The 121,890-nt window shown below is 42.9% G+C and overlaps 1 protein-coding gene across 1 annotated transcript; it reads left to right on the forward strand.

The window, feature by feature from the left end:
* Positions 1-8,924: 8,924 nt before the first annotated feature.
* Positions 8,925-94,264, forward strand: BUB1 (BUB1 mitotic checkpoint serine/threonine kinase). Its single transcript, XM_073628052.1, has 25 exons — positions 8,925-9,127; positions 12,337-12,396; positions 14,272-14,413; positions 14,522-14,718; positions 21,690-21,733; positions 22,274-22,365; positions 26,589-26,659; positions 28,188-28,378; positions 32,235-32,377; positions 38,257-38,597; positions 38,890-38,942; positions 39,032-39,157; positions 41,901-42,017; positions 44,405-44,504; positions 52,894-52,966; positions 55,300-55,480; positions 59,038-59,134; positions 59,238-59,485; positions 62,155-62,301; positions 62,412-62,524; positions 62,610-62,771; positions 63,493-63,650; positions 73,129-73,306; positions 88,946-89,052; positions 93,462-94,264. The coding sequence occupies exons 1-25, from the start codon at positions 9,105-9,107 to the stop codon at positions 93,655-93,657; spliced, it is 3,360 nt and encodes a 1,119-aa protein (XP_073484153.1). The 5' UTR covers positions 8,925-9,104; the 3' UTR covers positions 93,658-94,264.
* Positions 94,265-121,890: the final 27,626 nt, after the last annotated feature.

The raw sequence follows: 121,890 nt of genomic DNA on the forward strand, positions 1-121,890 counted from the left end.
TGCAGTGCTTTTTTGCGGTGCTTGTTGCTTTTTTGGACACGCGCACTTACCGCGATTTTTCCGCGATTTGCGGGGGTTTTTTATACTGTATATAGCTGGTTGCTAAGGAGGGGGCCGGGAAGCCAGCCACCGCGTCCTTTACAACTGATGAGTCATCAGTTGTCAGCGGGCTTCCAGCTGAATGTAAAGAAATAAGAATTGCAGGCTGAAAAAAAATCGAGAGAAAAAACAGCTTGGGGTCCCCCCCCAGGTCCATACCAGGCCCTTGGGTCTAGTATGGATTTGGAGGGGCCCTCCATGCCAAAATTTAAAAAAAAATGGCGTGGGGTCCTCCCAAAATCCATACTAGACCCTTTTCCGAGCATGCAGCCCGGCAGGTCAGGAAAGGGAGGGGAAGAGCGAGCGCCTCCCTCCCCGAACCATACCAGGCCGCATGCACTCAACATGGGGGATGGGTGCTTTGGGGCAGGGAGGCTCTGCCCCACAAGAGGGCCCCCAGATCCCTGCCCCCCCATGTGAATGAGTATGGGGTACATTGTACCCCTACCCATTCACTAAAAAAAAAGTAGTGTAGTGTTAAAAAATACAGTAGACAGTTTTTGACAAGTCTTTTATTAAAAATCGACTTCTTCTTCCTCCGGTCTTCCTCCATCTTCTCCTGCATCTTCATCCTCCGGTCTTCTCCTTCTCCCCCTGCTTTCTTCTTCTGTCTTCTTTGTCCGGTGTTTTTCTTCCTCTGCCGCCGCTCCCGCCGACGACCCTCCTCCGATGCTGCGCCCTGCTGATCTGTCGGCGCTGATGTCCTGCATTTCCTAAATAACGATGGGGGCGTGGCAATCGGATTACATCATCAGGAGGCCACGCCCCTTGTGATGTCACTGACCTATCATGCCCCGGGCAGTGACGTCACAAGGGGGCGTGGCCTCCAGGTGACCTAATCTGATTGCCACGCCCCATCGTTATTTAAGAAAAGCAGGACATCGGCGCCGACAGATCTGCAGGACTCAGCATCGGGGGAGGGTCATCAGCCCTCCTCCGATGCTACGAAGAAGAACACCGGACAAAGAAGACAGAAGAAGAGCGGAAGAAGAAGCAGGGGAGAAGGAGAAGACCGGAGGCTGAAGATGCGGGAGAAGATGGAGGAAGACCAGAGGAAGAAGCGGAGAAGAAGATTTTTAATAAAAGACTTGTCAATAACTGTCTACTGTATTTTTTAACACTACACTACTTTTTTTTGGTGAATGGGTAGGGGTACAATGTACCCCATATTCATTCACATGGGGGGGCCGGGATCTGGGGGCCCCCTTTGGCTTCCAGATTCCGATAAGCCCCCCGCCTGCAGACCCCGACAACCACCGTGCAAGGGTTGTCGGGAAGAGGCCCTTGTCCCCATCAACATGGGGGCAAAGTGCTTGGGGTGAGGGTGCAGAGCACCCCCTGCCCCAAAGCACCCATCCCCCCCGTGTTGAGGGCATGCAGCCTGGTATGGCTCAGGAGGGGGGGCACTCACTCGTCCCCTCCTTTTCCTGACATGCCGGGCTGCATGCTCGGATAAAGGTCTGGTATGGATTTTGGGGGGACCCACACGCCATTTTTTTAAAATATTTTGGTGTGTGGGTGTCCCCTCCGAATCCATACTAGACCCAAGGGCCTGGTATGGACCTGGGGGGGACCCCATGCTGTTTTTTCACAATTTTTTTTTTAGCCGGCACTTTTTTTTACATTGGGCGGGAAGCCAGCTGACAGCTGATGATTCATCAGTTGTTAAGCTTCCCAGGCCCCTCCTTAGCAACCAGCTATATACAATGTAAAAAAAAGAAAAAAAATGCAAATCGCCGCAAAATCGCAGCAAAATTGCGGCAAAATTGCAGTAAAAACGCGGAATTTGCGTTTTGGATGCGGGTCTATTGAATTCCATTCCATTGAATTACATGCAAAATGCTGCATTTTACGGGAAAAAAAGTCCCCGACCCTTTGGCCCCTTTCACACTGGGGCAGGGGCAGCGTCGGCGGTAAAGCGCCGCTATTGTAAGCGGCACTTTAACGTTGGTATTCGGCCGCTAGCGGGGCGGTTTCATCCCCGCTAGCGGACGAGAAAAAACCACCGCAAAGCTCCTCTGCAGAGGCGCTTTGCCGGCGGTATAGCCGCGCTGTCCTATTGATTTCAATTGGCAGGAGCGGGGAAGGAGCGGTGTATACACCGCTCCTTCCCCGCTCCAAAGATGCTGCTGGCAGGACTTTTTTTTCCCGTCCTGCCAGCGCAGAAAGCTTTCACACTGGAGACAAAGCAGCGGCACTTTTGGGTCGGTTTGCAAGCGCTATTATTAGCGCAAAAGCGCCTGCAAACCGCCCCAGTGTGAAAGGGCCCTTTCCAAAAACGCAGAGGCACAAAAATGCATTGTTGTGAACATGTTCCATAGGAACCCATGTTAAAAAATTTCCCTGCATTTCTGAAAAATGCACCAAAAAACGCATTCATGTGAATCGAGCCTCAGTCACCACTCTGGAGAAGGGGAGATGTGGCTTTTGCTCTATATGTCCCCTGCTTGTGTGTGAGGCCTTCAAAACTCCGCATGTACCATTGAAGTCAAGAGTGCAAGTGTGCAGAGGGGACTTGTATGGGACTCTGCTCCCACTCTGCACTATAACGGTACATGCAGCATTCCGAACGCCCCACACACAGACGGTGCAGGAGGAACACAGTTGATCATCGTTGTGGAGGGGGAGGAGAGGTGTGGATGTTGCTCTGTATGTCCCTTCTGTGCAGCAAGTGTGTGAGGTCTTCAAAATACTGCATGTACCATTTTCGGCAAGAGTAGGAGCACGCATGTAGAGAGGACTTGGGCTGGACTCTGCTTCCACTCTGTAATATAAATAGTACATGCAGCATTCCATGCAGTGTTCCTCTCACGCTGCCTGTGTATGCAGTGCGGTGCTCAGAATGCTGCATGTACCATTGTACTACAGTCAGAGCGGGAGCAGGCATGTACATAGGGAGAACTCCTCGGTACTCCATAAGTTCCAGTGACACAGAGCGATCATTTACAAAGGGGAGTGTGGGACACTTTTAAAAGTAAATGCAGAGGAGGATTTTTTTTTCAGAAAAACAAAACAGCAAATACATACAGTATTTTATTAATATTGTTATCTATTTCATTTTAAAAAGTCGATTTTAATGTCATTTTAAATTAAAGCTGAATTCTAGGAATGATTTTTATTGCACAGCTTTGTCAGTCCAGCTTGGCACAATATAACTATTCATGTCTCATACCCGATGGATCGCTGTGAAATTCAAAAATACTACATTGATAGCCTAACTTTTCCAGATCCTGCTGGGGTTCTATGCATACCCTCAGCACACTGGCCACACGGGGTCAATCGCTTTGCACTGCCACCATTCATAGAACAACCATTCATAGAACAAATTGTGACGTGCCCCCCTCTTCACTCCACCTCATCCAGTCTGAGAGATGGCAGTGCCAAGCAAGCATTCCCCTGTGATCTGTGTGCAGAGGCATGGCAAAGATTATCCTCCTGTTGTATTCAGCATCTGTGAATGGGGCCATGTTGCAACCGTGAGCTAAACACTAGGCTCGCATTTACTGTGCAGTATTTCCTTCCTAAAACCCTATTCAGCTGTCGAAAAAATAAAACAGGCATTCAGGAGGTGGCAGTCTCCTTCCTAAATGGAAGGTATAAGATGACATTTTTGCGTCCAGATCAGCATAAATAGTAGAAAGGCCACCTCAAGTGCAGCAGAGTGCATTCATGGCAGCAATGCTAGGATGGTAGTGGAGGCTATAGAGGAACAAAGGGGGCTTTCAGAATAATTATTATGTGAGGGGAGTCCTTTGAGATGATCTTCTGTCAACTATCGTTGGGGCCCTTTAAGAGCGCCGGTGCACTTCCCAGGTCCCAGTCTTTGAAAATCACTGCATTGATAAGGAACCTTTAAGATATGCCCTATCAATTATGTATGTGATCCTTACTTACCCGCCTGGTCACTTTGTTACTGCTGTTATACTGAAATGGGCATAGGAACTAGGCCAGACTTCACGCAAGAACAGAGCCACTATATTATTTTATGGGTGACAAATCATCCATTTCCAGCAAATTCTAGGATTATGAATACAAATGTATGATTTGTTAGTATAGGGCGCCAGTGATTCTCTATAAAATATTCCCTGCTGTCTCCTCAATGGGCTGGAGATGTAATCAGAGGAGGGGTATATTAGTCCATGTGTTTTGGGACTGCCCACTGGTGTTGGGCTCACTGGAGTCACCCTGGGTAATTAATCTGGTGGCCTTTCTTCTTCACCCTTTCCCACTAACGCTACAAAAATCCATGACTTACTCAGCTGTTAAATGCAGCTAGAACATACGTACCCTTTGAAGTGGAAAACCTGGTTCTGGTGACACTGGTGAAAACCAGGGATTCCCTCACTTTGGAAGGATTTCCTCTCACTTCCTCATTTGGCTATGGGACAGGAAAGTGAAATCTTCCCAATCAGACACAGATAACAAAATACTGACATCAGTTATAACCAGGGCTTTTTTTCTCAGAGAATAGGTGCAGGAACTCCCCCCCTTCTGAGTCCCCCCTTGTCTCCGCCCCCTACCCACCTCCAAGGACCGTCCCTTGATTCCACCCCCTACCCACCTCCCAGTACTGCCCCGAGTATCATTTGCTAAATAATTTGTATGGAATCTGTTCTTGTCTAATAACAAGAAAAGCAGTAAAAATAGATGCACTGGAGCCACCAATAATAGACCCCACCCCAACAACAATAGGTCCTTCCAAGCAACAGAAATTCCCCTCCCAGCAATAACAGACCCCACCCCAGCAACAACAGATCCCTCATGCAACAATAGACTCCCCCGGCACTAATGGACCCGACCGTAGCAACAATAGCTTCCCCTTCCAGCAACAATAGATTCCTCATCCAACAATAGACTCCCCCAGCACCAATGGTCCCCACCCCAGTAACAATAGTTCCCCCCAGCAACAATAGACCCCACCCCAGCAACAATAGTTCTCCACACAACAATAGACCCCCCCCCACACAGACACAATGGACCATCCACAACAAAATACCTCCCTCAACAACAAAAGATCCACCCCAGCCACATTAGACCGACCCCCCCAGCAGCATCAACAGATCTCCCAGCGGTCAGCATTAATAGACCCTCCAACAGCCAGCAACAATAGACCTCTCCCTCAACAGTAGATCTCTACAAGCACCATAAGACACCCCCCCCCAACAACAACAGATCCCCCGCAAGCAATAATTGACCCTCACACAAAAACAGATCCCCACCAGTGACCATAAATCCCCCAGCAGACAGCATCAATAGACCCTCCAGCACATCCCTTGCTATTACATACACTTGGTGCTGGAGGTGCCGGCACTGCGTTCCCCCACGTTCCCGCTGAAAAAAAGCCCTGGTTGTAACCCTCCCTTGCTCTATCCAAAATTTTAAAAAATGTGCCTTTAGTTCTGCTTTAAAATTTATTGTATCCTCCGGTGGAAGTTGGTTTTAAATTATCCTGTGCCAACCCTGGCAACCTTCTCCTGGTGTAATCACCAAATGGTTCAGCACCATCCAATTTCCAGATCCCCCTCCTATCTGAGCATCCCTCAGAAGACATGCCAACCCATGTGTTCTTATACTTCAGGGTGGATACAGCATGTACACACAATTCAGGAAAAAGCTGTCAGATTTTTTGCCTGGATTAATTAATATGGGGAAGATTTCTCATCTGGATGGAGTGTTAATTTCGTCAACGAAAATATTTTTGTCACTGAAATTAACACAGATATTAGAGATTTTAGCCGACTAAAGTACAACTAAAACAATCCAGATGACTAAAATACGACTAAAAATAAAATGGCATTTTAAAGACTATGACTACAACTAAATCAAAATTTGATATCAAAATTAACACTGCACTACCACATAATAATAAGTAGGGGGCATCTACTAAGCTGCTGAAAGAAAAAAAAAATGAAGAAAAATCATTTTCTTATTTTTTTTTCTACATATTTAATGTTGGTATATTCAGGTAATAGCGCATTGGAACTATAGCCAATAGAGTTTGCAGTTTTTTTATTATTTGCATCGCATACTAGCCCATTATGTGCCACTTACCTACAAACGAAGCCCGCAATGTTCCCGATGTCCCCGCTGGTGGCGGCATCCATCTGCACCCCTCTTCCTTCCGGAGCCGTGGACTCCGGCTCTGTGACTGGCCAGAGTGGTGTGACTTCACTCCCATGCATGCGCTTGGGAGCCGCCAGTCACGGCATGAGCCCCTTAGAAACGGCGCGATCATGCCCTTTCTTCAGTGCGCATGCGCAAGGACTCCCAAAACGCCCAGCCCAATGAAAAGCACTTTGGAAGTGCTGCAACACGGGCGTTTTTAACCCCTTCTTTGGAGTTAAAAGCAACCCGCTAGCAGCCGATAAGAGATGCTTAAACAGCGCTAAAGCGCCGCTAAAACATGCGGCGCTTTAGCGCTAACGTGGCTGTGGCCCCAATGTGAAAGGTGTCTCAGGCTCGATTCACACCTATGCATGTTGCTTTTGAGCGTTTTTGGAGGTTTTTTTTTCATGCTTGCCACGTTTTTGAGCAGCGTTTTTGCGGCGTTTTTGCCGCGATTTGCGTTTTGCGTTTTTTGTTTTTTTTTTTTTTTTTTACAGTTTTTTTTTACAGTCTAAAAAAAAAATAAAAAAAAAAAAAACGGCAAAAACGCATCAAAAACGCTGCAAAAACGCTGCAAAAACGCTGCACTTGCGTTTTTGATGCTTGTCCATTGAAATCCATTACATGCAAAACGCTGCTTTTTGCATGAAAAAAAGTCCCCGACCCTTTCCAAAAATGCAGAGAAACAAAAAGGCATTGATGTGAACATGTTCCATAAGATCCCATGTTAAAAAATTCCCGTGCATTTCTGCAAAATGCATCAAAAAACGCGCTAGTGTGAATGGAGCCTTAGGCAAAAACGCGGCTCAAAAACGTGGCAAGCATGAAAAAAAAACCTCCAAAAACGCTCAAAAGCAACATGCATAGGTGTGAATCGAGCCTGAGGCCCCATTCACACTAGCGCGTTTTTTGATGCATTTTGCATTTTGCAGAAATGCACGGGAATTTTTTAACATGGGTTCCTATGGAACATGTTCACATCAATGCTTTTTTGTATCTCTGCGTTTTTGGAAAGGGTCGGGGACTTTTTTTCATGCAAAAAGCAGCGTTTTGCATGTAATGGTTTTCAATGGACAAGCATCAAAAACGCAAGTGCACCGTTTTTGCAGCGTTTTTGGTGCGTTTTTGGTGCGTTTTTGCCGTTTTTTTTTTTTTTATTTTCTTTTTTTGTAATTTTTTTTTAAGACTGTAAAAAAAAATGAAAAAAAAAAAAAAAAAAAACCGCAAAACGCAAATCGCGGCAAAAACGCGGCAAAAACGCCGCAAAAACGCGGCAAAAACGCGGCTCAAAAACGTGGCAAGCATGAAAAAAAAACCTCCAAAAACGCTCAAAAGCAACATGCATAGGTGTGAATCGAGCCTAAGGCTAGGTTCACACTGCTGCAGTGCGAATTTAACGCGATTTTACCGCGAATTTACCGCGATTTTACCGCGAATTTCAGGAGTTGGATATAGCTGCGATTGATAGTCTAGCCAATGGAATCATAATGTAAAAAAAAAAAGGGTCTTAACCTCCTGTGTACTTCCTGGTTTTTGTGGAGAGTAGTGTGGTGGAATTCGCACATATGTGAACCATCAATGCGATTCAAGAACGATTTACATTGATGTCTATGGAGACTAAATTCGCAACGCAACGCAGTAAACTCGCACAGGACCTTTTTTTCACGCAGGTTATATTCGCAACGCGTCGATGTGAACGGCACTAATGTTAATCTATGTAATTTAAATGACTTGCGAATTTGAGCGATCGCAACGGCTCAAATTCGCAATAGAATTCGCAGCAGTGTGAACCTAGCCTTAGGCTAGGTTCACACAGCTGCGAATTTTATTGCGAATTTGAGCCGCTGCGATCGCTCAAATTCGCAAGTCATTTTAATAACATTGTTTTCCATGAGTGCTGTTCACATCAATGCGTTGCGAATTTAACCTGCGTAAAAAAAGGGTCCTGTCCGAGTTTGATCCGTGTGCAATGCGAATTCAGCTCCATAGATTGCAAAATTTGCAGTAGAATCGCAAGAACACACAAAGAATTCGCAATGCAAATTTGCAACGCAATCGGATCAAAATCGCGCTAAATTCGCACTGCAGCAGTGTGAACCTAGCCTTAGGGAGAATCACCCTCTCTATTTGTCCTGTTTACCATTATCACCAAGAGTGAACGTGAAAGAAAATCACAATTTTGGGCTGTCACCAGAACAGGGATAGAGAGCAAATCTTCCAATAGGGACACTAGTTGTGATGACAACCAGAGATTCCCTCAATTTGGAGAGATTTCCTCTCACTTCCTGTTGTGACTATAAGACAGGAAGTGGAAAGAAATCCCCCTGATGGAACACAGATGGCGAAAAGAAAAAATAAAGATGTTATACTTAATTTTGTTCTATTAAAAAAACACATTTAATGAACAGATACTCTTTTTTTTTTTTAATCCGCCAGTAGCATTCTCTATTTTTTAAAATTTTACAGTAGCTCTTTAATTCATTTCCTGTCAGGTGCCCCTACGAATTAAAACAACATTTTTAACCAGCTCCTATCACAGTACATTCCTCCTCTTGGTTTCTCTCTGGATGAAAGGTCAATGAACTCAAGTGGCTTCAACGTTGAACAACACACACAGCGCATAGCCCTGCCCTTATTAAACATGGCCGAGACGATCGTACAATCACGTGATCAAAATCGCCCTCTACCACCGCACAACTTCTCGCGAGATAATACTTCCGCCTGTCTAGATTTTGAATTTGATTGGCTGTGAGCCCCGACGCCTAGACCTATGGCAGTTGCAGGTTTTCTGGTTGCGCGAACGATTTGAAATAGTAGCAGAGGACGGGGGGAGAGGTGTGTGTTATGGTGAGGAGCGATCTGTTGTAGGACGGCACATCGGGAGCGGATCTCCGGGAAGAATGGATATCCAGAGCTATGTGCAGTAAGTACCGGCCTGTGGGGTGTATTGTGGTTTAGGTGGGGCGGGATTGTTTCCCTTAGAGGACATAATATGGTGTGTGGGACACTATAGATGGGCCCTGGAGCCGTGCATTCTACAATAAACGGAAATCTCCAGCGATGGGATCATCCTGCAGAGTGGGGAGGAGCAGAGGGCTATCCAGAGGGAATGTCCTGTTACAGAAGACACCATTACAGGCCTCATAAAAACAAAATGCTTCTTGTGTGGCTTCATTGGTTTCCAGACACGGCCCCGGGCCAAGCATGCTGTATACGAGTGTCGGGACAATGTCAGGCCTCCTTATGTCTACACATGTTCCCGGTCACTGACTCCACAAGTATTTAGCCTGTTGTCCTGTGCCCCATATTGTCAGGATCCCCCCTAAATGATCGCGATCTCAGCGCACGACAGAGCCATAGCCAGCTGTGCCCAGCCCGGCGCTCCAGTGAGCTCTGGACGGGGGGAGAGCAATGACCTATGCCTTGTACACACGTTCCGATTATCGGATGATAAAAATCGCTTTCGGATTGAACGTTCGATAATCTGATCGTTAGTACACAGCTTTCGACAGCCGATCACGACAGTCCATCCAACTGAATCCGAAGGGACAAACACGAAAACTTCGCTCGGACGACAGCCCATCGTACGACAATCGTGTAACGTATGTGTCTGCTAAAAATCGATAGACAAACACCGCGCATGATCGGAAACACGAAAATAAACCAGGACGACACAGGGGGTCACACGTATTTGACGACATTTCAAATGCGTAGCTACACACAGCGGAAGGTTTTTCCAGAATCGTACGACAAAAATCGTACTTTTCGTAGAGCACGTTTTGCACTGTTGTGTTCGATACAACAAAATGCGAACGATACATCGTACGATAATCGGAACGTGTGTACGAGGCATTAGGCTGGCCGTACACAGCCGGTTCAGCAGGAACTAGCCAAGATTCGAACCATGTATGGGCAGGCTGAATATACCAATTTGATCACAACCAGCATGGCGGGTTTTACCTGTGATTGTCACGGCTGCTAGCAATAATCAGGGTTACTATCAAATTTAGTTGTCAGGCCATAGTTGCCTTGGCCAATTGTTAGATCAATTGATTTCCCCCTAATTCTGTAGTTGCTGCTCTTCTCTCTTCTGTAACTTGGTGACATTGTGGCTGCTGGCATTAGGCATTGCAAACACAGATTAGGAAGGAATGGCGTGTCTCAGCCAATGGGCAGGGATTTTCTTGGGTCCCTTGGCCTGCTGGGAGAACCTATTTATTTGGGTGGAGTAGAGAGATGAGGGGGTTAATGTGCAGGATAGGGAAAGTGAAAGCCTCGAAGGATAACTCTACTTTTGTAGGGAGAAATGGCAAATTTATAATATGGCATATAAAATTGCAACACCGCTCATATTTAAATGTTAATAAAAATTACTTTTCCTTTTCCATCTGAAGTTTTCTATAAAATGCAGTGCAATATGGCAACCTGCAGATGTTCTGCACACAGATGGTGTACAGGAGTGGTTCTCAACCCTGTCTTCTAATACCCCCAACAGGCCACGTTTTGGGAATTTCTCATAGATAAAATAGCTGTCCAAAATACCAAGCCATTGACTGATTTAAAGCACCTGTGCAAGATAAAGGAAAAGCTGCAAACATGGCCTGTTGGGGGTACTTGAGGACAGGGTTGAGAACCACCAGTGTACAGAATGCCTCCCCTAGAATTGTCATTCCCTGCTTATGTGATTGGTTTACTAATTTTCCCAGAAGTCTTCACTAAGATACAAGTCAGATTTTGGGCACTGCCTGCATCAAATGTGATTTTATTTATTTTTTTGATGAGCTACTCCCAAAGGGAATTCATGTCTAAAGGGATGCAGACACGGCAACTTTCCTCATTAGAACCCTGCAGGTGCAGCAGCTGATTGATCATTATAAAATCACTCCCATACAGATTCACTTAGCACATGGACACAGACAAACAACTATTTCTTCATAATGCCAAAAGGTAGAAATCTGCAACAAAGTTTGTTAAAATCCCTGCAATGTACATAGATTACCCAGAGGGGAATGTTGTGTGTTCCACTTCGTCTGTTGTGAGAGGAAGGGGAGGGCTCTCAAATGTAAAGACTGGCAGTGTTTACATTTGTGATTTATGTGACTGGCTATCACAGATCGCAATGCACAGAGCCATTCTGATTGGCTCTGAGTATTTTAGCTGAGATCTGTTTTATCTAATCGCAGGCATTGTAGGTGTGTACAAGTAATAAACAGAACTCTGTTTTAAATTGCGCACATGAAACCCATGTCTACCAAACCAACATTTTAAAATGTACAGAAGTTATAAAGTGGGTAAAGAAGGCACTAATGCAGAAAATGTTTCACAAACTTTATTACAAGTACTTGCATTTTAAAGAAGAAAGTCTGTGAATAGAAAGTGTGCAGCCTTTTAAACAAGGGCTATTGTTTGTATATCAATTATTATAGTCTTAAAGCGGAGTTCCAGGCTGAAATCCAACTAGGTGTTAAACAAGGCTTCCCTGCCAGTTTCCCTTACAGGAAATGCCGGCGGCGGCACTCAAAGTCGATAGACGAATCAGCTTGGGGTGCCGACATCGTGGGAACCCTGGACAGGTAAGTCTCCTTATATCAAAAGTTAGCAGCTACAGTATTTGTAGCTGCTGACTTTTTAACCTTATTATATATAATTTTTTTAATGTAGGTTGTAACTCCGCTTTAAAAAAAAAAAAAAAAAAAAAAAAAAAAAAAAAAAAAAAAGCTAAACTATTTTTTTTTTTGGATAGAGTAAGGGGAGGGTTATAACCATTGTCTTTTGCCCTTTTGGGTAGATTTACTTTCACTTCCTGCCCCATAGCCACAACAGGAAGTGAGATGAATCCCATCCAAAGTGAGGGCAATGTCTGGGTGTCACTTAAAGATTTCCCCTCTATTCCTGTTCTAATTACCATTCACAATTTTGGAACTTCCTTTTTACTTTCAGTGAAAAACAATAATACATAGAGAGGGTGAATTTTCCTAACGGGAGCACTGACTGAAATATCTGAGATTTTCTAATCCCTCTCTATTCTGTCCAAAAAAGTCTTGCCTTCAGTTTTATATTTTAACCAAATCTTGAATTGTATACCAGTTTCTTTTTCCCTCTAAGTTACTGTATATGTGTTTGTCCCTGCAGAATGTTTGAAACCCACATACAGGGATACACCGGTGATGACCCTCTGGATTTGTGGGACAGGTGAGTTACAACCATCCAGTGTTTGGAATAAGGCTCCGTTCACATAGGTGATGATGCCCCTATAGTGTGAATGGGCTGTTTTTTGTTTTTTTTTTCCAGGTGCTGCGTTTAGGCAGTTGATTGAAGTCTATTTACCCTCTTCCTGACCAGGCCATTTTTTGCGATACGGCGCTGCGTTAATAAAATTCCTTAATACCGTTAATAAAATAAAGTCCCTAATAAAATGTATGTGCCCCCCCCCACATATAGAGCTCTCTTTGTGGTGTTTGTGTTTGATCACCTCTGCGGTTTTTATTTTCAGCTATCAGCGCTTTTTTTTTTTTTTTTTTTTCGGGGCTGCGACATTGCAGTGGATAGTTCGGACACCTAGCAGACATTATTGACACTTTTTTTGGGAACCAGTGACATTATTACATTAGGGTGATCAAGGGGTTAAATGTGTTCCCTCAGTGTGTTTCTAACTGTGTGGGGGTATGGGCTGCCTGGGACAACACACAGATCCGTCTTCCTGTATAGCAGGAAGACAAGATCCTGTTTCATCCTGTCAGAATGGAGATCTGCCTTGTTTACACAGGCAGATCCTTGTTCTGTCTCTGCAGGGAACGATCATGGGTGGCCAGCTGACATAGAGTCCATCAGACCCGCTGATTGGCTCCCCCGCTGGCCAATCAGTGCACGGGCACCCACAGAACCTCGTGCAAGAACCGACGTACACATATGCCAATTCGTGCAGCCGAACCAACCTGCCATAGTCTAACTGAGGGAACTGGTCGGCAAGAGGTTAAGAGGCAGCAGTTATTCCTAATGTGATGGGTGACTGTCCTCTAACGCAGGCAGTGTACGTTTAGGGCCGCTTACGCCCAGGCCTGTCACATTAAGACCAGCTGCTGTGTCCTCATACACTTCAATCAACTGCCTGCATGCAGCATCTGGAAGTTGAGATGGCAAAAAAAAAAAAAAATGGCCTATTCATGCTACACAGACATCATCTCCTGCATGAACGGGACCTAAAACAAGGAAAGTTCATGAGGATACTAAGGGGGAGATTTAAAGCGGGGTTCCACTCAAATTTTTAACTTTATCTTACCCCCCTTCAGTTAATTGCATAGATGTTCAAATGCCGCACAAAATTTTTTTTATAGCTGTAATTACCTTTTATATTGTACTTTATTGTGGCACTTCCTGTCTCTCCTCCCATGGGAGTAGGCGTGTTTATTGCCTTTCCCCGGCACCGCACTGTCTCCTGGGAGCTTAGTGTCAGGCTTCCCAAGATTCAGTGCGGAAACAATGATCATGAGCATGAACAAGCTGTGAATGAACAGCATTCACCGCATCCAGGAAATCAATGCTTGTGGGCTTCACATGCCCACAAGCAAGATGGAAACAGCCAGCATCAAATTTTTTAAGTTATTCTTCAGTACAAAAACAGAAAGAGGCGGGAATATTACACCCAAACTGTGAGTATTATTTTGGGATTAGCAAAGTGTCTCAATGACTTAAAAAAAAAAAAAAAAAAAAAAAGATTGGTCACCGGACTCCCGCTTTAATAACACTAATGAACATGGAATCTGGTGCAGCTGTGCATAGTAACCAGTCGGCTTCTAAGTTTTATTGTCAAGTTAGAAGCTGATTGGTTACCATGCACAGTTGCACCAGTTTTAGTAAATCTCCCCCTTGGGCTTACTACACAAGTTACAAATAGGTTGTACAATCTCTCCTTTAGATCTACCAACAAGTATGCAGTGCAAGGGCCTGCCTGATTGGCTAGATTTGGTAGGTCCTCATAGTACATGGTAGATCTGGGGATTGTACTGTCAGATTGTAATGTGTATGGTGACCCTAAATTCCACCCTTATGTCTTTTGCCTCCTTCAAGGTATGTTCTTTGGGCTGAAGAAACTCTACCACCGCAAGAAAAGCGTAATGTTCTATGTTTGTTGGAGCGTTTAGTTCGGAACTTTATAGGGGACAAGAGATACTGCAATGATGAGCGATACCTGAAATACTGCATCCGATTTGTGAGTCCCTTCTCTCTATTTGTAATCAAAATGAACAATAAAATGGGCGAATGTCTCTATACTCAAAGCATGCTCTGTATTTCACTTTTTTTTTTTTTTTTTTTTCAGTCTGAAACCATTGATGAACCCATGCAGTTCTTTGAGTATCTTTACAGCCGAGGTATAGGTACTTGTTCTGCTGCTCTGCATGTAATCTGGGCTCAGCAGCTGGAAGTAAAGGGGGACCTGCACAATGCAAGTGCCATTTATCATAAAGCCTTTCAAAACCAGGCACAGCCAAAAGAGTTTGTGGATCATCACTACAGGTCAGAGTGTGAATCTGTCTGGATAGTTTAGCTGAACACTGAAATCTTCATGGCCCATATAATGAATGCTAGATATTTGCTTAAGGTAGATGGTGTCACTTGATTATCATTTTGGGAATGGCCACATCTTTGTATTTGAAAAAGCTGTTTATGTGTCGCCACTTAGAGACTTGGTTACCCGTTAGGAACTGTTGCAGGGTATGAAGTGCAAGCTCTCTGAACATGCCTCTCAAACCTTCCTGTCATGGCCAAATCTTGGACTTTTCTGAGAAGAAAAGCTTCAAGCGGAACTTCACGTTCTCAATCAACATTGACTATTTTTAATCCTTATGCTGCTAGCATTAGTAAATAGATAGGAAAGTATATCATATTAACTTGTTATAAACTTTCCTGCTTGCATGACTGAGCTTAAAGCGGACCTTCAGTCATATTTTTTTTTTTTTTCTACTTTCCATCAATTAGATCCTCTGCCCTTGTTGTTTTAACTTTATTTTTTTCTGCCAGTAAATACATATACAGCCCACTTCCTATTTCTTGTCTGGTCATTAGCCTAGGCTTATGACATCATGCACAGCTCTCTTTCTCACTCTGGTGAAAGTTTGCCAGGAAGGGAGGAGGGATGAGTCATAAGAGGGCCAATGAGAGCTGCAGAGCTGGAGGTGTGTGCCTCTGTGTAAATCCAGGAAGAGTGAACAGGCACGTGCTTCAGCTGCCCACAGTTAAAATTGTTGCAGCCAGACTCAGTGGAGGGAGATTTCTGCAGCATATTTGGCAAGTACAGACTCATAGTACAGTGTATATAATATAATATGCAAAGTGGTTGTAGGGAAGCTTCAGAATGGCAAAGGTGTTTTTATTACAAATTATGTGAGCAGACTGCAGTTCCTCTTTAAAGTGTTACTAAACCCAGTAATATGAAAATAGTTCCTCTGCTACATATGGTGATAACCAATAAATTAACTTGGTAGTCCTAAAGTGACAGAGAGATCAATCCTGAGTAAATTGTATATGTTCATAAGCCAAAGAACAGAAAGGGGGGAGGGGAATTAATAATTGCTTATGAAACCGTTTAAATCTAACTCCACGTTAAATCCATCTGGTGTAAGAGTCTTAAGGGTGTGTATCCATTTGGCTTCCTTCTGACTGATGGTCCTTATTTTATGACTCCCTCCATAATTTATTGTATTTCTCTATACCCCGAAACTGCAAAAAACCTTCAAACATGGTTGTAAAGTTTAGGTCTGCTTTAATCTTCCTTTTTTTTTCTCGAATCGTCTTCCAGGGCAGCATCCGAGAGATAGGCTCCTCCTCCCTAAAACAGGAAACACATTAGTCCACCATTATAAATTTCACACTCTTACCTGTGTGCCTCAGTTGTTTGTGTTTCCTCCGGACCCACAGGAGCTGCAAGAACGTTTGTTATTTTATTTTCACCTGTCTCTGTGCTTGTTGCAGGAGACCCCCTGCCAGCATCCCATACAGCCCAAGGGGCTTTGGGAGGGCGAGCAGGCGCAGCACTGGGCAACATTGCTCAAAGCCTGAGATTTCGCCCCTACTGAGGGGTCTGCAATCATCCCCCCCAGGCTGCAGGAGGACTCTGTCATCCCCACCCCATGCCGCTGTTAGGCCTGTGTATGCTTCCGCAAGCACCCCCCTCTGGCTTTCCGCAGAATTTGGAGCCCGCCAGGGGGGATGGATACATGCATAGATGGGCGCCCCCCCCCCCCCCCCGCCGCCGACCGCTGCCGAAAACCTCAGCAGCAGAGGGTCTAGCAGGGAGGGTGTTGCACCTTCTAAATTAGGTCCCTGGTGGCTGCGGCTGTCCCCCCAAACGAATCCACCGCTCCCCGGGCGGCGCAGCAGCGTCCTCACCGCCACAGGCCGCTACAAGAAGTCGGGGGTGTACCAAGATGGCGCCGAGGAAGTTCCGCTTCCGGGTTGGCGGCCATTTTCCCGTAGTCTATCTACTACGGAGATAGAGCAGGGACACCTAGGGGCGGGAAGTTTAAAAAAAAAAAAAAAAAAGAGAAAACAGAATACAAATAGCAAATTTGTTCAATGCTACCCTTCACTACCAGCACAGTTACTCTACAATACAGCGGCATGTGCAGGTGTGTCCACCAACCTGCACGGGGTCAGCCGGGGGCGGGGCCGGAGCTTATGCAGGAAGCAGATAAAAAGGCCTCTAAGCAGAGGATCCTGGTGGCTGATCATGTCTGACGCTTCCCCACCCTGCCCTGCAGATCCTGCAAATCAGGACAGCTCCAAGGTAAGCCAGAATATTCTTGAATTATCTCTGTCTTAACCTCTTTACTGCCTATCTACAGGCAGTTCCTTTGACCACCTGAACTCACGGGGTTTTTTTGTTCTCTATGCTCGCTTGCAGGCAAAGACCCCTGAGGAAAGGAAGGCTAAAGGCAAAACATGTGCCTCATGCAGCCACAGGCTTTCCCCAGATTGGAAAAAGCCCCTGTGTCAGAAATGCTTAGACAAAATGGTGGCAAAAGAATCACAGGGATTTTTGAAAGACCTGCTCAATTCTTTTAAGAAAGAAATTCAGAGCACCATGGCACCACTACGCTCAGCTATAGAGAAATTAGAAACGCCAGCAAGTGTCGCTCAGGCCAGTATCCCATCTACCAGCGGAACACACATTCCAAGGGAGAACAAGGTACAGTCAGAACAAGAGGTGGATTCAGATGAATCTGAACAATCTGAATCAGAAGACGGTATCTGTTCAGACTCAGAGGAGGAAGATGACACGACAGACTGCAACCTGTTTCCTTCTGAGGACACAGACAGTCTTCTCAAAGCCATCACTGACACTCTAGGCATTAAAGAACAGAAAACCGCAGAACTCACTATGCATGACAGAATGTACAAAGGGCTCCAGCCCAAGAAGCCAAGAACGTTCCCGGTACACCAAACACTTAAAGACATAGTCAAAAAGGAATGGGAAGACCCAGAGAAAAAGCTTTTCATCCCCGCCACAATCAAACGCAGATACCCGTTTGCGGAAGCAGACACCAAAACCTGGGCTAAATGCCCCAAGGTGGATGCCTCTCTGGCAAAAATCACGAACAAATCGGACTTGGCTTTTGATGACGCAGGTACCCTCAGCGACCCCATGGACAAGAAAATAGAAGCTCTCCTGAAAAGGGCATGGGAAGCAGGGGCGGCAAACCTAAATCCGGCTATTGCTTCCACCTGCACAGCCCGAACCTTGCTAATCTGGCTAACCCAGCTGCAAGATCTATTGGAGAACGACACACCCAGGGAGGAACTAATTAAAACCATCCCCACACTAACTAGAGCGGCAGCTTTCTTGGCAGATGCTTCAGCAGAAACTGTCAGAATATCCTCTAGGACCACGGCACTACTAAACTCGGCCCGCAGAGCCCTGTGGTTAAAATCCTGGGGGGGGGATGCACCTTCCAAGAACCGTTTATGTGGCATACCATTCACTGGAGACCTACTGTTTGGTCCCGAACTAGAAACAGTCCTGGATAGGACTGCAGCAAAAAATAAGGGGTTCCCTCAAACCAAGAAGAGACAAGGGAAGGCGCCCTTTCGGCATTTCAAGAAATTCAATAAGCCAGGGGCAAAAAAGCACTGGGGTCAACAAAACAAGAAAGGCAAAGGTGAATTCATCCTCAAGCCTAATACCCAAAAGAACAAAAAACAATGACTGCCTTCAGGTGGGGGGCAGATTGGCGGCTTTCTCCCACCAATGGGAGGAGATAACAGAAAACAAATTCATACTGCGCACCATAGCGGACGGTTACGCAATAGAATTCTCCAACCGCCCCCCAACCAAATACTTAGCGACCATGCTACCCAAGGACAGCAATCAAGCAAAGGTGTTTCTAGAATCCCTACAGAAACTATTAGATCAGAAGGTGATTTGTCACGTTCCCCAAGAGGAGGAACAGAAGGGCTTCTACTCACACATCTTCGCAAAAAGAAAACCATCAGGCAAACTAAGGCTGATACTAAACCTCAAACCACTCAACCGAGGAATAAGATACAAGAGATTCAGAATGGAATCTATCTATTCAATCAGGAACATCCTACCGCAGGAGACATTCATGGCAACACTAGACTTACAGGATGCCTACCTACATGTCCCCATAAGGAAAGATCACCAAAAGTTTCTAAGGTTCGCAATCCAGGGGCCAGTAGCTACGCTGCACCTACAGTACACAGCTCTCCCCTTCGGAATCTCCTCAGCTCCAAGAATATTCTCAAAAATAATGGCGGAAGCGCTAAAAGGTCTAAGACAGGAGGGTATTGGAATAATACCATACTTAGACGACCTCCTGTTCTTTGCGGACTCAGCAGCAATCCTAGAAAACAACCTGCGCAAGAGTATGATCTATCTGCAAAACCTGGGATGGTTAATAAACGCAGAGAAATCGCAAATGATCCCAAGCCAGAGAGTAGTGTACCTGGGATACGTGCTGGACTCCAGACTGTCAAAAATTTTCCTAACAAAGGAAAAAGACGTAAAAATGACACAAGCAATTACGTCCCTGCTAAGGAACCATTCCACAACGATCAGGCACGGAATGTCCGTACTAGGACTGATGACGTCTTCCATTCCAGCCATCACCTGGGCACAAATTCACATGCGACCCTTACAGAACTACATTCTGTCCCAATGGGATGGCAGGCAAGCATCCCTAGAAAAATCCATTCCCGTCCCCGCCACAGTCAAACAAACACTCTACTGGTGGCTCAACCCACTTCGGGTCATCGAGGGGCGCAGATGGGCTCAAGTCAATCCAGTCAGCATCACCACCGATGCAAGCGCCCTAGGATGGGGAGCCCACATGGAAGGGCGGTTCTCGCAAGGGAAATGGACACCCAAATGGGCACGAGCCTCCTCAAACTTGAGAGAGCTGAAAGCTGTGGGGGAAGCGCTAAAAACCTTCAAGCCAGCATTACAGGGGAAGGATGTAAAGATACAATCAGACAACGCAACGACAGTCGCATACCTAAACAGACAAGGGGGCACAAAATCCCAAAAACTGATGAGACTGACACAATCTATCCTACTGTGGACAGAAGTGAACATAAGATCGATATCCGGTATTCATCTAAAAGGAACAGACAATACAGTGGCAGATTTCCTGAGCCGGAAAACGATAAAACACACGGAATGGTCGCTAAACCAAACAACCTTCACTCAAATCACCCAGAAGTGGGGAATACCCGAAGTAGACCTATTTGCTTCCAGGGCGAACGCAAAATCTCCGATATTTTTCTCCCTGGACCCTACAGATGGCAACAGCGGGGTGGATGCTTTCAACCAAAACTGGAAATGGCATCTGTGCTATGCATTCCCTCCAACTGCCATAATCCCAAAAGTAATCCAAAAAATCAAGGCAGAGAAAACAACAGTGATACTAATAGCACCACACTGGCCCCAGAGAGCATGGTTCAGTCATTTAAAAAATCTCAGCATACAACCTCAGCTGACACTGACGGACCGCCCGGATCTACTGTCACAAGGCCCAGTCAACCATCCGAACCACAAAATCTTGAAGCTCTCGGCTTGGTTACTGAGAGGGTAAAACTCCAGAACAAAGGCCTGTCAGACAGAGTAATCAACACCATCTTAAACAGCAGAAAGCCGGTAACGAGAGCCATCTATGAGAAAATAAGGAAAAAATTTGTTTCTTGGTACGAAGACAGACCAATCTCCAACGGTGGGATAATTCCAATAGTTTTGGACTTCCTACAAGATGGTGCAGACAAAAACATATCACCAAGTACCCTGAAAGTACAAGTTGCAGCACTTTCCTCGGTCATGGATACTAGACTAGCGGAAGACCCGCTGATAAGACGATTCCTCATAGCTCTTAAAAGATCCAAACCAGCCAAATTGTACAAAACTCCCACCTGGGACATGGGCACAGTACTTAAGGGCTTTCTTTCCCCTCCGTTTGAACCTATCGAGGACAGCTCAGACAAAAACCTCACGTTAAAAACTGCGCTCCTTCTGGCCTTAGTATCCGCCAGAAGAGTGAGTGAGATCCAAGCTCTATCTTCAATAGAACCATACTGTCTAATACATCTGGACAAGATAATTCTCTCTCCAGATCCGGCCTTTCTACCCAAGGTCTCTTCTACATTTCACAGAACCCAAAACATCGTCATACCCTCACTTCCAACAACCATGGATAGTAGGAAAAGAAACATTTACAGCAAACTTGATGTAAGGAACACGCTCATAGCGTATCTCGAAAGAACAAAAGAATGGCGTAGAACGACCTCCCTCTTCATCCTCTATGCAGGAATCAACAGAGGGAAACAAGCTTCAAAAAGCACCATCAGCAGATGGATAAGGATGGCCATACAGATTACCTATAAGGCACAGAATCTCACTCCACCTAGTGAAATCAGAGCGCACTCAACTAGAGCCTGGGCAACCTCGGCCGCAGAGAAAGCAGGGGCAACTCCGGAGCAGATCTGCAGGGCAGCGACATGGTCGAGCTTCAGTACTTTCGCTAAGCACTACCGCATAGACCAGCTGTCTGACCAAGACCAAGCATTTGGTCGTAAAGTGCTCCAGTCTCTAACCCCACCCTAGTAAGTATTGCTTGATATATCCTCTCGGATGCTGCCCTGGAAGACGATTCGAGAAAACAGAGTTAGATACCTGGTAACTCTTTTTCTAAGAAGTCTTCCAGGGCAGCACTAGTTCCCACCCTTGAAACAACAAAAACCAGGTACAGAGGGGGAGCTTGCAGCTTACAGGGAATTCCTTCGGTGCTTTAACATAACTGAGGCACACAGGTAAGAGTGTGAAATTTATAATGGTGGACTAATGTGTTTCCTGTTTTAGGGAGGAGGAGCCTATCTCTCGGATGCTGCCCTGGAAGACTTCTTAGAAAAAGAGTTACCAGGTATCTAACTCTGTGTTTTTTTTTTTTTTTTTTTTTTTTTTTTTAATTTTCCTTTTACAGAGCGTTTCAGACAAGAATCGCTCAGAAGACTTCAACTGATCGAGGTAAAACCAAATAGCCCTTAAAGGGTAATGCCATCTTTCATGGAAAAAAATAATACAGCATATAGAATTGCTGCACACATCATATTGTAATTTGAATTCATTTACAAATGATCTTTTCTTCTCAATCTGCAGTGCTGTCATTTTCTGTAAAATGCAATGTAATATGGCAATCTGGAGGCTTTCTGTATCTTGGTGTATTGAACACACCCCCAGAAATCCCATTTCCTGTTTGTGTAATTGGCTCACTGATTTTCCCAGAAGTCTGCACTATGATACAAGTCAGATTTTAGGCATCCTCTGCAACAAATTTCAGACTTGCTGGCCAGATTACCAGGTGAAAATAAAGGAAACTTTAGTTATAACTATTCCGTTAGTTTACTAGTGTTGGGCTATCTACATCTGTATTTTTTACCTTTGTCTATTAGGCCTAGGGAACCTGTATTTCTCTATTTAATCTCGATCTCCAAATATATCTACACTGCTTGTTTTTATAGGTTGTGTGTCATGATCTAACCAGTTACCCTTTTTTTACCCCAATAGAATCCTATGTGCAGCCTCTGAGAGATTCCCAGATTATTAATCAGATAACACCCACATCACTTACAGCGACTTCATCACTAGCTAAATGTCAGGTAATGGTCTTTGTTGCTCATAATGCCTTAGGATGGTATGTGTTGTGTATAAATAAATACTTAATAATAAAAAATAGGAGGTGGAGTTGGTGCTCTAGGAAATGGCAAGGCTTGGCATTTTCACATTCTATTTTAAGACCGTCACACCAATGTACATTTTTATTTTTAGTAGTGAAAGGCAGAGCTATTAGGTGGTTTTATAGCACTGATCAACAGAAAGCAGGATTTGTAAAGGCAACCCTTATGCTAAGTTGTGTGTGTGATATATTATTATTTTTTTTTTTTTTTTTCCCTTGTCCTTATTGAGTTCTTACCTTTTTGTAACATGTTACACCTATATTCAGGGTGTAACATGTTGCAGCAGCCACCGCAACCCCCACCTGATCCCCCCCCCCCCCCCCCCATTGTGACAGCAAGCAGGGGATCTTCTCCCCCCACTCGCTGTCCCCAGATGAGGGAGGGGGAAAAAAAAAGCGGCTGTGTGGGGCTCTGCCCACCCAGCCGCGTCATTCAGAGGTACGAGGTATGAACAGACAGATACACTGACAGTCTGTAAGAGTTCTGCATTGATCTGATGATCACGGGTGCAATGCTTTCCAGGCGTCTACTAAAAAAAAAAAAAAAACACATATATATATATATATATATATATTAAATGCATTTTATTTTTTACCCGCAAAAAGGTGTATGTGTGTGTGTGTGTATACGTGTATATATATATATATATATATATATATATATATATATATATATATATATATATATATATATATATATATATATATATATATATATATATATATATATATTATTATTATTATATAAATTTTTTTTTTTATTTTTTTTTATAACAAAGGTAAACCTTATCTTTTAAAACGTGTTTTCCTTATCTGACCCTAAGGTACCTGCTTTCTCTTCCTACTCAACTTGGCTATTTTTTTTTTTTTTTTTCTATTTAAAAAAGTGCAGCTGGGCATCGCACTTAGATATGGAAAACTGATTTACACATTTGAGTGTGAGGGAACTGGCTGGCCTGGCTCCGATAGATTTAATTATGGATAGACTCTTACTGTAAGATCCAAGGCTATCAAAAGTACCGACTGGCTGTTTTGGGTTACGGTTTAGGGGCACAAATGAAGCTGAGACCCCGCCAGAACACTCCGATTAGCGCTCTCTGCCATTTGCTGAGAGCACTGATCGGGAGTCGATCAGCTGCTGGTTTTCCAGGCTGCATGTCCGACAGAAGCCGTTCGGCTGGCTTCTGTCAAACGGACCAATATACACACGGGCAGAATGTTTGCTGGTATCTTTTGTACCGGCAAATGTCTCCGGACATTCTGCCTGTGTGTTACGGGGCTTAAAGGGGTTGTAAACCCTCGTGTGTGTTTGGTTTTTTTTGTTTTTTAAATAAAAGTCATGCTTACCTCTACTGTGCAGTTCCTTTTGCACGGAGTGGCCCCGATCTACCTCTTCTGGGGTCCCCTGGTGGCGCTGGTAGCTCCTCCCCGCATCGGGTGTCCACGTTGGAGAAGTGCTCTCCTTGGTGGACACCCGTGCGGGCGCGCTCCAGAGTCCCGCTGTTGTGTGTATTCACACAGAAAGCAGGACTCGGCCCCACCCCTCTGACACCTGGGTCATTGGTTTGATCGACAGCAGCGGGAGCCAATGGCTGCGCTGCTATCAATCTATCCAGTCAGGACTGGAGACACCATCTAGATCTGGTGTGCACGTTCCCAGAGGAAGACAGTGTTCAGGTAAGTAAAATTGGTGGTGGGGGGGTGAGGGGGGATTGGGGTGCTGCAGCACTACAGAAGGTTTTTTTTTTCACCTTAATGCACAGGATGCATTAAGGTGAAAAAACAAGAGGGTTTACAACCCCTTTTAAGTCCTATTTTATGTTACTTTTCACATTGTTATAATTCACGTGAGGTGAAATCTTTAACGCTATACATTAGGGCCGAAACAACTAATCGATTAATCGACAACTAATCGATTATGAAATTAATCGATTACTATTTTCATAATCGATTAATCGGCCAGTAACATAATGGGGTTAAAAAAAGCTAAAATTAGCCCTTTATAGTACAAAAAGAGCAAATAATCTCTACTGTAAACATTACTTTCACTGTTGCACAGTAAAAAAACGAAGGGCTAATTTTTTTTTTTTAACTCCATTATGTTACTAAATGTCTTAGGCCTGGTTCCCACCCATGTGTTTTTTTGGTGCTTTTTGCAGAAATGCACTACAGTTCACTTAACGTTCACATCTATGCTTTTTTTCAGCTGCTGTGTATTTGGAAAGGGTCAAGGACCTTTTTCAATGCAAAACAGTGCTTTTTTGGTTCAATATACTTCAATGGAGAAGCTGCAGAAAAGCATGTAATATTACAGTTCTGTTTGAAAATCTGCAAAACAGTCTAGAACTTTTTTTTTTTTTTTTTTTTTTTTTTTTTTAAATAAAAAAATTTGATCTGAGTCTGTCGATATTTACAAGATTCAACCTCTAATAGTATATAGAGTATATCTCCTCTAATAGTATATACAGTATATCTCTTCTGTCTGTTATTCTCAGAGTGGATTAAAGATTTTACTCCCTAACCATATAGTTGGTTATTTTATATTTACCCCTGCGTATAGAGATATTTAGGAATAAATGTCCTTTTTTTTAAAACTTTACATATTAACTAAATTATACACCACACTTTTTTGTAAGGTTATTAATCGATTAATCGAAACAATAATCGGCCAACTAATCGATTATGAAAATAATCGTTAGTTGCAGCCCTACTATACATGTCAGGATTATGTTATGTGACCATTCTTTGACATTGCATTTCCTTATGTATGGAATCTCTGGAATGTTCTTGTATATTTTCTTTTGAAAAAAAAAACAAAAACAAAAGGTTCTATTTTTGTGTTTCCAAGAATTAAAAAGAAATAAAGTTTTTCATTTCAAAACACCTTTATTTTTAAATAACTTGCACTTTGTACCAGTCTTTGTTAGAAACTTTACAAACCAAACACTTTTGCAGAATAAAATTAGTACTATATATTTTCACTAACTTTAAAATGATCACTGATCCAACTTGGTGCGTGTGTGTACTTGCCTCCTCTGTGCAGTTGGTTTTGCACAGAGCAGCCCCTATCCTTCTCTTCTCGGGTCCCTCTTCGGTTCTCCTGGCCCCTCCTTCCTGTCGAATGCCCCCCACAGAAAGCAGCTTGCAATGGGGGCACCCGAGCCTGTGTCCACACAAACACTGATCCCTGGTTCGGCCTCACCCCCTCCTGATTGGCTAACTGACTTTGACAACAGTGGTAGCCAATGGTGCCATTGCTGTGTCTAAGCCAATCGGGAGGGAGAGTCCTGAATGGCCAAAGCACTTGTGCACATCGCTGGATAGAGATGGGGCTGGGGGCGGCTGCTGCACACAGAAGGCTTTTTATCTTAAAGGAGAAGTCCAGCCTGAGCTTTTTAGGCTGGGTTTCTCTTAAGAGATAAGTAAGATGAGACCATAAACGGCGCTGCCCTCTATAATATTAATGGGTACCAGGTAAAAATATCACAAGATCCACACTGAATCCAGATGACTCCGATACATACATAAAAAACTCCACCAGTATCAAAATATACTACGGTTTAGGCCAGAAATGAACCATATATTTGGAGGTGAGCAAAATTGCAAAAAATCAATACTTAAAAATTGCTAAATAAGGGTTTCTCTTAAGGGTCACAAGAGTGCAATTCGTTTTGCACTCCTGTGACCCGTTTTCAGTGGAGAGCGATCTGATGGTGTCTGATGGCTCGGTTTTCAGTGCAGAGACGCCGGGGGACAGCTGCAGCATCGTTCTGATGCTCCATCCACTGAGGTAAGTATGATTAGGAAAAAAACAAAAAACATACTTCTCTTTTAATGCATAGAATGCATTAGGATAAAAAAAAAAAACCTTCTGCTTTTCCAATCACTGTAAACTCCTTTTGAGCTTTAAAGAGAATACCAATAAAAAAAGACTTGGTAGCATGCAAAGTTATTGATGAAATGTAAAATTTGCTGACAGTTAATTGGTTAAGTAGCAGCTTAAAGTTTACTCTGTATTCAATTTTTTTTGTGTGTGTATTTATTCCCTTTTCTAACAGTCCAGATATGAATTGTTAAAGATGAGCTACGTTTTTAAAGTGAATTTTGTTATCGGTTCGGATTATTTATTTTTTTTTTTTGGTTTAGAACTCTGCGGGAATTCAGAATCCAGTTGTGAAAGAGTCTGAAGTGCCTCCCAGTAAGGATGAATATGGCGTGTAAGTGTGCTGTCCTCATTTCTACTTTCTGATGTTGAAATCCCTTTTCAAATAAGACTTAAAGGAGCTGCAATGTACGAGAAGATCCTAATCTTTCTTTTTAAGGACTCTTCACTCTTTTGGAGAGGATATAGCAGAGATTCCTCACATACACTTTGACTGCATTTGTTTTGTAATTTAATGCTAATCTGTGGTGGACAAAAAGCACTTTACAAAATATTTATATAATGTGCATGGCACGCCGCCAGGTGCCCAAATGTGGTTGCTGATACATTGCAGAGCTCACTAACCGCAGAAAACCGGGAGGGGGGGGGGGGTTCGAAAAGAGAAATTTCTTTTAAAACCTCACTTTGGGTAAGGGTCAAAAAATGTAAAACTGGCCATGCACCCTCCCCATATCTCCCAATTTCCCGCCAATAATGCTCTTTTTTTTCTATAGGGGATAGTCTAATACAGAGGATTGCTTACTTAAAGTGGAGCTCCACCCACTTTTACAACTCTTCAGCATCCCTCACTAAACTGTGCACTGTAAACAAATTGGATATATTTTTTTTTTTTTTCTCAGCACCTACTGTATATATGCTGTATTCATTTTTCACTTCCTCCTCCCTGGCCGCGGCCCATCGCATCATTTCCTGTTTGCAATGCCTTCTGGGAAGGGGCAGCAACTTCCTCTGAAACTGCCGTTGCTATGGAAACCTGACCTGAAACCTATTACACTGCTTGTGCTGCACTGAGCATGTGCGAGATCTGCAAGGATGAGATCCAGGAAGAAATACAGTCTGGCTTCAGATGCCCACACTTAATATGGCCACGGCCTGCTGTACGTTTATAAAATAACAAACTACTGCTATAAACTAACAAAACAGACCTTAGTTTACAGACTAACTTTACTAGAATACATTAAGCTTGTGTATTATAGGGGTATTTTTATTTAAAAAGTATAATTTCGGCCGGAACACCACTTTAATTCCACAGTCCCTCAGTCTTCTTCCCTGTCCTTTCTGATTGTGACTGCTGGTCCCCCAGATTCACTCCTGTCAGTCTCCAGCTAGACGTCATTAACCTCACTCTGTATGAAGCAGTCATCATTGGTCTTCCTTGTACAGTGGGTATAGAAAAAAAATCACTCCCCTTTTTAAAATCGCATGTTTTTGCTTTGCAGCCTGAAATGAAGACAGGCAGATTTGGTTTTATAGAAAAAAAAAATTATACGACTCACTGAGTTGGAAAAAGAATCACCCCCTCCTAAAAATGACTCAAACTCAAAAACTCAATCAGATTTAACTAATCACCTTCTAAACGGCACACAAAGCCACTTTCAACATTTCTATTAGTGCAGCATGAAAAGAGCTTTCCTGGAGCATTTCAGTCTCGATAGTGCAACTACTAGTTCTCCAAAATACACCTGTAAATTTGGCAAGCCACAAGTAAACGTTTTTGATTATTAGACTGAAGCATTATAATTGCTGGAATGGCCTCTCCACTATCAATATCTTTTAAATGTTGTTTATTTTTTTTATTTCAGTAACAAGTGGGTGACAATCTCCAAGTCGGCTGTGGTGCCTACATCAGTTCCAAATTCTGCAGATATCAAGCAGGTTCCCATGTACTGTAAGGACAAACTAATCTGTGGAGATTCTGAGATGTCCCTTGAGGAATTCAGAGCAACTATTTACCGAAAGAAATCTGAACAGCGCAGAAAGATGCATCAATGGGGTAATCTGTAGCCTCCTTTTTTCCACTTCCTATAATCCTACTTTAACCTTTTGTCTGATTTCTGCTCAACTTGGTTGTCAGCATTCCTAGGTTTGAGGAAATTTCTTTTTGCCTGATAGAGAGAGGTGGAGCACAGCTTCAGCTGGTAATGTTGAGCTTTTTGGAGTGTTGCAGAGCTCAGAGCTTTCTTTTGTTGGCATTTGATCACCTCTGCGCTTTTTTTTTTTTGCGCTATAAACAAAAAAAAAAGACCGACCAATTTTGGAAAAAAAAATTTTTTTTACTTTCTGCTATAATACATTTCCGTGTGTTCTGCTACATATTTTTGCTTAAAAAAAATCCCAATAAGCGTATATTGATTGGTTTGCACAAAAGTTGTAGCGTCTATAAACTATGGGATAGATTTATGGAATTTTTATGTATTTGTTTTATTTTTTTTTGTTTTTTTAACTAGTAATGGTGGGAATCAGCGACTTATAGCTCAAATTTGATATTGTGGCGGACAAATCTGACACCTGACGCTTTTTGGGAACCAGTGACACTTATGCCCTGTACAGCACGATAGGATTTTCCGACAACAAAACCATGGATTTTTTTCCGTTGGATGTTGGCTCAAACTTGTCTTGCATACACACGGTCACACAAATGTTGTCGGAAATTGCGAGCGTTAAGAACGCGATGACGTACAACACATACGACGAGCCGAGAAAAATTAGGTTCAATAGTCAGTGCGGCTCTTCTGCTTGATTCCGAGCATGCATGGACTTTTGTGCGTCGGAATTTATGTTGTCGGAAAATTTGAGAACCTGTTCTCAAACATTTGTTGGCGGAAATTCCGACAACAAATATTCTATGGAGCATACACGCAGTCGGACTTTCTGACATGCTCACATCCAACATTTGTTGTCGGAAAATCCTATTGCGTGTACAGGGCATAAGAGTGATCAGTGCTAAAAAATATGCACTGTCACTGTACTAATTACACTGGCTGGGAAGGGGGTTAACTTCGGGGGCGTTCAAAGGGTTAACTGTGCCTAGCCAGTGCTTGTGTACTGTGGAAGAGGTGCTTTTACTAGGGGAAGGTATAGATCCATGAGTGCTTTGCAGGAACACAGGATCAATGCCTTCCCTACTGTCAGAACGGCGATCTGCCTTGTTTACATGGGAAGATCGCCATTCTGGCTCTCTGCCTAATGAGCGGTGGGTATCGTGACTGCGGTACCCGCAGATCAGCTCCCGCTGTGTATAAGCACCACAGGAACGAGTCACCGGCGGCACAAATGCGCGCTCCAGACCCGCAAGTAAAGGATCACGTTCTAGATATGTGATCCTTGCTGCCGTATATATGTTATACGTCGGCAAGCGGTTAATGTTTCTTGACGCAAACGTCCATATCCCGTTTTGGATAGTGGTGTTGGCACCTCTGTCAAGTTTTTGTATTGGTCTGTGCTGCATAGAGACTTTTATAATCCTTCCCCAAACTGTCCGAAATAAAAATATTGTCTGGAGTTCCATGTTGGCTAAATACATCTTTATCTAATTTGTTGCTGTTTGCCTTCATTTAAAGCTGTACAAGTTGCTAGGCAAGAACTCGCAATAAACATGTTCTTTGATATGAGATTAAAGCAGAACTCTAGTCTTACCTTTTTTCTAGCTTCATAGTTGTATAGGCTCCTCTACAATACTGAAACTACTTACTATCATTTTACTTCATACTGAGCTTCTTACAGTGCAGCAAGTCAAATAGAGCTCAACCTCATTCCAGGACTGGAGGACATCAGCATCATCTAGTTCTTTCCTCCCCAGCCTTACTTTCAGCTGGCCTGCCCCTTTCATTAAAATTCAGTTCTTTTCAGTCATGAAGGCTCAGCATCACATGCGAGTGTTATCTTTGGCAGGCTGCATTCCAGTGCATTCTGCCTCGAATCACCCACTTCCCCAGACCGGCATCCACCCATCAAAGCAATTAGATATTTGCATAACTCCTCCCAAGAACCAGCCCACTACTTGTATCGGGGCTGAGGGCTCACGGAGGCAGGGTGTTGTTACTTTTTTCCTCTCGCTGTAGCTTCCTAAAATCATATTTGACCCCCTGCTGATTTTGTACGTTTGCCCACTGACAAAGATCAGTCTATAATTTTAATGATAGGTTTATTTTAACAGTGAGGGACAGAATAACAACAAAAATCCAGAAAAACGCATTTCAAAAAAGTTATTAATTGATTTGCATTTTAATGAGTGAAATAAGTATTTGATCCCCTATCACTCAGATTTCTGGCTCCCAGGTGTCTCCTATACAGGTAACGAGCTGAAATTAGGAGCACTCTCTTTAAATGGAGTGCTCCTAGTCTCAGCTTGTTGCCTGTATAAAAGACACCTGTCCGCAGAAGCAATCAATCAGATTCCAATCTCTCCACCATGGCCAAGACCATAGAGCTGTCCAAGGATGTCAGAGAGAAGATTGTAGACCTACACAAGGCTGGAATGAGCTACAAGACCATCACCAAGCAGCTTGATGAGAGGGTGACACCATCTGTGCGATTTATTTGCAAATTTACATTTATTTTATGTTTTTTCTATCTCCCTCAGTCTGAGGCTCCGTGCAGGATCTCACCCCAAGGAGTTTCAATGATTATGAGAACGGTGAGGAATCAGCCCAGAACTACACAGGAGAATCTTGTCAATGATTTCAAGGCGGCTGGGACCATAGTCCCCAAGAAAACAATTGGTAACACACTACGCTGTGAGGAACTGAAGTCCTGCAGTGTCAGCAAGGTCCCCCTGCTCAGGAAAGCACATGTACAGGCCCATCTGACGTTTGCTAATGAACATCTAAATGATTCAGAGGAAAACTGGGTGAAACTTGTGCTCAGATTAGACCAAAATCAAGCTCTTTGGCATCAACTCAACTTGCCGTGTTTGGAGGAGGAGAAGGAATTCTGCCTATGGCCCCAAGAACACCATCCTCACCATCAAACATGGCGGTGGAAACATTATGCTTTGGGGGTATTTTTCTATTAAGGGGACAGGACAACTTCACCGCATCAAAGGAACGATGGACGGGGCCATGTACTGTAAAATCTTGGGTGACAACCTCCTTCCCTCAGCCAGGGCATGGAAAATGGGTCGTGGATGGGTATTCCAGCATGACAATGACCCAAAACACACGGCCAAGGCAACAAATCAGTAGCTCAAGAAGAAGCACATTAAGGTCCTGGAGTGGCCTACCAGTCTCCAGACCTTAATCCCATAGAAAATATGTGGAGGGAGATGAAGGTTCAAGTTATTAAACGTCAGTCTCGAAACCTTAATGATTTGGAGAGGATCTGCAAAGAGGAGTGGGGCAAAATCCCTCCTGAGATGTGTGCAAACCTGATGGCCAACTACAAGAAACGTCTGACCTCTGTGATAGCCAACAAGAGTTTTACCACCAAGTACTAAGCCATGTTTTGTGGAGGGGTCAAATACTTATTTCACTCATTAAATGCAAATCAATTTATAACTTTTTTTGAAATGCGTTTTTTGTTGATCGGTCTCACTGGTAAAATAAACCTACCGTTAAAATTGCAAACTGATAATTTTTTTGTCAGTGGGAAAATGTACAAAATCAGCAGGGGATCAAATACAGTTTTCCCTCACTGTACACAGAGCACCTTTCCAGCCCCTCCCACTAGCCATGAGCTGCCTGCATTGCATAGAGAATCACAGAGATCATGTGATGAAATCACTGTTTTAAAATAAGGTACATATAGAAAACTTAAAGGTTCTATTTAAAAAAAAAAAAATATTTGCATGTTAATGGTGGGGCAAAATATACGCAGATTAAACTGTTAGTTTTTGTGTTTTCCATTAACAGAGGAAGATGAAAAGAAATACAAGAAGGTCAAAGAGGAGGCTGCTCTCCAAGAACATATGTTGAAACAGAAGATGGAGCAGCTGAGTAGCCTGCTAAATGTCCAGGCAGCCACAAACAACCCTACCCCTGAGCCCAGTGCAGCAGTAAGTGCGGTTCTTGATGGCCTTTGCAATAATTGCCTGTTTCAACCTTATTATTTAGAGTTAGTTTTTGTGTAATTAAAGTTGCATGGCTACAGTCATTTTTCTAGTCTATATAACTCCATATGAAGCAAGCAGATCACTAAACACACGTAATTACAGAGAAGTCTTTTTTTTGCACTTCTAACCTCTGCTTCTAATTTCAGTGCCAATGTGATTCAAACTTTAAGATAATCTTCAAAACAGATTCCACTCGGTATGAAATCCCTTTTGCTTGAGATTGCAGCGCCGTCTGTGTGTTACTGGGACAGGGAGCTACAACTGTCTGTGCCACCTAATGGTTAAAAGTGGTATTACGGCATTATTTTAACCGCTGTAATACGGGGTACTTTCACCCCCTTCCTGCCCAGGCCATTTTTCAGCTTTCAGCGCTGTCGCACTTTAAATGACATTTGTGTTTTTTTTCCCCACAAATAGAGCTTTGTTTTGGTGATATTTGATCACCACTGAGTTTTTTTTTTTTTTTTTTTATGTTTTGCTAAACAAATGAAAAAAGACCAAAAATTTTATAAAATGTGTTTTTCCTCCGTTTTGGTTATAAAATTTTGCAAATAATCTTTCTTTATAAATTTAGGCTAAATTGTATTCTGCTACATCTCTTTGGTGAAAACCTAAATCAGTGTTTATTATTTAGTCTGTAGGAAAGTTTTATATAGAGTCCACAAACTATGATAGATATAGATAGATCTGAAAATTGATCAATCCTGATGCATTAACAGCCTATCATTTCTTGAGGCCTGAAAAAGCCAGGACGGTACAAATATTCCCCAAATTACCCCTTTTTTTTTGGAAAGTAGACAGTCCAAGGTATTTTATGGGGGGGGGGGGGCACCCGAGCCGAGTCACGGCTCCCTGTGTCCATTCAGACACGGAGCCCCACCCCCACCCCCTCTTTCCCCTGATTGGTTAGCTGACTTTGACAGCAGCGACACCCAATGGTGCTGCGTCTGTGTCTCAGCCAATCAGGAGAGAGAATCTCAGACGGCTGAGACACTTGTGCACATCGCTGGATTGAGAGGGGCCTCTGGTAATTATGAGCAGTATACTCGGTGTTTATCTGATGCTCCAGATGGAGTAATCCTTAGGTGTATAGTCTGTGGCTGTAATAGCTGGATGGTGATGTATCCATAGAAAGGGGTGTTAAGGGTTAAAACGGAAGGCAGCCATCCTTCAGAGTGTGTCCAGAACTCTGCAAGACATGTAAGGAAAAAACATGGAGGGGGAGGCGCCAACCTGAGTGTGGTTTTAAAACAATGACTTTAATAGGATAAGATTAAAAACATTTACAAGATGATTGAAGATGCATGCTCATCAAAGTAAAGTGCAGTCCTGGCATTCCACATGGCTCTGTGGGTCCCACCGCTGTTCTAGATAGCTGGAAAGGATTAAGAAGCTGGCTGGAATAGATCAGTGTTTCTCCAGGAGCAAAGGAACCAAGCAGCTCGGAGCTGACTGCTCCTTCTATTGGCCTGAAACAATGTTCATTCCTAGATCCAATCAGACGCCGGTGACATCACTTCCTGTTCCATGGTCCATGCTGGTCTGTGTGGAGCTGCTTGGTTCCTTTCCAGACCAGCATGGACCATGGAACAGGAAGTGATGTCACCGGCATCTGATTAGACCTAGGCAGGGCTGGAATCTTGTCAATCAGGGCTGCAGTGATGAAAGGCTACGCGCTCGGAGCTGACTGCTCCTTCTATTGGCCTCCTAAGAATGAACATTGTTTAAGGCCAATAGAAGGAGCACTCAGCTCTGAGCTGCTTGGTTCCTTTGCTCCTGGAGAAACACTATGATCCATTCCAGCCAGCTGCTTAATCCTTTCCAGCTATCCAGAACAGCGGTGGGACCCACAGAGTCATGTGGAATGCCAGGACTGCACTTTATTTTGACGAGCATACATCTTCTAAGTGTTTTTAATCTTATCCTATTAAAGTCATCCTTTTAATACTACGCTCAGGTCGGTGCCTCCCCTTCCCTGTTCTGGTAATTATGAGGGGGGCTGCTGCACACAGAAGGCTTTTTATCTTAATGCATAAACCTTCTGCCTTTACAACCCCTTTAAGGCTGGGTTCACACTTATGCAAATTGGAGGCGTGTTTCCCCACATCCAATTTGCATGTCAGGAGACTGTGACCGGCTCTCAATGGAGCCGAATTGCACAGGAGTCCTGTGTGTCTTCTGGTCTGTTTTTAGGTCCGAGTTCAGCCAAAAATTCAGGCCTGACTCATCCCTGAAACTGAGAACAGGGATGCATCAGACCCCTGCTGTGATCCATTCTGCACAGCAGTGTGAGCCCAGCCTAAAGATGAATTTGTGCTCTGAACAGCATAATAAAGCGGTATCTAAACCCAAAACGTAATATGTTGCAGCTTACCAATCCATAGATGTGGCTGCATTCATTTTCTTTTTTTAGTCTTTTTTTTTTTTTTTTTCCCCCCTGTATGTTCACCTGTTTTAGCCAGTAACGCACCACCTGTGTCAGAGTGCCCCCCACTCTGGATGAAAGGGCACAGAGGGGCATGTTTGGAGAGCAGCATTTTCAGTCTGTGGTAAGGGGAGTGTTGAATGCACCAGCAGATTTAGATACACTAACAAATTGAAGCTGAACTTGAGCGAACACTTTATAAGCCGCTACGGCAAACAGTTTTTTTTCTCTTTTGAGATAAAGGTTTTACATACAGTACATAAAAGATGATTGTTGTAAACACCCTTGTAGGCAGTAAATGCTTTGTCTCAACCCTGAAACTGATACATCTGGAAGAAAGCTTGTTCTTTTGAAAAACAGACTTACTGGCTGGATTACCAGATGAAAATAGAAGAAAGAGCCAAAAAAAAAAAGAAAACAAATGCAGCTATCTCATCTAAGAATTGGTACGCTGCAATATGTTTGCTTTTGGGTTTAATACTACGTTAAAGTTCCCATCACTGTTCATGAATGGTGGCATATCCTTTCTAGTGTTAGATGTTTGAGGGAAACTGGGATGCCTGTAATAATTTTTGCTGTAAGTGAACATTTTCAGATCGTTCTTGGGTAGGCAGAGCGTTTCTAACAGGTCATTGCAGTAGTCTGATTAGTTTTCCTGTTGTCTCTTGATAGATTTATAAAATTTGCAGTAGTTGCACACAAAGGGGTGGGTATATATTTTCACAATTCGCTGTGAGATTGTGTCCTGTACACTTATACATTTCACTACCTTCTAAGCACTATGATTGGATTATAAAAGAAGACTATGCCATACATCTGCAGATCACGTCATGTAGTTGCTATGGCATATAACAAAACCCAATGTATTTACAGGTTGGCAAAATTGGAAAAAATCCAAAGGGTTTTTGGTAAACGTAAAAGCTTTTTTATAGCTTTGGATCCAGTGCAGAAGAGTTAGGCTGGCCATTCATGGTCGAATTTCGAAAGAATTTTCTTTTGAAAATCAGAAAATGTGTGCGTTTTGTGATCTGATTGTGCCACCATTGATTTCGAAATTCGGCCAACCAAGTCTTCAATTTCACCTCATGTTGCTACAGAAAATAATTTTCGTGGCTGGGAATCTTCTTTTCTTTTCTTGCACATGTGCATTTCTTTTTTGATTTACATTTCTCGCACGATTCTCCCATCATTGATTAGAAAATCTTTCGTTTTTCAAAAAATTTCCAACATGTCCGATTTTACTCAAATTCGATGGCCACACGAAAATTGGCTGCTGCTGCAGCCCACTAATAGTGCGAAATACGAACGATTCTTGGATAAAAGATTATCGAAAGAAAATTCTTTTGAAATTCGACTGATGTATGGCCTTAGAACTCCTGTCTGTTTTGTTTTTTTTTTTTTTTTTTTTTTTTTTTGGTCTACTGCTATCTGGGGCTTCGTTTTAGAGAGATAACCCATTACTTACAGTTTTGCTGGCAACTGTTTTAACTATCGGGAATTGAGAGGAAAATTTCAACAGGGACACCTGGATGCATTTTGTTTTCACTGTACTGGGGCCTGGTGCATTTTTTTTTATGCGTTTTACCGCGTTCCAGTGCAGTGCAGAAAAAAATGCAGCTCCCCTTTTTTTTTTTTTTTTTTTTTTTTTTTTTTTTTCTTTTCTGGAACTGATAGCACTGGTGTGACTAATGCCGTTGGAAACCATATAACCTACTTTCCATGCGTTTTTGGATTGCATGTGGTGGGAACTGGTCCTGACAGGGGTTTTAGCCTTTTCATATTCCTCCTTCTTTTATTTATTTATTTATGTATTTTTTTTTGGTCTGTTCCTTTTGGAGAGTTCCCCTCACTTCCTTTTTAGAAAAACATCAGCAGGGCAGGAAGTGAGAGGAAATCTTTCCAATGGAGCCCCAGATAGCAGGAAAAAACAGGTAGGATGTGCTTAGCTGGGAAAACCCCCCTCCTGAAGACTCCTGGGATGAATGACATGGTTTGCCTAGGCATGGAAACCAGGAAGTAACTAGGGGGGGGATATTATATACTTTCCTGTCTCTTTTACTAATGCTAGCATCATAAGGATTAAAAATAGTCAATGCTGATTGAGAGAGTGCAATTCTGCTTTAAAAATCTCTGGCTTAGCACTTGCCAGGGTTGCCCTCTTTCTCCCATCCTTTTTTGCCATTGCAATAGAACCAGTGGCTGAGGCGATTTGTACTTCTCCGCACATTCAGGCCTGTATGTGGGCTGGCTGGAGGAGAGGGTAGCCCTGTACACGAATGACTTATTGTTATTCTTGAATGATGTAAGGCCTTTCCTTCAAGGAGCACTACAAGTGTTAAACTCTTATTCCATCCTCACAGGACTTAAAGTTAACTGGAATAAGTCCCTACTTTTTTCAATTGATCCCAAGGCTTAGGCTTCTGCATTTCCAAATCTCCCACTTCAGTGGGTGGACCGCATCAAGTACCTGGGAGTTTGGGTTTCTAAATTGTCCTAAATTGTCAATAAAAAAAGATTTTGAAAAGGGGAAAAAAAAAAAAAAAAATTTGGCTTGACATTAGGGTTGCACCGATACTAGTATCGGCATCAGTGCTGATACCGAGTATTTGCACAAGTATCGGTACTCATGCAAATGCACGATACCTGAAACCGATACTTTCAGGCTCGGTTCTTTGAGCTTCAAGTGGGTCTCCCTTGTTGACAGCTGAAGTGTTAAAGAAGTCCAGTAATTGGAGCTGTCAAAAAAAAAAAAAAAAAAAAAGCAGCCAATGTTTATTAACAATATTGCTCAGTGCTGAAATACTACAATTAAAAGAAACATTGTTTCTTTTTGTACCTTTCCGTTTCTTTATCTGCAGATCAAGGGGATGAACAAATGTTCCTCTATTTAACCCCTTATTAACCCTTAATTAACTCTAATCAGCCTTAACTCCCTATTCTCCTCCATTTATTTATTTTCTTGCTTTTTTTTTTTTCACATCTATTGTATAAACAATGAAAACGTGTGTGTTTGGTTTTTTTTTGCTTTGTTAGTGAATATATATATATATATATATATATATATATATATATATATATATATATATATATATATATATATATATATATATATATATATATATTATAATTTTTTTTTTTATTTATGTTTCACATTGAAAAAGTGCAAAATTAAAAAAATCTATTTCGTTTGTAAATAAGTTTTCAATGCTTTGTACCATTGCTGACAGCTGAAGTGAAAACAAAACAGTTGCGGTAGGTATCAGTAATTGGTATCGGCGAGTACTAAAAAAAATAGTATCGGTGCATCCCTACTTGACATACACTTTAAATAGTTGTAGCTTTTTGTGTTATATGTTTTAATGCATAACAACCTTTTTATTTATTTTTTATCTAACAGATGACTTTGGTGACACCTGTAGGGACGTCTACGGTCCAGAATGAAAATCAGTCACACATGGAAGGACCATTTACTCGCTTCCCCTTTGATCTGACTTCTGTGGCACATCCATCAGTTTCACCAGGAATTTCCACATCACAGTACAACCCCTCTTCATCTGGACATCTATTATCTCGCCCTGAAGTCCCAGTACTAGATGCCCAAACTAGCAGAAGAGTTGAACAGGAGTTGAATCATTCTCAGCACCCAGCCCCTGTAACATCTGATGGCAGCATGTTTGCTAAACAATCATCTGTTTTGGAACGATCAGCAACCTCACTTTCTGACACCCAAAAAACAATGTAAGTTTAATGATGACAGACTTAAAGGGGTAGATTTACTAAAACTGGAGTGCAAAATCTGGTGCATCTGTGTTATGGTAGCCAATCAGCTTCCAACTTCAGCTTGTTCAATTAAGCTTTGACAACAAAAAAAAAAAAACCTGGAAGCTAATTGTTCTCTGTGCAGACCTGCACCAGATTTTGTACTCTCCAGTTTTAGTAAACTAACCCAAAGTGTGTGCGTTTTTTTGTTTTTTTATTTTTTTGTTTTTTTCTGTCTTTCAAATTCATGCAATGTGTGTATTTATCATAGGATTCAAAACACCAGTGCCAATATGGAGAAGGTACAACCTGCTATGAGGGAAGGTAATATGGTAGATCTTGTCTAGCTATTCCTTATACGTTGTTATCCTTGTTATTTAGTATTTATGTTCTATGTTCTTTCTCTAATGCAGTAGCCAACTCATCGGGTTGTTTAGCAAATACTTCTCATGTCACCCCCAACACATCGCTAGGATATGTGCAAGCAACTCCATCTAGAGTCCTTCCCTCGCCCACAGTGAACACAAAGGAAGCCCTGGGTAAGATTTGCTTATTGATGACCCCCACAGAGTGCTAACATGTACAGGTTACATTTAAAGGGTGTTTATAAGCCAAAGCATTCTTATTAGTTTTTGATAGAGTAGGAAATGGTTAGAACCTCTGCCGGGGGTTTTATTATTTGCTTCCATTCTGGGGAGATTAACCCATCCTTTCTGTAATGGAGGCCATTGTCATGGGAAGAGAAGGTGATTGAAAATCTAAAATTTGAATGTGTCGTAGGAATAGAAGGTGAAGGGAAATCTTACAGGACACCTATTCTTTCAGGAGAGATGGGGGAACTTGGCGTTTGTTAACCCCCCCCCCAAAAAAAAAAAAAAAAAAAAAAAAAAAAGATCCTTTTCCCTTAAAGCATGTTATACAGCACTGTGCTTGTGCCGTGCAATTTGGCCCCCTGTATCACCAGAAATACCTGGCTGATCCTGCCAGGTTCTGCCCTCCCCCTGTACGCTGATCACGATTTATCAAGTAAGTGCCTCTGTCATCCGCAGCCCTGCTCTCTGTGTCTCCTCTGTCCTCTCTTCCCCCTCTCCCCTCCCCTCCCTGCCTGTCAGCTCCCTGATCCTCCCCTTCCTGCTGTAAAAATAACCATTTTTTTTCTTCTATAGTTCCCTCTTATATGTAACACTAAGCTCCCCAGAGGATGTCATTTATAAAAATATGCGGTATAATGGCTTGTTTCAGAGCGCCGCTCACGTGACTGCCCGTCGGTCTCCTCTCCTCTCGTCAGCAGGGGTTTCCCAGCACCTCCCCCTGCAGTGATCAGATCGGGAGAGGAGACCAGCGGACAGTCAGCTGAGCGCCGAACGGCGCTCTGAAGTAAGCTATTATACAGCATATTTGCATAAATAACATGCACTGGGGAGCTTGGTGTTATATATTGGAGGAAACTATAGAGGAGAAAACTTTACCTTAACAAATACTTTAACATCTTCACAACTGCGCTATAGCCGAATGACGGCTACAGCGCGGTAACACATTACCAGGAGTGCGTCTATTGACGTCCACCTGTGATCTCGCTTCCCTGCGGCACCCATTGCGAGCGCTCTGTGATCACTGTGTCCTTCGGACATAGCTGATCACAGATCGGGATAGAGAGCCAAACACACCGGCTCTTTACCATGTAACCAGCTGTGTCCAAATCACAGCTGATCACGATGTAAACCGGATTTGCCAGTTATCGGCAGTCCTCTCCTCACGCTGATAGTGCGTGAGGAGAGCCGGTAACCGGCCAGTGTGAAAGGGAACATCTACACTAATAATCAGGGCACTGATCATCGGTGTCCTGGTTATCAGTGCAGCCTATGAGTTTCCATCAGTGCAGCCTCATGAGCGCACATCGGTAAAGGAGAAGAATTACTTATTTACAAAATGTTATTAAGGGGTGTAAGTGTCCAGTAGGCAAGTGGTTAAAGTTGTTATAAAGGCTCAACGTTTTTTACCTTCATGCAGTCTATGCATAAAGCTAAAAAAAACCTTCTCTTAGTAGCAGCCCCCCTAATACTTGGGCACCATTGCAATCTGGTTTTGTGCACGAGGGCCTTTGTCTCTCGGGAGCGAGCCTGTTTGGGTGCCCCTATTGCAAGTTGCTTACTCTGGAGGCACTTGGCAAGAGGAAGGGGCCGGGAGTGCTGCTGGGGCACCCGAGAAGAGGAGGATCGGGGCTGCTCTGTGCAAAACCGCTGCACAGAGAAGTTAAATATAAGGCTGGCCATACATTATACAATTTTCCTTTAGATTTATCAACACCATATAATGAGGTCAAACCTAAACACTTTCAATTTGTATGCAATCAGGCAGGCACTTACACTACTTGGTTGAAGGTAAAATTGTATAATGTATGGCCAGCCTAACATGGAAAAAAAAAATTGCCTTCAGTATCACTTTAATAAGTACAACATCTTGAAAGGAAAGGCAAAGCGTGGACTTGACGGAAACTTAAATACATTGGGGTATGAATAAGGTTCAGGAGGGCAGTGTTTTCAGTATGAATCTAAGAACACAGGGGCATGACATCCAACCAGCAGGAGGCAATGTCTAGGGCTATGTGAGCGAGTTGTATTCTGCCGAGAGAGTAGTAAAAACTTGGACCAGACCTCCAAAAGCTTAACAAGTTGACAGTAAGTGATTATAAACATCAACAGGTCTCTGCAGACCTAAATGTTTAGGTGTAAAATAAATGTCAGAATCTATGAACCACTTGGTCTTTTTCTGCCATCACTTTTCTATATATTTGACAGCTCTCTGAGGTTATTTCCCTAATCTTGGAGAGATTTCCACTTCCTGTTGTGTGATTGGCAGAGAAGGCAATGATATGGGTAATCTTCCCTACCAGATGCAGGAAAACTGACAAAAAATACTGCTCAAATCTCCACCCCTTGTTTAGCTTTCAAGATTTCTATGACATGCAGTTGGAAATTTCTGGCTGTATAATTGTAGTATGTAATAGGCAAATTTATCTGATATCATTGTTTCTTTTCCTAGATCACATGAAAAAATGTAATCGAAAAACACGTACCTAATTGGCTTGCAGTGGGATAGAAGATAATGTTATAGTTCCCAATTTTACACTAGCTCATACTTTTGGTGGTTGACCTTGCTATATGCAGCACTTCATTGAAAGCTTTTACATTTCTCCTTTACCCAATAATAAAAAGTTTTGAAAATAATTTATGCCTTGAGGTTATTCGCTAAGTTCCATGATATGTTATATTTTCTTTACAGGTTTTATAATGGATATCTTCCAGACATCTACTTTACCTGATGATGAAGAGGATGAAAACCTTTTTGAAGCAACAGATCCCAAAAAACCTGATCTTGAGACCCTTTGCCGAAATGACAGTAAGTTTCTTTTCATCTCAAAGATAAGCTGGTTGGCCCCTGGCCTATTGTGTTCTAGCTTCCGATTCAGAGTACTATAATTGTTTAAAAAATGTATATAATGCAGATCATGAATTAGTAAACTGCGCTCACTTACACTAAAATAAAATTAAAATAACAAACTCAAAGTCCAGTGAACTATTGTGGTATTAACTGTTCTTTCCAAAAATTTGTGTCCACCAACACCAAGGTAATTTCACACCAACAGTGCCTTTTAGGGTCTCCTCTTCACCAACATACAAGCACACAGCTCACTCACCAGAACCATTTGACCCATATTGCAGGCAGTCAGCTATAGCATCTCAGGGTACACCATCAGTGGCGGCGCTCCTGCACCTTTAAACTCACATGACAGACCATGTTCCGAGGGGGGATGAAAGAGAAGCCTCTCAAAGTGCGGTATATCCAGGTTTATTAAAATCACACTTACAATGTGTAGAATAAATCACCAGCATTCAGAACATTCCAGGAACGCCGTTTTGTTTCACCTGCATTCCAATATGGAGGAAGTGTGATGTCTCGTTAGTCCCACCCTACGCACCTTTCATCAGGAACGTCTGACGTCATCAGGTGTTGCCTACGACCACATCACCCTGAACACGCCTGATTTCGGATGCCAAACAGGTTCGGGCCTGGTTAGTACCTGGATGGGAGACCGCCTGAGAATAACAAATGCAGTAGGCTCTGGCCCCCTGATGACGTCAGACGTTCCTGACAAAACGTGCCTAGGGTGGGACTAACCTAACACGCCACTTCCGCCATATTGGAACGCAGGTAAAATGTAAACTGGCCTTCCTGGAATGTTCTGAATGCTGTGATTTATTCTACACCTTGTAAGTGTGATTTTAATTTTATTTTTAATAAACCTGGATATACTGCAATATGAGAGGCTTCTCTTTTAGCCCCCTTCTGAACATGGGCTTTCACGCGAGTTTAAAAGCACAGGAGCGCTGCTACTGATGGTGTACCCTTGGATGCTAATGCGAGTGGAATATCAGTCACCCAATGCGATATTTGTCCACCTGTAATAGGGGTCAAATGATTCTGGTGAGTGAGCTGTGTGCTTGTATGTTGGTGAAGAGGAGACACTATAAAGGCGGCACTGTTGGTGTGAAATTACCCTTGTGTTGGTGGACACAAATGTTTGGAATATTTGGAAAGAACACTGTTAATACCACAATAGTTCACTGGACTTTTATGAGTTTGGTAAAATTTTATTTTATTTTTGTGTACGTGAGAATGTGTTTTTACTAATTCATGATCCAACATTTTTTGGCTACTGTAGCTATATAACGAGCAGCTCTCAAGTTTACCATTTTGATATCATTATTATTTTGGTTGTTTTTGTACAATTTTGTTTGAATCACTGTAAAAATTGTTGGTATTTATCCTTGCGTGGGCTTAAAGCGGGGGTCCACCTATCTATGGTTTTTTTTTTTTGTTTTTTTTAGTTCATTCACAAACTTTTCTTCTCAGCATTACATACTCACATATTGTGTGTAATATGTCCGCCTGTGTCAGATTTCGTCGGAAAGAATAACTTATATTATTCACTGCAGGCGGTTTCCATCTTTATTGTGGGCATTTGAAGCCCACAAGCATTTATTTCCTGGATGTGGTGAATGCTGTGCTCCCAGCATTCACTGCTCGTTCCCACACATGCTCAGTGGCATCCTGGGAAGCCTGAGACTAGCTCCCAGGAGTCTGTGCGGAGTCTGAGAGAGGCTAGAAACACGCCCACTCCCACGGGAGGAGAACCAGGAAGTGCAAAGAAGAATAGAAAAATAAAAGGTAATTACGGCGATTTAAATTTTTTTAAACGGCATGTCAGCTTCTAGGCAAGGAAGAGAATACATACAGATATTGTTCAAAATTTGGGTGGAACCCCGCTTTAAGGTTACATTATCCCTTTGATTGTTGTTTAATGCAGATAGTTGCCACACAAGCCTTTTCATGATTTTAATGTTAAAAATAGCAAACAAAAATAAAAACGTATTAGTTCAAACTGCAGCCAACTAACTATATGTTGGAAAACTGGCTAAGTATTTCAAGCATGGTTTCCATGTATGGGGTGGTGTGTGCAAATCACCCCACGTAAAGTCACCTCTTGCTTGTGTGATTGGCTCACTGCTATAGCCAGTAGTTTTATGTTTATTATGAAATCAGGACTGCTAATGTGATTAGTAGCTGGAGGAATTGGAAAGTGGAATCCATGTTTCAGTTTAGGTAGAAATGGCACCAGGTAGGACTGAGATGAATTTGGCTAAAATCCGTACAATGTATGTCTTTGTTTTTACCGTGAAAGATGAGTTGCACTTTTAAGAGTAATGATTTTTTTTCTTTTGTAGATAATTCAGATGTGGGTGGCCTTCTGGGACTACATAATCTTCCTCCAGCATTGCCATCTGCTTTCTGCATCTTTGAAGATGATACAGCTAAACAGAATGAGTAAGTTGTAGTATTGTAAAGTTTTTCTGCAAAACAGTTTTATAGATCAGGACTAATTTTATTTTATCAAATATATAGGAGACTAGCAGCCAATAAAGCTGCCCATAGATAGGGTTTTTTCAACCAACCAGCCAGTAAGGTGGATGGGCGAATCTTCTCCGCTGTGCCATTGTATGTAGTCTGACGGTGAAGACTCCTCCGCTGTCAGACTATACTAATCAGTACTGTAGCCAAATGGCTGCATCCATTGAGTGAATTAAAATTTTCAAACATTCTTGTTCAACGTAAGGTGATTGCTAAAATGGCCATAGATGGATCTAACTCTGTCTGGTCCCTGCTGAACTGTCTGAATCTTGATCCGCTTATGGCCAGCTTAAGCATGTTTAATTCTAGCATGCGCTCGCTGCTGTAAAAATTAAGGTTTGTGTTTTTTGTTTTGTTTTTTTTAAATGTATCCAAAAAATAAAATGTATAGTTTGATTATTTTTAGGTGGGCAGACATGTTTGCTTACATATACATACTCTGGTGTACAGCATTTCACTGCTGGTTCTCAAAGTGCAGGTCTGGTTTAAAAGGAATGCAATTTCTGCACAATATATTCCCTACAACTGTTAATGTGGTAGTAAACTCCACTTGGTCATTTTTACCTACAGGTAAGCCTATAATAAGGCTGACCTGTAACTAAAATGAATATCTCCTAAACGTGCACTGTTTAGGAGATATTCTCCCTGGATGCAGCAAGATACGTCACTTTCGCATGCGCTCTGAAGGTCTGGCATTTTGTGCCGGAACCGTGGGCTCCCCGTACGTGCATGGGAGTGACGTTATCAGGGCTCTGGCCAATCGCATATCCCTGAGCGCTAACCCGGAAGACCGGGAGAAGATGTTAGCCCTCTCAGCTGTGTTACAGCGCTGGAGGGCTTCATTGCAAGGTGAGTATTTCATAATGTGCGATGCACATTATGCCATTGCCTTGCAAGATGGGGTGCAAAATTGTTGTTCCATTCGTTAGCTACTGTACAAATATAGCTATATATAACAAGATCATGGCAGAGCAGGCACGTGAAAGAGTTTAAAAAATTTTCATACACAGCAATAATTACTTAACATGCAAGATACTTCGAAATACAATGTACTTGTGCTTTAAAGTGAATCTGAGATGACCGAAACGTGGAAGCTACTGCATCCGTGTTTTTAACCACTTGAGCCCCGGACCATTATGCTGCCTAAGGACCAGAGGTCTTTTTCCAATTTGGCACTGCGTCGCTTTAACTGCTAATTGCGCGGTCATGCAATGCTGTACCCAAACGAAATTTGCGTCCTTTTCTTCCCACAAATAGAGCTTTCTTTTGATGGTATTTGATCACCTCTGCGGTTTTTATTTTTTGCGCTATAAACGGAAAAAGACCGAAAATTTTGAAAAAAAATGATATTTTCTACTTTTTGTTATAAAAAAAATCCAATAAACTAAATTTTAGTCATACATTTAGGCCAAAATGTATTCGGCCACATATCTTTGGTAAAAAAAATGTCAATAAGCGTATATTTATTGGTTTACGCAAAAGTTATAGCGTCTACAAACTAGGGTACATTTTCTGTAATTTACACAGCTTTTAGTTTATGACTGCCTATGTCATTTCTTGAGGTGCTAAAATGGCAGGGCAGTACAAAACCCCCCCAAGTGACCCCATTTTGGAAAGTAGACACCCCAAGGAAATTGCTGAGAGGCATGTTGAACCCATTGAATATTTATTTTTTTTGTCCCAAGTGATTGAATAATGACAAAAAAAAAAAAAATATTTACAAAAAGTTGTCACTAAATGATATATTGCTCACACAGGCCATGGGCCTATGTGGAATTGCACCCCAAAATACATTCAGCTGCTTCTCCTGAGTATGGAGATACCACATGTGTGGGACTTTTTGGGAGCCTAGCCGCGTACGGAGCCCCGAAAACCAATCACCACCTTCAGGATTTCTAAGGGTGTAAATTTTTGATTTTACTCCTCACTACCTATCACAGTTTCGGAGGCCATGGAATGCCCAGGTGGCACAAAACCCCCCAAAATGACCCCATTTTGGAAAGTAGACACCCCAAGCTATTTGCTGAGAGGCATATTGAGTCCATGGAATATTTTATATTTTGACACAAGTTGTGGGAAAGTGACACTTTTTTTTTTTTTTTTTTTTTTTTTTTTTTGCATAAAGTTGTCACTAAATGATATATTGCTCACACAGACCATGGGCATATGTGGAATTGCACCCCAAAATACATTTAGCTGCTTCTCCTGAGTATGGGGATACCACATGTGTGGGACTTTTTGGGAGCCTAGCCGCATACGGGACCCCGAAAACCAATCACCGCCTTCAGGATTTCTAAGGGTGAAAATTTTTGATTTCACTCTTCACTGCCTATCACAGTTTCGGAGGCCATGGAATGCCCAGGTGGCACAAAACCCCCCCAAATGACCCCATTTTGGAAAGTAGACACCCCAAGCTATTTGCTGAGAGGCATGGTGAGTATTTTGCAGCTCTCATTTGTTTTTGAAAATGAAGAAAGACAAGAAAAAACATTTTTTTTTTTTTTTTTCTTTTTTCAATTTTCAAAACTTTGTGACAAAAAGTGAGGTCTGCAAAATACTCACTATACCTCTCAGCAAATAGCTTGGGGTGTCTACTTTCCAAAATGGGGTCATTTGGGGGGGGTTTGTGCCACCTGGGCTTTCCATGGCCTCCGAAACTGTGATAGGCAGTGAAGAGTGAAATCAAAAATTCACGCCCTTAGCCTGAAGGCGGTGCTTGGTTTTCGGGGTCCCGTACGTGGCTAGGCTCCCAAAAAGTCTCACACATGTGGTATCCCCGTACTCAGGAGAAGCAGCAGAATGTATTTTGGGGTGTAATTTCACATATTCCCATGGCATGTTTGAGCAATATAACATTTAGTGACAACTTTGTGCAAAAAAAAAAAAAAAAAAAATGTGTCTCTTTCCCGCAACTTGTGTCGCAATATAAAATATTCCATGGACTCGACATGCCTCTCAGCAAATAGCTTGGGGTGTCTACTTTCCAAAATGGGGTCATTTGGGGGGGTTTTGAACTGTCCTGGCATTTTATGCACAACATTTAGAAGCTTATGTCACACATCACCCACTCTTCTAACCACTTGAAGACAAAGCCCTTTCTGACACTTTTTGTTTACATGAAAAAGTTATTTTTTTTTTGCAAAAAAATTACTTTGAACCCCCAAACATTATATATTTTTTTAAAGCAAATGCCCTACAGATTAAAATGGTGGGTGTTTCATTTTTTTTTTTTCACACAGTATTTGCGCAGCGATTTTTCAAACGCATTTTTTGGGGAAAAAACACACTTTTTAAAATTTTAATGCACTAAAACACACTATATTGCCCAAATGTTTGATGAAATAAAAAAGATGATCTTAGGCCGAGTACATGGATACCAAACATGACATGCTTTAAAATTGCGCACAAACGTGCAGTGGCAACAAAATAAATACATTTTTAAAAGCCTTTAAAAGCCTTTACAGGTTACCACTTTAGATCTACAGAGGAGGTCTACTGCAAAAATTACTGCCCTCGATCTGACCTTCGCGGTGATACCTCACATGCATGGTGCAATTGCTGTTTACGTTTGACGACAGACCGCCGATTGCGTTCGCCTTAGCGTGAGAGCAGGGGGCGACAGGGGTGCTTTTTTTTTTTTCTTTATTATTTTTCTGCTTTTTTTATCTTATTTTTAAACTGTTCCTTTCATATTTTTTTTTTTTAATCATTTTTATTGTTATCTCGGGGAATGTAAATATCCCCTATGATAACAATAGGTAGTGACAGGTACTCTTTTTTGAAAAAATTGGGGTCTATTAGACCCTAGATCTCTCCTCTGCCCTCAAAGCATCTGACCACACCAAGATCGGTATGATAAAATGCTTCCCCAATTTCCCAATGGCGCTATTTACATCCGGCGAAATCTAAGTCATAAAATGCTCGTAGCTTCCGGTTTCTTAGGCCATAGAGATGTTTGGAGCCACTCTGGTCTCTGATCAGCTCTATGGTCAGCTGGCTGAATCACCGGCTGCATTCTCAGGTTCCCTGTTGAGACAGGAGAGCCAGAGAAAAACACGGAAGACGGTGGTGGGGGGGGGGGGGGGGGCATTCCCTCCCACGGCTTGTAAAAGCAGTCTAGAGGCTAATTAGCCGCTAGGATTGCTTTTACATGAAAGCCGACCGCTGGCTGAAAAGAATGATACCAAGATGATACCTAAACCTGCAGGCATCATTCTGGTATAACCACTCAAAGTCGTGAATGGCGTACCTGAAAACAAAAAAATGGTTAACAATAAAGCACAGTAAACGGTAAAGTATAAAAAATTGCATACCTGAAAAAGCAAACATGATAAAACATAATAACAATAAAACATTGCAGAATAGAATACAGTAAAAAAGAGCAGAACAATAGAGAGAGAATAGAGAGAGAGAGAACAATAAAACGACAACTATTTTTTTTTATTTTATATATATATATTTTTTTTTTTTGACACTTTTTTTGTAACTAACTTTTGTAACTGTAACCGGTTCCAGGTTCGGGTCTCTCAAAATGCGATGGCATCTTGGGAGACCCTGTGAAAGTGTGCCTAGTCTGTGCAATGCTGTACCCTACGCTAATACTCAACTAGTGAATGGTAGCGTTCAAAACATTCACCAATGCAAAGACCAGGATTGTCAGGACAGGAGGGACAATAATAGCGGGTGTCACGCCTATATCCACGCTTCCTGCAGACACAACATCTTTTTTGGGGGTTCGTTGGGTAGGGGTATTCGGGAGGACATAAAGAAAATGCCTCTCATGCAGCCGACTGCATTTGGTTGGGGATGTGAATGGGGGAAGTATGGGCGCTGCAGAAGTGGTGGGTTCCCAATTAGGATTGGCGAATGCAGCAGGAAGGGCACTATGGGCACGACGGGCCTGTGTTTGTCTTCTTCTTGGTGGCAGCGGGACACTACTTGTGCTTGCCACCTCACCAGCTTGAACTGCACTTATGGGACTCGCCACGTCACCAAGTGTTACTGCAGTGCTGGTTTGACTACGACCGGGGTGTACTAGGCCGCTGGTGCTTGCCAGTTCACCAAAACGCTACCAAAAAAACTGTTAGCGATCGCAGGGATCAGGCCTGACTCTGCGAACGCTGCAGTTATGCGTTTAGTGTTTTGTAAGTGTCAGTGATCGATCGATACTGCACTTGGGTGGGCTGGGCTGGGCCGGGCGGAGGGGCAAAACACAGGTGCTAGCAGGTATCTGGGCTGATCCCGCTAACACTGCGTTTTTGGGAACCCTAAACTGCTGGGGATGCTAGTATAGATCTGATCGGATCAGATATTGATCCGTTCAGATACTATACCACTAAGGGAGGTGTATGCTGCGTGCGTGGATGTTAGCGGTACTGGCGCTAACCTGATGCTGCCTGGGGCTGGTGCTTGCCAGTTCACCAAAACGCCACCAAAAAAACTGTTAGCGATCGCAGGGATCAGGCCTGACTCTGCGAACGCTGCAGTTATGCGTTTAGTGTTTTGTAAGGGACAGTGATCGATCGATACTGCACTTGGGTGGGCCGGGCCGGGCGGAGGGGCAAAACGCAGGTGCTAGCAGGTATCTGGGCTGATCCCGCTAACACTGCGTTTTTGGGAACCCTAAACTGCTGGGGACGCTAGTATAGATCTGATCGGATCAGATATTGATCCGATTAGATACTATACCACTAAGGGAGGTGTACGGTGCGTGCGTGGGTGTTAGCGCTACTGGCGCTAACCTGACGCTGCCTGGTGCTTGCTTGCCAGTTCACCAAAATGCTACCAAAAAAACTGTTAGCGATCGCAGGGATCAGGCCTGACTCTGCGAACGCTGCAGTTATGCGTTTAGTGTTTTGTAAGTGACAGCGATCGATCGATACTGCACTTGGGTGGGCCGGGCGGAGGGGCAAAACGCAGGTGCTAGCGGGTATCTGGGCTGATCCCGCTAACACTGCGTTTTTGGGAACCCTAAACTGCTGGGGACGCTAGTATAGATCTGATCGGATCAGATATTGATCCGATCAGATACTATACCACTAAGGGAGGCGTATGCTGCGTGCGTGGGTGTTAGCGGTACTGGCGCTAATCTGACACTGCCTGGGGCGACGCATATCACCGCCGGGCGATCAGGGGGCTAAACCTTTATTCGGTAATAAACGGCGGGTGCCCTGACACTATAAAAAATAAACGAACTAACCAGCGTCAACCGTAACGTTTATACGGTGATCAGTGGTGAAAGGGTTAACTAGGGGGCAATCAAGGGGTTAAAACATTTATTAGATAGTATATGGGGGTCCCTGATGCTATAAAACGCTGACGGCGAACCTAAATATTTACGTCCCTAACTAGCGTCACCAGCGACACTAATACAGCGATCAGAAAAATGATCGCTTAGCAACACTGGTGACAGGGGGTGATCAAGGGGTTAAAACTTTATTAGGGGGGGTTAGGGGGGTATCCTAGACCTACAGGGGGGTAATACTAACTGTCCCAACACTGTAACTGTCACAAACTGACACTATGCAGTAATCAGGAAAAAAAAAAAAAAAAAAAAACCTGCTGGTGTCAGTTTGTGACAGGGGGGGGGGGGTGATTGGGGGGGGGTCGGGGGGGGGATCGGGGTGTTTTGTGTGCCTGGCATGTTCTACTGTGTGTGTAGTGTGTTGTGCACTTACATTGATGTCTTCTCCCCTCGGCGCTGGAACGGAATACCGAGCTGAGGGGAGATGACATCATTTCCTTTGCTGCTGTTTAGCATACAGCAGCAAAGGAATGTTCCCATTGGCCGGCGGCGATCGCGAGGGGGGGGCCACGAACAGATGGCCTCCCCCTCATCTCGGATCGCCGGGGAACAGAACGGGACCGCCTCGGGCGGCGGGGGGGGTCCGATCGGACCCCCCACCCGCGGAAGGCAAATCACGTACATGTACGTGATTTTGCCTGCCCGTGCCGCTTTGCCGACGTAAATCGGCGTTAGGCGGTCCTTAAGTGGTTAAAGGAGTGTTCCGGCCGGGAAAAAAAAAAATTTAAAAGTCTGCAGCTACAAACACTGTAACTTTTAATAAGCACACTTACCTGTCCTGGGTGCCTGCGATGACGGCTGCCCGAGGCCGACCCGTCCCTCAGCTCTCAGGTCCCAGCACCGCCATTCCAACTAAGGAAAACAGGCAGTGGAGCCTTGCGGCTTCACTGCCCGTTTCCTACCGCGCATCGCTTTGTGAATGGGACGCGATGTGTTCACACCGTGAAGATGATATTCCCCAGAAGACAACGCGGGAAGGAGAAGACTGAACATCACCGCGGCGTAGGGAGAGGCAGGTTAGGAAGACTGCCTAGCAACAGCCATTTCAGGTGAGTTAAATTTTTTTTTTTTTTCCTCCCAATTTTTTAGGAATTTTTTTATTGCTATTTTATTTTTTTAAATTTTTTTTTTTAGGGTGGACCTCCACTTTAAAAAAAAAAAAAAAGGTGCAGGGCTCCATGACTCTTACCCTTATTCTGGCCTCAAAAAAAAAAGTATGTTGCATGTTCCCATATGCTTTACACTTTAAAGAACCTGCACGGTACAGTACGTGGGCTGACAACACGCAACATTTTTGTGGACTGAGTGGTGTCAGCTCTCCCAGGGATCCACACACCCCCCACCCCCCCAATCTACCAACTGCTCTCAACTCTCAGATCTCTGCATCACAAAGGCTAAAGCATTCTTTAGCCCCAAGGTAAGAACTTAGAGGGCTGTTTGAAATAACACAGGAAGTGTTCTGCATTTATCAAAAGAATAGAACAAAATGCTTCTACAGGTATATATATCAAACAGACCAAAAGGAAGTAAATGAGAGAAGTTCTTTGTTCTGGCTTATGTACACTTTATTAAGTTATTAACTTGCAATAAGCATGCATGGTGGAAGCTGACTCTTCGGAGTCAACACTGACAGGTTGATGGAGGAATCCTTCCTGTGGAGCTATTGTGTTCTCCTGGCGGGAGGAGAACACACAGTGATTAGTGCTATAAACTATAGCCGCTAGTTGCCCATGCATGGTTCGAACTGTCTATGGCCGGCTTTAGTGTCTATTATCCTACAAGCATACAGTGTGTGATCTATGAAGAGACAGCTCCCACCATGCATGCTTATTGCAAGTCAATAACTTAATCGAGTGATTTTTCTTTCCTGCAACCACGGGTTAAAGGAAAGAAAACCAAACCGCCTCTGGTGGGTTTTTTTCATGTACAGCTTGTTCAGTTGTATGCTGATTTTTATCTTGTCCCAATCCCCCCCCTCTGTCCCCTCTCTCTCTTTTGCAGGCCTTCTAAAGTCAAACCAACAGAGGTGAAGACTTTTGGAGAGCGCCCTGCACTCAGACCTACTATTAAAAGTGTAAGTTCCAGTTCACTGACCAAATAATCTAATCGGCACAATTATTTCGCTAATAATATTTGAGATGGTATACTGCTGTTTTGTCAATGAAAATGCAGTTATTTGAGAATACACGAAGCCGCCTTCAGAGTATATGGCTAGACTGCTGCTCTTTTTAGCCTTTAGGAGTAACAGGCCCTGTTACTACTCACTAACTTGTTGACCCTCATCTAATGAGATGCAAACAGAGTAGAGTTTTTTTATAGCAATGCATTTGATTTGCTTGTATCCTGGTAAACCTAGTTTTGATTCAAGGCTACTCCGTCGTTTTACTGCAGCACAGCTGTGTTGGTAGTGTATTCTCTGTAATTTACTTTATATAAAGGCAGTGTCAGTAACAAAGAAAAAAAAAAAAAAAAAGCCTGCCTGTAAGACTGGCAAAAACAATAATTCCTGTTTTATCTTGTGAAGTCCCATTATTTCTATTATAATGTCTCTGTAGTAAGGTAGAAAGTGATGCATGACTCCTGTTTATAAGTCGTAATCACCTGTAACATGTTTCTATATTGTCATTTTATCTCCATATTCCCTAAACCCACACCAAAATCTAATTTCTTCATCAATATAAACCAATATGTATTCTACTACATATTTTTATTAAAAAAAAAAAAAAAAAAAAAAAAAACCCACCAATAAGCGTATATTGATTGGGTTGCGCAAGTTATAATGTCTACAAACTATATGATTTATGGACTTTTTATTTTTTTTGACTAGTAATGTCGGTGATTAGCAATTTTTGGGACTGCAACATTGCTGCAGACTAATAGGACACTTGACACTTTTTGGGGACCAGTGACACAAATACAGTGATCCGTGCTAAAAAAAAAAAAAAAAAAAAAAAATGCACTGGCAGGGAAGGGGTTAACATTGGGCGATTAAAGGGTTAAATGTGTTCCCTGGGTGTGCTTTCTTACTGTATGGGGGATGATTTAACTGTAGAAAGACGGAGATCCGTGTTCCTGCTTGGCAGAAATACAAGACCTGTCTTCATTACAAGCATAACGTCGATCTGCATTGTTTACATCGGCAGACTGCCGTTCTGCCTCTCTCGGGCTGATAGCCGTGTTTCTGGGGGACATCGGGTCCGCAGGAACCGCTGATTGGCTCTCGCTGTGTCACAACCCTAGAGCCAAAGAGAAAAAAATCACATACAGGTAGGTGATTTTGCGATTAAGGGCCACCCTACCGCAGTATATGTACGTGGGGCAGTATTTAAACAGTCAAATGTTTGCCCATGCTGGAGTTGGACTTTTATATGACACTAAACAATATACTTATTTCCCAAAAATAATTCACATTCACTACCTATTGGCCCTGTAATCTATTTTTCATGAAATCTTCTTACTGTGTTTTTTTTTCTGCCCCCTTGTAACATCCTCTGCAAGCTCCCAAACCTCACTTTTTCCTCCCCTCATTTCTGTTTGTTTGAAACAAACCATATATATTGGTTGCAGTCATGTGCACTGCTATAGGCACAGTAGCATCCCAATTGTCCATGGTCCATCCTCAGGTGTGAGAGAGGATGACTTACACTCTTACTTTGTGGGACCATGGAGAACAAACCTAGTCAACCCTTTTACAGGAAACTGGATCACAGCTGCCTTAAAAAGGGAACTTGGAGATTGAGAGGCAGAGAACAATCAGGTACTTTTGAGTTCAAGTATATCTAAAGGCAAAACTTTTTTTTTTTAATAGTTTTGGATAGAGTAGAGATGGATTAGAGCACCTATTAAGTTACTATTGTCTGTTATCCTGTTAGGATAAATAGAGGATGGTAAATCTACCTGTTTACCATTATTGGTGAAAGTAAAGAAACTCCCAGATTCCGGGTTGTCCCCAGAACAATAATAGAGGGGAAAACTTCCAAAGGGGACACTAGTTCTAGTGGCATGGGGTTCCCCAAAGAATTCCCTTCATTTACGGGGATTTCCTCTCACTTCCTGTGTTGGCTATAGTACAGTAAGTGAAGGTAAATCTAGTATGCGATGCATACTAGCCCATTATGCTTTTAATTTGCAGGGAGCAAAAGAGGAAGTAAAACCCATCAGGGTTTACTTCCTCTTTAAGAATACTGTATGTATTTTATTTTTAAAACCTGAGTTTAGGGCTACTTTAACATTCACAGCATAGAAGTGACTGGAATGCACTTGCTAGTTTAATCGGAATAGCAGCAGGTATTACTAAGCAGAGTAATGGCCGGAATTTCTGATTGATTGGCAGAACAATATTAAAAGTAGCAATTGTCTGTTGTAAAATGTTGGCTAACTTATTGTTTATCTACCACCGTTTTATAGGAAGAGGTGAAAGCTGCTGAATCTCTGGTAGATGACTGCACTGTGTGGGCTGTTCGATGTAACAAAACACTGGCCCCCTGTCCGAACAATACAGGAGACTTTGCACTATCCGCTCGATTTGCATCCACGCCCGCTAGCAGCAAGCAGCCTGAGCAAAACTGGAAGATCCTGGAGGATAAAGGTAGAGAATAAACTCCATGTTTTACATGTTCATGTATAATAGGACTTAGAGTGCGTTTTGTACACAGTTACTTGCTTAGTTAGTTTAAACTTAGGCTTTCTGTAGCTCTACATTTCAGATCTATTTGCAGTAACCATTATGGCCAAAAGTTATAGGAGTTGTAATACTAACATTTCTTAACCACTTCAATACCAGGCACTTAGACACCTTCCCGCCCAGACCAATTTTCAGCTTTCAGCGCTGTCGCAATTTGAATGACAATTGCGCGGTCATGCTACACTGTACCCAAACAAATTTTTTATCATTTTGTTCCCACAAATAGAGCTTTCTTTTGGGGGTATTTGATCACCTCTGCGGTTTTTATTTTTTGCGCAACAAATAAAAAAAGACCGAAAATTTTGAAAAAAAAACAAGTTTTTCTTTGTTTCTGTTAAAACTTTTTTGTAAATAAGTACATTTTCTTCTTCAATGACGGGCACTGATATGGCTTCACTGACGGGCACCGATGAGGCGGCACTGATGGGCACTGATAGGCGGCACTGATGGGCACTGATAGGCGGCACAGATGGGCACTGATAGGTGGCACTGGTATGCGGCACTGATGGGCACTCATAGGCGGCACTGATGGGCACTCATAGGCGGCACTGATGGGCACTCATAGGCGGCACTGATGGGCACTCATAGGCGGCACTGATGGGCACTCATAGGCGGCACTGATGGGCACTCATAGGCGGCACTGATAGTTGGCACAGATGGGCACGGATGGGCACTGACAGGTGGCATGAATAGACACTGGGTGGCACTGATGGCACTGCTTGTTTGCAGTGATGCCCCTAAGGGTGGCATTGCTGGGCATCACTGCAACATAATGGTGCCAATCAGTGCCCATTTGTGGGCACTGGCACAGATTTGGCACACTGGGCACATGTGGATGGCCATGGGGTACACACCTGGCCATCCACATGTTGCCCCTTCCCTGGTGGTCCTAGTGGCGATCCCTGGTGGTCCACTGTGGTGATCTGCGGGGGGACTGCGCTGATAAACAATCAGCACAGACCCCCCCCGCCAGGAGAGCCGCCGATCGGCTCTCCTCTAATCGCGTCTGTCAGAATAACAGAACCACTTCCCGGACGTCAATCCGCTATAGGGCGGGCGGGAAGTGGTTAAACATGGGCTGACTGTATCATTTGTACATTTAGTAATTTTGTATTCAGAGGTGTGAACTTGAGAACTTGAACTGAAGCATTGGACAAGCTAAAAAAAAATAAGTTCTATTGAAGCGGTGATGTTATTAAAAGCTTAAGTTCACCTTCGGCACTAAATATCTAATTCCTATATAAATTGTGTCTAACACTGATGACAATCTTAATGTGCATATTATTTTTTTGGTAAAAAATTACTTGCCCCTGTATTCTGGATATCCCATTTTTTTTTTTTTTGTGAGTCGTTTCCAAAAATGCACGGAAAGCGTCTCCTTCCTGCTTTCTACTACCTTCTTCTGGCAATGCCTTCTGGGATTGTAGTTCACTGAGCTAATAAGAAACTGCAAGTCCCATGAATCATTGCCTTTGTGCCTGTATAGGAGGGCTGGCATGTGTGCTAACATTTCGCTAGTATGTGGAAACCAAATCTCACACACACAAACACACGCGCACACACACACGTACAACAATTTCCCAATAATCCTCCAAAAGTGACCAGAAAAAAATCCCTCTTCAGCACACCACACACATACTACAACAATGATATGCCCCCCCCCCCCCCTCCCCCTTTATAAGAGGTCTGAGAAGTGCCCTGATATATCAGCGTTACTAAACATTGAATTTTAATTTTCTTTTTTTTTTTTCACTAATCACTATTGGAGGATTATTGGGAAATTGTTTGCTGTGTTTATTTTTTTCCACATACTAATTGATAAGGGAATTGTTTTGAGTAGTCTCATCCATAACGCTACACAATTTGTTTTTAAATGATATTTCACATATGTATACACTTAAACACATGGGATTTGTATGTTTTTTAATAAAATGCATGTTGCTATAGAGATTCCCCCCCCCAGAATTCTGTAGTCTCTCCATTTCTCTTTCTCCCTACTTCTCTATGGCTCCATTCACACCGGTGAGCTGCATCGCACTGCTGTGCAAATCACATGCAATGTCTGTGTGATGCAAATTCAAATTGTATTGCTGAATTTGCCTCGCATTCGGACCAAAGTCGCGCAGGACCCTTTTTTTCGGTCCGCACCAGAATCAGATCGCATTGGGTGTCCGAATTCACAGTTTGCACTGTGATTTGCGAACCAGTCTGGGGATGTCATTAACTTTGTATTGACACTCCCATTGGTTTGCATAGGGTAGTGTGAACTGCCTGCAGCAGTGGATTCGCAGGGTTTCCCGCATTGTACCAATATAAAACGAGCCTCCGTCCCCCTATACCTAATACATGGGGTTTTTTTTCTCTCTCTTTCTTCTCCCTGCCTTCTTTCCTATCTCACCCTTCTCTCTACTCAGTCACATTGTAAAATGACTTTGTAATTACTAACTTGCTTATCTACGAAGCAAACACCAGCCTGGTCCTTCAGATGCTGAGGGGAAGGGAGGAGCATCACAGAGAGGTGTAGGAAAGGAGAGAAACGCGCTGTTTGTGCACAAGCTCTGCTAGTTCTGGTGAGGAGAGGGCATCAGACAAGTGCGGAGCGCACAGAGAGGAGAGCAGCAAGGCATCATGGGACTCAGGAAGTCACACAGGGCAAAATCTTAGCCGTACAGTTTAAGGGCAATCTAAATGTGGCTTTTGAATTACCTACAACCAGAAATGGCAGCTTTACAGGGAATATTTAGGTAATTAATTAGTGTAAATGCCTGAGCACAATTTTTAAATTTTTGACATGTTGGTAAAACTGTAGAAATCTTCAAAACTACTTTGTGCATCCAGGTTGATTCTACCTTGTTTTTTAGGACAAATTGGGCTTTCATTTGATAGTAAATAGTTATGGATAGCGAGTGTGTGTTTTTTTTTTTTTTTTTTTAATGGGCTGTATATTTCTTGCTACTACCACCAAAGAACAAGGGCTTTTGACATATAGGGTTTGTTGGGTAAAAAAGGCATTTTATCTTTTGACAGAGACTAGGTCACTGCCCATTCAGGGGAAAATCTCTAACTATCCCACCCCTTGACTTGCTTATACTCCCCTTCCCTGAACCCCTCTCCAATCTCAGGTCCTCCATTGTTCTAACCCTTCAAGCTCCATGTTGAACCCAAGCAAAGTTTATGTTGTGTCCATTTTATAAAAATTATAATGTGTGGGGCTGGCATTTGGTTACCAAGTCTGAGCATTGCATCATGGGAGGAGGTCACATTCCCCTATACCCAGAAGCTCTGGGGTCTTTGTGGCGGCTCTAATGTAGTATCGGTGCTACTGAATGGACAAAGTAACAGTTTCCATAGGTAAAAATTTGGATCAACCATTAAAAATGTAGCAGTTTACATAAAACAGCATTGGGCTTTTGCAATTGTTTTGGTTTTGTTGTTGCTATAAATTGTTTCTCCCTTAACAGAAAATGCAATAGGAGCGGGTACAGACAGCAGCAGTAATATAGGTTTTGACTCTTCTGATGATAAAACTGTCCAGCCATCCAAAATAAGGAAGCTCAGGTACAGCACTCTTCAATTGTACTTTATTTTTATGTTTACTCTTGTGTCATGTGATAATTCTAAAAGGGTAATATCAATGTGTGCTGTTCTCCTGTTTTTATAGCCCCATTCAAGAACACAGCCCAGAACATTCCAAAATGGCCCCTTCACCTTCTTCATGCAGCATTTTTCCTACAAAGAGTTCAGAGATTGTGGAGGATGTCGAATTGGAGAATGCTGAGCATCTCCTGGCAGCCTGTAAACTCTCAGAGACATTACAGGGCATCACATTGGATATTGAAGATCCCTGGGGTGTAAAAACACAGCCATTCAGACTAGAGGAAGAGATTCAGCCAGAAGTTCACGCTCCAGGTAAGCCTTTTTCTATCCTTGTCATCTTTGGTTTGTTTGGTTTTCCCAGAAGGGCTAAAAAAATGTTTTCTTCTGTTAAAGTCTATGCTAGAAACTGTTGTTTCTTGCTGTATATCAAACCTCTCTAAAATATAAAGCATGTCATTTAAACATGTTAGAAAATGCACTTCAAGCGCAACTACACTGCATCTGAGTACCACAAACCAAAAACACTATTTAATTCTTTAACCACTTCCTGCCCGGCCTATAGCAGAATAACGGCCGAGAAGTGCTTCAGTTATCCTGACTGGGCGTCATACAACTTTTTTTTTTTGGTCTGCGCACTTCTGGTGAAAGTGACTACTCTGGATATCCTCACCTTGCACTCTCTCTACTGTAAGCCCTGACCACCATCAACCTACAGGGCAGGCTATCCACTCCATCTCTGATGGCAATTTGCAACTAGCCTGTGATACCTCCTGGTATATCGATTTTTCAGATGTTCATTGGTGGATATTTCAGACGATTGAATATTTTCCCAGAGTTCCCCTTTAATTGCTGGTATTTTTAAATAACAATTTAATAATATGAACCTATGCTTGCTTGCTACGGAGGCATCAGTTTTAGTACAGCTCTTGCTGAACCTCTTTGAAACAAATAAACAAAGACTTTTAGGTCTTAAGTCACCAAACACAAAAAGCCACTGCACAAACGTGTGCGCTTGATTTGCCTTTTTTCTGATACTGAAAGTGACTGGATTACTTTTTTTTCTTCTGTTCCAGTAGTTTTTTATTGAATGTAACAAGTGTAGTAGAGCACTACACCTAATAAGATACAACCAATAGCAAAGGAACAATATGGGAAAATGCAGATGAAAACTAAGAGGTACAGGAAATCTGAATACACATGGCCCAATTGGCTGTTGTGAAGTAAAGTAAGTATGTTGTGAAAAAATGTGCCCTGAGAGCTCAGGTGGATATGGACAGCTGCTGTCGGGAAGACCATACAAAGCACTTGGTCAGCAATTACCTACAGTAAAGGACAGATAATCATCTCTAGACACAAGCTACTTGCATCCAGGGGGGATTATCTGTCTTAACCACAGATGATTAATTCAGAACACCAGCAGACAGCTGTGGCTGGTGTTAACTCATCATTGCTTCACACCCGTGGCTGTCTGCATCCACCTGGACTCCCAGGTACAGTTTTTCACAACGTATGTTCTGCACCCTGACCAACTTGGCCATGTAAATGAGGTGCGAGTTCCTTTTTTTTTTTTTTTTTTTTTAAATGAAACCTTACAGAACTCAGGATCTTGGTCATAGAACATGGGTTATGAAGCCATCTTCAGGTATTTGGACACTGGTAAACAAAGCTGTAAGGGCGGCTCTAGCATATGCCTCCCAGTCCTAGCCAGCCTCTGCTTTTTCATTGTGTCTTTTAGGTGAACAGACATCTTCTCAATGCCCTGTTTTCTTTTAACTCTTCTCTCTAGATTCCTAGCTGCTACATAACCACTGCGGCTTCCCCTTTTCAGCTTTTCCAGGATCAGTTGACCCCTCAGCTGAGCCATGGGGGACTGTTATTGGCCCACAGGGAAAAGATGCAAGGCCGACTTGTAAAATCACGTGGTGTGATGCTTTGTTAGCCATATAATTTTATTTACCTGTAAAATCCTTTTCTTGGGGTACATTACATGAAACAGTAATGTACCCCAATCTTTGTTACTTGCTTTATTACTCACTCTTTATTACTTGCTACAAAATTGAGGCTTGCTGGTAGTAGGAGGGGTTTATGCTAGGCTTTGCAGCTTTTTTCACCATTGTCCAATAACCTGAAGGTAACTAACCCATGGTTGAAGACAGTGGTCTCCAAACTGGGCCCCGGGGGTGGGATGCAGCCCTTTGCTTTTATATGGCCCCGTGGCACTATTCCTCCCGTGGACACCAACAATGGAGCACTATTCCTCCCACTGACATTAACCATGGGGGCACTTTTCTTCCTATTGATACCAATGATGGTACACTAATACTCCCATGGACACCACAGCGATGGAGCACTATTCCTCCCACTGAAATTGACTATGGGGCACCATTATTCCCATTGATACCAATGATGGGGTACTCTTCCTTCTACTGACACCAAAGATGGGGCCACTGATGCCACAACATTTCTTTTTCCTCCCACTGGCCATCCTAAGGTTTGAAGGATCGTAAACTGGCGCTTTGTTTATAAAGTTTGGAGACCCCTGGCTGAAGACTTAGATTGTGTCCCTGTAATGTACTACAAGAAAAGGATCTTGCAAAAAATCCTTTTATACCTCTCACTACAGTTGTAGTATGCAGATGCCAAATAATTATTTATATGTAGTGCAATAAACTTGTAATTGGTGCTCATCACTGATAAAGGCTAATTGTACCAATAAAGTAGTAAGGAGATAGAGGGGGATACAAAGGCATAAGAGGGGCTATTATAGAAGAGAAAAGAGAAGTGTGGATAATAAGAAAGGGAACCAGGGATGGGAAGAAAAGAAAGGAACTTACCCAGGGAGACCGACCCGCAAGACCACACTATTCCACGACTTGGTAAAAGGTCAGCAATGTCCAGGCAAAGTCATGACATGTAATGTGTAATACAATTTCCCTTTAACCTATCTTACAGTTTGCATATTTTTTTTTCCTTATCTTTAGAACAAGTAGTGGTTGAAAATGCCTGGGATGACAACTTGATTACCAGCCTTCTGTCAGAATTGCCCACACCACAAAGTTCCCTGAGCAACTACCATCAATGGCCAACAAACATTCCATCCTTCAAGGCTAAAATGGAGGCAAAGCTGGGTAAGGCTGACTCGCTGTATTTATACCCGTCTGAACAGTAGACCATTATCCTTGCACAATTGGCGGTATTGGTCACAAATGTTTGATTTGTACTGCCATTTCTCTTTTAGGATCCCAGTCATTTCACGTTGATTATTTGCTTGGAGAAGGGGCTTTTGCACATGTTTATCAAGCTTCTATATTGGGTACACAATACCAACACAATCCTAAAGTTACCCTAAAGGTAATTTTCAACCTTTTCATAAAACAGATGTGGTTATTGTATAGAGATTTGGAATCGATGTGCTTTTTATTTTTCTTGGACACAGGTACAAAAGCCTGCAAAGCCCTGGGAGTTCTACATTAGTACACAGATTTCACAACGGATTAGTCCAGCGCTGAGGCATCTCTTCATCAGTTTCCACTCTGCACATATATTCCAGAATGGAAGTGTATTGGTTGGAGATCTCTACAGCTATGGGTCCCTTTTGGTAAGACCAAGGCTGTCTCTTAGAGGGTTGTTTTGCATGTGTCTTTAACTTTTTAGTTGAGCTCCATTACTAGGTGAACATAAATCCCTGACAGTCTTGTCAACAAATGATGAACACTCAGCAGAACATGTTTTAGTTCAGTCTACTATCTGCAATGGATGATCTGGTGCTTGATTGCCTAATCTGTGCAGAGATTAGTATTTTATTATCAGGTGATATGAAATATTGCTTGTAAATGCTGTATTCTTACTTTCAGCCAGCACCTGGAGCTATAGACTCCCTTTTACATGATTTTCAGTTTCTCTGTAATAAAAAAAAGGACGGGGGGGGGGGGGGGGGGGGCACTCTTATTTGCACTCGGGGGGGGGGGAGGGCAGGTTATTTGTATTCACCTGTGGTCTTGAAACTTGCTGAAATGGTTTGAAGATAAACATTATGACGTGTGTAAGATTTAATTTGTGTATTCAAGGTTTTTGAGCTGGTGAATTAGGGTTTTTCTAGTACTCTTCTATTTTGTTGATAACATGCACATATTTTTATAAGCCTTTTTTATTTTTTGAATGTCTTAATTTGATTACGTTTGTGCTATGTATGTGAGTATTATAACACCGCTTTCTAGACTAGTTAAAGTTGTTTCTGATGTAATAGTAATGCCTTTTTGGATTTTTGAAACTATGGCTCACTGTCCTGCTAATTCAAACACTCATTTTGCTTTCTCTAGAATGCTATTAACCTCTACAAGAAATTGTCAGAAAAGGTGATGCCTGTGCCATTAGTCATGTATTTTGCCATCAATATCCTGTACATAGTGGAACAGCTACATAACATTGGCATCATCCACGGTGATATAAAACCTGATAACTTTGCTCTTGGTGAAAAGTAAGTTTGATTTATTTTATCCCATTTATTAGATTGTACAAAACCGTTGAAAAAGAACATGGCAATGATTGTATGAACACATATTTGATCACTGACTCAATGCAGTCCTGATTAGGACCTACAGAAATGCAGCTCCCTTTGCCTCCACAAGGAGTCAGTCTGGTTATTGTTTGTGGAGAAATCAGACTGATTTTGGAAGTGTTTAAGTTGTGCTTTAAAGCAATCCATTTTTTTGCCTATATTCTTTTTTTACTGCTTTTAAACATAAACCGAGCTTAAAAACAACCTTCTAGATGCATAATCAATGAGCCAGTACTATGCTCAATCATTTTCCTAGCTGCCTCCATCTTACAATCAATGAATCAGTACTATGCTCAAACCTTTTCTTAGTTGCCGCTATCTTGCATTGCCAGAGAAAGTGGTTAGAGATCTAGATGAGGGCTGATATTGTGGAACTGACATATTAATTAGAGTTTAGTCTATTAAAGTTGCATGTTTGTAAGGAAAGGAGAGGTGCATATTAAACAGAGAGAAAAGGGGTGCATTTGAAACTGATCACAGAAAGGATAATAAAGGCACCGCTGTGTAAAGGGTTGGTTTACCTTTTAGAAAAAAATGTTAAAAAAATGCATACATGTTACAGCTGTCTGTACAGCCATGGCCAAAATATTTGATAACACAAATGTAAATTTTCACAAAGTCTGCTGCTTCAGTTTTTATGATGGCAATTTGCATATACAATACTCCAGAATGTTATGAAGAGTGATTAATTGCAATTAATTGCAAAGTCCCTCTTTGCCATGAAAATGAACTGAATCCCATGAAAAACATTTCCACTGCATTTGTGAAGGAATCTTCATGGCGCCCAAAAAAGACTAGCAAGTGCCAGGACCGCCTCCTAGTTTATTCAGCTGTGGGATAGAGGCACCACCAGTGCAGAGCTTGCTCGGGGATGGCAGGATGCCTGTGTAAGTGCATCTGCAGGCACAATGAGGCGAAGACTTTTGGAGGATGGCCAGGTGTCAAAAAGGGCAGCAAAGAAGACACTTCAGGAAAAACATCAGGGACAGACTGATATTCTGCAAAAAGTACAGGGATTAGACTGCTGAGGACTGGGGTAAACTGATTTTCTCTGAATCCCCCTTTCCGATTTTTTTTTTTTTCTTTTGGAGGGCATCTGGGAAAAAAAGCCTGTCCAGATTATAAAAATGTGAACGCTACCATCAGTCCTGTGTCATGCCACTGGTAAAGCATCCTGAGACATTCATTTGTGTGGTTGCTCCTCAGTCAAAGAAGTGGGCTCACTTACAATTTTGCTAAGAACATAGCCATAAATAAAGAATGGTAAAAAAATATCCTCCGAGAGCAACTTCTCCCAGCCATCCAAGAACAGTTTGGTGACAAACAATGCCTTTTCCAGCATGAAGGAGCACCTTGCCATAAGGCAAAAGTGATAAAGTGGCTTGGGGAACAAAACATCAAAATTTTGGGTCCATTGCCAGGAAAATCCCCAGACCTTAATCTCATTGAGAACTTGTGGTCAAGCCTCAAGAGGCGGGTAAACAAAAACAAAAAAAACCCCCCACCAATTCTGACAAACTACTAATTACTGATGGGTTATATAGGGTATCACTAGGTGATTGGACACTGGTCACACCCTAAACAGGAAGTTCAACCCCCTATATAATCCCTCCCCTTGCAGGGATACCTCAGTTTTTACGCCAGTGTCTTAGGTGATGGACGTGTAAAGATGTCCTGTGCTGAGCTCCAAAGGGAATATCCTATATCCTATAATGGGGCAAGCCAGGCGATCCGGATCCATTTCAAGGTGTCCTTTCTAGGCCGAATTGGATGGTACCCGGGCCTCGTGTCTGAAGAAACAAGGTTTTACCTGTAACGCTTCCTCTTTTTAGAGACCTGGACCGCACATTTCAGAAAATGGTTTTTCTAGCCTTATTTCTGGCCGGGTGCTTTACAGGCCCAGAACTGCGGATCCCCCTATCCGTAGGGGGCCCCAGTCTCTGAAGGTTTTCCAAACGGAGCCCACCGTGAGAGGTGAAGTATAAACGGAACCCTGCAGCTGTATAAGGTAAGGGAGATTCCACAAAATTTTTAAATTCTAGTAGGTTTCTCCTTTAAGTAAATGCATGCTATGCCTATTGCCACCACCGGGGGCTGCCAAGAGCGCATACCTTCTTATGCTGATTGTCTGTCTCGATGTTCACGCTGCACAGCTCCTCCAGCCGAGCTCCAGGTAGGATGGGATGGGGGGGGTTCTCCTCTGGGTATTCCTCCCAGAATAGGGGGAGGCCGCAGGTGGTCTGTGAGGTGGTAGTATACCGCACTATCGCCGCCGCCACGTGCAGGCCCCATCACTGCTGGCCTCTCTCCTTCCTTCCCCACCCCCAGCCTTTCCTCCACGCTTGTCCAGGAGGGTCGGCTCGCATGGGAAGCGCACATTTTTTTGAAAACCGGGGGGGGGGGGGGGCGGTGCATCAGCGCGACGTCCAGCGTGCTCAGACGCCCACATTGCCGGCTGCAAGGCTATAAGAGGCACACTTTACAGGTGCACACAGCCTTTGGAGGGACACAGACCTGACGGTCGCATGGAAGGTGGGACACAGGCATTCTCCTAGGCAGCATTTACTAAGGAAACATTAGACTGGGCATTTGGTAGCAGGGCTTTTTCCGGGCTACATCGCTCAGCAGTCAGTGTTCATTTTGTGATACCTCCACCTTGTTGCTTTGCACTATGGGTAGAAGAGGTTCAAATACCCCAAGAACCAGAGGCTCTAGGGGATTTCCTTCAGGTTCTGAGGACCCCCTTTCTGCAGCATCTCCCCCCCCCCCCCGAGGGGGCCAGGGACGGCTAACCAGGGAGAGCCATTAATGGTTTAGAGGAAAGATTAATGGCCGTAATTGCATCTTCACTCGGTGGAAGAAAACGCACTAGGTCTTCCTCTGTTACCCAGGACCCTCAGGTAGAGGAGCTCTGGGATAGGGGAGAAGAATCCCTTTCAGAGTATCGGGATGGGACGGATGATTCCTCTTCTGAGGAATCAGGTGGAGAGGAACCCTCTTCGGCTTCCCAGGAGGAGAAGGTCTTAGTACAGATCCTTGCTGGATTGGTCCGCTCCACATTTAAGTTGCCCATATCTGAATCAGTTAAAGAACCCTCTTCTTCTTTGGGGTCACTGAAACCTCCTCAAACAGCACATGCTTTTCCTGTTCATAATTTACTTGAAAAGCTCATTTTATTCTGAGTGGGATCACCCAGATAAACGTTTTTTTTCCGCCGAAAAAGTTTTCAACACTTTATCCTATGGAAGAAAAGTTTATTAAAATGTGGGGAATACCGGCCGTTGACGCCACCATTTCCTCCGTAAATAAAAATCTGACTTGTCCTGTAGACAATGCTCAGATGCTCAGGGATCCTGTGGATAAAAAGATGGAGTCCCTGTTGAAGGATGTTTTCTCCTTAGCAGGTTCAGTGTCTCAACCTGCAGTAGCAGCGATTTGGAGTCTGTCAATACTTAAGAGACCATGTTAAGCAGGTCATCAAAGTTCTACCTGAACAGCAGGCCCAGGGGTTGGCTAACCTTCCAGCGGCCTTATGTTATGTTGTTGACGCCATCAGAGATTCTATCATCCAAACCTCTCGTCTTTCACTTGGGTTGGTGCATATGCGTAGAATCTTATGGTTGAGAAATTGGTCAGCTGAAGCACCGTGTAAGAAGCTTCTGGCTGGGTTTCCATTTCATGGTGCAAGGTTGTTTGGAGAAGACTTGGATAACTATATCCAAAGGATCTCTTGTGGGAAAAGCACTCTCTTACCTGTTAAGAAAAAGAGTAAGCGTCCCTCTTTCAAACGGACTCTTTCCCCAGCGCCAGGGGCATCAGCCTCCAGGCAGTCGTGATGGCCTCCTCCGTCTGGGTCAAGAAACAAGAGTCAACCCCAGGGGCAAAAGAAGTCCTGGGGGAAGAAGTCTACTAGACAAGACACTAAGGCCTTTATGAAGGGGCGCCCCCGCTCGCTCGAGTGGGGGGAAGACTGCTACAGTTCTCAAAGCTCTGGCAGGAGGACTTCCAGGACAGATGGGTAATCTCCACGGAAGCCTTGGGGTACAAACTGGAGTTCCAAGAATTTCCCTCTCCTCGTTTCCTCAGATCAAAATGTCCCCAGGGATCCAGAGAAGAAGCAGTCGCTCCTTCTAGCGTTAGAGCGGCTTTTGTCGCAAGAGGTCATTATGGTGGTTCCCACGAAGGATCAAGGATTGGGCTTTTATTCCAACCTTTTTACGGTCCAAAAGCCAAATGGGGGTGTCAGACCCATTCTGGATCTAAGGGATCTGAATCGATTCCTAAGGATTCGGTCCTTCTGCATGGAATCAATTCGGACAGTAGTCTCCATCCTGCAGGGAGGAGAATTTCTGGCATCGATGGACATCAGAGATGCATATCTGCATGTGCCCATTTTTCCTGCTCATCAGAAGTTTCTGCGCTTCGAGATAGGAGGGTGTCATTTCCAGTTTGTGGCTCTGCCTTTAGGACTAGCCACTGCACCTCGAGTGTTTACAAAAATCTTTGCTCCTCCTCGGGCCAGATTAAGGGCTCAAGGTATAACTGTCATAGCATACCTAGACGACCTGCTCTTGATAGACTGGTCTGTAGCCTGAACGGAAACTTGAGGACCACAGTCAAGTATCTGGAACACCTAGGTTGGATCCTCAACCTAGAAAGATCTTTCCTAAAACCAGTAAGAAGACTGGAGTATTTGGGTCTGATCATAGATACAAGCCAGGAAGAAGGTATTTTTACCTCAGGCAAAGATCACTGCCTTAAGGGAGCTGATTCTGGTAGTCAGGACCAAGAAGTAGAGTGGTATTGCGCCCTCATCCTAGTTTTTTACCGAAGGTGGTTTCAGATTTTCATCTAAACCAAGACATTGTTCTGCCTTCCTTTTTTCCTGATCCCTATTCTCGGAAGAAAGGTCCCCACATTCTTTGGATGTAGTAAGAGCAGTCAAAGCTTATCTGGAAGCAACTGCTCAAGTGCGCAAAACGGATGTTTTGTTTGTGCTGCCAGAAGGTCCCAATAGAGGACAGGCAGCGTCAAGATCTACCATTTCTAAATGGATTCGACAGATGATTATTCAAGCTTACGGTTTGAAACAGAAAATTCCTCCGTTTTCAGATCAAGGCACATTCCACAAGGGCTATTGGTGCATCTTGGGCGGTGCATCACCGGGCCTCTATGGCTCAAATCTGCAAGGCCGCAACCTGGTCTTCAGTCCATACATTCACCAGATTCTATCAGGTGGATGTGAGAAGGCATGAGGATATCGCCTTTGGGCGTAGTGTGCTGCAGGCAGCGGTACAAGGTCCTCAGGTCTGATTACACCCTACTTGGTTGTGGTTCTCCTCCCCTCAGATAGCATTGCTCTGGAACATCCCATCAGTAATTACTGAGGCTCTGTGTCCTGTGATGTACGAGAAAGAAAATAGGATTTTTTATAACAGCTTACCTGTAAAATCCTTTTCTTTTGATGGACATCACGAGACACAGAGGTCCCGTCCCTCTTTTAATTCACTTATATTGCTTTGCTTCAAAACTGAGGTATCCCTGCAAGGGGAGGGATTATATAGGGGGCTGAACTTCCTGTTTAGGGTGTGACCAGTGTCCAGTCACCTAGTGATACCCTATATAACCCATCAGTAATTACTGAGGCTCTGTGTCCCGTGATGTACATCAAAAGAGAAGGATTTTACAGGTAAGCGGTTATAAAAAATTCCTATTATGTAAGAATAGGCTGCCATCAGTCAGGATGTGGCCCAGAAGTTGATTGATAGCATGCCAGGGCAAATTGCAGAGGTCTTGAAAAAGAAGGGTCAACAAACTAAAATAAACTTACAGCGTACCTTCAGTCATTTTTTTCATCTTTCCATCTATTAAATCTTCTGCCCTTGTTTTAACTTTGGATAGTAAAACTTTTTTTTCTTTCTGCCAGTAAATACCTTATACAGCCCACTTCCTGTTTCTTGTCTGATAAAAAAAGCCTAGGCTTATGACATCATGCACAGCTCTCTCTCACTCTTGTGACAGATTGCCAGGAAGGGAGGGGGAATGAGTCATAACAGGGCTAATGAGAGCTGCAGAGCTGGAGGTGTGCCTCTGTAAATCCAGGAAGTGAATAAGCAGCAGCTTCAGCTGCCCACAGTTAAAATGGTTGCAGCCAGACTTAGTGGAGGGAGATTTCTGCAGCATATTTGGCAAGTACAGAATCACAGTATATATAAAATAAGATGCAAAGTGATTGGAGGGAAGCTTCAGAATGGCAAAGATGTTTTACAAATGATGTGAGCAGACTGCAGTTCCTCTTTAATGTAATTGTCAATAAAAGCCTTTGACACTTATGAAATGCTTGTAATTATAATTCAGTATATCATAGTAACATCTGATTAAAAAAAAAAAAAAAGATCTAAAACCACTGAAGCAGCAGACTTTGTGAAAATTAATATTTGTGTCATTCTCAAAACTTTTGGCCACGGCTGTACATTAAAATACTATCCCCCATTTTTAAAAATGATCCTTAATTTTGAATCTGCTTCCACTGTGGGCTCCCCCTCTCTGTCCTGCTGTTTGGAGGCACAGTTCCAACACCTCACAATTAACCACTTCCGGACCGCTGCACGCCGATGTACGTCCAAACTTTGAAGGGGTATATCGTTGTTATGGCAGCAGCTAGCTGCCATAACCCCGGCATCCCCGCTTTCGTGCGGCGGTCCTCTTTCTGATAAAAGTGGTCCCTGCGGCGGATTCGCCATGAGATCACTTTTATCGGTGGCGGGAGAGGGGGCACGCAGCGATCCGGTGCCCTCCGCCGCTTACCGGAGCCGTCGGTAGCGGCGGAGGCGATTGCGTTCGTCTCTCTCCTGTGCCTGGAGACGAGTGAGGCTAAGATGGCGCCCACTCGTCTCCATGACACTGCTGGGCAGAAGTGACGTTTTGACGCCTCCTTAAAGGCATATTTTTTTCAATGTCATTTTTTTAAATGACTTTTTTTTTTTTTTTTATTGCATTTTAGTGTAAATATGAGATCTGAGGTCTTTTTGACCCTAGATATCATATTTAAGAGGTCCTGTCATGCTTTTTTCTATTACAAGGGATGTTTACATTCCTTGTAATAGGAATAAAAGTGACACCATTTTTTTTTTAAACTGAGAAAAAATAAATAAAATAATGTAAAATTATAAGTAGTGCCCGCATATGAAAACGGTGGTAAAACCACACATGTGAGGTATCGCTGCGATCGGTAGAGTGAGAGCAATACTTCTAGCCCTAGACCTCCTCTGTAACGCAAAACATGCAACCTGTAGAATTTTTTAAATGTCGCCTATGTAGATTTTTGAGGGTAAAAGTTTGACGCCATTCCACGAGCGGGCGCAATTTTGAAGCGTGACATGTTGGGGTATTAATTTACTTGGCGTAACATTATATTTCACAATATAAAAAAAATTGGGCTAACTTTGACTGTTGTCTTATTTTTTTTTTATTCAAAAAAGTGAATTTTTTCCAAAAAAAGTGCGCTTATAAGACCGCTGCGCAAATACGATGCAAAAAAAAAGTATTGCAACAACCGCCATTTCATTCTCTAGGGTGTTAGAAAAAAAAACATATATAATGTTTGGGGGTTCTAGGTAATTTTCTAGCAAAAAAACCTGTTTTAAACATTTAAACACCTAAAATCCAAAGCGAGGCTGGTCCTTAAGTGGTTAAGTACTCGAATTAAATGCTTGCCTAACCACACGTGCTGCCCGCTGTCTCTCACTTGCAGAATACTGAGCTCAGTTGCTGCCACGAAAGCAGAATGCACATGTGTGGTTGGGCAAGCTGTGCTGTTGTAGTTGAGTGATTTTCATGAGGTGCTGGGGCCAGGCATCCAACAGTCAGTTCGTCCCGCCATCTAGGTAGGACAGCGAGGGGGAACTCACAGCAGAAGCGGCTTCAAAGGCAAGGATCATATTTAATTTCAATACTTCTTTATTTGAATAATACAAGACAATATGGTGAGGTCACAAAAGAATATGTACCATGCAAGTGAGCATTTATGCCAGAGAGGGATAATCAAAGGCATTGAATATAAAAAGCATAATGTGTCATTTTTAAAGAACTACTCCTTTTCGCAAATGAAATGGTTTAAAACTTATTCAAAATTTAAAACAGCGTAGGATGGTACAAAAAAGGGTTTCCTTAAATCAACACTCTAGGCCCCGTGCTGCTTTATTGATCAATATTCTTCAGTATGGTTGCATTTTGTAAACTCTGCAAATCCACTTTAAACCTGCGTCAGGATATGAGAATAGAAGAGGGATTTTCATAACATAGAATGCATTAAGATAAAAAAAAACCTTCTGCCTTTACAACTCCTCTTCTAGGCCCCAGATCTCTCCATAAAGAGTACCTCTCTCGCTGCCTATTGCTGTCACAAGGGATGTTTACATTCTTTGTAACAGCAATAAAAATGATAAAAAAATAAAACGACAGTATAAAAAAAAATAATAAAACGCCCCATGTCGCCGCAAAGGCGAAGTTTGTCGCCATAAAGCCCCTTTTTTGTTTTTAAAGCCCCAGACATTCCTAAAAGCACCTCTGCCTAATAAAAAAAAAAAACATCAACCCTATATATTAAACAAGTATTTTATTTTGTTTTTTTTAAATATCCACACCCCTGGGCCCCCTACCATGTTTCTTATCATCCACTCCTATTATTGCTTTCTATAAAACGGAGGCTTCAAAAACAGAGGCTTCTATAAAACGGAGGCTTTCTATAAAACGGAGGCTTCAACCCATGTACCCGTCATGGGTTGGTCCCATGACGGGTACAATGCGTTCGCTGAAGCTCTTGTGAATCATGCTTATTGTTCACCTGTGAGTATACATTTATCAAGGGTAATGCAGGGGGTGTTTGCACCCTCCTGTGTATATTTTTTTGCAATGTTTTGAAGTTTTCCCAATCTGAGGGGGGCTGCACCCCAGAAAGGCATTGCACATTATAGCATTGTGGAAGTGAAAACCCCTGGATTTAGCACTAGGTGCAAACTGAGGCTTGCTGGAATTAGGGGGGATTATATAGGGCTGTCCTTGTGGCTTTGTTTGCCAGTGTTCATAATTTGAAGGCAGCTTCGTAACCCAATGTTCTATTAACGTTTCCTGTAATGTACTCCAAGAAAAGGGTTTTACACATAAGAGAAAAATCCAATGTTTCCTCACAATGCCTATAGATACAGAGATGAATTGAGGCGTCTTGTAATATGCTTTCTACTGTTTAGAATATGTAAATACTTTAGTGTGCATGATCTGGGCAAAGGTTTACTTTACGCTATAAATGGGAAATATATTCTTTCTATGTGTGCGCTCTCTATTGTGTAAATGTATAGTGCTATACATATCTTACAATACAATTTTCTGTGCTTCCCAGCTTTATAGATCATGAGTCTTGTACACTGGATCTGGTATCACATGGACTTTCTCTCATTGATTTGGGTCAGAGCATAGATATGACCCTCTTCCCAAAAGGAACAGCTTTCAAAGCAAAGTGTGAAACCTCAGGATTTCAATGTGTGGAAATGTTGACAAATAAGCCCTGGAACTATCAGGTAAGCATGCAATGAAACCTGTAGTCAGAATGAGAGTGGTACTGCCATTCATTGATCTGCAAATACTGTCAGCCTGTTGTGTGTTTTTTGTTTTTTTTTTTGTTTTTTTGTTTTGTTTTAACCACTTGCCGACCGCCGCACGACTATATACGTCGACAGAGCGGCACGGGCAGGCAAAAGGACGTATATGTACGTCCTTGCCTGCCCGCGGGTGGGGGGTCCGATCGGACCCCCCCCCGGTGCCAGCGGCGGTCGGCAAATCTCCCCCGGCGATCGGAGGTGAGGGGGAGGCCATCCATTCGTGGCCCCCCCCTCGCGATCGCTCTCAGCCAATGGGATCATTTCCCTGCCTCTGTATTGTACACAGAGGCAGAGGAAATGATGTCATCTCTCCTCGGCTCGGTATTTTCCGTTCCGGGCCGAGGAGAGAAGACTGCAATGTAAGTGCACCAACACACTACACACAGTAGAACATGCCAGGCACACTAAACACCCCGATCCCCCCCCCGATCGCCCCCCGATCCCCCCCCAATCACCCCCCCCCCCTGTCACAAACTGACACCAGCAGGTTTTTTTTTTTTTTTTTTTTTTTTTTTCTGATTACTGTATTGGTGTCAGTTTGTGACATTTACAGTGTTAGGACAGTTAGTATTACCCCCCTGTAGGTCTAGGGTACCCCCCTAACCCCCCCTAATAAAGTTTTAACCCCTTGATCACCCCCCGTCACCAGTGTCGCTAAGCGATCATTTTTCTGATCGCTGTATTAGTGTCACTGGTGACGCTAGTTAGTGAGGTAAATATTTAGGTTCGCCGTCAGCGTTTTATAGCGACAGGGACCCCCATATACTACCTAATAAATGTTTTAACCCCTTGATTGCCCCCTAGTTAACCCTTTCACCACTGATCACTGTATAACTGTTACGGGTGACGCTGGTTAGTTTGTTTATTTTTTATAGTGTCAGGGCACCCGCCGAATAAAGATTTAGCCCCCTGATCGCCCGGCGGTGATATGCGTCGCCCCAGGCAGCGTCAGATTAGCGCCAGTAACGCTAACACCCACGCACGCACCGTACGCCTCCCTTAGTGGTATAGTATCTGTACGGATCAATATCTGATCTGATCAGATCTATACTAGCGTCCCCAGCAGTTTAGGGTTCCCAAAAACACAGTGTTAGCAGGATCAGCCCAGATACCTGCTAGCACCTGCGTTTTGCCCCTCCGCCCGGCTCGGCCCAGCCCACCCAAGTGCAGTATCGATCGATCACTGTCACTTACAAAACACTAAACGCATAACTGCAGCGTTCGCAGAGTCAGGCCTGATCCCTGTGATCGCTAACAGTTTTTTTGGTAGCGTTTTGGTGAAATGGCAAGCACCAGCCCCAGGCAGCGTCAGGTTAGTGCCAGTAGCGCTAACACCCACGCACGCACCGTACACCTCCCTTAGTGGTATAGTATCTGTACGGATCAATATCTGATCCGATCAGATCTATACTAGCGTCCCCAACAGTTTAGGATTCCCAAAAACGCAGTGTTAGCGGGATCAGCCCAGATACCTGCTAGCACCTGCGTTTTGCCCCTCCGCCCGGCCCAGCCCAGCCCACCCAAGTGCAGTATCGATCGATCACTGTCACTTACAAAACACTAAACGCATAACTGCAGCGTTCGCAGAGTCAGGCCTGATCCCTGCGATCGCTAACAGTTTTTTTGGTAGCGTTTTGGTGAACTGGCAAGCACCAGCCCCAGGCAGCGTCAGGTTAGTGCCAGTAGCGCTAACACCCACGCACGCACCGTACACCTCCCTTAGTGGTATAGTATCTGAACTGATCAATATCTGATCTGATCCGATCAGATCTATACTGGCATCCCCAGCAGTTTAGGGTTCCCAAAAACGCAGTGTTAGTGGGATCAGCCCAGATACCTGCTAGCACCTGCGTTTTGCCCCTCCGCCCGGCCCAGCCCAGCCCACCCAAGTGCAGTATCGATCGATCACTGTCACTTACAAAACACTAAACGCATAACTGCAGCGTTCGCAGAGTCAGGCCTGATCCCTGCGATCGTTAACAGTTTTTTTGGTAGCGTTTTGGTGAACTGGCAAGCGCCAGCGGCCTAGTACACCCCGGTCATAGTCAAACCAGCACTGCAGTAACACTTGGTGACGTGGCGAGTCCCATAAGTGCAGTTCAAGCTGGTGAGGTGGCAAGCACAAGTAGTGTCCCGCTGCCACAAAGAAGACAAACACAGGCCCGTCGTGCCCATAATGCCCTTCTTGCTGCATTCGCCAATCCTAATTGGGAACCCACCACTTCTGCAGCGCCCGTACTTCCCCCATTCACATCCCCAACCAAATGCAGTCGGCTGCATGAGAGGCATTTTCTTTATGTCCTCCCCCTAGTACCCCTACCCAACGAACCCTCCCAAAAAAGATGTCGTGTCTGCAGTAAGCACGGATATAGGCGTGACACCCGCTATTATTGTCCCTCCTGTCCTGACAATCCTGGTCTTTGCATTGGTGAATGTTTTGAATGCTACCATTCACTAGCTGAGTATTAGCGTAGGGTACAGCATTGCACAGACTAGGACACACTTTCACAGGGTCTCCCAAGATGCCATCGCATTTTGAGAGACCCGAACCTGGAACCGGTTACAGTTATAAAAGTTACAGTTACAAAAAAAGTGTAAAAAAAAAAAAAAAAAACACAAACAAAAATATAAAATAAAAAGTAATAGTTGTCGTTTTATTGTTCTCTCTCTATTCTCTCTCTCTCTATTCTCTCTATTGTTCTGCTCTTTTTTACTGTATTCTATTCTGCAATGTTTTATTGTTATTATGTTTTATCATGTTTGCTTTTCAGGTATGCAATTTTTTATACTTTACCATTTACTGTGCTTTATTGTTAGCCATATTTTTGTCTTCAGGTACAGCATTCACGACTTTGAGTGGTTATACCAAAATGATGCTTGCAGGTTTAGGTATCATCTTGGTATCATTCTTTTCAGCCAGCGGTCGGCTTTCATGTAAAAGCAATCCTAGCGGCTAATTAGCCTCTAGACTGCTTTTACAAGCAGTGGGAGAGAATGCCCCCCCCCCCCCCCCCATCGTCTTCCGTGTTTTTCTCTGGCTCTCCTGTCTCAACAGGGAACCTGAGAATGCAGCCGGTGATTCAGCCAGCTGACCATAGAGCTGATCAGAGACCAGAGTGGCTCCAAACATCTCTATGGCCTAAGAAACCGGAAGCTACGAGCATTTTATGACTTAGATTTCGCCGGATGTAAATAGCGCCATTGGGAAATTGGGGAAGCATTTTATCACACCGATCTTGGTGTGGTCAGATGCTTTGAGGGCAGAGGAGAAATCTAGGGTCTAATAGACCCCAATTTTTTCAAAAAAGAGTACCTGTCACTACCTATTGCTATCATAGGGGATATTTACATTCCCTGAGATAACAGTAAAAATGATTAAAAAAAAAAAAAAATGAAAGGAACAGTTTTAAAATAAGATAAAAAAGCAAAAAAATAATAAAGAAAAAAAAAAAAAAAAAAAAAAAAAAGCACCCCTGTCCCCCCTGCTCTCGCGCTAAGGCGAACGCAAGCGTCGGTCTGGCGTCAAATGTAAACAGCAATTGCACCATGCATGTGAGGTATCACCGCGACGGTTAGATCGAGGGCAGTAATTTTAGCAGTAGACCTCCTCTGTAAATCTAAAGTGGTAACCTGTAAAGGCTTTTAAAGGCTTTTAAAAATGTATTTATTTTGTTGCCACTGCACGTTTGTGCGCAATTGTAAAGCATGTCATGTTTGGTATCCATGTACTCGGCCTAAGATCATCTTTTTTATTTCATCAAACATTTGGGCAATATAGTGTGTTTTAGTGCATTAAAATGTAAAAAAGTGTGTTTTTTCCCCAAAAAATGCGTTTGAAAAATCGCTGCGCAAATACTGTGTGAAAAAAAAAAATTAAACACCCACCATTTTAATCTGTAGGGCATTTGCTTTAAAAAAATATATAATGTGTGGGGGTTCAAAGAAATTTTCTTGCAAAAAAAAATAATTTTTTCATGTAATCAAAAAGTGTCAGAAAGGGCATTGTCTTCAAGTGGTTAGAAGAGTGGGTGATGTGTGACATAAGCTTCTAAATGTTGTGCATAAAATGCCAGGACAGTTCAAACCCCCCCCAAATGACCCCATTTTGGAAAGTAGACACCCCAAGCTATTTGCTGAGAGGCATGTCGAGTCCATGGAATATTTTATATTGTGACACAAGTTGCGGGAAAGAGACAAATTTTTTTTTTTTTTTTTTTTTTTTGCACAAAGTTGTCACTAAATTATATATTGCTCAAACATGCCATGGGAATATGTGAAATTACACCCCAAAATACATTCTGCTGCTTCTCCTGAGTACGGGGATACCACATGTGTGAGACTTTTTGGGAGCCTAGCCGCGTATGGGACCCCGAAAACCAAGCACCGCCTTCAGGCTTTCTAAGGGCGTAAATTTTTGATTTCACTCTTCACTGCCTATCACAGTCTCGGAGGCCATGGAATGCCCAGGTGGCACAAACCCCCCCCAAATGACCCCATTTTGGAAAGTAGACACCCAAAGCTATTTGCTGAGCGGTATAGTGAGTATTTTGCAGACCTCACTTTTTGTCACAAAGTTTTGAAAATTAAAAAAAGAAAAAAAAAATTTTTTTTTTTGTCTTTCTTCATTTTCAAAAACATGAGAGCTGCAAAATACTCACCATGCCTCTCAGCAAATAGCTTGGGGTGTCTACTTTCCAAAATGGGGTCATTTGGGGGGGGTTTGTGCCACCTGGGCATTCCATGACCTCCGAAACTGTGATAGGCAGTGAAGAGTGAAATCAAAAATGTACACCCTTAGAAATCCTGAAGGCGGTGATTGGTTTTCGGGGTCCCGTACGCGGCTAGGCTCCTAAAAAGTCCCACACATGTGGTATCCCCATACTCAGGAGAAGCAGCAGAATGTATTTTGGGGTGCAATTCCACATATGCCCATGACCTGTGTGAGCAATATATCATTTAGTGACAACTTTGTGCAAAAAAAAAAAAAAATTGTCACTTTCCCGCAACTTGTGTCAAAATATAAAATATTCCATGGACTCAACATGCCTCTCAGCAAATAGCTTGGGGTGTCTACTTTCCAAAATGGGGTCATTTGGGGGGGGTTTGTGCCATCTGGGCATTTTATGGCCTTCAAAACTGTGATAGGTAGTGAGGAGTAAAATCAAAAATGTACGCCCTTAGAAATCCTGAAGGCGGTGATTGGTTTTCGGGGCCCCGTACGCGGCTAGGCTCCCAAAAAGTCCCACACATGTGGTATCCCCATACTCAGGAGAAGCAGCTAAATGTATTTTGGGGTGCAATTCCACATATGCCCATGGCCTGTGTGAGCAATATATCATTTAGTGACAACTTTTTGTAATTTTTTTTTTTTTTTTTTGTCATTATTCAATCACTTGGGACAAAAAAAATGAATATTCAATGGGCTCAACATGCCTATCAGCAATTTCCTTGGGGTGTCTACTTTCCAAAATGGGGTCATTTGTGGGGGTTTTGTACTGCCCTGCCATTTTAGCACCTCAAGAAACGACATAGGCAGTCATAAATTAAAGGCTGTGTAAATTCCAGAAAATGTACCCTAGATTGTAGGCGCTATAACTTTTGCGCAAACCAATAAATATACACTTATTGACATTTTTTTTACCAAAGACATGTGGCCAAATACATTTTGGCCTAAATGTATGACTAAAATTGAGTTTATTGGATTTTTTTTAGAACAAAAAGTAGAAAATATCATTTTTTTTCAAAATTTTCGGTCTTTTTCCGTGTATAGCGCAAAAAATAAAAACGGCAGAGGTGATCAAATACCATCAAAAGAAAGCTCTATTTGTGGGAAGAAAAGGACGCAAATTTCGTTTGGTTACAGCATTGCATGACCGCGCAATTAGCAGTTAAAGCGACGCAGTGCCAATTTGTAAAAAGTGCTCTGGTCAGGAAGGGGGTAAATCCTTCCGGGGCTGAAGTGGTTAAGCATCTTCTACATTTTTTAAGGTTGAAGCTGACCTGTAGGGTGTAGGAGGCTTCCTTGTTGGGTTATCCAGGAGACCCAGAGGATTCCCCTATCTCAGATTAGACTTGCCTTTCTTTAGGGCCAGTTCACACCATAGAAACGCAGTCCGGATGCGTTCCAGATGCTTTTCTGCATGCAATTTGATGTGTTTTTCGATGCATTCCAGTGCGTTTTTGATGCAGTCCAGTGGTTGAACCACAGCTCCATGTCTGAATGGACACCGGGAGCTGCAGCTTGGGTGCCCCCATAGCAAGCTGCTTGCTGTGGGGGCACACAACAGGAGGGAGAGGCTAGTAGCACAGAAGTGGGATCCAAGAAGAGGAGGCTCCAGGCTGCCCTGTACAAAACCAACTGCACAGAGCAGGTAAGTATAACAAAAATAAGACTTTAGTATCACTTTAAGTCTTCCTCTTCTTTCTGTCTGTTTTTATTGCAAAAATATCTATTCCAGACTAACGCCATGTGTAGCCCATTATTTTTTTCAGCTCATGTTTTTTTCCCACAGCTGTCCTTGCCTTAATCAGCATACCATACTGACTTGCAAGCCTACCATCAGAACTTTTTTTTTGCTGTGTGCTAGATCTTACTGTGAACTAGAGCAGCCTTTTTCAACCAGGGTGTCTTCAGGAGTGCCTTGGCAAAATGCCTAGAAATTGCTCAAAAATTGTATATAAGCCAGTGGGGCGGATCAAGCCTGCCTACTAGTTACATAAAGCCACCAGTTTTTTTTTTTTTTCAATCTCTTTATTAAATTTTCTTTGTGGCATACAAAAAATTAACTGGTGATTAAAATTCTCGCTACTGCTTCATAGGATTCGTACAACAATTTCCCGTCTTGATCCATTTTCCATACACACTCCCTCTCCCGGGTGGGAAATCTGTGTCTTTGAGTGGTATAAATGGAGAACTATATCCCCATTTTTTTTCTTTTTGTGTATCGCGTCCCATATCTCTAGTGCTTTCTGTGTCATCTTATGTGTATTCTCATCTAATTTCCTCAAACGTGCAGGTATCCATATTGTTTTCCCCAGTGAGGCCATACTGATCTTACTTTCCATTTCCACCCATCTTTCATCTTTATTATTTTTTGCCCAGTCTATCACCCGTGAGAGAAGAACCGCATTGTAGTAATTCTACAGTAAGTAATTTGTAAGTAACAGTAGTAATTCGGCTTTTTCCCCTGCCAGATAAACCTAAGGAGTATGGTTTTAAGTGTTTTAAAATATACTTGTGGGAGGGGGATAGTCAGCATCTGAAATTTTATACATGATCTTCGGTAAGATACTCATTTTAAAAATATTGATTCTCCCCAACCATGATACATGTCTAGATGCGATTTTACTTAACCACTTGCTTACTGGGCACTTAAACCCCCCTCCTATCCATACCAATTTTCAGCTTTCAGCGCTGACGCACTTTTTACATCATGTGATCAGCTGTCATTGGATGACAGCTGATCACATGGTAAGGGGACGGGACTGGCCCCTTACTCGGATCGGTGATCATCCAAGTCTCAGTGACTCTGTGATCACAGCGTGCCCTGCAGGGCGCGTGCACAGGAGAGGCCGTCATATGACAGCCTCCCAGAAATTAAGGTCCGCGCTGTGGCCGTCATTCGGCTATAGCGTGGATGTCAAGTGGTTAAATTATAATCTGATATCATTCAATAATGGTATGAAATTTGATTGGTATAGCATCTCTAGTGATGTTGAAATCTTTATGCCCAGTTCTTTATCTCACCAAATAAATGCTAACTCATCTTGGTACGTCTGCTCATCCTGTTTTTGTACATTAATGTTTAAGATCTCAGATTTAGCTGGGTTTATCTTAAAATTAGATATCTCTCCATACTGTTTTAACTCTTTCATTAGGTTAGGAAGGGTAATCTTGGGGTTGATTATAAAGAACAGAATATCGTCGGCATATGCTGTGGGTTTGTGTTCCTCCTCTCCTATTGTTATCCCCCTGATGTTTACATTCTGCCTAAACTTCGCCAATAGCGGTTCCAAAGACAACACAAACAGGGGGGACAAGGGGCACCCCTGTCTGGTCCCACTATGCATCTCAAAAGATCCTGAGGCTGTCCCGTTGACTTTTACCCATGCTGTGGGCTGGTTATATAGCGCTTTTAATCCAGTTCATGGTTCCGAGGTCTAGTCCGATTGCCACCAAAGTATCTTGCATGGAAACCCCAGTCTACCCTGTCGAGCGCTTTTTCAGCGTCTATTGACAGGAGCAGACCGAGGATCCTGGTTTCTTTTATTTTATGTACCACCAGAAGTGTTCTAATTCCGTTACCTCAGCTTTCTCTTCCTGAAATAAACCCTACCTGGCCTGCATGGACTAAGTCATTCATTACTATTTTTATCCTTCCTGCCAGTACCTTCGCAAATAACTTTGTATCAACATTCAACAATGATATGGGTCTGTAATTAGAACAGAGTGAGACATCCTTTCCTTCCTTTGGTATTATAGTTATTGCTGCCTCCAGGGCCTCCTTCCTCATCTCTCATTTGGTTCCTATCCCATTTATATATGAACACAGTTTGGGAATTAAGATGTCTTTTGAACTTTCTATAGTACAGTATCGTCAGCCCATCTGGGCCTGGGCTTTTCCCTGTAGTTGTCTCGTTTAGAATTTTTGTTACCTCTGTTACGGGGTCCTCTAAAGCACTGCTCTTGTCTTCCAAAATTTTATTTAGGCTGATTTCTTTTAAGCATTCCCTAGTTTTTACCTTCCTCTCTCTGATCTGTTGATTCGTTTTGGTTGATTGCATATAACTTCGTATAATACTCCTGGAATGTCCTGGCGATACCTGATGTATTATAAATCGTTGTTCCTATACTGGTTTGTATTTTCTCTATGTAGTTTAGTGTGGTTTTCTTTTTTAATATTCTTGCCAAGGACTTCCCAATCTTGTTTCCCCCAAGGTACCTTTCCCTTTTAATTCTATTAGAGGCCGTTCAGGTCTCCTGCTCAATTACATCTTTTAACTCCTCCCTTTTTCTAATAAGTACCATTCTTATTTCTTCCCTTTTTTTTTATGTTGCTGTTCTAACACAAATATTTCTTTATACAAGACATTCCTTCTCTTAAAGCTGGCTTTTTTTTTCTTTTACGTTCCCATCTCGATCAATATGCCTCTAATGTAAGCCTTATGGGCTTCCCATAAAGTGGCTCCATTTATTTCTAATGTATCATTAATTTTGAAGTAATGCTCTAACTCCAACCTAATCCTTTCTTCCGCCGCTTTATCCTGTAGCAGTTCATTTAATCTCCAGGGTCGTGGCTTGTTTTGATTCCCCTCAGTCATTATTCTTATGGTCACTTGGGCATGATCAGATAATGTTGAGATTTCAATATTCGTATTAATTACTGTCTCAAACAGCCTATGTTCCACCAGGAAGAAATCAATTCTTGAGCACGTCCTGTGCACAGAGGAGTAAAATGTATAGTCCCTGAGTTTAACATGTTGTGTTCTCCAAACATCCATCAGTTGATTCTGATGAAGTTTCTTACTAGTAGCCTCCTCTGTACATTCTCAATCCTCTGTAACCGAGACATACTATCATACCTTGGTACCATACGGAAGTTAAAATCACCACCCATGATGGCTCCTCCTCTCTTAAATTCCATACATTTTTTTTTTTTTTGACGTCTGTTATATATTTTATTGGGTTAGTATTTGGGCAGTAGATATTTGTCAGGGAGTACTCCACCTCATTTATTCTACCCCTCAGAAATAGATATCGCCCTTCCGGGTCGGCCTTTCTATCTTTCAAGGTGAACCTTACTCCTTTGGCAAATCTTATAGCCACTCCCTTTGCTCGTTTCGTGGAGGAATCCCCAAAGAGCCAAAGTGGATAATCTTTTGACATTATTTTAGAGTTGGAGTCATGTGAAAATGTGTCTCTTGTAATAGCACTACATCTGCTTTATGAGACTTAAACTCTATAAGTGTATTGAACCTTTTTATGGGAGAGTTCAGCCCACGTACATTGTATGTCATAAGTTTAAGTGTAGTCATCTTTGTTCACTGTACTCCAGGTCCCCATTTCCCTTTGTCGCCATAGCTCCCAGCCGTTACATCCTGAGTAGCACAGCGGCCCCAGACATTCAATGGTACAACCATTTTTCTTGAATATCCAGGAATATTGTATATTATTCAACTTCAGATGCTCCAACAGGGGTTTAAGTCTTCTTCTTCTTCTGGCCAAGGTCTCAGCTGCTAAGTCTGGTAATATCTTCAGGGTTGACTCTTCATATTTGATTGGCTGTTTTTTTTTTGTTTTTGTTTTTTTTAGGCTCGCCCACATCTGCTCTTTATCCTGAAAGTAATGAAATCTCGCTTATATATCTCTCGGTATTTCTCCTGCTAACACAGCTGGCTTTCTAACCTGGCGGACCCTGTCAAACTTTATTTTCTCTGTCTCTGTTAGGCCCAACATGTGTCCAAATATTTTATCCATTTTTGCTTGTAAATCTTCCCCCTGCAGATCTGGTACTCCCCTAATTCTAAGATTTTTCCTTCGGTTACGATTTTCCTGGTCTTCCAGCTGGTACAATGTGTATCTATGATCTCTCTGTAATCCTGCCATCTGATCTTTTAACTCATTTATTGCCAATGCTTGTGATTCCAGCTGCTCTTCTGTTCCCTCCACCCTTCTTAGGATGTGGTTTAGGTCATCATGGACAGTGGCCATTTCTCCTTTTAATGGATGATTCCAATTTGGCGAACATCTCCACCATTTCTCCTTTAGTTGGCAGTTTTGTTTTTTTTTTGGTTTTTTTTGTCTGGGTTCAACTACCAAATTTTCCTCTTTGTCGACACTTATACTTGTTGATATATCTGTTGTATCTAAGTCCTTAGGTTGTTTTCTCTGACCTTTTTTTTTGTGTTACCTTAGGAAGCTTACTCTTGGCCTCTGTCTGTTTCCCAGGGCCCTCTGTCCCCTCATCCTGTGTCATGTATTTCTTTATAGAGCCTGGACTCACACTCACTTTGGGGGGGTTCGCACTTGCCCCCCTTACAGGTTTCCCCCTCATCCTGTTTTCTTTAATTAGATACAGGTCTGGTGCAGTGATTCTCAGAGGTATCCAATAGGCCCAATGACGTAGACAGTGAGTGGCTGGTTTAATTAGTGTGTGTCCTTGTCCACAGTCCAGGGTTCCCCACCTGATTATTACAGGTTGTTCCCAGTCTCAATTCAGTGGTTCACCGATATACCATCGAACTGAACACGCAAGTCTGCCTTCCTTTCCTCCTCTCATTATACCCCGACTTACCGGGGCTCTGTGTGTTAATCATGCATTCAATTGTAGGATGTCATATTCTGAGATTCTTTCCTAATAACGGTGCCGCACCGTCCCTTCTTTTTAACCGCACGGCCTCTCAGTTTAAACTTTGCATCCACATTTCCTCCATATTCATCATTAATGCATCTGTATTACATCAATGTTCTGTTACACACACGCACGCACACACACGCACACACACACATTTCTTCATTACACCCCCGGGTATACAGTCTGGTTAATAGTCAAACCAACGTTCTACTGCTAGCTTTAAAGAGGGAGTCCTGCAGAAAAAAAACATTTAAAAGTCAGCAGCTATAAATACTGCAGCTGCTGACTTTTAAAATAAGGACACTCACCTGTCCCAGGGTCCAGCGATGTTGGCACCCAAGACCGAATCGTCCCTCGGGTGCTGCCGCTGCCATTCTCTGTAAGGGAATCGGGAAGTGAAGCGCTGCGGCTTCACTTCCCGGTTACCTACTGTGCATGCGTGAGTCGCGCTGCGCTTCCTAACTGGTCCCCGCTGTCTCTGGGACCCGTGTGTGTCCCAGCAGACAGCGCGGTAGGGACGGGAAGAGTGGGTGCAAATACCTGTCTTAGACAGGTATCTGCACCCCCCTCCCCCCCTGAAAGGTGCCAAATGTGACACCGGAGGGGGGGAGGGTTCCGAAAAGCGGAGGTTCCATTTTGTGTAAACCTCCGCTTTAAGAAATATGCCAAAAATGTTCAGCAAGGATGTCCCTATGTCACCGAGATCTAATCAGTCCGACAGTGGTATGAAGGAAAAGCAGAGCCACTCACCCCCTGTTGATTCCGCTCCTCTAGAGTTCCAGGCAGTTCCTCTCAGCAGCTCTTGTCTTTCAATCCAGGGGGCTGACTTGTCCCAGCAGCGCATCTCCTCTCTCTTGCCAAGCCGAGACCAGTGCTGTTTTATGGCCACTTTCCTCCCTGCTACTTCTGCCACTCAAGGACCAGGTAAGCCCCTGGGAGTGCAGCCTTTCAGTGTGTCCGCTGCCTGGACCGCTGCAGGCACTCCAGTGATCTATCCCTCATGTACTCGCCAGAACAGGGTGTACGAGGGGACGGTGAGGGAATCCCTTCCTCACGCACTCATGTTGGGGAAAGTTTGCAGGCTTCAGCGGGTAATCGGCAGCAGCTGCGTCTGTCTAATTCCCACATCAGGCCACTCCCTCAGTCTAAAGAATGAGCCACCAGTTTTGATTGTGCACCATTACAACCTTCCAGCCACCGACATCCTAACAGCCAATTACATCATCGGTTAATGAGGAGTATGTTGGACAATTGCATAACATTTGTTTGCCCCTTTCCTGCCCCTCTCCATCAGCTCTGGGGTCACATTAGCTGAGTGAGGGAGAGAAACTGAGGGAGAAGAAAAACATTGGAATACTAGTCAGTGTGTCATGTGCAAAGGTGTGTTTTGCTTTGGAAGAATGATCACTATTTTACTGTCTCTATATGCAGAAGGTGTTATGTCGTGATTTTAAAAGTTTAGTTTAATGGTGGGAATATGACGTCATTTGATGTCAAGGGGCCTGGCTAAAGCTGTTTTTTGCTCACTGATTGGTAGATGGTTCTTTAAAAAAAAATTTTGTTCTGTATCACACTTTGTCACATGCCTGATGAAGGGGTCCTGCGTGGCTCCAAAACATTGCAATCTGCGGTAACGGTGTGACTGCTGATTAAAGCTTAGGACCCATTCCAGAGATTCTTGGTGTGCCGGTGACATTCTTTTGCTCTGACTTAACACGGTTCCAGATGGTGGTCGCTTCAGCACCCAGTTATATGCACAGCCATTTCTACAGGAATGTGTGTGCTGGGAATAGTGCGTTGGTTGCTTTGGAAGAATAATCTCCTTGAACATTTGGTGTCCTACGTGTGTAGTTGTTGCTGCATTATGTAAAACTATTGGTTTCGGTTTTAAACTTTAGAATGGGGTGCCTCGAGATTGTACAGCATTTTAAAGGGTGCCTTGACTGAAAAAAGGTTAAGGAACCCTGAACTAGAAGAATAGAAGGAGATGATACAACTTGCTGAGTCTACTCTATACTGCACATGAGTTTCGCCCTATCAGCGAGCCTACCCTGACCTCAGGCTGCTATGAAAGTCTTGCCTTCTCTACTAAAATTTCAGCAATGTGTCCTTAACCACTTAAAGACCGAGCCTATTTTTCACACTTGTTTACAAGTTAAAATCTTTTTTTTTTTTTTTTTTTTTTCCCAAACACCCTAGAGAATAAAATGGTTATCGTTGCAATACTTTGTCACACCGTATTTTCTCAGCGGTCTTATAAACACAAATTTTTTTTTTTTTGGGAAAAATACCTTTTTTTAATAAAAAAAAAAAAAAAAATAAGAAAACAGTTAAGTTAGCCCATTATTTTTTTTATATTGTGAAAGCTAATCATACGCTTCAAAATTGCGCTCGCAGAATGGCGACAAACTTTGGCACTTAAAAATTTTGATGTTTAAAAATTTCTACAGGTTACCAGTTTTGAGTTACAGAGGAGGTCTAGTGGTAGAATTATTGCTCTCACTCTAGAGATCACAGCTATCACATGTGTGGTTTGAACACCGTTTTCATATGTGGGCACGACTTGCGTATGCGTTCGCTTCCGTATGCAAACACGGAGGGATGGGCTTCTTCTTTCTTCTTCTTCTTCTTCTTCTTCTTCTTTTTTTTTTTTTTTTTTTTTTTCTTTTTCCAAGGAATGTAAACAACCCTTGTAATAGAAAAAAAGCATGACAGGACCCCCTTTAATGTGAAATCTGGGGTCAAAAATACCTCAGATCTCATATTTTAATGTTCCTGCGGAAGTGACGTTTTGACGTCGCTCCTGTCCTCCAAGGGCACAGAGTCGAGTGGGGGCTATCATTACCTCACTCGACTTCCTGCTCATCAGGGGAAAAAATCAGATAGTCTCCGCCGCTACCAATGGCTCCGGTATATGGCGGGGACGTGGCAGGAGGGGCATCTCTACCGCAGCCAATTAAAAGTGATCTTGCGGCGAATCTGACGCGAAGACCACTTTTATCTCAAAGCGGACCACCCACTGTTGAAAAAAATATCAAGGTTATGGCAGCTATCTGCTGCCATAACATCGGTATTTAATGTCAAAATAGACAGGTACATCCACGGTGGGCCCGTAAGTGGTACTATATACCTTTTTTTTGCCAACTGTGTCCCATTGTGGAGATTTCCCTTCACTTCCTGTCCCATAGCCAAACAGGAAGTGAGAGGAAATCCCTACAAATTAAAGGGTACTCCTTGGGGACCCCCAGGACACCAGAACTGGTGTCTCCATTGAAAGATTTTACCCTCTCTATTACTTTTCTGGGTACAACCCAAAACTTGGGATTTTCTTTTACTTTCAATGGTAAATGGGACATATCGAGAGGGTGGATCTCCTAAACGGAGGTGCAGAAAGCAATAAAAACTGACAGGTGTTCTAATCCTTCTCCCCTCTATTCAAAACTAAAAAAAAAAATGTTGCTTTAGTTAAACATTAAATTCCTATCCTCTAGCTAAAGTTGGCAAGAATTGTGATGGGTGTGCTATCCTTTTTCTGTCTTTAGAGAGAAATCAAGACTCAGAATGATGTCTGTCATGGTGTTGCACTAACATAATCAATCATTTATTGGCTAATCTGCAAGTCTCTATATTTAATACAATAACACAAATCTACCCACAAGCATGTAATGGTGACAGTTCTACTTTAAAGTAATTTTAGTTTTTAGTTTACTTTCACAACTTTAAAAAATGCAGCCAAACGCACAGAAAAATCAAGTATATGAAATGCTTACTAGCAGCACTTTTCTTTTCAAATGATTTTTTAACTCACTTGCAACGTACCTACTAACTTGATAGTCAGCTGGTGCTGCTGGCATCACGTTCATGATTGTGGTGCCCAGCAGCAGTCTCAGGTCTTTTGGCTGTGTACACAAGGGAAGTTTTTACACGTAAATGGTATGCATTAAAAGGAACATTTAATCTTTTGGGAAGATGATTGTTGAAATGAAAGGCCTGATGACAGGATCTCTTTAAAGTCATGGCACTTCATTGTTTTAAGCTGGCTAGTGATGCTTCTCAGTCTAAAATTCTTATTTTTATGAGAGCTGATTTATCTTTTATAACTGCTCTTTTTGTGAGTGTGTACATGTAATAAAAGCATACGTATCTACCTACATCTGATGCTACAAATGGAGCACTGACATTGTATTGGCTTCTTTGTTTCCAGACAGACTACTTTGGCATAGCTGGAACAGTTTACTGTATGCTGTTTGGCAACTACATGAAAGTCCGTGAGGATTGTGGTGCTTGGAAGACAGAAGGAACTTTTAGACGGTAAGTTGGGTTTTATTATTCTTAATAGAGCCATAGAAAAGTGACGGCAGAAAAAAGACCAAGTGGTCCAAGTCTGCCCATATTTTTTTTTTGTTAGTTTTTCCTTTCTCAGTATAGATCTATGTTTTTGTCCCAAGCATGTTTGAAACAACTTACTGTTGACCAACTCGCTATCTTTGCTGGAAGTCTATGCCAAACATCCACTACCCTTTCAGTAAAATAAAACTTTCTAAGATAAGTTTTGAACTTTACTCTTTCTAGTTTGAGGTTATATCAAAATCCTGCCCTCTTAAACCTCAATCATCCCCTTGATGTATTTAAAGGTTTCAATCATCTCTCCTCTTTCTTTCCTCCAGACTGTACATATTACGTTTCTGAAGTCTATCCTGATATATTTTATCCCTCAGACCTTTCACTATTTTTTGTTATCAGTCTCTGGACTTGTTTTATCTTATCAACATCTTTGTGTGAGGTCTCCAGAACTGGACACAATATTCTAAATGAGGTCGCACTAAAGATCTATATTGGGGAATCAGAACCTCCCTCCTCCTGCTGGTGATGCATCCTAGAATTCTATTTGCTTTTCTCCCTGCCTGGTCACACTGTTTTCCGATTTTGAAATTATCTGAAATAAGTACCCCCAAATATTTTTTCCTCTGTAGCGCTGGCCAAAACTGTACCCCCAATACTGTGCTCTCTCAAGGGATTATTTTCCCTAGGTGCATTATTTTACATTTAGAAATATTGATTGTCTGTTAAAACTTATTTTCATTAAGAATCATTGGAAAAAAAACATTGAACTGCAGTTTCCACTGCTTTGACCAATCTTCCAGCAATGCCAAAGCAAGTTCCTTGTTACAGACACCTCCAGGGATATCAACCCTTTTACACACCTTTGTACCATCAGCAAAAAGTCATACCTTACCCAACAAAACTTTAGTTATATCACTTACATATATATTAAATAGAACAGGACTTAGTACAGAGCCTTGTGGAACACCAATAGTGAGTGGACCCCATTTACAATCTCACTCTGGTATCTTTCTTTTAGCCAACTACATATTCACTGAACCACCCAAGGGGTTAAGTCCTAGCTTGTACAACTTTGGTATTAGATTGTCATGTGGAACTGTATTCAATGCCTTCCTGAAATCAAGATATGCTATGTCCACAGCACCACCCTGGTCCAAAACATTGGTAATCTAGTAAAGAAATTCAATTTGACATGATCTGCCTTGGGTCCAGCAAGTTGTGTTTTTAAGTGATCAATGATCCTTCGTTTCAGGAGTGATTCCATTCACTTGTGTGATTAACCCCTGCTCTCCTTGTTCACATCAAATACTCTGCACCTTAACTGTGATGGTGCCCCCATTATGTGTGGATCAATGTTATAAACTGAAAAATATATACAGTATATAAAGACTGTGCATGTAGAACAGTTATGGTTGCTGCTAGGGGTGCAACGGATCGTTGCCGATCCGTGATCCGTACGGATCACCCTCCGCGGATCGGCACACCCGCGATCCGCGGAGCACTTTTCGGCCTCAGCCATAGGAAAGGCCGCGGCTTCGGCCTAGCTCCGGAGCCGGCGGCCATCTTAGTACACCCGGAAGCGGCCGCTGTCTCGACAGGAAGTGACGTTTCGTCGCCATCTTGCTACACCCCACACTCCTGCACAGTACAAGAATGATAGAGTGAGAAGGGGGCAAGCGGACATCTTGTTACACCCACCGGAGTTTTAGATTTAAAAGCCATTTTCAACACAAAACTGAGCTTATATGCACAAATACTGTATTTATGCATATAAGCTCGGTTTTGTGTTGAAAATAGCTTTCAAATCTAAAACTCTGGTGGGTGTAAAAAGATTTGTGCGGTTTTTTTTTTTGGTTTTTTTTTGGTTTTTGTTTTTTTTTTTTGCTGATCCGAAAATTATCCGATCCGTGACTCTGATCCGAGGATCGATCCGATCCGTGAGATTTTTGATCCGTTGCACCCCTAGTTGCTGCATGCACACAATTTATGCCAATTCATATAAGTATTAGATCGAGATAAGTGCAGCGCTACCACCTAATGATACCATAAACCATACAAAACGCCAATATACCAAATACAATATGAAATAATGTATAAATAATCATGCAAGATATCATTATATTAAATCATATAAGAATAAAGTGACACTCCGTCTTTAATGTGCAGTTATTATTGAAGAATAAAATATATCCAGTGCTTTTGTGACCACTTCCCGTCACCTCTGTGTTCCCACTTTAAAGGAATTGTAAACCCCCGTTTTTTCACCTTAATGCATTAAGGTGAAAAACCTTTTGTGCTGCAGCTGCCCCCCCCAGAGCCCCCTTTTTTTTCTTACCTGAACCCGATCGTTCCAGTGACAAGCACAGCCGCTGTCTGGGGTCCTCATTGGATAGATTGATAGCAGCAGGAGCCATTGGCTCCCACTGCTGTCAATCAAATCCAGTGACCCAGGGGCAGGGCTGAGTCCTGCTGTCTGTATCAATGGACACAGCAGTAGGACTCGGAGCAAGCCCGCACGAGTGCCCCATGGAATGCGGCTCTCCGTGGGGGCACTTGATGAAGAGGAGGAGCCAGGAATGTTGCTGGGGGCCCCCAGAAGAGGAGGAACAGGGCCACTTTGTGCAAAACCCTTGCACAGAGCAGGTAAATATGACATGTTTGTAATTTTTCTAACAAACCTTTGCAATCCCTTTAATGATATGTTACAGTGCCTGTGTAATTATATCCAACTTTTGATCTGTTATCCAGTAAAGAACATCCTGTAGTATGGCCTCCCTTTCACTAGGGTGCTTGTATCCTGTTGGATGTACTTCATGGAGGGCAAGTGTGCTGGTCCTTTTAAGAGCACCTTACCTGCAATGTTGGTTACACCTATGCCATGTGGGAATGAAGAGGATGCTCCCAATAGTGTAAAACCATATATAACCAATTTATATAAAATTATGCTTATTTATAAAATTAAAATTCCACAGCATTCATTAAAACCTTATTCTTCCTGGTATGAAGTAGCTTCCGGCCCAGGATCCCTCAGGCTCTACCCTATGCATTACAACACACACCACGGGACTTCATTAGGAACTATTAACTTCAATTTCATTCTTAATTCCGTTAACTTGACTACAACCGATGTTAAATTCACTGGCCTGTAATTGCCAACTTCGACCTTGCTGTTCTTCTTGTTGATAGGTACAATATTAGCTGTCTGCCAGTCATGTGGAACTTCTCCTGTTAGAAGAGATTGATTAAAAAGATCCTTTAATGGTCCAACAACTATACCTTAAAGTTCTCTTAGAACTCCGGGATGAATGCCATCAGGGCCCATTGCTTTATTAATCTTTAACCGAGCCGGTTCCTCTGCTACCTAAAAATGAACTGCCATTACTAGAACCAATATAATTTCCCCACTTGTTATTGAATGTACAATATATTTCTGAAAAGGCTGAACAGAAGTAATTGCTTAAATGATTTGCTATACCCAGGCTTCCCTCAACATAAGTGTTGTGTGCAGTTTTAATCTTAGTAATCCCATTGTATTTTTTTTCCTAATGTATCTATTAAAGCGGGGGTCCACCTATCTATCTTTTTTTTTTTTTTTTTTTTTTTTTTTTGAGTTCATTCACAAACTTTTCTTCTCAGCATTACATACTCACATATTGTGTGTAATATGTCCGCCTGTGTCAGATTTCGTCGGAAAGAATGACTTATATTATTCACTGCAGGCGGTTTCCATCTTCATTGTGGGCATTTGAAGCCCACAAGCATTTATTTCCTGGATGCGGTGAATGCTGTGCTCCCAGCATTCACCGCTCGTTCCCGCACATGCTCAGTGGCATCCTGGGAAGCCTGAGACTAGCTCCCAGGAGACTGTGCGGAGTCTGGTAGAGGCTAGAAACACGCCTACTCCCACGGGAGGAGAACCAGGATGTGCAAAGAAGAATAGAAAAATAAAAGGTAATTACTGCGATTTAAATTTTTTTAAACGGCATGTCAGCATCTAGGCAAGGAAGAGAATACATACAGATATTGTTCAAAATTTGGGTGGAACCCCGCTTTTAAGGTTTTCTCTCCATTAGCAATTTCCTCCCTTTTCTGTGCTTTGGCAGCCCTGACAATGTGTTTGGCCTCCTTTTTTGTCTATTTTTATACTCCCATCAGCTACACCTCCCGTTTCCTTGAATCTCCTATATGCTGTTTTTTTTGTTTTTTTTTTCCTTTGCTATCCTACTTACCTCTTTAGTGAACCATACTGGTTAATAAGTGTGTGTGTGTGTGTGTGTGTGTGTGTGTGTGTGTGTGTGTGTGTGTGTGTGTGTGTGTGTGTGTGTTTTTGTTGTATATCTAACTTGAAATTTTCTTTTCTTTTTTTTTTTGTTTAGATTGCCAAATGGGGAGTTGTGGGTAGAATTTTTCCATACCTTGTTGACTATCCCTGACTGTCACAGCCCATCGCCTCTCCAAGCCCTGCGAGAGAAACTCACAAGGACTTACCAGATGATGTATACAAACAAAGTAAAATCCCTGCGCAACAGACTTGTCATCCTACTTCTGGAAAACAAGCCTACGAGGAAATAAATGTTTCAGCTACTGCTATGTAGTTCTTCATCTACAAACTGTGTATTCTCCCTCCTGACTTTAAAATGAGCACACTGCCAAGCTGCTGCAATGACTTTGCTTCTATCACAACGTTGAAGACTTTTTTTTTTTTAAGCTAGAGACCTGTATAAATGTTGCAAATAACATCATAGCAATGTATGTTTTAAATTCATCATAAATGGGCACCAGTTCTGTTGAATGTGATTTAAATGTGGTTTTAAGTAATTATATATGGCGTTCACAAAAATATTATACAGGTCTGTCTTGCTGCATACTGTTACTATGTACATAGTGCCTTTTACCTTGCCTCCTCAAATTCTCCAGAGCTTTGGTTTGTGTGACTTGTATAAATGTATAATACAATGCTATTACTTTGTCTGGGAACTGGTAGAAATTTCGTATAGCTGAAGTGACTGCCCATTGTGGTGATAGGACTTGCTTCTCCAATCAGAACTATAAATCATACAGTGAGATAATCTATTTTAATTTACTCACTATTTTTTAAAATGTACAGAAACCCTTAACATCAATGGCTGTTGTTTGTTCCTTTCTGGTCTGTTAAATATACCATTGAGTGCTTTCGTTACATCTGTTTAAAAAAAAAAAACAAACAAAAAACCCTCTTTATCCTGCCAGTGTTTTCAAGCAGGTTTGTCAGCGCCTGCCCAGTTCTCTCAAGTACAGAACACCCTCCTTCTAAGTGTTACGAAGTCCTAACTTAGGGTAACAGCACTGCTCCTCCATAGATGCACTACAGTGAGTAAGTGCTGTCGCTCTAGGAAAGGAAGTGTGTGCTGGCATAATCACAAGGTGAAAATGGGGGGGGCTTTTATAAAAAAAAAAAAAAGTAGCTTCTAGTGGTTTTGTATTTATTTTAATCAGGACTAAAAATAAAATTGTACAAAATTATTTTAGTTGGATAAATAAGCATACTAGAACTTGTCTTTTCATATACATGAAAGATTTTGTTTTCAGTTCCTTTTTGTATTTTCCAGATTGTTCTTGTGACTTTGTTTAAAGTAGGCTCACTTCCTCTCCCCTGCCATCTTTTAGGACAATTTTTTTTTTTTTGGAAAACATAGGAACAATGCTTCTGCTGTGCTTTCTGTATCCAGTTTTGTAGGCTTACCTGGTGCCGGACAAAGTTAGCAATATGCTCCTGATCAGACCCCCTCCTTTTACATTTAGGATAAGTTCACCTTTGGGAAAATGTTACATGTTCCACCTGTCTTTAGGGTTGAACATGTTAATGCGTCCCCCCCCCCCCCCCGCCGCACTAGTGTAAGCAAACCCTAACTGAGAAATTAAATTGTCAAGATTAAAGAGGTTGTAACCATAAAACAAAAAAAAAAAATCCTATTCCCTTATAGCAGGTTAAACCGCACATAGTGCTTGTGCTATCTAATCCATCCCCTTCGATGCTGTTTAAAAAAAAAAAAAACACCCCGGGTTGATACTGTCTGTTCTTGTGTCACTCTATGTAACCTGACCATGGTAAATCATGGCTGCTGATCCATAACACAGTGGTCAGGTTACATGCCTCAGTCATCCTGCTGCTCTCAACACCCCCCCACCCCCCCACCCCCCCCCCCGCCTGCCTGTCATATCCTGTATGTGAGCGATCTCTTCCCCTCCTGTTGCTATTAGTAGCTGGCAGTAAACTCAAAAGATTACAGCCAGCCCCCTCTGTTCCACTAAGCTATACTACACTATGTACATTTTTGTAGAAAATTTATGCCTCTAAATACCTTCTTTTAGATCACTTCTGTTTGGTCATGTGACCTCTGGCTGCTCTCCTCCCCCGATCTAAGGGCTACAGCCAGAGGGGCTGAGCAGCCAGCACGGAGAGCTGCCAGAGGTCACGTGACCTAACATATTATCTGAAATAAGGTATTTAGAGGAATCATTTTATACATACAGTATCTCACAAAAGTGAGTACACCCTCACAGTTTTGTAAATATTTTATTTATATCTTTTCATGTGACAGCACTGAAGAAATGACACTTTGCTATTATGAAAAGTAATGAGTGTACAGCTTGTATAATCATGTAAATTTGCTGTCCCCTCAAAATAACTCAAACACAGCTATTAATGTCTAAACCGCTGGCAACAAAAGTGAGTACACTCCTAAGTGAAAATGTCCAAATTTGGCCCAATTAGCCATTTTCCCCTCCCTGGTATCATGTGACTCGTTAGTGTTACAAGGTCTCAGGGGTGAATGGGGAGCAGTTGTGTTAAATTTGGTGTTGGCGCTCTCACTCTCTCATACTGGTCACTGGAAGTTCAACATGGCCCTGCACGGCAAAGAGCTCTCTGAGGATCTGAAAAAAAGAATTGTTGCTCTACATAAAGATGGCTTAGGCCCTAGGCTAAAAGAAGATTGCTAAGATCCTAAAACTGAGCTGCAGCATGGTAGCTAAGACCATACAGTTGAAAAAAAAAATCCAAATAAATGTGTACTACCACAGGGTGACACTGTGGGTACACCGATAACAGTCTGCCAACGTCCCTGTAATAGGCATATGAATACTAAAAGAAACTATGAAGTGGACTTTAGAGGCACACACGTAAACTGTCTAAAAATTGTATGGTTGGTTTATTGGATACAAAAATTCTTATAGTACAAACAATAAGTACAGATAAAGGAATATAAAATTCTATGAGATTAATATTGTATACCCCACACATAACCTTAACACCACTTCATACGATACATAGAAATAGTGGTGAAATCAAAATTCCCGTAATAGTATTTCGGTTGAGGGTGTAGATAAGCAGGCTTGTGGTTCAGGATGTAGGTCCGGATATACACGATCCTTTAATTGCTCGGCATGTTGTGTGTAAGAGTACGCTTCTTCAGGAGAATAAGGGTTCCTGTGATAGTCAGACGCAGGACACAGAAAGTCAAAGTTAGCCAACAAGCACAGCTTTCAGAGTCCATCCAGAGACCACAAGTTAAATAGCAGCACAGCACTGGAAGAGTATAGATACTGGTTGGTAACCCTGTATTAATGTGGTTCAGTGGTCGGTCTGTTTTTTCCTCATGACTACACAAACAAATAGCTCAGGGAGGTAAACACCTCAAGAGTAAAAAAAAGGCAGGCCCTAGAAGGGATGTGCATAGCTTAATAGCCCATCAGCGTCTGACTATCGTATGAATTCCTTATGCTCCTGAGGAAGCGTACTCTTATGCGCAACATGTCGAGCAATTAAAAGATCATGTTTACCTGGACCTACATCCTGACCCACAAGCCTGCTTATCTACACCGTCAACAGAAATACTATTACTGGAATTTTGATTTCCATTTTGTTGGTTTCACCACTATTTCTATGTATCGTATGAAGTGGTGTTAAGGTTATGTGCGGGGTATACAATATTAATCTCATAGAATTTTATGTGCCTTTATCTGTACCTATTGTTTGTACGATATGAATTTTTGTATCCAATAAACCAACCATACCATTTTTAGACAGTTTACGTGTGTGCCTCTAAAGTCCACATCATAGTTTTTTTTAGTATTCATAAGACCATACAGTGTTTTAGCAGGACAGGTTCCACTCAGAACAGGCCTCGCCATGGTCGACCAAAGAAGTTGAGTACATGTGCTCAGCGTCATATCTAGAGGTTGTCTTTGGGAAATAGATGTATGAGTGCTGCCAGCATTGCTGCAGAGGTTGAAGGGGGGCGGGTCAGCCTGTCAGTGTTCAGACCATACGCCGCACACTGCATCAAATTGGTCTCCATGGTTGTTGTTCCAGAAGGAAGCTCCTTCTAAAGATAATGCACAAGAGCCTGCAAACAGACTAAGGACATGGATTACTGGAACCATGTCCTGTGGTCTCATGAGACCAAAATAAATGTATTTGGTTCCGATGGTGTCAAGCGTGTGTGGTGGCAACCAGGTGAGGAGTACAAAGACAAGTGTGTCTTGCCTACTGTCTAGCATTAAAAGAATGAGGGAGTGGGGGTGTGAGGACAATTGATGCTACTGACCTACTCACGTCCACGCCTGAAAAGTGGTTATTGGACTATCTCGGTACTTGATAATAAAAAAAATATATACAGTTTAATGCATATAATACATAAATATACAACCAGTGTGTAATAAAAACAGCAGTTAGTATACACCACAATTAAATTACTAACGGGTTCCCCCCGTGAAGTTTCTGTTGGAGAGGGGTATACATAGGATTCCTCAACTGGTTTCGCGTTAAAGAACCGCTTCTTTAGGAGGAGTGGTCTAAAAAACAATTGATATATTTACAATAACGTAAACAATGCAGCAAACATTAAGACAAAATATTACATTCAATAGTATAAGGGGAGAAGACCAGCTCACCAACTCAAACGGACCAGTGGAACAGCAGGACCCAAACAATTCACACACCCCCCCCCCCCCTGGCGGGCACGGGGGATTGTAATAACAGAATCTGGTTAAAGGATAATAAATATTACGAGTTTGGAAACGACATGTTTTGAGGTGCACACCCAGGTGTGATAGGGTAGTGAGTGGATAAAGGAATAACGTGGAGGTGGATACGTGTGAGGGGGAAGGGACAAGGGGGGGAGGGGTTTGTGGGGAAAGGGGAGGAGGGAAGGGGAAAGAAGGGGTGGAAAGAGGGAGAAGGAAGAAGGGGGGGGGTGGGAATGGGGGGAGGGAGAAGAGAGGATATGCGGAAAGGAAAGAGAAAAAGGGGGGGGGATGGGGAAGAAAGGAGGAGGGGAAGGGAGGGCTGGAAAGAGGGAGGAAAGGAAAGGGGGGAAGGAAGGAGTGGTGGAAAAAGGGGGAAAGGATTGAAATAATGGAGAAGGGGAAGGGACCAGGAAAACAGGGGAGGGGGTGCCACACAGGTAGCCACAAAACATCCTATCCATAAATAAATATATAAATTGGTATATAGTTTTTGAAAAGATAACTCACCAGGTTCTTAAGCTGGCCACCAAAAATGCATGAACTGAAGGTACCAGAACACGGTGTGTGATAATAACTATCGATTAGGGGTGACTCCCAGAATCAAACAATTGCCACTTAATGTCTAGGGATACAGCGAAACAGCTGACACTTGATGTGTGAAATCCCAGAGTGACACTGTAATCTGTAAGGTACAATAATAGTTTAAGTCAGGACACTGAAGGTATGGGCCAGGGAGGGGAACGAGACAGGAAGGGGGTGAGGACAGCAGCAGGGGCTGTGGGGAGCGGAGAAAACACCTCCCGAACCACTCTCAAAGCATACCTACCTTCAGAAATGACATGCACCGTGACAGCTCAGCAAGAAGAGTCTGTTAGTGCTCACACAGTGGTCCGGCATAGACCACTGTATGAGCTCCCCAACGCTGCCGGCTTCAGATAAAGCCGCCGTGAGCGGTGTCTGACGTCACAGGGTCTGTTTACCCGCACTCCCTCATTCTTTCAATTCTAGTCTGGATGATGGTACTTGTACCTATTGGATACTAGTTTTCAATCTGAGGCCATACTCATTAATTACTCTCTACTGTCTAGCATGGTGGTGGGAGTGTCATGATCTGGGGCTGCATGTGTGCTGCTGACACTGGGGAGCTACAGTTCATTGAGGGAACCATGAATGCCAACATGTACTGTGACATACTGAAGCAGAGCATGAGCCCTCCCTTAGGAGACTGGGCCGCAGGGCAGTATTCCAACATGATAACGACCAGAAACACACCTCCAAGACAACCACTGCCTTGCTAAAGAAGCTGAGGGTAAAGGTGATGGACTGGCCAAGCATGTCTCCAGACCTAAACCCTATTGAGCATCTGTGGGGCATCCTCAAATGGAAGTTGGAGGAGCGCAAGGTCTCTAACATCCACCAGCTCCGTGATGTTGTCATGGAGGAGTGGAAGAGGACTCCAGTGGCAACCAGTGAAGCTCTGGTCCATGCCCAAGAGGGTTAAGGCAGTGCTGGAAAATAATGGTGGCCACACAAAATATTGCCAGCGGTTTAGACATTTATGGCTGTGTTGAGTTATTTTGAAGGGACAGCACATTTACACTGTTATACAAGCTGTACACTCACTACTTTGCATTGTAACAAAGTGTCATATCTTCAGTGTTGTCACAGGAAAAGATGTAATAAAATATTTACAAAATATGAGGGGTGTACTCGCTTTTGTGAGATACTGTACATGTACACTGTGTAGTATAGGTTAGTAGAACAGAGTGCCTGGCAGTAATCTTTCCTTGATTTTACAACAACTTTAACCATAATTACACTGAAAGTAATTAACTGTATATTGACAACATTATTCAGCCATCAATTTCCCCTCTATTGTGAGGGCCCCTTCAGCTGCCACCAGCCCCTGTAATATGCAGCCCCCTCATATTCACAAACCATTAGACCCTCCCCCAAGAAGCTCCCCTAAACTTATCCAGCACAATTAGACCTCTCCCCAATAAAGCCCACTGGCATTCAGCATAGCATCTCCTTAGCAGAGATATTTACATGGACCACCAAAGTAAAGGGCATTTACACCGTCCACCAATTTGCCTGTTTTATTAGTGGTCAGTGTAAGGCCCTTTTCACACTGGTGCGACTGGTCCTGTGACTCGGGACTGCAAAGTAGCATGACAAGTCATACCACATGATTTCCAATGAGGTGAGTATTGAGAGGCATGTGGGGAGAGCAGCACACAGGTTTTTTACCTTCATGCATAAAAGGTAAAAAAAAAAAAAAACCTTGTCTTTACAACCGCTTAAAGTAGCTTGATTGGGATAAGCTAACTCAAACTATTTCTATTAGTAACAACTGTTGCTGCTGTGTGTGTGGCAATATACTGTCGTAACATCAGCTACATTCAGTGAGCGGTGCTGTGTTCTAAAGCAGTACGGGCAACTTCCTGACTGCTGCTGAAACTAAATCAAGTTGGCCTGAATGCTTCCTCACCATTCAGAAGTCTTGTATTTCTATCATTGCATACAAGGTTTCCTCTGATTGGCTGTGGAGAGGCAGGCAGATAATGTCATGATTTCCACCTTGGCCAATCCAAGGAAGCCTTGTATTCATTGACAAAAATACAAGGCTTCTCCCAAATGGCAAAGAAGACCGATTTGCTTAAGTTCCAGCAGCATATAGAAAATCACCTGTACTACTTCTGGAAACACAGTGCTGCTTACTGTAAGTAACTGATGCTACCACAGTATAGTACAGCTGCATCAGTTAGTAATGGAAAATGTTTGCTTAGGCCAGCTTGGCTCTAACAAACTATTTAACGTCAAAGTAAACCTGGAATTCTACTTTAATGATCAGTGTAAATTTTCCTATTATGTTGAAGTCATTATTTGTCCGGCCCATTACTAGTTGGCATAATGCTTTCATTTACTTGGTGTTGTGGGGCATAAGGCTCCTGTTCCACTGGTGATCAATAATGTGCCCCCAATCGTTGTCGTGCAGTGGGAGAAGGCTTTTTTTTTTTTTTTTTTTTTTTATATACACATGAGCCCCTCTAGCCTGATACTGCATAAAGATCTGGAATGTGGGCCAAGGTAATTTAATTTCACTGAAAGTACCCTGTCCATCAGTCACTGAGATTCTGGGAGCACATTACTAGCAGGATCAGCCCTTACCTGTAATGAAAACAAACTCTTTTGCGCTCAGGGGTGAAATACGGTAACTAATGAGTATGCCCTCTTGTCCTACCTGTGAGGGACCTCAGAGGCCCCTGTGCACAAGTATGAGCTTTGCAGCTGAAATGCCTCCCACTGGGTGTACCATGAATTATGGTGGCTCTTTTACAATTCTGCATAAATACATTTGTGATACATCACAATATACAGCAACAGTAGGATTTGTTTGTACCATTTATCATTCAAATAATTTATTCAGTAAGGTGACTTTATCTAGGGTGAGATAATTCCATCAGCCTGCTGCAGGCAGGAGGGAGTATTTTTTCAGTCTTTTTTTTTTTTTTTTCCTTCCCAACCATGAGACTGCAGGTCACAAGGTTGATTTTTTTGCTATGCCCTTCCAGGACGTAAAAGCTGATTTTAGACGGTGCCATCCTTTTGTAGAGTAAAGGAATAGGAAGGGACTGGTATTGTTATTGCTGTAAGAGGTGATACATCCTTGTAAGCTTTACATCTACACATTACAAATTTAAAAACCTTCCTCTAGCACTGTAGAGAGTGCAAACCCCTATCCAGTAAAGCAGGGGTGGCCAACATTTTGAAGAGCCACGGCCACCTAAGCAACTTGGTAACTGGAAAAGCAAACAGGAGGACCAGATCGTGTGAAATGGGCCTAAGACTGCTTTCACACTGATGCGCTGTGGTTTACACGCGCTGTGTGCGCAATGGTTTTTCAAATGCAAAAATTACTCTTTCTCCCTCACCTTCCAGGATGGCACACCTGAGAGATGAGAGGCTCCCTACCTACAGGAAACATAATCACTTTAGCAGCTGTTACAAGTCCACACCCTTCCGCATGGTTCTCAGTATTGATTGTGTTTCTCCCTACACAGTGGAATGTTTGTTATTTTCCTAACCAGATGACCGTGGAGGGTCGGATCCTTCTCTCCTCCTTGGACAGGAAGAGAGAATCCTTGGACGAGAAGGTGGTCCTCACTCCTGAGGTGAGGGTGTCTCTGGACTGGTGGTTGGACCCAAGCAACCTGCTGGGAGGCAGACCTTGGGCCCAATGGAACCTGGTAAAAGTTACGACAGATGCGAGCACCTGGGGGTCGGGGGGCCCACCTAGGAAAAGCCAAGGGGCCTGGGACAGTACAGTGACCGGGATCTCATCCAATCTGAGAGAAATAAGGGAGGTTCAGGTAAACTCCGACAATGTCACAGCGGTGGCGCACCTGAATCACCAAGGAGGGACCAGATCAGATACCCTCCTGGACCTTGCCAAAAAACATCTTGGGCTGGGCCGAAAGAAGGGTCGTTTGCTGCAGTTCACATAAAAGGCGCAAGCAACCATGAAGCAGACTTTCTCACCATCCAATCAGGCAAGGAGAGTGGGAGCTGAACCAGAGGGTATTTTAGGTGTTAATACAGCGCTTTGGCCATCTAGAGATGGACCTTTTTTACCAAAGGCAAGAACAAGAAGGTAAAATGGTTCTTCTCTCTCGTGTGAAAGAGAGTCTGAGGGTCTGGATGCCTTGGCTCAGGTTTAGCAGTTTAAGCTGGCATATGCCTTTCTTCCTCTGGCCCTAATCCCATGAGTCCTGCAGAAGCTCAGCCGGTCGTCTGGCCACCTTCTCCCGATAGTGACGTGGTGGCCAAGGAGGCCGTGGTTCTTGACCCTGAAGGTTGTCAGTGGCACTCCCCTGGAGACTGCCGATCCAGCCAGATCTTCTGTCCCAGGGCCTAGTGCTACACCCCAGATCGGAATTCTTCCAGTTCACATCGTGGCTTCTGAGTGCCAGATCCTTAGACTAAAAGGCTGCTTTGATCGGGTTATAGACACCCTCCCTCTAAGTAGAAAGCCAGTAATGAGAAAAATGTACTCTTGGAAAACCTTTTGTTCATGGTGCAAGTAGAAATAGGTTTCTTCTACCTCTGTTCTTGTGGTTCTAGAATCCCTTCTGGATGGGGGTAAATAAAGGGGTAGTGGTTAGCACCCTTCGAGAGCAGATTGCAACACATTCAGTTTTTCTAGAGGCCAGGTTGGCGAAAGATCCTTTAGTTAAAGAGAAAGTAAACCCTGATGGGTTTTACTTCCTCTTTTTTCCCTTGCAAAGTAAAAGCATAATGGGCTAGTATGCATCGCATATTAGCCCATCATGTGGCGCTTACCTGCAAAGGAAGCCTGCGATGTCCCCGATGGTGGCCGCATCCATCTTTGCCCCTCTTCCTTCCGAGGCCGCAGACTCCGGCTCTGACTGGCCGGAGTAGCGTGAAGTCACTCTCGAGCTGTCAGTCACAGCAGTTGCTAGTGAAGAAATGGCATGGAGGTCTGTTTCTTCACATTGCATGCACTGATGACGTCGGCGCAAGCGTATATGGTAAATATCTCCTAAACCATGCAGGTTTTGGAGATATTTACAGTACCTACAGGTAAGCCTTATTATATGCTTACCTGTAGGTAAAAGTGGGGTTTACAACCACTTTAAAGGATTTCTGGTGGTTAGGGATAGAGTTACCTCAGTCACAAAAGACAGGTTCCCGCTGTGGGATTTGACTAAGGTGCTAGAGGCCTTATCGAAGCACCCATTTGAACCAACAGAAGACATTCACCTTAAGTTTCTTCCATTTAAAAATGTCCTTTTTGTTAGCTATCACTACGGCTAGAAGAGTAGGGGACCTACAAAGTTTATCTATAAAAGAACTTTTTGTTGATCCTGCCAGGCAGGATTATTCTCAGGCCAGATCTGCTTTATTTGCCCAAGGTAGCTTCCTCATTTCATAGAGCACAGGAGATTACCTTACTATCATTTTGCAATAATCCCAAAAATAACAAAGAAAGTAAGTTTCACTGTTTACACTTACTGAGGGGTAAAGAATTTAGGAGATCTAATCATTTTTTAATCCTCTATTCTGTACTAAGGAAGGGACTACACGTGTCTATAGCTTCAGTCTCCAGCTGGATTAGACAGGCTATTGTTCTAGCATATGCAAACTCAGGGGTACCAGCACCAGCTAAAATGGTAGCACACTCAACTAGAGTTCTGGCAACACCCTGGTCAAAGAAGGCAGGGGCCTCTTGGGAGCAGATTCGCAACACAGCCACCTGGTCCAGCCAAGATACTTTCTTGAAGGACTACAGAGTTGTCTACTAAGACTAAAACTACTGAGACTACTGTCTCAGCAAGATCTAGCCTTTGGACAGAAGGTTCTTCAGGCAGTGGTAGGCCTGTAGTAACTTTTTTATCCTTTCAGGTGTGCAGTCCTGGAAGGTGAGGGAGAAAATCCTAAGTTAGACTTTATGGGCAACAGTTCTACAAACCTTCCAGGACGGCAGGCCTACTTCCCACCCATAGGAGGAGGAAAATGTGTTGAATGGTAGGTGGTGAGTACCTATGCGAGATCATTTCCCTTGTGAACCATCTCTCGGGTGTGCGTCCTGGAAGGTTTGTAGAAATACTGTAGCCGGTAAATCTAATGTGGGATTTTTTTGAATAGTTGATAAATGCACAAAACACAATATAGTACCCAATTGTTTGATATCTATTTACTCAGCGTATATTTTACCAAACATGTTGCGCTTTAAAATTGTGCACACTCGTACAACGACGACAAACTACGTAAATCTTATTATCCATAGCCAGCATTTTAAAAGCCTTTACCAGTTACCACTTTAGATGTACACAGGAGGTCTGATGCTAGAATTACTGCCCTCGATCTGACAATCATGGTGATACCTCACGTGTGGTGCAATCGCTAATTAGCCACTAAGATTGCTTTTACAAGAAAGCGGGCCACCAGCTTTCTTTAGGTATAACCACCTAAAGTCCAGTGGTGTACGGTCAAGTGGTTGCAGTATTATACGTACTTTAATAGGTCAACTGTCTAATGAAAATGTAGGTTATTTTTAAAATAACATTTGTAAATGATTTTATTTGGGACAGAAAATTGGTTTAAAACCGTACACAAATATGTGCTCTCGGCTTGAAGGGGTTGTACCCTGTTACTGCAGGCATCACCCCGATACTGTTTTGTTAGAGCCAGCGGTTGGCTTTCTTGGGGTAAAAACCAATGTGGCTGAAAGCCGCTCAGCTGTTATTCTAAGGAGCAGGACCTCCCCCCCCCCCCCCCCCCCACGGCTCTCCCGTCCCACCGGGAGAGCGACCAGCCGACATGTCCGCTGACTGGCCGAAGACTCGAACGAAGATGGAATCGGCTTCGATCGGGTCTCAGATCTAGTAACCCGGAAGCGATGTCATGGCATCGCTTCCAGTTTACTCGGCTGCCAATGGCGCAGATTTTAAAAAAATCCCTAGTATTCCAAAATGCAGATTTTGGCGTTTTGAATACTTTTAAGTACAAAGGAGGAATTTGGGGTCTTATAGACCCCTGATCCCTCCATTAAGGGATCAGGGGTCTATATTGGAAATTTTAATTTGTTTAGGTACTGACATTATATATCATCTTGAAAGAACATTTAAAAAATAAAAGTGTTATAATTTCACTAGTCATGACTTGAACATCAGTAGGTTGTGAGAATGAATGCCCAGCCAGCAGTAAACAGCCAATATTTAATCATTACAAGGCAACTGCTTAGGGAGCAGTTTCATTCTAAATAGATTTTTTTCTGGAAAAAAATACTGTAACAATGCTTAAAGCGAAGTTTCGCGAAAAAAAAAAAAAATTTAGATGTCAGCAGCTGCAAATACTGCAGCTGCTGACTTTTAAAATAAGGACACTTACTTACCTGTCCCGGGGTCCAGTGATGTCGGCACCCGAGGCCGTCCCTCGATCCTCGGGTGCTGCCGCCGCCATTCTCACTGAGGGAATCAGGAAGTGAAGCGTTGCGACTTCACTGCCCGGTTCCCTACTGCGCATGCACGAGTCGCGCTGCGCGTCTACACTGGTCCCCGTTGTGTTGTGGGAACTGTGTATTTCCCACAACACAACGGGGGTGGGCAGGGAGTCTGCGGCTAGCTATACCCGGAAGTGGGTGCAGATACCTGCAGATACCTGTATTATACAGGTATCTGCACCCCCCTACCCCCTGAAAGGTGCCAATTGTGACACCGGAGGGGGGGAGGAATCCGATGAGCGGAAGTTCCACTTTAGGGTGGAACTCCGCTTTAAATGTGTGGACAAAGCTCAGTGCAAGATACTTTCTAGCTTTTTTTTTTTTTTTTTTTACATAATTTTAAGGGAATCAATTCACACAAAAATATATTAGGTAAGGGTGAAATCTGGTGGTTTGCATCATCTGCTGGTTTCTTATATCTCTTGGGGGCTTTGGGGAGTTTTGGGTGTTCCTGCTAACATTGTGTGGGCCTAGACACATCATCTGCTGGTTTCTTCTAACCATTCACAGCAATTGTACATATGGTAGTTCTGTATCTTCTGGAATGTAGCTCTGAAGCCAGCAGTAAACACAAAGCACAACCTTATGGCACTGACTATTACAAGGAATGTTTACATTCCTTGTGACAGCAATAAAAATGATCAGAATGATTTTTTTTTAAAGCGCCCTGTCCCTCTGTACTTGCGCGCAGAAGCGAACGCATACGTAAATCGTGCCCGCAAATGTAAACGGTGTTCAAACTACACGTGTGAGGTTTTGCCGCGATCATTAGAGCGAGAGCAATAACTCTAGTAAAAGACCTCCTCTGTAACTCTAAACTGGTAATCTGTAGAAATTTTTAAACAGTCGCCTATGGAGATTTTTAAGTATGGTAGTTTGTCGCCATTCCTTGACTGTGCGCAATTTCAAAGCATGACATGTTAGGTATCTATTTACTCGGCGTAACATCATCTTTCACATTATACAAAAATAATTGGACTAACTTTACTGTTTTGTTTTTTTTTTAATTCATGAATAGTGTATTTTTTCCCCCAAAAAGGGTTTGAAAGACTTGTGACACAAAATATTGCAACGATCGCCATTTTATTCTCTAGGGTCTCTACTAAAAAATATATATATTTAACATTTGGGAGTTATAAGTAATTTTCTAGCAAAAAATACGGATTTTAAATTGTAAGCAACAAATGTCAGAAAAAGGCTTAGGCATGAAAAGGTTTTTAAAATATACACAAAATATATTAACCACTTAAGGACCGCCTAACGCCGATTTACGTCGGCAAAGCGGCACGGGCAGGCAAAATCACATACATGTACGTGATTTGCCTTCCGCGGGTGGGGGGTCCGATCGGACCCCCCCCCGCCGCCCGAGGCGGTCCCGTTCTGTTCCCCGGCGATCCGAGATGAGGGGGAGGCCATCCGTTCGTGGCCCCCCCCTCGCGATCGCCGCCGGCCAATGGGAACACTCCTTTGCTGCTGTATGCTAAACAGCAGCAAAGGAAATGATGTCATCTCCCCTCAGCTCGGTATTCCGTTCCAGCGCCGAGGGGAGAAGACATCAATGTGAGTGCACAACACACTACACACACAGTAGAACATGCCAGGCATACAAAACACCCCGATCCCCCCCCCGATTGCCCCCCGATCCCCCCCCAATCACCCCCCCCCCCCGTCACAAACTGACACCAGCAGGTTTTTTTTTTTTTTTTTTCTGATTACTGCATAGTGTCAGTTTGTGACAGTTACAGTGTTGGGACAGTTAGTATTACCCCCCTTTAGGTCTAGGGTACCCCCCTAACCCCCCCTAATAAAGTTTTAACCCCTTGATCACCCCCTGTCACCAGTGTTGCTAAGCGATCATTTTTCTGATCGCTGTATTAGTGTCACTGGTGACGCTAGTTAGGGACGTAAATATTTAGGTTCGCCGTCATCGTTTTATAGTGTCAGGGACCCCCATATACTATCTAATAAATGTTTTAACCCCTTGATTGCCCCCTAGATTAACCCTTTCACCACTGATCACCGTATAAACGTTACGGTTGACGCTGGTTAGTTAGTTTATTTTTTATAGTGTCAGGGCACCCGCCGTTTATTACCGAATAAAGGTTTAGCCCCCTGATCGCCCGGCGGTGATATGCGTCGCCCCAGGCAGCGTCAGATTAGCGCCAGTACCGCTAACACCCACGCACGCAGCATACGCCTCCCTTAGTGGTATAGTATCTGATCGGATCAATATCTGATCCGATCAGATCTATACTAGCGTCCCCAGCAGTTTAGGGTTCCCAAAAACGCAGTGTTAGCGGGATCAGCCCAGATACCCGCTAGCACCTGCGTTTTGCCCCTCCGCCCGGCCCACCCAAGTGCAGTATCGATCGATCGCTGTCACTTACAAAACACTAAACGCATAACTGCAGCGTTCGCAGAGTCAGGCCTGATCCCTGCGATCGCTAACAGTTTTTTTGGTAGCATTTTGGTGAACTGGCAAGCAAGCACCAGGCAGCGTCAGGTTAGCGCCAGTAGCGCTAACACCCACGCACGCACCGTACACCTCTCTTAGTGGTATAGTATCTGATCGGATCAATATCTGATCCGATCAGATCTATACTAGCGTCCCCAGCAGTTTAGGGTTCCCAAAAACGCAGTGTTAGCGGGATCAGCCCAGATACCTGCTAGCACCTGCGTTTTGCCCCTCCGCCCGGCCCGGCCCACCCAAGTGCAGTATCGATCGATCACTGTCCCTTACAAAACACTAAACGCATAACTGCAGCGTTCGCAGAGTCAGGCCTTGATCCCTGCGATCGCTAACAGTTTTTTTGGTAGTGTTTTGGTGAACTGGCAAGCACCAGCGGCCTAGTACACCCCGGTCGTAGTCAAACCAGCACTGCAGTAACACTTGGTGACGTGGCGAGTCCCATAAGTGCAGTTCAAGCTGGTGAGGTGGCAAGCACAAGTAGTGTCCCGCTGCCACCAAGAAGACAAACACAGGCCCGTCGTGCCCATAGTGCCCTTCCTGCTGCATTCGCCAATCCTAATTGGGAACCCACCACTTCTGCAGCGCCCGTACTTCCCCCATTCACATCCCCAACCAAATGCAGTCGGCTGCATGAGAAGCATTTTCTTTATGTCCTCCCGAATACCCCTACCCAACGAACCCCCCCAAAAAAGATGTTGTGTCTGCAGGAAGCTTGGATATAGGCGTGACACCCGCTATTATTGTCCCTCCTGTCCTGACAATCCTGGTCTTTGCATTGGTGAATGTTTTGAACTCTACCATTCACTAGTTGAGTATTAGCGTAGGTTACAGCATTCCACAGACTAGGCACACTTTCACAGGGTCTCCCAAGATGCCATCGCATTTTGAGAGACCCGAACCTGGAACCGGTTACAGTTATAAAAGTTAGTTACAAAAAAAGTGTCAAAAAAAAAAAATATATAAAATAAAAAAAAATAGTTGTCGTTTTATTGTTCTCTCTCTCTCTATTCTCTCTCTATTGTTCTGCTCTTTTTTACTGTATTCTATTCTGCAATGTTTTATTGTTATTATGTTTTATCATGTTTGCTTTTTCAGGTATGCAATTTTTTATACTTTACCGTTTACTGTGCTTTATTGTTAACCATTTTTTTGTCTTCAGGTACGCCATTCACGACTTTGAGTGGTTATACCAGAATGATGCCTGCAGGTTTAGGTATCATCTTGGTATCATTCTTTTCAGCCAGCGGTCGGCTTTCATGTAAAAGCAAACCTAGCGGCTAATTAGCCTCTAGACTGCTTTTACAAGCCGTGGGAGGGAATGCCTCCCCCCCCCCCCACCGTCTTCCGTGTTTTTCTCTGGCTCTCCTGTCTCAACAGGGAACCTGAGAATGCAGCCGGTGATTCAGCCAGCTGACCATAGAGCTGATCAGAGACCAGAGTGGCTCCAAACATCTCTATGGCCTAAGAAACCGGAAGCTACGAGCATTTTATGACTTAGATTTCGCCGGATGTAAATAGCGCCATTGGGAAATTGGGGAAGCATTTTATCACACCGATCTTGGTGTGGTCAGATGCTTTGAGGGCAGAGGAGAGATCTAGGGTCTAATAGACCCCAATTTTTTCAAAAAAGAGTACCTGTCACTACCTATTGCTATCATAGGGGATATTTACATTCCCCGAGATAACAATAAAAATGATTAAAAAAAAAAAATATGAAAGGAACAGTTTAAAAATAAGATAAAAAAAGCAGAAAAATAATAAAGAAAAAAAAAAAAAAAAAAAAAAAAAAAAAAAAAAAAAAGCACCCCTGTCGCCCCCTGCTCTCGCGCTAAGGCGAACGCAATCGGCGGTCTGTCGTCAAACGTAAACAGCAATTGCACCATGCATGTGAGGTATCACCGCGAAGGTCAGATCGAGGGCAGTAATTTTTGCAGTAGACCTCCTCTGTAGATCTAAAGTGGTAACCTGTAAAGGCTTTTAAAGGCTTTTAAAAATGTATTTATTTTGTTGCCACTGCACGTTTGTGCGCAATTTTAAAGCATGTCATGTTTGGTATCCATGTACTCGGCCTAAGATCATCTTTTTTATTTCATCAAACATTTGGGCAATATAGTGTGTTTTAGTGCATTAAAATTTAAAAAAGTGTGTTTTTTCCCCAAAAAATGCGTTTGAAAAATCGCTGCGCAAATACTGTGTGAAAAAAAAAAATGAAACACCCACCATTTTAATCTGTAGGGCATTTGCTTTAAAAAAATATATAATGTTTGGGGGTTCAAAGTAATTTTTTTGCAAAAAAAAAATAACTTTTTCATGTAAACAATAAGTGTCAGAAAGGGCTTTGTCTTCAAGTGGTTAGAAGAGTGGGTGATGTGTGACATAAGCTTCTAAATGTTGTGCATAAAATGCCAGGACAATTCAAAACCCCCCCAAATGACCCCATTTTGGAAAGTAGACACCCCAAGCTATTTGCTGAGAGGCATGTCGAGTCCATGGAATATTTTATATTGCGACACAAGTTGCGGGAAAGAGACACATTTTTTTTTTTTTTTTGCACAAAGTTGTCACTAAATGTTATATTGCTCAAACATGCCATGGGAATATGTGAAATTACACCCCAAAATACATTCTGCTGCTTCTCCTGAGTACGGGGATACCACATGTGTGAGACTTTTTGGGAGCCTAGCCACGTACGGGACCCCGAAAACCAAGCACCGCCTTCAGGCTTTCTAGGGGCGTGAATTTTTGATTTCACTCTTCACTGCCTATCACAGTTTCGGAGGCCATGGAAAGCCCAGGTGGCACAAACCCCCCCCCAAATGACCCCATTTTGGAAAGTAGACACCCCAAGCTATTTGCTGAGAGGTATAGTGAGTATTTTGCAGACCTCACTTTTTGTCACAAAGTTTTGAAAATTGAAAAAAGAAAAAAAAAAATGTTTTTTCTTGTCTTTCTTCATTTTCAGAAACAAATGAGAGCTGCAAAATACTCACCATGCCTCTCAGCAAATAGCTTGGGGTGTCTACTTTCCAAAATGGGGTCATTTGGGGGGGTTTTGTGCCACCTGGGCATTCCATGGCCTCCGAAACTGTGATAGGCAGTGAAGAGTGAAATCAAAAATTTTCACCCTTAGAAATCCTGAAGGCGGTGATTGGTTTTCGGGGTCCCGTACGCGGCTAGGCTCCCAAAAAGTCCCACACATGTGGTATCCCCATACTCAGGAGAAGCAGCTAAATGTATTTTGGGGTGCAATTCCACATATGCCCATGACCTGTGTGAGCAATATATCATTTAGTGACAACTTTATGCAAAAAAAAAAAAAAAAAAAAGTGTCACTTTCCCACAACTTGTGTCAAAATATAAAATATTCCATGGACTCAATATGCCTCTCAGCAAATAGCTTGGGGTGTCTACTTTCCAAAATGGGGTCATTTTGGGGGGTTTTGTGCCACCTGGGCATTCCATGGCCTCCGAAACTGTGATAGGTAGTGAGGAGTAAAATCAAAAATTTACACCCTTAGAAATCCTGAAGGTGGTGATTGGTTTTCGGGGCCCCGTACGCGGCTAGGCTCCCAAAAAGTCCCACACATGTGGTATCCCCATACTCAGGAGAAGCAGCCGAATGTATTTTGGGGTGCAATTCCACATAGGCCCATGGCCTGTGTGAGCAATATATCATTTAGTGACAACTTTTTGTAAATATTTTTTTTTTTTTTTGTCATTATTCAATCACTTGGGACAAAAAAAATAAATATTCAATGGGTTCAACATGCCTCTCAGCAATTTCCTTGGGGTGTCTACTTTCCAAAATGGGGTCACTTGGGGGGGTTTTGTACTGCCCTGCCATTTTAGCACCTCAAGAAATGACATAGGCAGTCATAAACTAAAAGCTGTGTAAATTACAGAAAATGTACCCTAGTTTGTAGACGCTATAACTTTTGCGTAAACCAATAAATATACGCTTATTGACATTTTTTTTACCAAAGACATGTGGCCGAATACATTTTGGCCTAAATGTATGACTAAAATTTAGTTTATTGGATTTTTTTTATAACAAAAAGTAGAAAATATCATTTTTTTTCAAAATTTTCGGTCTTTTTCCGTTTATAGCGCAAAAAAAAAAAACCGCAGAGGTGATCAAATACCATCAAAAGAAAGCTCTATTTGTGGGAAGAAAAGGACGCAAATTTCGTTTGGGTACAGCATTGCATGACCGCGCAATTAGCAGTTAAAGCGACGCAGTGCCAAACTGGAAAAAGACCTCTGGTCCTTAGGCAGCATAATGGTCCGGGGCTCAAGTGGTTAAGCTCCATGTCATAGACCAGCCCTTAAATTTTCCACTCACAAGTGGAAAATGAGGGCTGGCGAGGAGCTGGGCTGCCTGGGAGCGGGGGGGGGGAGCACTGCCGGCAGGTGGGGTTGATCGGGAGCCGTTCTCCCAGTGATCGCCCCGGGGGAAGAGAGCATGGAAGAAGAGAAGATCTGCCAGATCACAGAGCGGGGATAGCACACCGTTACAGCTTACATTACAATTGTCTCTGCTCTATTCGCCATCACACACAGCCCCCGTCTCCTCCTGACCCAGAGCCTGTGATAGACAGAACACGGGTCCAATGCTGGGATGCAGTCTGTCTATCACAGGCTCCAGGTCAGGAGGAGGCGGGGGCTGTGCGTGACGGCGAATAGAGCAGAGACAATTGTAATGTAAGCTGTAACAGCGTGCTATCCCCACTCTGTGATCCCACGGCTCTCCTTTTCCTCTTTTCCTCCAGTCATGATTCTGCCACCCTCTCTCTTCCTCTGCCCAGGTGAGGCTGCAATGGTGGGCACAGTGTGGATGCAATAGTGGGCAGTGGGCACAGTGTGGCTGCAGCAGTGGGCACAGTGTGGCTGCAATGGTGGACACAGTGAGGCTGCAATAATGGGCACAGGTGAGGCTGCAATGGTGGGCATTGATGGGCACAGGTAAGGCTGTGCTGAGGGGCACTGATAAAGTTGTTAATATTTATTTTTGTATAAAGCATTTAAGTGTCATTTCATGAGATAATTTATGAGGGAGGTTTTAGGGGTGGGGCAGGGTAGGGGTTGGGTGGGGCAACTGGTAGCGAGTAACCCTTGAGGCCTGGCTAGTAGCTCAGGACTTGAAATTTTGAGCCCTGTCATAGACAATAGTATTTATTATTATGACATATTCTCTTCAGGCCATGGCCATTTTTTTTTTTTTTGCAACGTTGAATGTTACTTCATACTTTGCTAAACAGGAGCCCACTAACTTCTTAAACATAAATTGGTCCCCAGCAATCACGCAATGGCTAGCATTTGTCAAGTCTTTTGCACAGAATGATAGACTGTGCAATTGATTTACTACAAGATTACAGCTTAAGTCATAAATTCCTCCCTGTGCTGCTCTAAAGAAGCTCCATGACAGATAAAACCTTTCCCTGACCACTTCTTTTTGTGTGTCTGTTTGGAGGGAAAAATCTGTCTAATCTACAGTGATAAATCTTTCTCAACTTTGCTAGTTGGCTGCCCAGGATTACAAGGCTGAGGGGTCCACAAATACACAGAAAAAGTGTAGGCTAGACTTAACGCAGAACTACACTGCATCTGAGCACCAAAAACACTATTTAATTTTTAATATTCAAAGCAAACTCCCCCATCCATCCATGCTTTATTTTGCAGAGAAATCACTTTGAAAAATACCTACCCAGCATTTCTGCCCGTGGCCATCTTGAGTAAGGGCAGATGATTCATGTAGCATTTACTTCCTGGAATCCATCTGCCTTTAGCTCAAGTATTCAGGCACGAGTGAGAAAACCCATCCTCCCCTCCTGAAGACTTCTTGGATGTATGACATTTGTCTAGGCCTAGAAGCCAGGAAGTAATTGAAGATATGTAAAAAAAAAAAAATTTTAAACAATATAATATACTTTCCTATTTACTAATGCTAGCAGCATAAGGGTTAATAATAGTCAATGTGAGTGAAATTCATCTTTATGAAATAAATAAATAAATAAATGCACATATTTTTGAAGGAAAAAAAATGTGCATTTGTTTTTTGTTTTTTTCACCGGAGCCTGCAAAGTATTGCACCTAGAAATCAGTAGATCATGGGTGCAATATCAGGCACCTGCAGACATTTCCTATAGCTCTCTGCTCTACTTTTTCACACATATAGAGCTTTCTTTGATCACAACTGGGTTTTTTATTGTTTGCGCTATAAAACATATCCATTTAAAAAAAAAAAAAAAGTATAAAATCAAATTTCTTAAATTTAGGCCAATATATATTCTGCTATGTATTTTTGGTAAAAAAAATCCCAATAAATGTATATATCGTCTACAAACTATGGTGTGTGTATATATACTGGTATGCATACTTATTTTTTTATACTAGTAAGGACAGTGATCAGCAACTGTGATAGTATGGCAGACAATCTGACACTTTATGGGAACCAGTGATACGAATACAGTGATCAGTGGTGAAAATATACACTGTCGCTGTAATAACACTGGTTGGATCTAGGGCGATCAAGGGGTTAAATGTGTGCCTAACAGGGCTTGGTGCATTCACTGTGTGGTGCTTTTACTAAGCGATATGCCGGCTTTTATCCCCGGTTTTGCTTTTTTCCGGGAAATTACATTCATTCCATTTAAATCGAATGTTAAAAGCAAACAAAATTTTGCAGTAGTTTTGAATGACAATCATCCAGTCATCGAATTTACAAAGAATTTTCATATAAAAATACGTACAAAAATCTACTAGTGTATAGCCAGCTTTAACGAAAAGGGGGAGAACCCGATTTGCAGTTAATTGTGTCACTAATTTGCTTGATAAATGCCCCCCAATGTAATGTATATTCTCAGGATTTACTAAAAGCAAAGAGGATTTTAACTTTGCGAGGAAAGTTGCACTTTAAAAAAGGAATTTGTCTCAGAAAAGTATTTCCATTTAAAAGCAAGGAAAAAAATAGTTTTCACATTTTTACTTGCACATGATTGGATGATGGAAGTCAGCAGAGCTTCCCCTCTTTCACTAAACCCTAGGGAAAATTCCCTTCCAAAGTGAACAGCCTTTTAGCTTTTAATTATATCAGCCACTATGTGTGCACATTGCAGACCAAGTCTGTTGTGATTGTAGTGACTAATAGTTTCAATTGTGGGTGGTACATGCTAGCTTCTATGAATTAAACACGATCTATGAACGGTGGATGATTTCCGCTCAGCTTCTCCATTTTATAGATCATGTTTCATTCATAAAAGCTGTAGTATGGCTTCTATGAATGAAGAAGGTGGGTGGAAAGGACGGGCATAGCTAGGCACTCTTGATGAGTACCTGCCACAGCTCCCTAAGTTCTATTAACCCCCGAACTGCACCAGAAGATTAGGGTGGCAGGGGGGACTTGAGAGGAGGAAGATTTAACCTAAACCAGGAGATAACAGCACAAGGGACATATCACACTTTAAGAGGTTCTTCTGTACCCCTCTCCAAAAAGAAATTAAAAGTCAGCAGCCACAAATACTGTAGCTGCTGACTTTTAATAAAAATACACTTTCCTGTCTAGGGATCCAGTGTTTTTCTCTCCAGGCTGGTTCTTCTCAGGTCTTTGAGAATCCAGTGCCACCATGCTAACTGTGGGAAGCCAGCTGTGACTTCTGGCGGCTTCACAGCCAGCTCCCCACTGTGTATGTGCAAGCCGTGCTGTGCCCTGTAGCCTTCTGGGACCTGTAATGTGTCCTAACAGGCTGCGGGCAGAGATGGGGTAAGGGGGAGAAGTTCCACTCAGATCGCCTAGGTGATCTGGGTGGAAGTGGGAGTGGGTACCTGTGAAAACCAGGTACCCACTGCCCCCCCCCCCCCCCCCCCAACAGTCGAAGAGGAGGAAATGAGGAGGCAGAAAAGTGGAATTTCCCTTTAGCGGTGAAGTTCCTCTTTAAGCTTTGAGATAACAATCATGTTTTGTCAAGTGGAGGAAAGTCCCATAGCAATGTTCAATTAGCAAAATAAGCAGCCTCTACCCCTTGACTACATCCAACACCACACCAAAAAAAAAAAAAAAAAAAGTGCAGCAAATCTTCTACAATGGGTCACACGGACAGGATAAACAAACAGAATGCAAATATGACATTGTGCTCAAGAATATATAGGGGGAAGAAGAAGAAGAAAGCAAACTTAATATAAGCGCAATGACAACAAACACACTAATCAGATTAAAAATACAAATTTACATTTGGCAAACATTTAGCATTCATAATCCCAAACATACATGATTACAAACATAAGCACTTTGATTTAACAAAACTACACATAACTAGAAATGTGCGATTTGTTTTGATATGAACCAAAATTCAAAGAAAGGTTTTGTTATTTGAAGGTATATGAATTTCCAAATCACAATAGTAGCAGATTTCAATGAATCCAAAATTAATTTGCCGTATATAAATAAATATACCGAAATGAATTATCTGAATTTGAAAACGGATTTGAATTGGAAAGTGAATTTGAATGAAAAAATTAATTCAATGGATAGCTTGCCAAAACTCTTATACAAGTTTCAGGCTATTCCTCCTCTCCCCCCTCCAGGAGTTTTTTTTTTGGTCCATCAACAAGGCTATATGCTCATATATATGGTGGAATAAAAAACCCAAAGAATTATTCAGGCTATCCTTTTTTTACCTAAAATTGGGGGGTGGGGAGCTTGGCTTTACCGCAGATAGCATTATACTCTCAAGCAGCATCCCTACTCAGAATAGTGGATTGGTATCATAGTAGGTCATTCAAACTCTGGACCCATAATGAGGATGCCCTACTATCTCCAGACCTTACCTCCTTACTTTGGACTGACCCTATCCATAGGCCCTCAACTGATCTTGTACCAACCATAACCTCTGCCACTCTGCGTAAGTAAGGGATACATTTCTTCAAAACCGAGCCCCTTGACCACTCGTAGCTCTCGATCTCAATCTTGGCTTAAGAGCGATTAGCCTCTATTGTGCCATACGTTAGCTGGAGGTAAACTCCACCCTCTCTCACGAATTGTCACAACCCACAGTGTGCTAGGTTTGAATATATGCAGCTCCGACACTTCCTTAGAAAATACTCCTCCTTGGCACCACTAGGACAACCACGGATTTTCGGGTCATTGCTGTCCCAATCCTCCAGGCCTGATAATCCACTCTCTCAGATATACCAAATCCTACTACAGGAATATTATCCACACCTGCCCTTATTTATATCTAAATGGGAACAGGAACTGAATGTACCGGCAGATGATCCTGAGTGATCCAAAATGTTGGCATTATCCTATAAACTTTCAGCATCTTCAGCTGCCCAAGAACGCAGCTATCATATTACTCACAAAATCGTATCGCTGTCCCTCAACCCCTCATAAATTCGACCCCACCATCCCTGATGTCATTTGGCACTGTTTGCAGGCTCCTGGCACCATCCTGACCAAAAGTTTACATACCCTGGTGATTTTGGCCTGATAACATGCACACAAGTTGACACAAAGGGGTTTGAATGGCTATTAAAAGGCAACTATCCTCACCTGTGATCTGTTTGCTTGTAATTAGTGGGATCCCAATTGGAATCCAGCCATTGGTTCCCACTGCTGTCAATCACAGCCAGTGAGGAGGGATCTTGGCCAAGCCCCATTCTGTGTGTCTTATGGACACAGAGTAGGGCAGAGAGCGAGCACGCATGAGTGCCCCCTTAGCAAGTCGAGCACTAGGAAAAGAGGTGGAGCAGGCAGCACTGGCAGGGTACCAGAGAAGAAGAGGATTGAGCTGGTAAGTATAACATTTTTGTTTGAAAAAAAAAAACAAAAAACGAACCTTTACTATCACTTCACAGTTGAGCTCCATATTTTGTTATACTTTACATAGCTTGGCCCAAACGAACTACACTGAGCAAAATTAGAAATGCAACACTTTTGTGTTTGCCCCTATTTATCATGAGCTGAACTTAAAGATCTACGACTTTTTCTATGTACACAAAAGGCCTATTTCTCTCAAATATTTTTCACAAATCTGTCTAAATCTGTTAGTGAGCACTTCTCCTTTTCCAAAATAACCCATCCACCTCACAGGTGTGGCATATCAAGATGCTGATCCGACAGCATGATTATTGCACAGGTGTGCAACAATAAAAGGCCACTCTAAAATGTGCAGTTTTACTCTATTGGGGGATCCGAAAACCAGTCAGTATCTGGTGTGACCACCATTTGCCTCACGCAGTGCAGCACATCTCCTTCGCATAGAGTTGATCAGGTTGTTGATTGTGGCCTGTGGAATGTTGGTCCATTCCTCTTCAATGGCTGTGTGAAGATGCTGGATATTGGCAGGAACTGGAATGCGCTGTCGTATACGCCGATCCAGAGCATCCCGAACATGCTCAATGGGTGACATGTCTGGTGAGTATGCTGGCCATGCAAGAACTGGGATGTTTTCAGCTTCCAGAAATTGTGTACAGAGCCTTGTAACATGGAGCCATGTATTATCATGCTGCAACATGAGGTGATGGTCGTGGATGAATGGCACAACAATGGGCCTAAGGATCTTGTCACTATCTCTGTGCATGCAAAATGTCATCAATAAAATGCCCCTGTGTTCGTTGTCCATAGCATATGCCTGCCCATACCATAACCCCACCGCCACTCGATCCACAATGTTGACATCAGTAAACAGCTCACCCACACAACGCCATACATACTGTCTGCCATCTGCCCTGTACAGTGAAAAACGGGATTCATCCGTGAAGAGAACACCTCTCCAAAGTGCCAGATGCCATCGAATTGCACGCTCCCTCAAAACTTGCGACATCTGTGGCATTGTGCTGTGTGATAAAACTGCACATTTTAGAGTGGCCTTTTATTGTGGCCAGCCTAAGGCACACCTATGCAATATTCATGCTGTCTAATCAGCATCTTGATATGCCACACCTGTGAGGTGGATAGATTATCTTGGCAAAGGAGAAGTGCTCAACACAGATTTAGACAGATTTGTGAACAATATTTGAGAGAAATAGGCCTTTTGTGTACATAGAAAAAGTCGTAGATCAAAAGTGTTGCGTTTATAATTTTGCTCAGTGTATGTCCCTCAATAACTTGTGGGGCTGCTGAATGTGCTGTATAAACTGTATGTAGCTGTTAGGTTACATACAGCATACCGCACTGTGTTCTGGGTTCAAACGGAGATTTCCTGTCTCATACCCGGAATACAGTAGTCTATCACAGTGGTGCTCAGCCATTCAGAGAAAGCGATGTACTATGGAAATGGTTGTGACATCATCAGCCTACCTCTCTGACTCAATCTTCATTGCTAGAATACATCGCTTTCTCTGAATAGCCTCAGGTCTACTGTGTTTTGGGTATGAGACAGGAAGTCTCAGCTCGACCCAGGAACACAGTGCGGTATGCTGGCTCAGCTATACCGCACATCCAGCGACCTCACATGTTAGAAAGGGACATATATAGTTTGGGCCAAGCTGGCCCAAACAAACAATGTAAAGTGTATCAAAAGCTGGAGTTCAGCTTTAAGAAGAAAAGAGAAACGTTGGGAACCATCTCAGCGATCTATGCCCCCTTGAATACTATTGGTGCTTCTCCATCCAACTCCCATATATCTGAATAAGAACGAGACTTAGCAACCCCCCATTGACCCCAAGGATTGGAACAAAGCCTGGTCTGTGAGAGCAAAATGTTCTTTTTAACACAACCATCCTAGAAGCAGCATACAAGGTCCTGCTAAGTACTGGTACTGGGTCCCAGCCCATATAGCACATACAAACCATTCATTCATAGATGTTTTTAGGGGTTGTGGCCAACATAGAGATGTCCTCCATATCTGGTGGTCCTGTCCACACTTAACTGGATTTTGGTCCAGGGTATTCGAACTATTGTATACACAGTTTAATTTGCATATCCATAAGGATGCAAGACTGGCTTTATTGCATTGCCCTATCCAGGACCCATTTTTGTATCAGCAGAAGCTGGTAACTTAATTGTTCCTCACTCCCAAGTGAACCATAGCCAAGGCTTGGAAGAAACCCACCTCATCATTTGCAGTGGTGAAGGACAGCATGAACACTCTAATGATTAATGAAGAGGTCTAGTATTCTGCATGATTCTCATTCCAAATTTCTACGGGTTTGGGAACCTTGGTTGGCTGATCCTTTCACTACTTTGCATCTGACCACTCTGGGCAAACTGTGATCTATTTATCGCTTAACTCCCGAGCCTGAAGTTTTGATTCTGGCAAAAAAGAATTTAGGGGCTGCTATGGGAAGAGCTTGAAAGGCATATGGGAAACACGGTAACATGTCCATATTAAAAAGGTCAAAGGGGCCAAACCAAGAATGTTTCTCAGAGGACCAGTTCATAAGTCTAAAAAGGTAAATGTTGCCCTATGTTGTAAAAGTGCAAGGCACAGCACCCTGAAGCCAGCAAGAGCATGCACAGGAAAATGGGTTGTTTTATTTCAGGCAAATCAGACAAGTTTAGAATATTTCACCTTTTTTTTCCTTTCTTCTGCAGTTACCTGATACACTTGGATCATCTAAAGTGCTGCCAGTGAGAAGTACCTTCTATTTCTAGGTGTGCATGCCTGACTAGTTCATAAATGGTTAGCATTTATTAACAGGGAGTGTGTACATCTACTCCGATCAGCCATAATATTATGACCACATACAAAGTGAATAACAATAATTATCTTGCGACAATGGCACCTGAAACGGGGTAGGATATATTATGGAGCAAGTGAACATGTTGCCCCTGGGGTTGATGTGTTAAAAGCAGAAACAAATGGGCAAGCATAGAGATTTAAGCAACTTTGACAAGGGCCAAATTGTCATGGCTAGACAGAGTCATGGGTGGCCAAAGTTTATTTGATGCACGTGGGAAGCAAAGGTTGGCCCATATAGTCAGATCCAATAAAAGAGCTACTATAGCTCAGATTACTGGTTTCAATAGAAAGATGTCAGAACACACAGTGGCCTGGTCTGATGAATCACATTTTTTTCTTCTACATGTGGGTGTGTATGGGCACTGCTTACCTGGGGAAGATATAGCACCAGGATTCACTACAAGAAGAAGGCAAGCCGATGGAGGCAGTTTGATGCTTTGTTTAGTGGTGTTCATGCCTCCATGAGGTCAGGGCTGTTTTGGTGACAAAAGGGGGGACCTGCTCAGTAATAGGTGGGTGCTCATAATGTTATGGCTAATTGGTGTACGAGGATCCCTTCTTTCATAAAACTGATAACAAAATCAACCTCTTCTCTCAGCAAAATTCCTTTTACACATGCT

Source organism: Aquarana catesbeiana, linkage group LG04 (genome assembly GCF_042186555.1).
Source record: "Aquarana catesbeiana isolate 2022-GZ linkage group LG04, ASM4218655v1, whole genome shotgun sequence".
Classification (NCBI taxonomy): Eukaryota; Metazoa; Chordata; class Amphibia; order Anura; family Ranidae; genus Aquarana; species Aquarana catesbeiana.

Bases quoted from the DNA above. Each gene is read 5' to 3' on its own strand.
- BUB1 (XM_073628052.1), top strand. From the start codon at position 9,105: ATGGATATCCAGAGCTATGTGCA. The intron at 44,505-52,893 runs GTAAGTTGTAGT...TCTCTTTTGCAG, and splicing joins GATACAGCTAAACAGAATGA to GCCTTCTAAAGTCAAACCAA. The intron at 73,307-88,945 runs GTAAGCATGCAA...CTTTGTTTCCAG, and splicing joins ATAAGCCCTGGAACTATCAG to ACAGACTACTTTGGCATAGC.